The 143,490-nt window shown below is 42.5% G+C and overlaps 6 protein-coding genes across 10 annotated transcripts in view; 2 read left to right on the top strand and 4 right to left on the bottom strand.

Moving 5' to 3' along the window:
* Positions 1-4,262, bottom strand: part of TM4SF1 (transmembrane 4 L six family member 1) — a 5,289-nt gene extending 1,027 nt beyond the window's left edge. The window contains exons 1-4 of the mRNA XM_058844076.1: positions 4,027-4,262; positions 2,191-2,280; positions 1,953-2,101; positions 400-580 (exon numbers count right to left, since the gene is read on the bottom strand). Coding sequence (XP_058700059.1) covers positions 400-580; positions 1,953-2,101; positions 2,191-2,280; positions 4,027-4,203 — 597 coding nt within the window. The 5' untranslated portion in view covers positions 4,204-4,262. The remainder of the gene's footprint in view (positions 1-399; positions 581-1,952; positions 2,102-2,190; positions 2,281-4,026) is intronic.
* A 25,816-nt stretch (positions 4,263-30,078) lies between these two features.
* Positions 30,079-37,222, top strand: TM4SF4 (transmembrane 4 L six family member 4). Its single transcript, XM_058844501.1, has 5 exons — positions 30,079-30,470; positions 30,714-30,803; positions 33,886-34,019; positions 36,599-36,782; positions 37,002-37,222. The coding sequence occupies exons 1-5, from the start codon at positions 30,297-30,299 to the stop codon at positions 37,017-37,019; spliced, it is 600 nt and encodes a 199-aa protein (XP_058700484.1). The 5' UTR covers positions 30,079-30,296; the 3' UTR covers positions 37,020-37,222.
* Positions 37,223-39,987: 2,765 nt separating this feature from the next.
* On the bottom strand, positions 39,988-84,477 carry WWTR1 (WW domain containing transcription regulator 1). 3 transcript variants are annotated; one of them, XM_058844030.1, is made up of 6 exons: positions 83,937-84,477; positions 59,616-59,756; positions 49,112-49,298; positions 45,276-45,394; positions 44,621-44,733; positions 39,988-43,536 (listed from the first exon to the last, which is right to left on the bottom strand). In XM_058844030.1, the coding sequence occupies exons 1-6, from the start codon at positions 84,326-84,328 to the stop codon at positions 43,352-43,354; spliced, it is 1,137 nt and encodes a 378-aa protein (XP_058700013.1). In that variant the 5' UTR covers positions 84,329-84,477; the 3' UTR covers positions 39,988-43,351. The 3 variants fall into 3 exon arrangements, with proteins under 3 accessions (XP_058700013.1, XP_058700012.1, XP_058700014.1); XM_058844029.1 differs by having other exon boundaries at positions 49,112-49,305; positions 59,620-59,756; XM_058844031.1 differs by lacking the exon at positions 39,988-43,536 and adding an exon at positions 62,921-63,047 and having other exon boundaries at positions 44,615-44,733; positions 49,112-49,305; positions 59,620-59,756.
* A 3,148-nt stretch (positions 84,478-87,625) lies between these two features.
* On the bottom strand, positions 87,626-92,239 carry COMMD2 (COMM domain containing 2). The gene is made up of 5 exons (XM_058844358.1): positions 92,124-92,239; positions 91,963-92,040; positions 90,988-91,070; positions 90,105-90,278; positions 87,626-89,605 (listed from the first exon to the last, which is right to left on the bottom strand). Exons 1-5 carry the CDS (start codon positions 92,188-92,190, stop codon positions 89,408-89,410), a joined length of 600 nt encoding a protein of 199 aa, XP_058700341.1. The 5' UTR covers positions 92,191-92,239; the 3' UTR covers positions 87,626-89,407.
* A 2,630-nt stretch (positions 92,240-94,869) lies between these two features.
* On the top strand, positions 94,870-118,789 carry RNF13 (ring finger protein 13). Of its 3 annotated transcripts, XR_009278087.1 has the most exons (11): positions 94,870-94,997; positions 100,406-100,532; positions 103,315-103,395; positions 107,582-107,707; positions 108,599-108,686; positions 110,409-110,499; positions 111,003-111,108; positions 112,780-112,873; positions 113,248-113,328; positions 114,587-116,386; positions 116,751-118,789. XR_009278087.1 is itself a non-coding variant. In XM_058843600.1 (10 exons), exons 2-10 carry the CDS (start codon positions 100,419-100,421, stop codon positions 114,949-114,951), a joined length of 1,146 nt encoding a protein of 381 aa, XP_058699583.1. In that variant the 5' UTR covers positions 94,870-94,997; positions 100,406-100,418; the 3' UTR covers positions 114,952-118,789. The 3 variants fall into 3 exon arrangements, 2 of the variants coding, with proteins under 2 accessions (XP_058699583.1, XP_058699584.1); XM_058843600.1 differs by having other exon boundaries at positions 114,587-118,789; XM_058843601.1 differs by lacking the exon at positions 103,315-103,395 and having other exon boundaries at positions 114,587-118,789.
* On the bottom strand, positions 117,993-123,309 carry PFN2 (profilin 2). Its single transcript, XM_058843602.1, has 3 exons — positions 123,048-123,309; positions 121,907-122,099; positions 117,993-120,042 (listed from the first exon to the last, which is right to left on the bottom strand). The coding sequence occupies exons 1-3, from the start codon at positions 123,177-123,179 to the stop codon at positions 119,945-119,947; spliced, it is 423 nt and encodes a 140-aa protein (XP_058699585.1). The 5' UTR covers positions 123,180-123,309; the 3' UTR covers positions 117,993-119,944.
* Between the last annotated feature and the right edge of the window lie 20,181 nt (positions 123,310-143,490).

Raw genomic sequence — 143,490 nt, 5'->3', positions numbered from 1 at the left:
TACTGTGGACAAAACACAAGGCTAACACAAAACACTTAGAACAAGCACCACACTATTCAACAGTGGTTTAGGCAAAGACCACAACTGCCAGGAGATCTGTATCTCAGTTATATCAGCTATACAGTGCTGATGATCACGTGTCACTGGACAGATAAAAGCCCTCCAGCTCCTAGTTCTCATGCAGATTAATGTCACTGTGACAGTTAAGAAAACAGCTGAAAACACGTGATCAAACACTACATGAAAATTTTAATCACAACAGGGCTATAGAAACAGCTGTAGAGGGAACTGTTGCTTAAGAATACTTATAAAGTAACTGCTGAGTAAAACTCCACAGTAGTATAAGTAACAATTTTCATGTTCATCTGAGAAGCATGGGTATATCTGCAAATTACTTACCTCCTCATGACTGCAGCACAACCCACACAGTCCTCCAAGAATGCCATTGATTATCTGTATGAAGCACAGAATGAATTCTATTCCTCCCAAAACAAGGAGGATGGAAAAGAGGGTGACGTTCCACTGCACAATGTTTTGAGGTTCCTGACATTCAGACCACTTGTTATACTCAAACAAGTACCTGTACACAACAATTAAAAGTATATTAACGTTGTGTTAGAGTGGGATATTTACCATATACTAGAATTATACAAATTATGTCTAGTCTGTAACTGCACTGAGGATATTAAGACTCTATAGAGTCCTAATAGGCTAGGTTCCCTTAGGAATCTATTCCTAAGGGGATAGAAAAAGCAATTGTTTACTCCATGCAAGGTTTGTTTGGTTTAGGGACATGTTGAAATATCAACCACATGTTTTTGCTAAGTCTTAATTTCTTTTTAAAAAATATCTAAACTATAAAGACAGAATTTCCTGCTGCTGATTAAACTGAGGCACAAACTCAAGAAAGCTGAAAGAGCAAAGGTTTTTCTCAAAATAGCCACAGAGCTCTGCAGGACTGGGCCTTTTTTCTAAAGATAGCAGTCACTGATCTGAGGCAAATGGGTTGCTTTCTCTCCTGTGTTGCTGTCTTTGGGCCCTCACATGCTTACTTGGATAAGCCAAACACAGAACAAATTTGGTGAGGTACTCCAGTATTTCAGCTGTTACTGCTCACTCACGACTTAAGAACATCAGCACCTGCCTTCAGCAAGGACTCAACCTAGTTCTTCTACACTCATTCATGGTCAGGGGAATGAAGAAGGAGGAATGATTCCTCTTGGGAGAGATACAAGTGAAATATAAAATTCAAACTCTACTGCAAAGAGCTATATGTGGCTTCTTAGTACTCCAACTGCCTCTAGTCTGACATCAGCCACAAACTGTTGCTAGATACAGCCCTGAGGCTGCCAACCATACAGACACTTTAAAAGCATACCATGATATCCACATCAGAATTTATGTGCATTAATGGGGAATAGCAGACTGAGGCTTTTTTTTGCAGGAGAACCTTAATTAGGGATAATTAGGGAGGAGCTTCTTGCCCTCTCTGCCTTGCAGTGTACAAAAATTCTTGTAAACCTTCTCAAGTTTCATTTATGAGATTCTATGCCATTGTCACTAATGTGTGCATTGTGCCACTTTATGCTGGTGCAAAGCAGCTTCAGAAGCAAGCCTAACAAATCAGACTGTTACACAAATGATGAGACAAGTATCTTAATAATCACTATTCCTAGTTTGTAAATTCTTCAAAGTCCTAAAACTTTGTACTTTGTTTGAGATGTTCATGGACATGAACCATATATACGATGGATGGATTTAATCACCTATATATATTTCTATGCATTTGGGTTTATGCTGTAGCAGCGAGGGTAACTGATGCCATTGGTTAAGTTCTTACTAAGTGGGAAGGATAAAGCTATGAATAGATCTTGGTATATGGTTACTGGACATTGCTGAAAGCCCATGTGTACATTGGGAAGAGATAACATCCTCATGAACAGATAACTTACCCTCCAGAGGAGTCAGTGAAAGGGTAGATCCAGTTTCTCTCTAGGTGGGTAAAACAATACGGTCCTTGAGACAAGCCCAGTGCTGAAATGATTATACAGTATCCAGAGCCAAGGATCCCAACAAAGGCTGCCAGAACTGAGGACAGTATCTGCACAGCAGACATAAATGTGAACTTTCAGCACAGTCATCACCTTGTCTTTGGGATTACCTGGGACTGGGATAAACAGGCTCACTTACCGCACAGCTCTTTCCACCTCCCTCATGGCCAAAGCATTCACAGCAGTCATCATTGTGAAGCCCAATGAACACTGCTGCTGGAATGAGTACCTGGGTATGGAGCAAACAAACCACACTGTTCCTTTTGGTTGCACAGAGAGGGCAGATAAAATACAGTCTTTAAATTGCATTCATTTATGTTGCTTCTTGGCAGTGAGACTGTACAGGCAATTCAGCTTTACTCTTATTTAACACAGTAGGCATCTAGCTATCATCTCACTGACATCACCAGCCCTGGGACAGGTATATTTCTATCGCCACTTTGTGGCAATATTGCACTTAAGCACAAAGAGAGACTGTTGGGGTATTGCTACATTTAAAGTATTTCAGCTTTAAAAATTTCTGTTCACATTACAGTCTGTAATTGTAAACAAAATTCTTGGGGGTGAGGGGAAAGCGTCAACTTTATTCCAATGAGGACTACAAATAAAGATTTTTGAAAAACAGCTACTGCCAATATACTTGCTATTTAAGAGCAATCATCATTGCCTGTGTGACAAACCAGTCTGACTGGAGTAGAAAGTCTACTGAAATTTTGCACAATTCAAACAAACATCTCGTTACAGACATCTATTTTTTTCCAAGATTTCACAACCAGTTTCCAGTAACAGAAATGCAAATAACAAAGCAGAAGCTATCCATGAGAAACAAAGCATCCATACTCCAGGGTTTTTAGCATAAAATCAAGAATGAACAGAGCTGATGAAAAGAGGATCCTCCCACCAGCAATAGTAGCACTTCATGCTGTCCACTTATAAAGACTCTACACCCAAGAGTACTCTGAAAAACCATAAAGAAGGTTAGAGAGTTATTTGCAAATGCCCCAGATTTACTTAACATGAAACGAGAATAAGAATTATCCTGTTGAACAGACGTATACTTCTCAGCCCTTACTCAAACCTGTTGCTGAGCCCCAATGCTTCAAGTCCAGAAGAGGTTGCACAAGTGTGCTGCAGGAGAAGTTCCATTGATTTCACTTGTGTTACTCTGTGTGTAAAGACCAGTCCTTGCAAAGCCCACTCCAGGTCCCATTGGGACTGTAACACAGCTGTAAGCACCTCTCACAACACAAAGCACCTTAGCATGCAATTTTTTTCAACCTGTCATTTGCAGACACCTTGAGATCATAGAATCACAGAGTGTTAAGAACCAGAAGGGATCTGTAACCTATTTCTAAGAGAATTTCTAAAAGCAGATGAAAAAGGAAGCCTGGAATTAGGGGTCTTAAATATGCTCCAGTGTGGTCCACAAAACTGAAAAGGTAGAAAATAAGAACTTCAAATTAATGACATCCTATAATGAACACACTCAGTCCTTGCATTCTGTTATTCAAAAGCAAAGGTTTGACAACTACCACTCAGTTCCTCTGAATAAACAGCTAAGGCAGAGAATTACCTGTCAGCATGTCATATAATAGAAATTAAGGAATTGTATCTAAATGCTCATTTAGGCATTAGGGGCATTTAAAAGGAGAGTGGTTCAATAATATAACAAAAATTTAAGATTTAACCCTTTATGCAAACTCTGACCTGCTGAGAGGCTTGGTTTCACTTTTGCATTTGGATTCTGTGCCCTAGACCCCATGATTTTTTCAGCTTTAAAGTGAGATAATGTTGTAGTTAAGATAATCAATAGTAAGCAATAATAGCTATGGGATAATATAACTCCTTTTTATACAACTCCAGAGACACCTGTTGACAAGATATTTGATGAATAAATTCAGGTAACCAGTAGAGAAAGAGCAGTACCAAGTACCTCCAAAACAAACTTGAAAGAATACACTAGGTTATTACTTACCAGAAAGCCTCCACCTAGAATGCCATGAAGGCACTCCACGTATTTGCTGAGGTGATGCTCTGAAGCATATCTTGTTTCGCCATTGGGAAAATAAAGTAAAGTGTTGGCCACAATGCAGAGGAGGGCAAGGATGAGCAACTTATAACCAACACATCTAACACACCTTCCAAAACACATGTTCTCAGCTTTAAAAATCCTCCTTCAACTTGTCCGATTCAACCTATCTTACACCTGTCTACACCTAAAAGAAGATCAGTGTTTATTCTCACCTCCTTAAATACCAGGGGTTACCTAATCACCTGGATGACGTTTTCAACCCTTCATAACCACCATTCCCAATTGCAGAGTGAGAGAGCAGGGATGGCAGAACACCACCGCCCTTTTTAAATGCAATAATTGTAGATGAACCAAATGCAATGAAGGAAATATTGAATACTAGGTGATTTCACACTAACATATGATGCTTGGAATAATCACTGGTGAACATGATTAGATGTGAACAGGCTTAAACCACAACACAAGTCCTGTTAGGAAGGAAAAATGTTTTGTTTTCTTTGTTAGAAGCTGCTTTGAATTTTAGGTTTATAGACTGATTCAGAACAACCTGAAGCCAGGGAAAGACTTGGCTGACTTAACAGCACTGAGTCAGTTTTGAGTATAAACACAGTAAGTTCTACAGCAATGGCAAGTATGTAGAGCAACCTCTCACTTTGCTGTCCTGTTGATGGAACAACAGAAAACCTCACCGGGAGGTTGGAAAACAAATAAAATTAGCAGGTAGGCTTCTTAGGAGTGTCTTTGTCCTTTTCATTATAAGATGAACTGAATTTAGATTAACAATCAATGTAAATGGTTTGGTAACAGCTAAACCAAGCAAACACTCCTGAAAAGTACTGCTTTAAAAAAAGCTCGATTATAAAAGAGATTCCTTGCACTAAAGTATCCTGTGTAGAAACACATAAAAAAGAAAAATGCCAAGAAAGAAGCAGATTGTATCCAAGGTTTCTAAATGGTGTTTCATGTACCAGTAACATTAATTTCCATAGTAAATGGAGACACAAAGGGAGTGTAAAAATTAAGATCTAACCTTTTCTCATGCAAATTTTTCTAAAATATCCCAGAGCCTTTTTCTTCACATACAGCTCAACACAGAGGTGTGAGCTGCCATGCCCACTGTCATCACATGACAGGAGGTAACTAAAATGCACAGGTCCAGACTAGATCCAGGTGCTGCTGCTGCCATTATCACAGCACAATGTAATTGTCATTGCAAAACCAGAAGCTAGACAAATGGAGTTTGGAAATGTACAGGATATAAGAAGACTTTAATGAAACTTTTTAAAAAAAATTTCAAGTTTCTTTTTTTGAAGGTGGGGTGGGATGTGTTTAAAAGCTAAGTAACACAGTAGACACAAGCCCAAGTCAAGACCATGGTATTCTTGCAAGAGATGTGAACAACACTTTCGCTGAGAAATAGTGTGCAAAAATAAAAGATGGGTGGTGAAGCAGGGGAAGAGAGCAGGCTGGTGCAGCTGTGGCTTTGTGATGTAATTTCTCCGGGTATTGTAGCTGCTGACCTTGGAGACTTCCTTCATTATGAGAAATATCCTCCAATTGTACAAACATAGGCTGGCCATTATTGTGTGCTTCACCTCTAATGACTATAACAACCCTAAACATTATCCTGCAAGTTTCCTCTGCAGAACAAGACAGACACTCAACTGAAAACTTCCTTTATTTTGTTGGGCTAAAAAACCCAAACCACTCCTTCTCGAAAACCCACCACCCAATACCTTTCCCCCCACCTCAACAACCACACCAGCATATAGCCTGTGGGACACAGATTTAAAACCCTAGCCTTAACCATATATTTAGATTTAAAACCCTAGCCTTAACCATATATTTGAAAACTGTTCTATTTACAACTTAAATAATGGCTTTCTAAATACTTAATTGAAAAAAAAAATAACATAATCAATAACTCCCTATATTTAAGATCAATTCTATATTTAAAATGTCTTCCAGTGACCTTGAAAACAGTGTGAAAAAAGAAAGAAACAAAACATTGTATTTGATGAAAATACATTTTTTTTACATTAAAAGACCTGGTCAGGTGTGAATCAAGGGGGCTTCACTAATGCTACTGCCATCTGGAAACCCTAGAGTACAGCTTCTACCAGAATGTCTCAATATAACCTTCCTTTGCAGAATTTCTGGTGGTCCCACCCACCATCAAAAAATGGTTAATGGAGGAAGGTATCTCCCATGAAAGCACTGGCAGGATGTGTACACCGTACAATACCTGCAGGTGAGACACAGCATGGGAAACAATGGCATGGGCTTCACTGATTCATTTGCAACACAACGTATGTATTTACACAGGTTATTAAGTCCCAGTTGTTTTCTCTTGTAACCTGTTCTCATTTAGTCTTTTACTATTGAACAGGTTGATGCTTATGGGGGCCGATGCTAGCTCTGACAATTGTTGGGAACACAGTGGGAATGTGTCATCACCTACTGGCTAAACCAAGGGCAGGCTCTTGGCGAGCTGTGCAGAGCTCCTGGTGACCTTAGGACAACTTCCTTTGACCCATCCACACTGCCATCTATTTCTCAATGTCCAAATGATGCATTACCCATGTTTTCCAGTAACCACCCACAAAAACACTGTGAGGCAGCTGAAACTGTTCTCACCGTTTCTCAAGTGCACGTTGGTTGACAAACTCAACCTGGACAGTCACAAGAGGAAACTGCTCATCATGAAGTCCTTGGTGCCTATGGTTTCCTGGCCACAGACAGAAGAAAGTCTCCAGATTACTTTTATTAATTAGATCACAACTCCACAGATGAGCAAATGAGCTACTTATGAGCACAAGCAACTACCTGTTGTCATGAAAGCAGTTTCTCCTAACACAGCTGTAACACACATGCATGTGCTTGTTTGCTATCTCTGCCACCACTTTGAAACAGAAAACTGATCTGAACCATAGAAGTCAGCTTGCAGTAAGTGCTCACACTTCTATGTAACAACACACACTGACGCATATAGAGAACATTTCATTTATTAGTAATAATGCTGATCTAAGAAGGAGTCAGCAGCAATGCAACAAAAGTAGTTTTGCCATTTAAACAACCAGTTCAGAGACTGAAAAGCTTACAATCAAGGCAGAGCTACCACTAAATGAGTGTATAGAAATTCCTTTCTTTAAAGAAGAACCCATAAACCTTACTTAAGAACAACTATTACTAGTCCTGGACTTGCAATGCCACAATCAAATAAACCACTTCAAACACTGTTTTCGGGTGACATACAAAAACAATGCTGTAGCCTGCATTCATTAATTCTTCCAACAATGTTATTATAATAAAAGTAGGACATAGGACAAACAAATTCTATTTCTGAAACAGCCTATGGGTGAAACCTTGCCCCTGCAAAATGGCCAGCAAAAGTTCATTTCCTTTGGATTGTACTATCCACACACACAGATTTGCATTTTAGATTTCTAGTCTGTCCCTAAAAGTGTGACATTCTTGCAAAAGTGAAACAAGAGTGAGGCATTATCATCACTGTACTGTAAGTATCCTCTCTTCTACACTGTGTGTTTGAAATGGCTGTATGGATCAGAAAACTGGCATCATCTTAGCATACAAAGTCTGCATAGCACAGCACAAGGAACAGATGGCCTTCCGGCTCACTGTGTGTCACTGATACCTCCCCTCCCCTGCAGCAACCACAAAAAACAGACGTTGAAAACATGGAACAAAAACTAGTATTATGGCTTTGGGTCTTGTGGTGCAAAAGTCAGTCAGTAATTAACTTGGTGTTTCTCATAAAGGGATATTGTTGGTACTGAACTTCTAATCCAGAAAAAAAAAAAAAAAAGAAAAAAAAGAGACTAGCTCTATCATACCATGTATTTTAGATCTGTAAGCTCAAAGAAAAAAAAAAAAAAAAGAAAGAAAACTGAAAAGCACCAAATTCTTTGCCTTTTTCCTCCTTAGCATATGCTTCAAATATTGCTCATGCTGTCTTGCCTCTGAAATTAGCCATTACTAAGTTCATGTCAATTAAATATTTTAAATTATACTTGCTGAACAATCTCACAGCTGCTGTTTGGCTGGGAACAGTCTACATATTGATTCCATAGCATTAGGATGGGAAACGAATGTTTAAATTTAACACGTCTTTCACATTAGCATGATTGAAATTGCAGCATGCTGTCTTTACTTGCATGTATTTCAGCATCAGTAGCAGTTGAATCAGACATCACAATCAGAAAAGCAAATCAGACGTTACCACAAGATTCTTGAAAGATGATTTCCTAAACTGTAATCCCACCCTTCCACCAATCTTTGCTATCATCATTTAAATTGGAATCCTGATATCCTTTTTATCAATACACACTCAGTGCAAAGAATCTTTGCTACAAGATGTTCCTTAAAATGGCTGTCAATGATAATGCCAATTATTTCTCAGTGATGTTCCTCCAAGGGGTACATCAAGACCTCAAAAATGCTACACAAAGGTAGCACACATTTTAGTAGGACAGAATCTTTAGGAAAACCCCCAAAATACTATTTTAAAAAATATTTTAAAAAGCAATTTAAAAGAACCAATTTAAAAACATGATTAAAGAATAAATTAGTCTACAGAGGATCTTTTTTCATCTATGCAACATTTAATGGAGAAAAGAGGAAGAAAATAACATTCAGTGCTGATGTGGTACAAGATACAGAGCTCTACTGAAGCTTCTTTTCACCAGGTTTTCAAACTCACAGATATGGTACCTTTCTAATGAGCTGCAATTGACTTGGAGGATGGGGAACTACTGATTTCCTGAACTTGGTCTTGTCTATTCCTTTGTACTGTAATTATGGCTAAAGGTAGCTGTGCCATTTGTGTACCAAAACGTGGAATTTAGTGCTGCAGAAATACAGATGGGTTCATTCCAGAACAGCATTCTGTCACACAGCTATCTCCTTGGACTCCCAGGGGTCAAATCCTGCCCATGGGACCTTCTGCCAGTGCTCAGAAGATGGAGTACCCCAAGAATTCCACCAACTCCCTCTAGTGATAATCAGGCTGCAACCAAAGAGGTTCTGCTGGGCCCATTCATGGTCCTCTGTCTCCAGTGACCTCTAGCTTTCAAGTCTTCCACAGTAGCTCCTGAAATACCATCTTGAGGTGAGAGGCGTCTGCCTTTGGTGGAAAACAACAATGCTCAGTAACAGCTCCTGGAGGCACAGGAGCTCACAAGGAACTCTTACAGGAAGAGGAAATGAACTAAGGCACCATGCCCACCATGTCAAACCTTGAGGCTTTGACAGGATAGGTGGGATTTGGTTCAGGCGTTAGTTCCAAAAGAGAGCTCTTCCAAGAATAGACTTATAAATGGTAAGCTGAAAAAAAATATAAACCAACTTTCTTCTTTTACAGAAAACTAGTCTTGCTCTCTGCTCTCCTTAAGCACGAAGGAAACAAAACAAACTGTAAGTTTCCTCTAAAAGTGAGGAGAAAAAACCCTCAAAGAAATCAAAATACCACAATCCTTCCCCGGCATCTGCACTGAATCAGATGGAACTTCCCTTCAAAAAGGCAGGCACCGTCTTTGAGGAAACTGCAACCATGTCAACAATAGTACTTGTCAGGCAAAACGTCCTGGGCTTTTACATGTTACACTCTATTGACTCCCAGGATTTTGATAAATTACACTCTGCTCTAAGATGGAGACATAGGGCTTACTAAAAGAGCACTACTTAAAAACATACAAAGAGCTCAAGGAAAATTAGGATGTGTCCTGTGAAACCATTGTAATTACAAAACCATTAGAGTGTTCTTCATATAGAGACTTTTAAAGTTAGTTGCTGATTAATCCAGACTATGATTAATGTGCAATGACTAAAAAGATTATCGCAACAGAAATTAGTTTCCAGTCAATTTTCATTACAATGTATTATTATTATTTTAATTCTTAAACTCTTCTTATCTCAACCCACCAGTTTTCTCACTATAAACCCTCCAACTGCTTCCCCATCCCATCAAGGGCAGAGTCAGCAAGCAGCTCTGTGGGGCTGAGCTGGGTTAAACCATGACAAGCGTCTAAACAGTACGTTGCTAAGTATCATTAATAACAAGGTTCTATTAAAGTTTATTGCTAGTAACTCAGTCCTGATAACGCTAGGTATGAATGAATGAACAAATGTTGCCAAGACAGAGTCTGGACTTTGTTTTTCATTATTTAAAATTATAAAACAATAATATGAAAAACATAAGACATTTCTACTTTTCTGTCAAAATAAAGTGAAGATCTAAAATTTACAAGCTCATCTTGCAAAGAACTCAGAGATCATCCTTAACATTGCAAATTATACTTACAAAGAGCAAAACCAAAAGTAAACACCATTGGTTAGAGGGTACAGAGTTGTCAGGGCTATATAACTTTGCACTGCAAATGGAGTCACTTTATCTTAATGATAAGGGGTCCCAGTACCTTAGAAGTCATGACAGACACTCCTATCTTTCCTTGCCTTAAAGAAAAAAGACTCAGCTACGGCCACAGCACTGCAAGAGTAACTTTACCAACACTGCATTTCCACAGTTCTGCGTGGAACTATGGCACAAGGCTGAACTTAGTCTGTGAACTATAGAAAAAAGGCTGACCTGCTGAGGCTAGTGAAGGCGTGTAACACCCTCACCTCCTGGACTTGGCTAACACACATGCAGCAGTCTGTCCTCTCCTGGAATCTCACACCTGCTCTGCAGAATGAGAAAACAGGCAGAAGAGGCTGCAACTCCACTCCTGTTCTCCTTTTGAATTAAAAAGGCTTTGTGTGAAACAAAAACTAGTTCCTTTAGTAAGGCAGAGCTTAACATGAACAGAAAATATGTATTTTTAAAAATTTGAAAATTAACTATTCTGTCCCGTAGAAGTAGTATAGTTTGGACTCTGATCATCTTCTCAAATAGTCTTCACAGACACTAGACCATGTTTTATTTGTAAGTACTTTCTCACTTGTGGTCTAAGTTCTCAGCTATCTGGAACCAGTCGTGTTCCAAAGCCCATGCGGTTGCATTTGAGTAGAGAGCAGGCCTCAGGGCATTACCTCAAGGATACACCACAGTAAAGTAATTAATCTCACTTCTGATGGCAATACATTTTCAGAGCTAGATTTCCTACTGCTTGAAATGCAGAAAATAAAACTTAGCACCCATAAAAGTTCTGTCTCAGTTAAAAATGAACTACTAAGTACCTATAAGACAAATCTCACCCCCATATTGTGAAGTGTGGGACTGTGTTAGGCTAGATGCCTCACACTAGTACAGCACTGGAGAAATTTAAGGAGAGCAATTCCAAATTGGTAGTATAAGCCATAAGGAAGTGACCTCGAGTTGTGTCAAGGGAGGTTTAGATGAGATACTTAGAAAAATTTCTTAACCAAAAGGTTTGTCCAGCCCTGTGGTGGAGTCCCCATTCCCAGAGGGATTTAAAAGCTGTGTAGATGTGGCACTTGGGTACAAGGGTTACAGTGCCCTTGGCAGTACTGGGAGAATCGTTTGACTCAATGGCCTCAGGGAGCTTTAATGCTTATACTTCTATGATAATCTGAAGCAATTGAGACACACCAAGGTTTAGATAAAACTTGGAAATTATAGACGTTATCATATGAAAGACAAAATACTACATGGAACAGAGGTCCTCTAATAGCTATATGGAGCCAAAGTCCTCTAATAGCTATATAATGCCTATATCCATATTTCAACCTTATAACTAATAATTGGTTAGGTTCAAACACAATCCTGTCAATAAATTAAAGTAAACATATATATCTAAAGTACACAAACCCAGACTAACACAGCCTGGTACTTACACACATGGGAATTTCTACTTCTGCATAAGTAATCACTGTGCTCATTGATTTTCTTACGTTCCTTTAATAAAGCTGTCATTATGCAAAGCATTAAGATGATTTTTAGCTACAAGACCTTACTAAGTATGGACCTTATTGAATTTAACCTGGCTGCAAACCCCATCAGCTACCAATATTTCATTTCTGCCTTTCAAACACACTAATGAAACAAAACCCTTAAATAGAAAGATTGCTGCTGACAGCCAGCTCGTTGGGAAGCAGAATCATGTTGTGGGGGTTTGGGGAGCTTCACTGTAGGGTCCTTCTTCCATGCTCTGCTCCACACACACTGGTGCAGTTCCTGCCATGCTGAGCTCTCAGCTAGGAACAGAAATTCTGGGCCTGGACATTTGCCATGGAAAGCAGAAGAGCTCTCAGGAGAGCTGCAGTCCTCTTTGATTGAATACAGTCTCCCTCTTTTCCCCTCCACCCAAGGAAAATGGCTGGGATGCTGCTGGTTTTGCACATGTTGCCCCATGTGATGGAGACCAGTTCTGAGCAAAACAGCTGCCAAGAGGTACCAACACCCACAGATACAGAGACTTCATAGCTACAAGTGCTGCCATAGCATCCATTTGCTTCTCTGATCATGCTGACTGAGATCTAAGGTTTAAACCAGCTCTCTCTCATTTTTACCATTCTCTGACTGTCCAAGCAAAATTTTTAATGTTACTGTTAGGCAAGAGGAAAATATCATGAAATCATTACACAGTAATTTTTTTAATTGAACACTTTCCAACTTTTTCTTAAAATTAGGTTAATACATCAGTGCACCTCTTCCCTTTCTTTACTTTTAAGCTGATTTAAAACCCACAGATAACTTGTTTCTAATAGGTCTTTACTGCTTTACTACTTTAGCAATTGTTATTTTCTTTTTTCTAACTACTTTTAATTTTTTAAGTAGCACATGGACTAATGTTATAAAAACAAACAATTTTTTAGCCAAATTATTTAATGGAGACATACTTCAAATACTTGTGAGGGAAGTCTGATAACCATCATATGTACAGAAGCAGATTAAAATCTCCAATGACAGAATTCCTTCTCATACTACAGAGTATGCAAGGGAAGAGAAAATATCTCTAAAAATTAATCAGCTGAGAACACTCCTTGACATCAGATCTGGGCAGGCTGTTTTTCTAGGTACCCAACCCTTGTCAGATCAGCACAGACTGAGATCGCATCAGTGAAGCTGAGTTCCACAGCCTCAGCATCCGAATGCAGCAGCAGAAAATCTACAATTGCATTAGATTTACCACACATTGTAACATGGTCCATGTTACTGCACAGTACAGAGCAGTAAAAAGCACTGTATATCCAGACATTATTCACAGAACTCATGGTACTAATTTCATCATATTGCTCACAGCATTGTGCAGTAGTTAACAGTGAGAAATTCTGAAAAAGTATAAAGTTGTTTATAAGTATCAGTTAAATCATGCTGGAAATTTTCTTCAAAGTTTATTTTGTAGTTTGCAAAATAATGTGTTCAACACAAAATTCAAAATGGTCTCATACTTTCTCCAATAAAATCACACTTCAATTAGTAGCAGAAAACTATTCATTGTACAGTTTACTTGAACTGGAGCCTTGCCTTTCACCTGTATCAAGGAATACTTCTTTTGAACTATAGGTGGCTGAAAATTTTTATGGATTTGTTCTTCTGTGTCTGAATCATTCTTTCAGACTTGATCAGACTTGGAAAACAAACACATGCTTCTCAACTTTCTTACTGGATATGAAAGACATACCTTTAAAATTAGAACTCTCCAAAATGTTTAGAGTCAAAGCTATGATTCTTTCTCTATATGGAGGCATTTCCCAAACATTCACACGCTACAGGGAGGAAAAAAAGCTTTTTCTTCCTGCTTGAAACAATAAAAAAGCATTATTAAAAATTTATATTAAAACCAGCACAGTGAATGTATTTCTTCATAATACAAACTCCCAAAAGCAAGGTAGTCTTTCCCCCCTTCTCTAAAACAATCTTTTAGAATAAGATATAGGCATTATGAATTGGCACAGTGTTCTGCAGTAACAACCCAACCCAATTTGCCCAACCCAATGTAAGAGGGGAAATCTTGCTCCTTCACACAGAATAGATTTCACTTGCAGATGAGTTACAGAAGGGTGGTTTTTATAACACACTTGAAATTTGCTTACATGTAACAGTCAAAACAGCTTATGAGAAATATGTAAAATTATGAAGTTATGAAGTTATTTTTTACCTTCAGCACATGATATCTAAACAACATGTAAAAGAAAAAAGCCTGGAGTGCCAGTCTGCTTGCTCACAAGAGGACATCAGTAGAAGCAAGGTGCCCTGTAAATCCTGCCAAATATACTCACACCTGAACTTTTATTTTGTGGGAAAACTGTTACCCTAGTCCTGAGCTCCAGGACACAGCTCCCTGGGCTGCTGCTGCTCTGCTGTACTGGTGCCTCTCAAAACCTTTTGCTGCTTGAGATGGCACATAAGAAGGCAGCACAGCCCACATGACCTGCCTACTGATAAGGTGTTTGACAAAAAGATGTGGTTTTGTAAGTCCTCAGCCTGAGGAAGGCCTATGACTTTCCTCATGTTGAGGAGGCATTTTAATGATCTGTTGTCAGGAACTGGGCACCCCAACTTTTTCTACCTGCGTACTCCAAAAGTAGTGATGTTTGCTCCACTTTCAAAATGTGCCTCTGCACACACTGGCTTGCCCCAGCCTCCAAAACCTACCACTTTTCTTTGACAGGATCAAGGCATGAACCACTCCTCCTGGCCAACAACATACTCAAGCAGCCAGCTAAATCCATCCCAATGGAAGGAATTTCCTTCCCTGCTGCAAAGCTCTGGCACAGGTATCCCCACACCTGCTGGAAATTTGTGACAGTTACGAGGTGCCACTACAAACCACGGCAAGACAGATCCAGCACTTTCATTCCTCTTCCAGCATATATATCATCCTGACCTCAAGCTAACCCAAATTATCTTGCTAAGTCTACAAAAATCTTTCAAAGTTTTATGTCTACTTTCAGAGATGCTATGTTTTGGGTTTAGTACTGCTCAGCACATGAATGTTCCCTCGTTGAAAATAGTCAATTCAGTTGCCCAACAGGTAGCCCATTATGTTTAAGAGTCTGTCCTCTGTTGCTCAACTTGGACACAACTCCCATGGCTGTAATTAAAAAATTTCCTCAAGTAAAGGCTACAAGCATGGGTGTGGATGTAGCCAGGTATTTCAAAATAGTCTCTGTGAGCCATGCTGAGGACTTCTGCTTCTTTCTAAAAATACCTCTTAATAGGCAATGGGTGTGCCACTGAATGAATGACTAAGAACTTTTTCCTGCGAGCCCTGGATTAGATGGAATGCTTGTCCTTGGTGTTACAGGGTACTGTGTCTAAGAGGTGGGTGTGCAGAGTATGCTGACCTTTCTGAAAATGCAAAAATGTTGAGAAAATACAACTCATAACTTCTAATAAAAACCTTCCTTTTTCATACACATTTTGCAACCTATCATTATATAGCCTCACTATAAAACAGAACCGCAGAAGTTTTCAGAAGTATGAGGAATATTAGGAAGTAGGCAAAACTGAAATATCTAATCAGAAATAAGTATCTAATTAAAAATTTAAAATGCAACTCTGTTTTTCTAAGTATAGAAATATATGCCTTCTTATGAGGCATACCTAGACATTCAATCTTATCTACATCTTTTGGGTAGATGCATTCCAACTAAAAAATAACTTGGGAACAAAACAAAACTCACTGTGTATCAGATGCCCTAGAATATTACGAAGAACTAAACATGTTGGTCTTTATTTTTTTTTAATTTTTAATTTTTTATAATATTCTTACTACATTGTAACACCTGCTATGCATTTTGCAGAAATGCCTGTTATGAGGGATAATGATTATGATAATGATAACAGTCAAGAAAGCAGAGACCACTTTTTAAAAAGCCTTTGTCTTAAAACTCCCATATTTGTTACTTTTTAAGGACTAACAGAAGTTCTGGAAACATCTGTTTCCACATCATTACAGATACAACCTAAATGCACCACCACTAAGGAAGTATAATTTCTAAAGTCTACCAGCACTATTAAGAAGATCTCTTATTTTCAAGTGGACCAGAGGGAAAAGTAACCACACACCATCAAGTCCAGCGGTAGATTTCTCATAATTTAAATATAAAAAGTACAGTGCATTCTTAGTGACTGCTTCCAGCATAACGTGGCTGAACAAGCATGGGAATTCGCTGGTGATTTCTGCAGGCTCCACAAGGGAGAAGGCAGAGCAGATGCATCTGCCGTCTGTCAAGTCAAAGCTTCAGATGGAAAGTCACCACCTTGGCTTGTCCCAAAGAGCATCAGGCAAAAAGGGCATTGTTTTCAGAGAGGAAACAGAATGCTCCTGTGTGAGCAGCACAGCACAGGGAGTGCACAGAAGCAGTGAAGGGACACAGAGCCAAGGCTAAGCACCAAGAAGTAACTAACACCACTAATTGCAGAGGAAGATCTCTGCATGAGGGCTATATATGTTTCCTGGAAAAGCATACAACTTGTACATTCATGCTGAATTGTTGTTTGTGCTGAAAGCTGGTTGCAGTTTACACACCAAATCCCAAGGGAATTTCAACTAGTGTATTGTGATTTTCAGCATCTTAAATTTTAGGTCACTTACTGTGTTGCCTAAATATAAATCAGAAGAATCCATGCCCCTCAGTGACAAAAACTAAGAAAAGGATGTTATTAAAAGCCAGGATTTTTTGACAAAATCAAATTGCATATCTGCTGTGTCTGGGAGAAACTGGTTCTACCTGTGAGCATAAACATGGTTCTGAAACAGCTATTCAGCCAGACCTGCTTCTGCACTTCAATGCTAGAGAAATGGCAATTTTATCCCATGCAAAAGAACATATAAAAGGGTTCAGCACATTTCAAACCTGTTGTTAAATTCACAGGATGAGATCCACCTTGCAATTAAAGAGGCTAATAAGTCAGTAAAAGAAAAAAACAAAGAAGCCAGGAATAAAGACGTCATTGTATTAAGATGACAAGTCATGTAGCAAGACAGGTACTTTTGAGCTAGTATTGATATATATATATTTCAAGACTATACAATAACTTTACTCAAAAAACGCTAGGGTGTGACAACAGCTGAAGTCCTTCCACAAGATCATACTATAGCAACCATCAGAGGAGCCAAGGAGAATCCTGACAGGCCTCTTTAGTGCAGCCTGGAGTGGTACTGTGGCATATACTGGTGATGATCTAAAAGAACCTACTTTGCTACAACCAAGCTGTAAGGTTGATTAAGATTTTGAAACATTTTCAACAATTAAAAAAAGAAAATTTAGTCCCCACTCCAGAAAGTGTTGTTATTATGCCCAGCTCCTCTAAATGGTGTGAGAATTGGCTACCAACAAATTTACAAATATATAGCAATATTCTACACACTGAACTTGAAAAGAAACACTATTAAAACAGACCCTTAGTACCACATGTGTAAGTTCATTCTGGAGTCCTAAAATCACCCCAAACTGCTTGAAGTCCAAGAGGGGAAACTGAAACAGAGACACACCTCAAAAAGAGTTTAATCAAACTATTTGCACTTAATCTAACCAGGGACTTCTCTTGTCAATAATAGATGGATGCAATCCAGATCACAAGAGTAAACTCCCTATGTTCTTCTGAGATCTTGTTCACACTCATTCCCTGATACTGGTCCTAGCATTCCTGTAGTCCTACTTGGACTGGATCAGAGAGCTAAAGAGGATAAAAACTAGCCTAGTGATGGAAACTACAAATCAGTGAACAAACCACTTGTGTTCAGCCAGATCAGCCCATCTGCAAAGGGCACAGCTGCCAAGGACCCAGCACCAGGCTCCTCTGGGCACTGCTGGAAGCTCAGGTGGCCTCCGGCTGTGCTCCCACCACAGCTGGCCCAGCTCTGCTGCCCGTGCCACTGACAGGACCCTGCAGGCTGCGGCAGCCAAAAGTGCCTTTTCTGTCCTCTCACTGAAGTGCCAAAAACACAAAAAAGGGAGCAGGGGAAGAAATTGGAGAGGCTTAAGTAAGTTCCAGAGAGGATGAGTCTGTATATTATCATGGTATCTTTTCAGATCCCTGTTTCTGCAGCAGAGGCACCTGCTTACCTGCAGTATTCCCTGCATCAGTGTCTCGCTTGCAGAGGTGATGGTGCTGTGCATGGGGACATGGGCATGACCAGGAGACAGCTGAGGAGGCAGAGCCATGGCCACGGGGAAGTGGCAGCAGAAGGCAGTACATCTCAGGGGTGCAGTTGATCTCTGGCATTGGTGACAGGAGGAGATGGCAAAAAAGACAGCTTAAGGGACAGACAGGAAAAACAGGAAATGTGAACTCTAAGGTCTGCCACAGTCCCTTGACCTTAGGCCAGCTTCAAAATGCTAAGCATTTTTTTCACAAAGAGATAGACATAACTAACTAGAATGATCCCTATTTTTTTTTTAATCTAATTTATTTCCATTTTTTTGCTACTTTTTTGCTAAGACCTCATTTTAAATTTAAAATTGCTAATTTTTAACAATTTTTTGCTAAGACCAGAATTAGGCTCTTGGAATCTGAATGTTTGCACTGTTAGGATCCATGGCAGCCCTTACATAAAGGTAGCAGAAACTGCACCTCTGAGGTCATACAGCACACTTCATCCCAGATCCCTGGTATAAATGCAGGAGATGCATTATCTGTTGAAACAACATGGGAGTGTTCTAAAAGGAACAGGGTACAGCCTGGTACCGTACCATTAAATATTAACACAAGTGATAACTAATCTGCTCAAGGTGAGTCAACTCTGACCACAGTTTAAACCATTTACCAAAAAAAAAAAAAAAGTTTAATAAATCAAGACTAAGCACATAAATTGTTGTAAAACATGCTACATTATAGGTTTGTGAGAAAACATATGAGAAGACCCAAATTTTATTTTGCTGTTTGAAAAAGGAAAAGAAAAAATTTTATAACCAACCCTGAGCTTGCAGTTCTAAGAGTTTCACAAAACTCAGTGTTTTGCATTCAAACTGGGTTGCTTCCATGCCCTTAGGAAATGGAATAAACCACTAACCCGTATATGATGTATCTCCAAAATAACTGCATTCTGGTAAATGTTTCACTGGGTTTTCCAGCTGCATGGGGGAAGGGAAGGGAAGGGAAGGGAAGGGAAGGGAAGGGAAGGGAAGGGAAGGGAAGGTGCGGGAAGGGAAGGGAAGGTGCGGGAAGGGAAGGGAAGGTGCGGGAAGGGAAGGGAAGGTGCGGGAAGGGAAGGGAAGGGAAGGGAAGGGAAGGGAAGGGAAGGGAAGGGAAGGGAAGGGAAGGGAAGGGAAGGGAAGGTGCGGGAAGGGAAGGGAAGGGAAGGGAAGGGAAGGGAAGGGAAGGGAAGGGAAGGGAAGGGAAGGGAAGGGAAGGGAAGGGAAGGGAAGGGAAGGGAAGGGAAGGGAAGGGAAGGGAAGGGAAGGGAAGGGAAGGGAAGGGAAGGGAAGGGAAGGGAAGGGAAGGGAAGGGAAGGGAAGGGAAGGGAAGGGAAGGGAAGGGAAGGGAAGGGAAGGGAAGGGAAGGGAAGGGAAGGGAAGGGAAGGGAAGGGAAGGGAAGGTGCGGGAAGGGAAGGGAAGGGAAGGGAAGGGAAGGGAAGGGAAGGTGCGGGAAGGGAAGGGAAGGGAAGGTGCGGGAAGGGAAGGGAAGGTGCGGGAAGGGAAGGGAAGGTGCGGGAAGGTGCGGGAAGGGAAGGGAAGGGAAGGTGCGGGAAGGGAAGGGAAGGGAAGGGAAGGGAAGGGAAGGGAAGGGAAGGGAAGGGAAGGGAAGGGAAGGGAAGGGAAGGGAAGGGAAGGGAAGGGAAGGGAAGGGAAGGGAAGGGAAGGGAAGGGAAGGGAAGGGAAGGGAAGGGAAGGGAAGGGAAGGGAAGGGAAGGGAAGGGAAGGGAAGGGAAGGGAAGGTGCGGGAAGGGAAGGGAAGGGAAGGGAAGGGAAGGTGCGGGAAGGGAAGGGAAGGGAAGGGAAGGGAAGGTGCGGGAAGGGAAGGGAAGGTGCGGGAAGGGAAGGGAAGGGAAGGGAAGGGAAGGGAAGGGAAGGGAAGGGAAGGGAAGGGAAGGGAAGGGAAGGGAAGGGAAGGGAAGGGAAGGGAAGGAAGGGAAGGGAAGGGAAGGGAAGGGAAGGGAAGGGAAGGGAAGGGAAGGGAAGGGAAGGGAAGGGAAGGGAAGGGAAGGGAAGGGAAGGGAAGGGAAGGGAAGGGAAGGGAAGGGAAGGGAAGGGAAGGGAAGGGAAGGGAAGGAAGGGAAGGGAAGGGAAGGGAAGGGAAGGGAAGGGAAGGGAAGGGAAGGGAAGGGAAGGGAAGGGAAGGGAAGGGAAGGGAAGGGAAGGGAAGGTGCGGGAAGGGAAGGTGCGGGAAGGTGCGGGAAGGTGCGGGAAGGTGCGGGAAGGGAAGGGAAGGGAAGGGAAGGGAAGGGAAGGGAAGGGAAGGGAAGGGAAGGGAAGGGAAGGGAAGGGAAGGGAAGGGAAGGGAAGGGAAGGGAAGGGAAGGGAAGGGAAGGGAAGGGAAGGGAAGGGAAGGGAAGGGAAGGGAAGGGAAGGGAAGGGAAGGGAAGGGAAGGGAAGGGAAGGGAAGGGAAGGGAAGGGAAGGGAAGGGAAGGGAAGGGAAGGGAAGGGAAGGGAAGGGAAGGGAAGGGAAGGGAAGGGAAGGGAAGGGAAGGGAAGGGAAGGGAAGGGAAGGGAAGGGAAGGGAAGGGAAGGGAAGGGAAGGGAAGGGAAGGGAAGGGAAGGGAAGGGAAGGGAAGGGAAGGGAAGGGAAGGGAAGGGAAGTTGCATTGTGCTTCCTGCAGCTGAGATCCTGTATGAGCTTTTAGCCAGGATGAACCTACATTATCAACAGGCTCACTCTCAATTACCTGTTTATTTTTGCTGACGTTTGGTTCTCAGCAACCTGTAGCATTACATTCCCGACACAACAATCTGTTTATGATATGGAAATTTAATGTAGTTGCCCATTTATGACTGCACAGAAAGGCCTATCCTCCACTCAGTTCAGCCTTACTGACACAAAGTTGTGTGTGAAGCAGAAAGAGTTGCCAGGGATATGAAACCATTTTAACAGAGGCTGCTGAAAGACCCCCATTAATTAACCTATTATGGTAAAACAATTGTTCCTCTCAGTAAATGTAGTTGGTATTACTTCAATGATGCAACAAGAAAAATAAACCTGCTCTTCTCTTCTGTAGATTTCCTGCTTTAGGGAGAAAGGCATCAGCAGACAGCCTTGCACCACTTTTTTTACAGTTCATGGTAGAGTTTAAACTGAAGTGATGAGAAGGAATTCATGATTTGTGCCAACTTTGAGAACGCAAGTGAAGGTCCAGGTATAAAACCGAATATAACTTGTTCTAGACAAAGCTTTTTTACTTGTTTTGAAACAGAAAGATCTGATTAAAAATACAGGTTTAAAGTTTGTTTTCACTTCTGAAATCAAGACTGTCAAATTCTTTTGGAAACACGTCATGGCTGCGTTCACTATGTTGACAAAATGAAATGGTCCGTGTAAGTCTCAGAAAATAAAAGAAGCTTTAAACTATAGAATATAATAAAAGACACTTCTGTGAAGTAGTTAACACATTCCAACTCTGTGTATGACACACTACACCTAAAAACCACTGGGCTTTAAATAAGGGAGTAACAGCTAATTTGGTTTTGAGCTGGGACAAGATTTCTCTGCAAAGAAAAAAGAAAATTCTTTTGTTTAATAACAACTCAGCAACAGAACCCTGTTTAAAAAGATACTGCATACTGACAATGACAAGAATTTTGCTGTAAGAAGGGACAAGGCATGCTCAGAGGCAAGATTTCCATTGCTAAGGTTCATTTGAAGCTTAATGTGGATACCATAACCAGCAGTATAGTTCTACTCCTAGCCTAGCAAATTTAATAGCAACCAATCCATTATCACCAGGCACAAACAGAGTCAAATACAAAACGGTTGCCTTAGACCATCTGGATGTCTATTTACAGAGCAAGCACTTTGTTGCTGTACCTAATACAGATTTCATGATTGCAAAGGGATGTACTGGAGGGTGAGGGAGCAACATGGAAAATGTACCCCCACTCCTGTGGATTCTCCGGACACAGGAACAGGGCAAGCTTCTCAAAGCTGCAACAGCACAGAAAGAACTGAAGGGGCAAAGAGGTTGGGAGAAGGTGTAGAGGTTGTGCCATCTTCCCTCTGAAACTCTAACTAAGAAATACAAGCTTAAAAAAAGCACTAATGGTCTGATAACAGGAATAGCATGTCATGTCCTTGCTCTGTGGGCTTTTCTTTGGATAGTGGGGCTGTCACTAAACAGCATACAATTCACAAAACCCCCAAGTTTTCACACATTTTCAAACATTTCATAAAAAGAACACAAGCTTTCACAAAATTTGTTAGAAATTAGACTTAACATTGCATGATCTGTCTCAGTTTTTTAATTTATTTGTTAACTGAAAAATCAGTTAACTGTTACAATAGTACAAAGGCAAATGCTCAGCCTCAGAGCTCCACTACCACAGTGACTGATGAATAAATCCACTGCAGGCAAGGCCACAAACATGTAATCTCACATTGCCCTCCACCAGCCTGGGGAGTCTATTGCTGATAATAGGAATACAGGAATTTTAATGTCAAGCCACCAGCAACTTGAGCATATTGGAAAAAATAATAGCATTTAAATTGTGAATGAAGAATGATTTGGGTAAGATAATTCTTCCTTTCTTCTACAGCAAGGCTTCCCACAGAAATTTACAGGAGCCATGGATATATCCAAGGTATGCAACTAGATTCTTAATGTATTAACTAAAAACTAAATGTTTTATTTCTTTTGGAAAAATAAAGAGAAAGTTGCAGCTGTGAGTTCTAAGCGTTCCACAGCTAGAAACCCAACCAGCTGCTTCCTTTAGAATTTCTTGATTCTTGCTATCAGAGGAGATCAGCATAGAAAAAAATACTAATCAGTCTTGAAAACCTCATTTCTGCAATAGAATTACAGCATGAGGATAACAAAGAAAACAACTGAAGAGGAAATAAATTGTAAACATGGACTATGACCCCACTCTTAACAAATGTCCGGGTGAAATCAGCACAGGAGGTTGACTAGCCAGCTGGAGGCATGTTTCAAGTTATGAGTAAGATAAATATGAGGCATTATGCATCCCAGTCTCTCACCAGATGGATTAAAGAGAATGGTCTTTATAACATTTTTACTGTCAGTCAAAAGCTGTACAGAATTGCATCTAAGTACGTGAGACATACAGCTTGGAATGACCCACAGCAATCCTTAAATTTGAACACATTCAAAACTGTAAGAGCCTTTCAGATTTGACCCAAAATGGAAACAGTTCTGCTTCCACAGAAAAGCTAGCCTTCCTTCCTTCCTTCCTTCCTTCCTTCCTTCCTTCCTTCCTTCCTTCCTTCCTTCCTTCCTTCCTTCCTTCCTTCCTTCCTTCCTTCCTTCCTTCCTTCCTTCCTTCCTTCCTTCCTTCCTTCCTTCCTTCCTTCCTTCCTTCCTTCCTTCCTTCCTCCCTTCCTCCCTTCCTCCCTTCCTCCCTTCCTCCCTTCCTCCCTTCCTCCCTCCCTCCCTCCCTCCCTCCCTCCCTCCCTCCCTCCCTCCCTCCCTCCCTCCCTCCCTCCCTCCCTCCCTCCCTCCCTCCCTCCCTCCCTTCCTTCCTTCCTTCCTTCCTTCCTTCCTTCCTTCCTTCCTTCCTTCCTTCCTTCCTTCCTTCCTTCCTTCCTTCCTTCCTTCCTTCCTTCCTTCCTTCCTTCCTTCCTTCCTTCCTTCCTTCCTTCCTTCCTTCCTTCCTTCCTTCCTTCCTTCCTTCCTTCCTTCCTTCCTTCCTTCCTTCCTTCCTTCCTTCCTTCCTTCCTTCCTTCCTTCCTTCCTTCCTTCCTTCCTTCCTTCCTTCCTTCCTTCCTTCCTTCCATCTCCCTACAGAAGCCTAAAGGCAGACATATCCCTTAGAGAATTCTGGAGAAGCAAGAGAAGCAAAAGAGCCAGTTGGCCACAATCATGTCATTTCCATGGGGCATATGAATAATTCAGCTGAACATCACAAGTGGAGAATATGAAGCAAAGCAGCAGGGATGAAACTGGACAGAAGGTTTGATGGATGTGCAGCTCACATCCTCATTACCACAGGAACCAGCATATGGGGAAAGCTGTTTATCAGCAACACAAGCTGCAGAAAGAAAGAGCTCACTTTTACTCCCATCTCCTCCGAGTCTAGAAATAAAGATGAGAGGTAAGTATTCTCTTCCCAGATTAAGGCAAAGCAACTCCATGTAAGTTTGCAGCATTATTCCTGTTTTACATTCGGGGTCACATAAGGTTCCTACCTATGGTGAGTTAATGAATTCTGAAAAGGATTCTCATCTCAATTACACTGGTATCTAGCAAGGGGTAGGAATGCACAGGCTGTATCTCTGGCACCTACCCTCCCTTAAGGCTACATATTTCCTTAAGGTGCACTTGATGTTTGCACCCCAGAAAAGACAGAAACAATCTCCAGCTGCACCAGCACTGATGGTTTGGAGACAGGGAGGGCAGCAACCACAGCCACAGCAGCCACAGCAGCACTCCTGGTATTTGCACCAGAGAGGCTGGGAAAACCCTGGGCTGTCTGTAGGACCCCTTGAAAGGGAAGCGGGAGAGAAAAACAACCAGGTGAATGGCCCTGTCACATACTATAAGAACCTGAATGCTTATAAAAGCAAAGAAGGAAATTCCAGGTGCAGGCATGTGACGTGAAAACTTAAAGATGTTTGTTGTTGCAAAATACACAGAGATAGGATAATTTCAAAATACAGACATAAAAAAACCTGTCAAAACCAACAATACAAGGATTAAAATCTGCCCTCACTGAACATGATGGGAACTATGTATTTCAAGTTGTAGCCAAGATTTCACTCAAGCAGGAGTAATTTGAATTTCTCATATTTTCAAAGATTTAGAGTCCTTGTACAAATATTAGTTACAACTGAAATTTTGTAGTGAAACATCATGTCCGCTGACTGCTAGAAGATGAAACTAGAAGCAGGCCGAAGCACAAAAAGCACTGGGTTTTTGTGAGGATAATAGACATGGAGACACACTGTGTATTGCTTCAGAAACACACTGAATTGGGAGGAACACTGGGCTCTGGAGACATATAAGTCAGTGACAAGCAGTCACTTTGAGAAAGAAGTTACAGAAAACCAAGCCCAGTGATAGCATCTTGTGACACTTCCCTGCAAAGCAGGGAAGAATAAACGCATCTGGTAAAAATAGGAGGCAGATTCATTTGTTTCTAAAATTTGAAGCAGCTGGCATCATTTCCCAGGCATCTCCTGCTTGTTTGCCTGCTTTTGTAAAGTCAAGAGGAAGAAGAAAAACTAATTTATACCAGCAAGAAGATGATTGTACCCAATGGATGCTTGTGCATTTCAGCATGCATAGTGATGGGAAGAATATGTAACTGCAAATGCTGTATAACCACTGTAAATAATAATTTGTGTGACTTGGAAAAAAACTCATAACAAGACAATAAGGAGCACACAGAAAAAGAAATAACAGGTAACCCTAAAGGAAACAATTCCTTTGTTCTCTCATTTTTGAAAATACCTTAGGTGGAATTTTAATCCTCATTATTAAAAGTACTTCAGTGGTACTTATATAGTCCACAGCGATTCTGAAGTTCCTTTGTTTTCTCCTACACACATTGTGGATTACAAAAAAGGCAATTTCATTAATACATAACAACACACCTTTTGTAAAAATGAAAAAAAACCCCACAAAACTCAAGAAATGTAACAGTAGAAAAAAAAAGAGGTACTACATACACATAGCTATGTAATTTAAATTTGTAATTTAAATTACATAGCTATGTAATATAAATTAGAGACGTATCAGAGATTACTTAGAGCCCACATGCCCATTTGCTACTGGTTGACAGTTACTTTTGGACTCATGTTCACAGTATCCCTTGAGAAGAATAAAGGAATGGAATTTTATTGAAACCCCTACAGAAGATGTTCCATGTCGAAAGGGGCACTTGTGGAAAAGCTGGCAAATGGGCAGTGGGGGGCATGCAAAACACAGACATGTAAAACAGAACGTTTACTACAGAACTATAGAACAGCAAAGAAGTATAAAGTTGAGTTACAGTACAGTGGAATACAGTAGTTCTAATGGGCCTTCCAGCCCACTTCTCCTAGACACTCATCATCAGCATACTTGGGCTTTTTTGTATTCACGATGATGTGATGCCCACGTGTCACTGAAGACACCACCCAGTCCTACATTTGTCATCAACCAAGCTACATTTGTCATAAGCTCTTATCTGAGCTTTGACAAAGGTCAAAAAGATATGAAGGGGATGCATCAACAGTCTGTCCTCAGAGCTTGGGAAAGCCCAGCAGCTGAGGCTGGGACAGGAAAACCTGTCATTAGGAAGCTCATGACACCTAGCTTTTCCTAAGGCAACTCCCCCTCTCTGCTCTCAGGTGCCTCACACACAGCCAGCCCCAGGTCTAACACAGGAGTTTGGGAATAGGAAAGGGAATTAATTTCTCCCATGCTAAAGCTGTGTATAGGGCACAATGATGGCTTTTACTTCTGTACATGCTTAGCCCCACTCTTCAGCCTTTCACTGACATGCATTGCATATCCATGCGTTTCACAGGGAAGGAGTGGCTGAATCTCAAGCAAGAGGAGCAGGGTCTGTCTCCTCAGTACATCCCACTGCATGCACCCTTTTACTACACAGCTGTGAGAGCTGGAGGGCTTTTTGGAATACTCCAAAGGACAGCTTGTGCTAATGTGATCCTTCATTGCACTGAAAATTTGGATCATATGAAGTGAGACATTTTTCAGCTCATTCTGCTTTGCACTCTCTTCACAGAAAATAACTTGGTGCACAGTTTACCAGCCTCTCTCCAGCCCTCAGTGGAACTGCACAACACCAAGCAACTACCACATCATGTTATGTGTGTTAAGAGCAATCTTATACAGGAACATTCTTCAGTATGTCTTGCTTGACATCAGTGTGTCACCATATATATTTTATAAATTATAACACATATATATAAATATATATACACACATATAAAGGCACACACACAAGCTTATAGCACCAGCAGAGGCTTGAACAAACCTATTTTCAACTAGGCTACTGTAAATCCCATCCTACTTATAAATTTTTATCATTCCCCTCCCTCCTGGCTCAATTTAAGGAAGGGTCAGTACTTGTCACAAGCTTATCAAGCTCCAGATATCCAAACTACATTTAGAATATGGAAGCAGCTACACAAATCACAAGAGCGAGGACTCATGACCTCAGGTCATAATTTTCTAATGAGTTCAGTAATTGACACAAAAAACTGATCAAGACAAACCTATCTATATTTCCAAATTACTAGATACATCAAAATACAAAATTTGGATGGTATCAGCACTGCTTATAGCCTTCTGAAACTACCAAAACTGAGTATTGATATTCCTATAATTTTCCACAGTAAAATATGCCATTTCACCTTTTGGCACAGCATGGACTTTTTATGACTCAGGAAATGAGGAGTGAAGGAAACACCCTCCCAAAGCACACCAGAAAGGAGTGCCTTCCATTATGATACCACAGCTCCTAGAAACATGCTGTTCAAGAGGACAGGATGACACAACATTAGAAGACTGGCTCCACCCCAATAACCAGCACTCAGAGTCTCCAAGATGAAGCATTTATTCCAGGACAAGAATTGTGGCTAATGTTTGATAATGGGTCACTCCTCCCAGACAGATGTCCAGAGCTGGAAAACATGGGTGTGCAAGCCACCCAGCTTTTCCCTGGGGAAAATTCTTGATTCAATCTGAATGCTGCTTTCCAGCTCAGGTTGTGTGCCACTTCCCTGCTGAAAACAAGATGTAGCTTAAGCCCTCACATAAAAGCTGGCAATAGTTTAAAAACTCCATGTATAAGTGAGTATAGTTGAACAGAGGGGTCTGGCTAGACTTCAGTGGCACTGGCAATGTTTGAGCGGAGGAAGGGAAAATACAGGAGTGCTGTGAACACCTGGCAACAACCTGGTGGAAGCATCTGCCTTTGAATCACTTGCTGTGAACCAGGATGGCAGAACCTGGATAGAATACAACTTAAAACTTTTCCTCTTTACTGCAAGCCAGGATACACAATTGCAAAAAAAGACACATTCTAGTCACATAGAGGACGGGAAGAAAGTCAGCTAAGACTTATATTCCAGCTACAGCAAACATTTTCCCTGTGCCTGTTACTGAGCCACTGTAAGTGGGAGCCAAATTACAGATGCTCTAGCAAACAGGAATGTCGTGAAAGCCTGTTTAATGTATCAGATGATGTATGGAGAATTTTCAGGTTCTGAATCTTTGCCACAGAATCAATAACTGGCTGTTGAAAGCCATGAAAACTGCTTACACTGGCCCAGCTGACAACCTCCTGAATACCACACGTAGTCTGTGATCTCAGGACTTCTTTCTCTGCCTGCTCTTCGATTGCACAATAGCTGTCCTTCTTGAGATAAAAGTTAAATTTATGAGCATGTGCCTTTCAAAATGCTATCCTCAGGGGCCATATGTATGTTGCTGTTACACAGACGGAAACAGAGGCTCCTCTCTCCTTCAGAGACCACCAACAAACCAGTGGGAACACCTCGGGCATTGTTTATTCTGAGCAGAGGCCGGACACAACAACGCCAGGACTTGGCTGGCAGCACCTTGGCAGCTCCCAGCCCTGGCACACGCAGCTGCTCTGGCTGAGCAGTGGAGGATGCAAAGGGCCATGCATTCCAAACTGTATCAAACTGAACGTGTTGTTCACAGCCCTTACTACCTCTAGCAAAAACACTAAGAGGGGAATCATGATGACATTTGAAAAACAAAAACCGCACAACTTTCAGAAACTGGTAAATCATCAACTGAAGGTTCCTGTGCATAGAATGCACTGTGATTAATGAGGATCTTTCAGTCCACCAGGAACAACCACCTTCACTGTCTAGGCTGTTCTGCTAGATCTGCGCTTCATACCAAGAACCTGTCGACTTAATTTGTGTTGCATTATTTGCCAACTTGAGAAGCTGCTCAAAAATTCACCTCGATAAATATCTGAATAAAACCTTTTACAAAGTAAACTAGTGTCATTTCCTCAGAAATCATGAGTCTGCTCAGCACTACAGACACTGGAATTCTTAGGACTGGTCCTCAAATAAACTATCCTGTGGTCTTCCTAATATATTACAGAATGCATATGATTGGCAGCAGTGACAATCATTTCTTGCTATCCTTTATTGAATTAGCTTAGATATATGTAATATGAAATATTTTCCTATGAAAGGAAAAAAAATGTGTGAGTTATCCTAAAACATGGCATATGCCATAATTTCAAAAAAACAATTTATGGAAAACATGTCAAGTTTTGATTCATCTTCATAATATAACTTAATGTTTGGTGAGGAGGGTGATTAAATATTAAAGCATTTCTAATTCAATCTTTCTTGTAAACAGTTTTCCATCATGTAGCATGAAATCACAAAATAAATATAAAATAAACATTTTAATCCCAAAAATGGAGATGAAACACATGCCCTGAGGCACAGTCAAACTGCCTAACACCAATAAATAAGCATTCCTTAGTCTGCTGCAACACAAGAACTTTCTTGGGTTTGTGAATGTGTATCTTCATTGGTCTGTAATGGCTCATCTTTGTAGTAGTTTCTCTACTATTTCTTCTTTTTCTTTTTTCTCTATTATACTTTTCTTAGTAGTTTCTCTACTATTTCAATTACAGAACTGTCTCATGACATGTAAAAACTTGGATTTTTATCCAAGTTTAATGTGTTAATATGTTATATATGTTATTCATATCAGCTGACTCATTATGCCTTTTTATGTCAGTCCTTTCAAGAGAAATGTTTTCTAGTATGAAGGAAGATCATATACTGCAAAAATGATGATCCAGAACTAAGACACATATCTACCCATGTCCTGAGCCCAGATTATGAAGTGTCAGCCACCTTAGTAAAATATTAACAGAGTTTGTGGGTTGTCATAGTTAAATGAGAGGCTGCCCTGAACGTAATTTCGTTTACAGACGTTCAGAAAATTGACATCACGGCTGCAAGGACATATAAAAACCAGCACAGTGCATTTTGGATTGACTGCAGGAACACTGACAGGAGCATTCTACAGGCTAAGCTCCTCTAACAGCGCAACAGAAACTAGATTTTGCAAAGTACACCGTGAAGCTTCTTCTTATTAATCAGTTCTGAGAACATCTGAGAGATTTTGTCTTCAATTGTGTTTTCAATTCCTTTAAAGAAGCATGTGCACAGGAGGCTGTGCGAAGTGCCTGGGAGGTACTCTCATCCCCCTGGCCGTGCTCGGCACCCTTGCTAACATTTTGTTGTTTTTCCCTGGAGGAAAAGTGGCTGAAGACAGTGCACACATTACAGATGAAGTTTGGTACTTTGGAGGGATCTTGGGATCGGGTGTATTGGTAAGTACCAAAATTCAGACATTCCTGCTTTCCCCCCACCCGCAGCCATGACTTGAAAGTCCTGAGCTTTCTCAGGACTGCAAATTCTTCTTTGATAAACAAATAAGCTATAAATCATCCAAAGGTTTGGCAATAAGTAACTTAACCTAATGATAAGAAAAAAAACCCCATAGTATTATTATATTTACAAGAAGAAGTAACTTGAATTAATCCCAATTCAAACTGTATTTCTATTATTTGTAGATGATCTTCCCTGCCTTGGTATTTTTGGGCCTTCAGAATAACGATTGCTGTGGATGCTGCGGTAATCGAAGCTGTGGAAAGAGGTTTGCGGTAAGTGAAAGGAAACATGGCAAAAAAAGGAAAAGCTAAATTGTTGCTGATATTATGTATCTTCCTCTCACAGTCATTGTGAGTCTAGACAGAGGCTGTCTTGTGTGTTGGACACACAGCCCTGACATTTGTTTGAGTGCTGGGAAGTGAAAAAAGCAGGCTGTAAAAATTGTGTTATGCCTCTGATGTTTTACCACCGGTACCACAACAGTATGGCCTCATTGGTTTTTGCCAGCACAAGATACTTTCAGTTACTATCACACTTAAAATTTATTGCTGAAAGATCTACACTGTTTTGCAGAGTACAACAATTCTCTCCTTAGCCACTTTGTTGGCAGCTTTTAAAATTACCCAGGCAGTCAGACATTACATTCCCAACTCACTGAAGGCCAACAAAATGAGCTGTATCTCATTAGATTCACAGGAAATTTCAGGAAGGAATAGACCTTGGGAGGTCACCTAATCCAACCTCCTACTTTAAGCACTGTGAAGGAGACTACACTTTGAATTTATAGCTTCCTTTCACACTAGGAAAGTTTCCAAACAATACTTTCAGACACTAATAAACCTCTCAAGCATTTTAGTTTAAATTTAAAATATTTCTAGTAGGAAAATATGTCCTTTCAAAATAAATTCTTTGGATCTAGTAAATCATTACAGTTTTTAAATAAAGGAACAGATTTTGAACTTAAAAAAAAAAAAAGAGAGAGAGAAAAACAAACGGGAAAAGATTCGCACCTATGAGGTTGACCAAAGAGCTTTCCCTAAATTCTGTCTTTGATGCTGTCTTCATGCAATATCAATAAGACAGATTGAACTTTGAGAAGGAGGAAATGGAGCCATCTGTTTCTATTTACAACACTGCATGATCAATTTTCTGCAAGCAGTGAAGAGAAACTAGCTGAGTTTTGCAGAGAACTGCAGCTTTGCTGCTGCTCAGCAGGTGGTGACCAGGGGCATGGTCACACACAGTGACCACTGTCACACAGTGACCAGGGGACACACACAGTGACCATGATCACACACAGTGACCAGGGGACACACACAGTGACCATGGTCACACACAGTGACCACTGTCACACAGTGACCAGGGGACACACACAGTGACCAGGGGCCACACACAGTGACCATTGTCACACACAGTGACCATGATCACACACAGTGACCAGGGGACACACACAGTGACCAGGGGACACACACAGTGACCAGGGGCCACACACAGTGACCATTGTCACACACAGTGACCAGGGGACACACACAGTGACCATTGTCACACACAGTGACCAGGGGACACACACAGTGACCACTGTCACACACAGTGACCAGAGACCACACACAGTGACCATGGTCACACACAGTGACCACTGTCACACAGTGACCAGGGGACACACACAGTGACCAGGGGCCACACACAGTGACCATTGTCACACACAGTGACCATGATCACACACAGTGACCAGGGGACACACACAGTGACCAGGGGACACACACAGTGACCAGGGGCCACACACAGTGACCATTGTCACACACAGTGACCAGGGGACACACACAGTGACCATTGTCACACACAGTGACCAGGGGACACACACAGTGACCACTGTCACACACAGTGACCAGAGACCACACACAGTGACCATGGTCACACACAGTGACCATTGTCACACACAGTGACCAGGGGACACACACAGTGACCACTGTCACACACAGTGACCACTGTCACACACAGTGACCACTGTCACACAGTGACCAGGGGACACACACAGTGACCAGAGACCACACACAGTGACCAGGGGCCACACACAGTGACCAGGGGACACACACAGTGACCATTGTCACACACAGTGACCATTGTCACACACAGTGACCAGGGGACACACACAGTGACCATGGTCACACACAGTGACCACTGTCACACAGTGACCAGGGGACACACACAGTGACCAGGGGACACAGACAGTGACCAGGGGCCACACACAGTGACCATGGCGAGCGCTGGCTGGTGGGAGCCAACCTGCACGTGCACGGTGCTGCCTGCAAAGCAACCTGCCTTCTTTGCTGACAGGCATGTTAGAGTGCAGCTGACTGGGAATATTAATACAGTCAAGACTACCAAGTACACTGCACTACAAGAGTCCTATGGCCTTATCACCATCAGCATGGTTGAGAACCAAATTTAGTCTCGTATATTCCAGTTAGCTGAAATCCATTATTATGATGTCTACTGCGAAAGCATAATTTTTAAGTTTCCCCTGTCAGATTTATCAACATAAAAATGCATGCCAGGACTCAAGACCTCTTGTGATGAGGTCTGAACAAAAACTCACATTTGATTTGATGGTATTAGAGGTTGTTTCCAACCCAAATGATTCTATGACCTGGAAGGTTTTGTTTTTTTCTTCACCTGTATTACTTTATTCCAATTAAGGACACTACCTCTACCTACAAACGGTAATGGCTACAGAATTTTTTCAGAATTCAAGCAGGACATTAGTTCTTGCATGATTTACTTACATATAGTATATATGGAAAACTCTGTAATAAAAAGCCAGAAAAATAAAGACATACTTTGCCATCCATTCCAATTATACTACCAGAGCTTACACTGCTAAGTACCTGGGAGGAGATAAAGCATACTAATATGAAACCTGAAGAGAGAGCTGGGAAGGAAAACTATAATTATTTGGTCCAAATATAACCAAGATATGAAAGCTAACTTGTAAAGGATAGTGTCAACTTTTTTTAAAATGCCTTGAGTGGTCAAAGACTTCAGTGTGGCTTGCAGTCTCCTGAGGAAAACCTCTCCTGCAGGGGAACAGGAGGCCCCAGAGGGGAGCAGTGCCATCTGCTGCCAGCCTCTGCCTTCTCCTCCCCAGGCACACAGGGCTGATGATGGCCAAGCTTTAAAATACCACTACAAGTATGCATTACACTTTTACTATGCAATGAAAACTAACTGACTTCAGCTGTTCAGGTGTTGGTTATTTGACTATTAACACCTGCATTTAGGGTACGTTCACTGACATTAAGGGTGCACTTAATTGATTGAATGAGAACCAAAACAACCTTATTTTTTCTTCATCAGATGTTTTCTTCTATAATATTTGCCGCCGTTGGAGTTCTGGGAGCTGGATATTGCCTTATTTTGTCAGCAGTAGCCCTAAACAAAGGCCCTAAATGTAACACTGGAGAAAAGTGGACCTACCCTTTCCAGGATGGGTAAGACAAGGCAATCAGAAAAAAATGATACATGTTTTAAGTTTGTGAGGTGATTCAAATTCAAAATCCATTGTATAAAAATGGGAATGATACCACTTGTCTAAATTATAGAAGATCTTTGAAGTGCCTGTAGCACACAGCAACACTTCATAAGGTTCAAGAGCAGGGATATAAGAATAGCAAAACTACTGAGTTTCAGAGAGGCCAATAAAGAGAAATGCACAGCCTCTCCCTAGGTTATTCTTGGGATGATAAGCAACATATGGGGATAAATTCCACTTAGATGAATAGCAATCTGAGACACCTCTCAGAGTCCTGAAGGATTTGGCTGATGTAATTGCCAAGCCACTCTCCATATTTGCCAAGTCCCGGCAGTCAGCTGGAGCCCCAGGCGGCTGGAAAAGAGGAAAACACGCTTCTTTAAAACTTTAAAACTTCCTAAAGGAAGGAGGACCCTGGGAACCATCGACGTGTCAGCCTCACCTCTGTGCCTGGGAAGATCATGGAATAGCTCCTCATAGAAGGTCTGATGATGCACATGGAGCACAGGGAAGTGATTTGGGACTATCAGCATGGCTTCACCAAGGGCAAGCCCCGCCTGACCAACCCAGTGGCCTTCTACGATGGGGAGACTCCATCAGTGCATAATGGAAGGACTACAGAAGTCACCTGGATGCAATCCCCCACAATATCCTGCTCTCTAAATTGGAGAGAGATGGATTTGATGGATGAACTGCTAGATGGTGAAGAAAGTGGTTGGATGGCCGCATCCAGAGGGTGGTGGTCAGTGCCTCAGGATCCTTATGGACATCAGTGACAAGCGGTGTCCCTAAGGGATCCCTACTAGGACTGGTGTTATTTCATATCTTCATTAATGACACAGATGGAAGAGGCTACCAAGATGATCATAGGGATGGAACACCTGTTCTGTGAGGAAAGGCTGCAAGAATTGAGATTATTCAGCCTGGAGAAGAGAAGCTTCAGGGTGACCTGACTGTGGCTTTCCAGTACCTGATGGGAGCTTACAAGAAAGATGAAGAGGGACTTTTTATAAGAAGAGGATGTAGTGACAGGAGAAGACAATGGCTTTAAACAGAGAGTGGGTTTAGATCAAATGTTAGGAAAAAATTCTTCCCTGTGAAGGTGGTGAGGCACTGGCACAGGCTGCCCAGAGAAGCTGTGGATACCCCATCCCTGGAAGTGCTTGAGGCTGGGCTGGACAGGGCATGGAGCAACCTGGGAGAGCAGAAGGGGTCCCTGACCATGGCAAGGGCATTGGAATGAGATGATCTTTCAGGCCCCTTCCGACCCAAACCATTCTGTGATTCTATGATTTTCCTGAAATTTAATGGTATGCAAATAATTACTATTCATAATATAATATCTATAATATTAATAAATATAAATAATGTATAATTTTATTTTGGCTGTGGCATTTGGAAGCTGCTTGTTCCTCATGCTCTGCAACTCAAACATGTTAGGTGTCATGTATATTTCTCACTTAACCCCAGCAGTCCCACTGCTCAGGCTGAAGTCAAGACAAGTTAAGCTAACAACAGGGCACAATGTACTACCGAGGAGAGCAGGTGTGATCAGAACAGAATGGCAAGGGCTGCAGTAAACTCCTCATTACCTCAGAACATTTAATGCAGTCTGCCTCAGTCAAGAGTAACCTGGCAGCATTTCTTACATAATATACAAAAAGATTTTATTTTGGGTTGAAAAAAAAAAAAAAAAGAAAGAAAACAAGAATTACACAGGTGAAAGATTATTTGTTCATGCACCAGTGAGGGCTGGAAACCAACTCCCTTGGTGTGAGAGTTGATTCTCAGACTGATCCTGAGAGTCTTTGGAAATATGCTCTGTTTCACAAAGTTTTGGTTGCAGTCCAGAAATCAATTGACAAGAACACAAACAAGTCAGCAGTAAGAATATGCACATGAAATATAGCCAGTGGTTAAGCAGTTTACAATTAAATCAAAATGTGACTGTAAAAATTATTGAAGTTATTACCTTCACTTTAGATGTGGCATCTAAAACAACAAAAGCTGTTCTTTTCAACTCAGTGGGCAAGAGATGACTTGCATAATTTCATGATTTCTTTTGATAATTCAGTTGTTTTGATTACAATGCACTTCCCTGTTCCCAACTGTACTTTGACATACTGGATTACATGCCCTGATCATAGTCCCTCACACCCCCACCCCCCCCCAAAAAAAATGCTGTAATCAAGTAAAAGCAGCAAAAATGCCCCTGACAAAACACTGGAACATTTGGCACACTTGGCTTAGCTAATATCTTTTCTTCACGAAACACTAAAAATGGTTCAATTGTAACGAACATGTACTTGTCTCAACTTGCTCCCTTCTGATGTCTGTTTTTTTCAAATCACTTGCTTCAGCTTACCTAGAAACTAAACTGAAGTCAATTTCTAGGTAAGTAGCAGCAGTGTGCCAATGGAAAGTCTTACCCAAGCGAACAGAACCTCAGCCACGCCACAGCAGTAACAACCTCTCAGAGGGGAGAGACCTCCTTTGGGAGTTAATTGTCCTCTTGCTAACTATTTTGCTCTCCTGTAGGAATTACCTTGCTGACCATGAATTGTGGAACCTGTGTCAGTCACCTGACAATATTGTCCCATGGCACCTGACTCTCTTCTCCTTGCTGCTGGTCATGAGCGGGATCCAGGGACTGCTCTGTGGAATTCAGATGGTGAATGGCCTGTTTGGAACCCTCTGTGGGGACTGCAAATGCTGTTGTGGGGTGAGCAACTGATGATTCTCCTTTGTTATCTTGTGTACTGATGAGTTACATACCCACCTCTAGCTGACAGACAGAAAAACTAGCCTTCCTTCAGCTCTATGATCATGTTTTCTAACATACTGCCAAAACCCTACACTGTTGCCATGAGGAGTAATACAACCCTTAGAAAGTCACAGCAATATTAGTCAGGAAATTACCTCCATGTTTTCATTCTTCCAGGGAGATGGAACTGTCTGATGAACAGGAATATTGCAGACAACTCTCCCCTCCCTGGGAGGATCCCTTCTGCAGCCGCTCCACAAAGCAGCCCTCGGATGCACTGCCTCTGGCTAAGAAGATGAGGATGAAGGGCTCTTCCTCCCACCAGTGTTATGAAGCCCTGACTCCCTTTCCAGCCTTCCTGAAATCCCTCATTGTGGAATAAAATACGTGAAATACAAGCCTCACATTCATATTTATTTTTGTAAAACAGCTTCCATTTAAAAAGAGGGTATTCTCAGGCAAAATACAATTTTTATTCTGGTCAGTTAGCTAGCTTGTAACTCCTCAAAGCTTCCAATCTATATATAAGCGAAAATGCTGTTTATTAAACTTTTTGCAAAAAGTAGCTGTATTTGACACAGTGCTATGGAAGAGATAGGAAAGACAATAGAGAGCTAGCTCAAAGGCAAAAATACCTTTTAGAAAGAACTTCTAAAACTTAAAAAGAAAAAGCTACCTCCCAAAGGAGTAAAGGAGAAAATAAGAGGGATTGGAGACATTTGAGGGTGTCAACTATCAACTAATATGCTTCTTTAAAAAAAATTCTGAAACAAATTTTCACAAATCAGCTTACCAGGCTGGATGTCCCAGCACTTCTCGATATTGGGTGTATCTGTTTCCTAAAACTTTCCACCAGAAATAATGATTCTGTGGCATGTGCTTCCAGAAAATGTATTTCATGCACTGTGTATTTACACTAGGAGATATCTGAAGAATCTAGAAGTACTTAAAAGCACTGAAAGCTCCTGAGCAACATGCAGAAATGTTAAACAGTTTGATATAGGTACTGAGAATTATGTTGTACAAGATGGTAAATTGTAAAAAAAAAACAAACTCTTTAGGAACAGCTGTCTGTGCCACCTGTTCTACTGCATAGCCCAGGAATTTGAAAGTACTCTTTATTTCAACACACGCTGTGCTATGGTCTCACATCTATTCTTTCATCTCTGGTGAGCAGCTGTCCAGCACCTCATCTTGCATTTGTCTTGTTTGATTTATATGAAGCCTTTGGGAAAAAGGAATGTTTCTCATCAGCATTCAACAAAGGGATGGGTAGCTGCATAGCATACAACTTGGATGTATCAATAAACAGAGTACATAAATCTTCGTGGGAGATGGGATAAGAAATAAAAGGCAACAAGCTATGATACCTAAAACCAAAACCAATGAGCTGCTGCTTCTAAGAGATACCCAGCTACATGATGGCTTTCTAACACGAGCTAATATATAGCAGATACTCACACAAGGTGCACACATTTCATCTTGTGATCCAGACTGCATTCTCACCTTGCCCTTCAGGTGTATTGAAAAAGGGTAAATGAGCAGGAACCAGCAGTCCAGCTGAACTCACACTTTGACGTCCCAACAATGGTGTTTCCAAATCTATTCAATTAAACCTAACATCTGAGGCTTTTTCAAGTGAATCACACATCTGCAGTGTCAATTCTGCAGTAACTGGAGATTGTTCTGTGTTTTTAGTAAGCAAAGCATCCAGTAAAATCAAGGAGAGGAACTGACCATAGATCCTCATAACAGAATGATGTAAAAAGCCTGTGTTCATTCCAGAAAAGAAGGCAGAGATAAAGAGAGTGCAATGCTAGGAAGGGACAGAAAGATGATGGTAAGAAAGAAGCCATAAACAGGGATAACTGAAAGTGTTAACAGACCTCAGGAACCCTGACCAACTTAAAGACTACACTAGAAATATCATAGAAATAATGTAGAAATATCAACATACACTAATACAGAAGTAAAAATAATAGCAGTCAAAAGAAAGAATATTAGTATTATTCATAAAATCTCAGAAATACCCACGCTGGCTGAAGCTTCATTATTCACCCATAAAAATTGGCTGCTGGGTGACCAGGGTGCTGAGACCACGGCAACTTCAATATTGCATGGCACTGTTTTAGCTGAGAGATATCACTGGTAAAGTACATTGTTATTTAAAGCATATTGTAAAGTACATTGGTTATTTAAACAGCTCAGATTACAACATGTGGAGCATGTGCATGTGATTTTGAGTCCATGCACTTCAGCAGGACAAAACTGGTTCAGCCCCTGCACAAGAGAACTATATACAGTTAGTTCTCTTTTTTGATTGTCTTCAGTAAAGAGACTGCTGAAAAATGATTCATTAACCACAGGAAAATGTCACCTTCCAGGGAGTGATGCATTAACTGGAGACTCTGTGCAAAAGGTTCATCTCTAAAGGAGGAAGTAACATATAAAATGCTGAAAAAAAATTTGCTCAGCCCAGAACAAGGGATGTTTTCTCACATCATTCCAGTCTGGAACACCTGTCTCCAGTTCAACTTTAGCTCCCTCTTCATGGATTGTACATTACTCATAGTGTAACCAGCTGCAAGGCAAACAATGTCAAAACCCTGGAGCCATTCCAGCTGTCAGAGGGTGGGAAGGCTGACTTCTTCCATTACACTGATATGGGTGAGGTCTTTGCCCCATATTTTAATTCAAATGTATATTGAATTGAATATATATATATGAATAATTGAATATACAATATACAATATGAAATTGATATTTAGAAATGAAATAGAAATTTATTAGAAATGTACGCCTTTTTCACAGAATAGTATTATAATAATAGCACACCTTTATTCCAAGCAGCGTTTTACAGTTCCCTAGGAAGCCCATACTAAAACCTTCAAACCCACCCCCTCCCCTAAAGAAATTATTTTAAAAAAACAATATGCATCCAAAATCTTTCAAGTTCATTTGTATTTTTTCATGTAAAAGATCAAAGAAATAATTAAAAAAAAAATCAAGCCAGAATCAAACCCAGGATACAACAGGTTGATCTGATTGCCTCCAATACAATCTATTGCAAGGTACTAAAAATTAAAAACAAATGCTCATACAAGTCTTATAAAAAAAATGAAAAAAAGGAAATAGTTAAAGAACTAGCATATACATAGATGTATGCGTTGGGAAACAAGTTTATTTGGACAACCCACATTTTTCTGTAATTAAAATATAGATTTAAATCCTTCCCTTCCCCTAAACAGCATTTGTTAACAAAAAGTCAAACCCAATACCTCCCCAAGTTACATTCTACCAGTATTACCAGAATACAAACTGTAATTAACCATGTCCCGTTACTTCTGTATCATCAAGGCTTATATATGCCTCCTCAGGGATAGGCACAACAAAATTGTCCAGCTAGCACATGGGTTGTATTTATACTACAAGTAGACAATGTACAGTTTAGTACATAAATGCTCAAAACCTGAAATAGTACAGTGAAGTATTGTCAACAATAAATTTATTTTCATATTACATATGCTCTGAATACTGTAAAGGTCTGTCATAAGCCTGTTTAAAGCCAGAAACTTTTTTAAAAAGGTAACTTTGAAAGATAGATTTTATTGTCATTGCACTTCATCAGATACATCATCTCCGTAACAAAAGTTAAAAGCTGTCAGTGTAAAGAATCACTTTTAATTTAACCAGGATTTGTTTCATGACTGAGTAAAGATCTAACCCAAGATTCTGGCAGCTGTTTCAACCTGAAGTGTTGCTCCACACAGCAACAGATCTGTTTTACATCTGCTGCTGGCTTACAATGGAAGTAACACAGAAACACAGTTTATGATTGCTTTACCCTTTTAAGGTCTTTGCACCAAGACACTCAACCACCAGAAACACAAATGAAAAACAAACCAAGCTTGCAGCTTCACAATTCTGATAAATACCTGATGTGATTTCACTATAAAGTTGCATTCATTCTCCCTGTATGAAGAACAGCCTTTGGCTGACAACAATGCACGTGGTGGGCAGGAACCAGCACCAGCTATCTCACACAGCTGCGAGCTGCTCTGAGCCTGACCTGCTCAGAGTATCTTCTGTTACGACAAATGTACATGTTCAGTGGCGCAGTTACTAGCAAATTAACAAAGTGCATTCTCTAAACATAACCTGTCATGGGCACTATCACCTGGGTCACACCAGCACTCAGATCCACAGCTGCTGTGGGTCACTCCAGCACCACTGGCTGCCAGCTCCTTACGCCAACTGAGCACTGCTAGTGACGTGGCCTTGAAAGTTGGCCAGAAAATCTCCAATTCATTACCAACATCAGTCATGGAACTAAAGAACAAAGCCTTAGGACCATCTGTTCTTCATTTAGGCTGACAATCTGAAGAAATCTTTAAAAGAGAGAGATTAAAACTAATTACAGTAATACTGGTCAGCCCTACCCAGTCCCCTGTTTATTCAAAAGAAATTTATGCTATCTTAACAGTTAGCAAAACTGGCAAGAATAAAAAAAACCCAAACTAATAACTCCTCAAAAGAATAAAAGAAACACAATGCCCATTCAGCGATTAAATTCTGTGCAGACACAACTCTGCTGTTCCATCTCTTTTTCTATTAAAAAAAAAAACAAAACAAAAGCATTTTTTAAAAGCTGCCTTCTACTATAGTTATCATAACTGTAGGTCTTTGCCTGATATCTCCTTTTTCAGAATTTCAGTGTGTGCTCTTTTTATTTTCCATCCTGTGACACCATGTACCCTTAGCAGTTCATTTACTGTATCGAGTGCTTCTGTTATGTTTTTCACTGAATACCAGAGATTCATTTGCTATGTACTGTCTGCAGCCATCCTTCCCAGCAAGGATCTACATTTATTACCTCATCATTTGTCTTCCAAATCTGCTCTGTGTTCCCACCACTTCACCACTGACCTTTTCACCTACCCTCACCCAACCAGATGTGAAAATGTCTTTAGGGGTCAATATTCTGATGCATCATTAAGATCTTGTTAAGTGTTATCAGACCTGGCACACACATTTACACTTAGTGCTACATCTCTTTACATAGCCTGGATTAAACTCAGAGAAAAGTTATAATGCCTTTCATAAAATTACCTATTTTGCAATACAAAATGCTTAAATCCATTAATTATAAATAAGATGATTTCAAAACATTTAAGAATATTCAGGACTTAACTTGCATTTCAGGAGAATTTCAGGCTTAATGTTCTTGATGTTTTCTCAGTCCCAAACCTCTGATAAGGAAGTTTTGTAGGATACACAACAGGTAAAAACACACAGCACATACCTCATGTCCTGTGCACCAGTTATGGTAAGTAAAAGACATAAAAACTAAGCAGCTTCACCAGGTGAGTCCCTGCTCAGGTGAGTCCCTGGTGAATTCTTCTTTAGCAGTGCCCTGATAAAGTTCCTGTTTTTTTTCATGTATACAACTACATGTATTTTGACATTGTCAGTTAAAAACATCACTGAAAACAGTACAAGGAAGGTTTTTCTCCCCTATGTTTTTCTCCCCACTATGTATGACATTAAAAAGTTGTGCCACATTTTCCAGAATTGATTTTTAGAACTCATTTTAAAAGAATATTTTTGCGCTTAAGATACTTGCCACAGATTTTATATATATAAAAAATTGCTTATTCCTGTGTTAAATTACAAAGCTGTAGTGCTTAATATAATAAACTAAAAAAATCTAAGATTTTTTTTAAATGCTTGATTATAATACATTTCTTTACTTTTAAAAGGCAACAGTCAGTACCAGCCTGGTTTATTTTGTAACAATATTGTAGTGTAAAAATGTTGCTAAAAAATTTTGGTACTTTGAGATTGGAAGTAATTATTTTCTGAAAACTATACAGTAATTTACTGAAAAAAAAAGAAGAAAGAATCTGCTATAGTATTATTTGTGCCTTCACAAATATATAATGGGAATTATGCTTGATATGGATCAGATTTGAACTGTATTCTATACAGAACAGTTAGTTACTAAGAACTAAAAAATATTTTTAAGGCTTAAGTAAGTTGATTTTAAAAAAGCTTCTGATACTATTGTTATAAAGATAATAATAAAACTTCTCTCATGTTCTGATGCTTTGCACTGTTTTTGAACCAAGTGACCTAGGAAGGGTCTGTAATGTCAACCATTGCCCAGGAGATCAGTCAGGGATGTGCACAAATATCAGTCTCTTTCTGTCCTAAAAGTGAAGTGTTTCTGCCTGGTTTGAAAAGGTAAAAAAGTACACAGATGTGTAAAGTTGTGTGGGCTTTTTTAATGAATTATATATCTATGTATGTATTTTATATATATATATATATATATAAAATGCATTTTATGCTTAAATTAGTATCAATAAAATCCAGACAGATATTAAACTGACCATAAAGATGATGTAACAAAAGTCAATAAGGTGGTATTGTTGTATCTCTTGAGGATATTCAGATTATCTATGCCTACCTCAAGAGAAAAAAGAAATCTGAATTGCACTGAATTGCACCAGGTAAGCATTGCTTGGCTACAGCCAGGTAAGGAAGGGCTCATTTTTGTTAAGCACTGACTCCACGTCGTTGAGAATAGGGATCAAGTCTTCTGACTCTAGAGTCCCAAGATCAACATTTGTTCCTGGAAGACAGTCGAGGAAATCAGGGAAGCGTGTTTGTTGTGGATTTATGTTCAATGTTGTCTGTGCTATAGTTTCTCCTAGGAAAAGTAAAGAAGAACTTTTGAAGTACCATACTCTTATTGTGGGTAATTTAAAACAATAGAATTGACATAAAAATTGATTCCCCTTTTCCCACAAGCACTTGTGAGCACTCTATTCACCACAAATGTTATCTCAAAACTGTATTTAGGTGCAGAGTACATATTCTTAGAATACATTTCATATCCTTGCTCTGATCTTGAAATCACAAAAGGTCCTTTCCAGCAGTGCTCAAAGATCCAGCTCTGGCCTTCCACTTGGGAGGCAGGACAGTTTCAAGTTTGTTTCCTGGTCTGCTCACGGAGCATCAAAGGATGCTCATGCATACCTCCATCCTGATCTCTGCACCAGGGGCAATGCAGTCCATAGGTAATAACTGAAAAAAGTGCTTTACAGCAATTTAATTCTGTAATGTTACCTTTTTTTTTCCTTTTTTTTCTTTTTTTTTTTTAATAAATTAGTAAGAACAAGCATGAACATCTTTAATAGATAAAACTTTCAATCTCTGCCTAAAACTGAATTTCTGATGACTTCAAAAGGAACTTTAGGTTAGGAAGTGCTGAGAATTTCACTCTCTGAAAAAACCTTTATTTCCTCGTAAATTATTTCAGTATTTTAAACACCATGAGGATACTAACATAAAATAAATACATATCAAAATGTAAGCTAGCTAAACACATTCTGTTTGAAGACAAATCCAATTCTGCCAATGTAAAAGACTCACAAGCAAGACTGATTTCCCAGAGTTAGAAAATGTATTGATTTGTACATATAACCCAAAACTTTTTACTCCCCCTACCATGGACAATGGTATGAAAATAGGAATTAAAGCTTGCATTTTCCAGGTTTTATTTACTCTGTTTAATATCAGTCTGAGGTAAAAGGGTAGAATCTGGATCTAAGTTAAAGTTGAGAACCTTCTGGGCACTAAGCACCATCTAGGCATTTTATCCCAGTCTTAGTCTATTCTCTTGGATAGGAAAGCCAGAGATTATTGTTCAGTTATGCAATTATAAAACATCACTAGTCATAATACAAAATCATTAACTGGACTATACTTAAAGCCAAATCTGAGTATTCTACCTGTATCCATCTCATCTACGTTGCTGAGGAAATCTTCAGGTGTTGTTGGTATACTGTAGCATCCTAAGCCCAAGCCACTGTCTGTACTCTGTTCCCTGGAGTGGTATGGCCCACTACAAATTGAAAGATGAAAAGGACTCAGTAAACATGCTCTGACAGACACAGCTCCTGAGCACAGCGTTGGAAGAGAACACAGTAAGTTACATATCAGAAGTAGACACTGAGTCATTAAGCCTCATCCTCAACTGTTGGCCACTGATCAGCCAACATCATATTTGGGTCACATCAGCCCAAACAACAAAGTAATTGAAGCGAGGCCACTCTTAAATTTTGAAATACTCACATGCATATATATATATCTAGTGGAAATCAGTTCTGACAGCCTAAAAAGTTGCGTTTATTTATACTTAGGTAACATATCTGTTCTACCTAGTCTTCTACATACACTAACAACAGAATTAAAACCACCTGTTACAATTTATTGCTTTTGCTAAGGTTCCTTCTTGAAGCATGAATTGAAAGATTTCAGGTCAGCCACTCAGCCATACAGTAAGTAAACAAAAGAAGATGATATAGGGACTATTTTAGAGAGACAGCTGTGACAGTTTAGTGAAAGCAACAGAAGCAATTGCCTGATGAAGAAGAATTAACTTGCCTGTTCAAGAAAGGATCAGATCCATTATTTGTAATAGGCCTCATGTCCTGTGTCACAGCTGTGTGAACTGAGACCATGTTTTCTGAGTCCATAGGAAGTTGTCTGCATAGAGCAGCTTCCTGAAAAGACACAAATAAATACATGGGAAGGGTTATTCCAACAGCTCAGAAATACTGTAGTCTTGTAACAAGTGAACATGTAATATAGACACCAAAGAAAATGAATTCTGAGTGATGTCACTGATGAATATTTGTTTACACTGATATGAAGAAAATCATGATGTAGACAGACATACCCACCTGTGCTGGCTTAAAGCACCATGGAATCTAGCTGTCAGTTACCATGTCTGGAAGCCAGACTGTAATCCAGCAACCATAAAGTACTCTACATGTTAGAAGAAAACCACTGGAACCAAGACTGTGATTCAGTAAGGTTTAGAAGGAACACTGCCTAATAATAAGCATTTGCCTAATGACCTGTCTCATGTCTGCTATCTGCAGGATGATCAACAAGCAATCAGAGCCAAAGGAAACTCATTTCGCAACTCTTCCTGAAAGATAAATTCTTCCAGCATTATCTCTGCGAAACACCCATGACATCTAGTGGTACAGGGCTCCATATAGAATTTGTCTGACTCCAACAGGATGTTCCCGACAAAAATCCCAAGACCTTAAAATAATAAAGCTGTATCTTTTTTTACCATAATTTACTCAACTTATTTTTTCTAATGAAACAAGCAAAGTAAATATTTCATTTAAATCCTAGTAGAAAACTTCTTTCCTCTGAATCAGTCATTCAGTCTCCCCAGTACAGAAAGGATTAACAGGTTTTCAAGGCCAGAATATGATGCTTTACTGTTTTAATTTTTTTTTTCATTGAGGAGGAGTGGTCTGGTCTCTTTGTGAATAATGTAATACATACTGGTGCCCATTATTGCAATATTTCTTTTGTAACAAAATTATCAATATATTCATAGATAAATTATAATTTACATTAGATGGTGTCAGTATTTAGCAAGTGTTAGGAACAAACATTCTTAAGATTCTTATTTGCTTATGTATGATAGGTTATGTTTATGATTAAGTTTGTCAAGTGACAATTTCAATGGTGACATTTCTATTTAGAATTTAATCAGCAGGAGTCTGAAAATGTACAAACCTCAGAGGAGGGGAAAGTGTCTTTTTTAGCAGATATTTTCTGTCTACATGCAGATATTTTCAGTACTTTTTTAAAATATAAAAAAGACATCTACAGCCACACGAGATTTAGACAGGCCTTCCAAAGCAAAACATTTGTAAGCTGAAAAGCCTGCAGCACCCTAAAGAAATACTCCCACTATCAGTTAACCTAACCTAACTTCCTGTCTCTTCTTTGTTGCAAGAAACACCATATTTATTACAGAGTTACTTGATCTACTCTCCCTTGGGGAATGGCTCACCCCTCATGTCTTTATTTCAACATATTGCATGTTGCTTGCAATATTAACTCTATGTGTACTTTTAAAATGTGGAACAACAGACTCTTGCACACTGGAGACAGATTAGGCTGGGGAAGCAGACAGAGCACTGGCTCCACCATATGTGACATATGTTCTTCTGCTGCAGGTCACTTGTTCAGAAGTCACATTGCAATTTTAGGACTGCTACAGATGTCAGATTCCTTTGCTCCTTTGACATTATTACAGCAATGGTCAGTACTAATGGATCAACTACACAATGCCCAAAGCTGTATGCCCAAAGCCCTCTTATGTCCTGTTCTCTATTCTAAACATGACTACAAGGTTTTTAAGAAGAATATTTGTAAATCTCCTACCCAACGATAAAAGTCTGGCTGCAGAGAGGTCCTGCAGCTCTGTGAGCAGCAATGTTACAGCCTCAGCCTTTGAATGCAGGAGGGCCTTTCAGTGATTTCTGACCAATATTACCTCTACCAACTTCCATTTCCAAGAGGCTCTTAAGCAGCAACCAGATTCTCTCTTTTCCTTTGGAAAGCTGGCAAAACCAAATTAGCATAAAAGAACATTAACTCCTTATAAAATGACAAAACTGAGTAAGGAAACCTTTAAATAGATGCTATCATGCTGGTTTTCTGAAATGCTGCCCTTCTTGCATGTACTCCATCTAGAGTTCTAGGGTTTTAGCAACTACGTAAAGAGGAGGACAAAGACGGAAAGAAATTCTCTAAGGCAAGAGCTTCCAGAGCTATGACCTCTTCTTGCTGGGCATGCTGCTCCACCCCAGCAGCTGCTGCCAGGAATGGCTGTGGGGAGCCAGCAGCTGCTACTGGGCTGAAAGGTTTGTGACCCTCCAAAGAATCCTTCCCCTCACTCAAACGCTCTGCACCTCCCCACAGCTGCTAGTAGCAGCGTACACCCTTACTCAGCTTTTTTCCCATAGACAGGTTACGGTAGAAAAGCAAAAGCAGCAAGGGAGGGTCAGGACAGGAGTAACTGTACTTGGACACTGATGACGGGGTTCACTGCACCCTCAGCTGCCGAGGTTCAGGATACCGAGGTTACTGGAAGGAAGTTCACAACATTCTGTTAGGAAGATGAGATTTTGCATCTTGCTTTCCTCCCTAAGAGTTACACCACTTCTAAAAACTGTAGTAATGCAAAGTGATGCTGTACTGCCTCATGCAATGTGGAACTTCAACAAACACCACAGGGTGCTACTGGGCACAGTAAATGGAAGTCTTGACTGAGTGCAGCACAGCTGCAGAGTGCTCTGAATGTATCGGGTTCAAAGTCAGCAAAGCAGAAAAACCCTCCCTTGTGTTAATGGCACAACTGTTTTGAAGCCTAATTTGCTCTTGTCTTGAATCAAGAATAGAGCCAAAAACAGCTAAACTAGTTAGCATGATGACAATCATGACTAAGCTTGTGCCAGATATCCTCACTCTCTTCTCACACCCATCTCTATCATGAGCTCCTGATGGGAAAGGAGAAGCTACACAAAAGATGAGACCACTACCCATGTCAGAGACCACCACCTTAATCTTGTGAAAGTTGCCATTTCTAAAGGTACTTAGAACTGTTAACTACAGCATTTGCAATAACAAATAATGATGTTTCTTGATAAAGTGTACTTTTTCATGCTATTTCTGAAAGAAACAGGTTATTTTTTTTTTCCACAAAGGAATCTGATTAATATGCCAGGCAAACACAACACCACTAGTGGACTTGTCTGTAACAGATGAAACATGATTCTTAAAGCTTTGTTTTCTTAAGGCAGTATAAAGGAAGTTACATATCTATTTTGTTCAGTATGAGTCATTATATAGAGCTGAAACTTAAGAAATAGCACAATAAGCAAAACATCTGCAAATAACCAACTCTGGAAAGAATTCAGATCAGAGGTATTAATCAAAGATGTGAATGTGATTTTATTTTAACTAAAATGCAAAGGGTGCAAATTAAGAGAGTGGGGATTGGAGTCCAGAACAATTCCATATTTTCTGCCTTTATCTTCAGTGAAGTATGAACATGGTCTCCCATGCAAACCAAGTTAAACTGCACGTAAATCAGTGTTAGTTGCTCCAGCTGCTTAAGAACAGACATAGAACAGAATTTGGACCTTACATCACTATTAAAAAAGACTGGTAAGAAAGACACCAGGTCTGTGACTTCTGACAATAGCCATTCTGTGTTCTGTTCAGTGCTAGTTTTGAGGAAAAAAAAATGAAATTATCTGTTTATATTAGCTTTTTAGTAACCCTTCTGTAAAACCATAGTTAGTCTTGACATAAAGTAACAGAGCTACCAACTGTACTTGTTAAAAATTTAGATGCATTGAACTAAAAGCTCTTGAACAAAGTAAGAGTATCTTTGGTGTTACCTGTCGTAGTAACTCCTCCTGACGCATCCGAATTCGCTCCCTCTCCATCTGGATTCTCTGGAGCCGGAGCTTGTGCTGCTGCTGCTGCTGCGAGGTGAGCGCGCCGGGCAGGCTGAGCAGCGCGGGGGGCTGCGGGGGGCGGCTCTGCTGCGGCACGGCCGGGCTGGGGGGCAGCTGTGGCTGGGCACTCAGCACTGCGGGAAAGAAAACAACTCATGGCACCCTGGGCAGAGCTGTGTTTTCAGGTAACAGAGGGCTCAGGACACATGCTGCTCAGTTACAGGGATGCATTATTAGAATTACCGTACTTCAAGTGACTGAGAGAACTACTCCATCTGGCAAGATCTGCACTAGCAATTGCTTAATAAATGACTTTCAATGTTCTGAGTGTATCAAACAGGAACACTTACAATACAACAAGTCTTTATATTTATCCCAGTATGTTCAAATATTCACCTAATGAACTAGTAAATAATATGGAAGTTTTTAAATTGAAAATTCCTAAAAATATGTGCCTATAATAGGCAGTAAGCTAGTAAAAATATTTCAACTTAACATTTCCTTTATTGACAGATTTAAATCAATTATTATTACCAGAAGTAATTTCCAATTAACAACTGAAACCTTCTCTGTTAGGATATGACCCATCAATCCCCCACCTTTGGTAGGATATTCACAAGGCTGACAGGGGAAGAATATCATAGATGGAAGGGTTACTAAGCACACCTGAGTTACACCCAGGTAAAACAGGTAAACTCCTTCACTTGCTGACAGAAGGCTGTTGCTGAGGAAGTTAATGCTGCTTAGATTGTTAATGTTTCTTAAATCAGCATCATCTTTTCTGATCAAATTCAGAAGCTATAAATCAGAGCAGAATTCTCTGTGAGATGGACATTTTTTTTCATAGAACTGCAGTGAAAGAAACTCCAAGTCTGTGTAGCTTTCTGTGTGTCACTCTGGTGCCAACATGTCACAAAGCTAATAGAATGCCTTGTCACCTCAGACAGCAGGTATCACTCCTGACTTACCAAGACAAATATCTTCCCATTTATGGTGCTAAGAACAGCATACAGCACTGGTATCCTCCAGACAAGCCAGGAGTGAAACACAGTGAATTTTCAACATTTTAACTCAATGGTTTGTTTAGGACCCAGGTTAGATTTATTACTGATGGGGATCAGGCCTAGAATGATGCATGGACCAGGTGTGAATTAGTCCTAGGCTATCTCCAGGGCCAGTCTGGATCTAAGGGCAGCTTTAATGCCTGTAGGTGGTGCAAAGCCCACACTAATAAATCCTTCTGGACCTTGTGGAAAGCATGCAGGCAGATCCAAACCATCTCTGCAACTTGCTTCCACAACCAGGTGTTCTGGAGAGTACCGCACAGATGGATGCCAGTGTGTCATCCCACAGGACACACATTTAGATTGGAAATTAGGAAAAATTTCTTTGCCAAAACGTTCATCCAGCCCTGGCACAGGCTGCTCAGGACAATGGTAGGGTCCCCATCCTTTGAGGGATTTAAAAGCTGTGCGGTTGTAGCACTTGAGGACATAGGTCAGTGGTGGCCTTGGCAGTGCTGGGTTAATGGTTAGACTCAATGATCTTTAAGGGCTTTTCCAACCCAAATGATTTGATGATTCTCATTCTATCAGACCTAGGCTAGATCTTCTTACAATTTCCACAACGCTGTAGGTAACATCAGGTAGGTTTTGTCCTGCAACCCTACCAACTTGGGCAAACCCCAGCACCCTGGCAGAACAGCAGTCTCTTCAAAAGAAGTGTGCCGAAGTCTGATGATACAGTTGTTACAGAGCTAAGACTTCTTACTGCTTTACCAATTTTCACTGTGTCAGTTTTTCAAACAACAAGAAAAAAAATGGAATAAACTCAGTTGGTCTTCTTAAGGATAGAGTTACAATGATATGCATAGGGAAAACAGAAAAATATTGTATCTGGAATACTTTTAAGCATGCTTGATAGGTCTGATATTGTCTAGACTTCAAATGAATAGTGAATCTTTAAATACACTGGTAGAATAAAAATAATCCCAACAATGCACAAATTACCCTTGTGGTAATTTTATACTTAAGCTTAGTTTGTGAAAAATATTTTACCTAAGTGCTTTTCCTGGAACTGCTCAAATGAACCAGAACTGAACCCGGGCAGTAAAAGTGGGCTGGTAACAGCTGGTAACTCCTTGCTACTAGTGATCTGAACAAGCCCAGTGGAAGTCTTGTGTCAGCCCCAGTGAGCAGCTTAAACAATGACACTGCACAAGTCTCTGTTCCTTATGATATAATCATACGGCACATCTGTTGTGCCATTTGTGATGTTTTAGCAATGCCTGTTTTAATTTATATTTCAGTTCTGAATTTGTATTTTAATGGTAAGAGGAACATAATGGAGTTTGGATTAAAAAAGAAAAACCCGCAGTTCACATTGCAGCTAGACTGCCCAACACAGACCCCTCTCTCAAGACACTGACACCATCAGACACATCAGGGACCCTCGACAGCTCCTCTCAGACAGAGCTCTGCAGAGCCTTGGGGCCATCGGGCTAATTTTGAGAAGTCAAAAAGTTACTAAAGAAAAAAAAATTGGTCTTCAGTAAGCTTCAATTCACTAGGCAGGGTCTGGGACTCCAGCGTAACATTTCTAATGTTCTGCAAAGAAAAAAAAAATATTCAAAAGCTCAAATCTACCACTCTGTGGTAAAGAAGACAGGGTCTAACATAAGAGGAGAAAAGTATTTGTCATTATAGCAGACAGACTCAGGGTGGCCTTGAATTAAGCTCTCTTGGGGAAAATCAAATTTATTTTGCAAAATGAAGTAAGTCTTTTAATGAACAGCCATTATACAATTATCCAAAAGCAAGTAAAAATATGGAGCTTAAGTTCCAAACCTGAACTGTGTGACCACATTTCCACTGCAGTCCATGAAATTGAAACTATTTAGTTTACATCAAGTTAGACCAATGTAGTTTTCTTTTTCCAGGCAGATGAAAAAGAAAGTAATTATTTTATTGCTTTTGATTGCCTTTACATTAATTATTATATCCTAGTGAATTAGGTTCTCTGACATTTTAGGAGAGCTTTCCGTTGATGACTGGCAGATAGATGCCAGGCAAGGACTATTTTGTGGACAAGAGACACTGCAAGTTGCAGAAGCCAGAACATGCAAGTGTCAATCATTTTTGACATATGCATTGAACTGACTGCACCAACTTTTATTACTTAAGTGTCAGAAGTGTCTGGATGCAACTGTGGATCTTTCTGCTCTGTTTATAAGCATTCCAGACTCAAATTCATATGAAGTAGACAGCAACAGGACTAATGCAACACAGACTGATGAAAAACAAATGTCTACAAAGGTTAAAAAAAAAAAAATAAAAATTAACCTGGCCATTCTACAGTTCTGACTTAGTCATGACACTATAAAGAAGAAAACACTGGGCTCCCCTGCTTTTCTCACTCCAGCCAACAAAGAACTGCTTGTTTCATTTATTTCCCAGAAAGAAGCATTAGCCTTCTAACAAGGTCAGCAAAAAATGCTGCTTTTCAGTTCTGGTGCATTTTGTTCCAAAAATCTGTAAAGTATTAAAGCAAAAAGTTGCACTATCCCAGTGCACAGAGACTCTTTTATTCAGATTTCTGAGCTGAAAATAGCTGTATAGAGATTTCTCAACAGCTTCAACTGTTAAGGCCTGTGATATTCACATTTAACTAATCTTTCCCATCTTCGATGATTTAAGATTAAAAAAACCAATACAAACAACCTCCAGGTGCAACATCAAAGCTATGATTTAGCAGGAAGTTATTTAAAAGATTAGAGATTTACTCTGCAAGCACTTTTAACAATAAATCAGTAACAAAAAGTCATGATGGGGGCTGCTTGAGTGAAGAGACTGCTTTAATGCTAAGGATTAATTACTAATGACTTAGATTTAAAATATTTAATAAATTGTTTTTACTGTTGCTTCATGCAATCTTCAGCTTTTGTGTTTCAGTCACTTTGAAACTATGGAAATGACCCTCCACTCTTGCACTAGCACATGTTTGGACAGCTAACCTTGAGGGGAAATGCTTACAACAACAGGAACTTATTTCTGTCAAAATTAAAAATTACTAGAATTTGAAAAAATGCAACATCTCTCTTGAACACATGAAACCTTTAACATTTCAGATTTATTACATGGTCAGTTGCTGGTTTAAAGGTGTGCGTCCTTTAATTTAATTGACCTGATACTGCAGTTAACTCCTATCAGACTCTGGACCTATTAACTTATTAACTCTCCTTAAACATAAATAAATTATTCCACTTGAAATCTGCCTGATAAATCACTTGTTAGAGGTTTTAATTGCAATAAACCAAAACCCCCTCATTCTTTTGAGAGCAGTATCACAAAACTCTCATTCTCACAGTACGTGCAAGTCCTCTATAATGCTTTAGGCTCTCCTCTAAGTAATCTCAGAATCAGGTGCCAAGATTATTCACATTGACCACAAACGAATTGTGTTTGCTTCTTTCAGGATATCCAGTAATTAAAAATGACCTGGAACAGGAAGCCTTTCCACCATGCAGGTGGTGTAAGGACTGCAGAGAAGGAAAAACATGTTCCTCTCAGTGTCACACATTTCTAGCCAAATTTCCAGCCAATGCAAACTAAGACTTGCAAAATCCTGGATGTTGGTGAACACTCTCCATGGACATTAATGAACACTAAAATACATATAATCTGGTTTTGAACACTTTGTGAGTTTCTGTGTTCTTATCTCCAGAGACTGGTTTTGATATAGCTACCAAAACTGTCTTTTATCATCCTTAAACAATAGTAGTTACACCTCTTTTATCATGGCAGGATACGGAAACTTTGGTTCATGTGTTTATTGTTCCTAGATAGGATTTTGGCATTGTTTTATTGATTGGATTTCCTGGCTGGTTAAAAAAAAATAAAAGCAGAGGTAAACTGCTGTAATCCCCAGTTGTCCAGACCCATTTGAAATACATTAGCAATACAGCTGAAAGTTAAACTTCTAAGATTCATGGATGATTTTCTATTAAACAACAAGTGTCAGAGGCTCTTCACAGTAAGAAATTCTAATCTGTAATACCCAATGTCCTTCATCTTAAAGAACCAGTGAATTAATATCAGAAGCCATGCTGCTTGTATCACTTAGGTCATGCCTGCTTGTGTTTCTTGACAGAGTAAGAGATAAAGTTCTCTTCTTCAAAAGGGAAAACCAAAAACAAAATAGTTCTTCACCTGGAGTTTGATACAAGAAGTAAATGTGGTTGAACTCTCAGGATCAATGCTTACACTGACCCTAAATAAATTAACATCAGGCTTTCCACTGTTTTCTTCTGTAATTTTTTCTATGTGACTGAGGTACAAAAGATACAAGCTTAATACAACCAGTTGATTTGTAAAATGGAGATAAATATTGCCAGCTTCTGCCAGAGATGAACCTTGTTAGTTTTTCTTATAGTCAATATTTACACTTAATCTGATCAGGTGAAATTGGAGATGTCAAGAGCAAACTAAAATACATGTGGCACCCTTTTCTCTCTGCCAGAAATTCTTCTCCCTTCTGAAGTGTTTGTGTGTGTGCATTTGTGTGGGTGTTGGTGTGTGACATGTTCTGAAATGTTCTCCTCCTCTGTGTGACATGTTCTCCTCCACTCAGTGCTGATGGTAGAGCATCCATTTCCTCTGTGGTGCCAGTCTCCTCCTAATGAACACATGAGAACTACGCCAGGACCCTCTCCTCTGTCACAAAGGATTTCTACACCTGAGTGCACAAAGTCCCAAGCTCCTGCTCTGGTGCCACCCCTGACCCTGTGTTCAGCAGGAGGCTGGGTTAGAGCCCCTGTCCCTTCCCACCGCAGCTATTCTGTGATGGACACAACCAGAACTTGGGCAAGGCCTCAGCCGTGTGTGGAAACCCATCCAGGAAAGAAGTCCTTACCTCAGAACAGGCATCTCCACCTTTGTGAGCTCACAGAATTAATACTGTCCTCCCAGCAACCGTCTCTCCATTCAGTACACCTGAATGAGTCCACTAATGAGGCTCTTATCAAACCTCTTTGAGGATGTGACCAGCAGACAGCTGATAAACCCGTAGCACAGAGAAAAGTAATACAATCTGCTCCAGATATAGACAGAGTACAGGAACACTGAAAATCTCAGGAACTATAACATTATTTATGATTTTTTCCCCTGCAAATGTGCATATTAATGAATTCATTTTGGCAAAACCTAAGAGAATATTTAAGTTACTACGTCAGTGTACAGAATTAAGGGTGATCCAGGTATATTTTCTGAAGGTCAGCAGACATTATGTATCAACCATCATTGCAGAACAGCCCCAGTCAGCAGGGACCTTGAAAGACCATCTTGCCCAAACTTACATGGAAAATAATACATTGCAAGGGAGAAAGAGGGTATATAGGGTAGAGTGGGTAATAGGAGATGGCTCAGCTCTAATACTTAAAAGATCCACATGAACACAGTTTGTTCTTGAGCTCCAGACCTTGTCATTCCCCCCCTGACAGCCAGGTCGTAATAACTACAGCATTTAAAACCCCTTCTGCCCATCAATCCCATCTCTGTGCACAGTCTGATGAAACACACAAGTTCTTTTTCATACCAGAAGAGGTAAAACCAGACACACCTTTCTGTAATTGCTGCTGCTGGAGTGTCCACTGTGAAGAGAAGCAAAGGGGACGGTGGTGGCCAGGCAGTGGGGAGCACCAGGGACACCCCACCTGGCTGGGCTTTGGTGGCCTGAGTTAGACCAAACACCAATTTTAACCACAGATAGATAAATCAAAAGCCCCTATCCTTTCACAAAGCAGCAGTGCCCAAAACTCTCAAACCAGCAAATTCTGGGCACTGCTTAACACACGTTTCTGTCACTCACACGGGACATGGAGTAACTGTGATCACAGCCTGCAACTGCTATTTGCTCCGAGGCCCAAATCCCACATCCAGCTGTGCCACAGCATGGCCAAGAAGCTTTCTGGGGTTTTTTGAAGACGGTATGTTCTTCTTGTATAACCTTTTTAAGGAACTCTCACATATAAATTCACATATAAATTCAAGTTAACTTACACAGAAAACATAAATACTATTAGGGGGGTTCATTATTTAATGTCAAAGTAAGTTGCAAATTGTTAAATTTGGAAAATATTTAAGTGAAGACCAGATTGTGCTTACTCACTGGATGAAGAGTACAATTATAAAAGAAATCGGTTTAAAACACTTTGAAGGGAGAAGGATGCAAATAACAATGGTTTTGAGTGTTGCATAATGTAGAATAGAGAAAGACTACAAAACATGTATCACTTAATTTAAAAAATCTTGCAAAAAGCTCCTGTAAGGACCTAATTTTGCATCTAAATCTTGCTACATATAGCTCAAAATCATCCTCCACAATCTTTTTAGACAAGGGAATGCCACGAAGGCAGAAGGGTGTGTGCAGCTCAGGTTCGGGCAGCACCGGGACCCTCAGTCCTCTCCTTCCTCTCAGGCTCGGGGCCCTGTGGATTGCTCTCCTTGTTCAGGGACCTAGGCCTGACAACCAAAACAAGGATTTAGACTCATCCCTCCTTCCACAAACAGCCTGTGATTCTACTGCAATAATTGACTGGCAAGAGATAATTAATACCTTATCAATCAGCTGGAAAAGACTGTTTTGGAATGGGCAGAAAATTAGGATCTGTGCAGAATCAGCACCACAGTAAATGACGTTTCTGAAGTCCTTATGAAGATGCAAGAAATACACTATTTCTTCTTGTCTTCAGTCTGAGGCTGATGACTTTCCCTTTTGCTTCCAACAACAAAACATACACTGAAAATATTCCTATTAATGCTGCGCTTTCCTGAGTATATACATCTACAAATCATCTTAAAAGTGTACTGATGGTAAAATGTTAAGAAAAGACAAATTGAACAAGTCTGAATATAGGCTAACCTGCAAGAACATGCCTTCAATCTACATGACAAATTTTCCTTTTCATTCATGAAATGTCACTGAATTTAGTGGTGGTGTGTAAATGAGCACAGAAATTTGCCTAGCATATATTACTTTTCTGTAAATTTAGTAAGATGCATCAAAGGAAAAAACACCTGATGCCTTTGTTCTGTAACATTTAAAAGGCAGTGCTTTAAATGTTAGTGTGAAAACTAACACTAATGAAGTGTTCACTTACAGCTCATAAATAGGCAACATAAAACCATAGTAAGAGAAAAGGTAGAAAAATACCTCAGAATTTTTAAAGTATGACTACTAACTTCAACCAGCTTTCACTATATGCTTTTGTATGCCTCCAACACAGGCATCCTGTGATTTGGTATCACTTAGTCACACTCTGTGCTTCGATAAAATGTTTTTTCAGTGCCTTTGTACAATTCCCAGCAAATACTGCTGAAAGGAATTTATAAACCAAAGCAACAAGCTGTATCAAGCAAACAATATTTTCCTCTTCCTCATAAGAAGTACAAGGAAAACACATGTGTTAGTAATTGGAAGCGCAGACCAGTGTGCAGACCTGAAGTACTTAAATCCTTTTCTTTTTTAAGTGTCACATCTTCAAAAGAAAAAAACCTTCTTTTAGTTCCTACAGTACAACAACAAAAACAAAGCAAAGCAAATAAAAAAAAATCTAAGGCAAAAGACAGATGCACAGACTTCATTTGCTGCAAAGTGGTGAAGTTAGAGCCAGCAGAGTGTTCCTGCTGGGTGCCCAGCTGCAGTGCTGCTCTCACTGTGAGATGCGGGCACAGCTGCTCCTGGCCCCGTCCAGCACAGCACAGCAGCACTAAGAGCTTTCCTTTTGGCTGCAGCAATCTAAAAACACAGACATTCTACTTTAGTACGATAGTCACATGTATATATATATATATATGTATGTATGTATACAAAAGAAGGCTACTGAATGAAATACAGACTGTATTTAATGGGTCAGATTTTGAGGTCTGTGGAAATACCCTTATTGGGCACCTGCAATACCTTCAAGAACAGATTTTCATTATAGACTTATTTCTAATCCTTTGAATCTCAAGAAAGACCCTCCCCTAAAATTCAGTATACATGTGTTTTAGTCCAGGATTTGGCTTTCATTCACTTCCACTAATAAACTGAGGGGGAAAATGCTCTGCACACTGTCCTGATTTATGCCACTGCTGTTTTTTAACCAGGGACAATGTAACAGATGTTAACATAAGTGGAGGAGTTGGTATGAACAGAACCCCTGCTGTCCTATTCTTACCTCTTGGCTATTCCAGCACTGCTATAAACAGACTGACCCACACGCAGCTGTGCTTTGAAGCCACAGCAGAGCAATTGTTACTTTTACCATGTGCTATGACACTCTTGCAGATACCCTAACCTTTCAGATTTTATCTGTTGATATCCACTCTCACATTATGGTTTGCTACTGCCAAATAAATCTTGTAACATAACCAATACTCTTACTGCATATATGCAAGCAAGGCAGTCGATGAGACAAAGGTAGGTCTAGGTGTTTCTTATAAATTTAAGACAAAAGTAAATATTGCACTGCTTCTATCAGTGATCATTAGCAGACAAATGTTCAGCATTTTCTTGGCATGTGAAGAGACAGCATTCATGAACCACACTGCAAGAAAACATGAGATCAACATACCAAAAATTAACCAGAACAAGAATCTATGTGTTTTTAAGCCTTCCTTTTTGACATAGTTTTGTGATTTTGAGCCTGTAAGCTCACTTGTTCTCACCTTCTTGAGCAATATAAAAGTCAAATCTTCAGTAGTGAAACATTAGGGATTATTTGAAATTCTCAATTATACATGAAAATGTTTTCTTCCATTTACAAATTTTCCTTAAAATTTTAGAGTTTTCATGGCTTTATTTTCACTAAGGCTTAAATCTGGCAATATCAGATTGATGTAAATTGACAACTGAATTTACACTTGAAGTGCTAAACAGAAACAGCAAGGGAAGCATACCAGTGGGTAATTCATACTGCAAAGCAGACTGTTCAGTAGTTTGCAACTTGCTTCCAGTACAGAACCTCACGATGCAAAAGCCCCACCACCATAAACAAACTAACAAGCAAAGCAGCTACACCTTCTGACCTAAAGAAAACACAGAGCTAACTGTGGACAGGTTATCTCACAGCTCGGACATGACATGAGGGGCTTATGGGGGTTTTATACCACTTCAGTACAGAAAAGCACAGACAGAACTTATTTTCCTATGTCTAATACTACACCAAAAAGCCATGGAGGCTCTAAAATAGAACATGAGATGTTAGAACTTCACCTCAAACAGTACAAATTTGCTTGCTGCCAAGTCAACAGAGGGGAAAATTAAGTAAATGAAGGGAAAAACTACTGTTAGGTCTGACAGCAGAATCAGACCTACCTCCTTGAACCAAAAATTACATTGACAAACAAATCAGGAGGTGTCTCTCCTATTTCTTTTGTGCTTTCACCAGAGAGATGCCATCCAGTACTCACTGAGATTTGGCTGAGACATTGTCATGGACCTCTGTGGCACCGGTGTGGACGTGGTGGCAGGATGGTGGCTGACATGACTCAGCGGCTGGCTCACAGGCTTTCGAGGATCTTGCCATGTTGTAATTTTTTCTATGTGACTGTGGAAGAAAAGATGCAAGCTTAACATAAAATACCTTATATATGTATAATAAAAATTATACAAACAGTTAAGCATAATGTCACGAAAGTCCTATTTGTTTTTCTTATTCCACATCTGCCCTTGTCATCTCACCCTCACCCACTTGAAATTATCTATCATCTGGTTGTTTTTCTTCTGATCTTCTGAGCTTCTGCCCCTGCTGTTCTACTTCTTTTGCTCTACTGTTGAATAATTAATTTTACTTGAACAATTGGTAAATTCTGTTGTCATACTGAAAATCTGTAATACACACCCATGTTCAGATCATTTAATTGTCCAAAAGTTGTTTACTGTTCTCCTACCAGTCTTTTCCTACATATTCAATATATGGCCATTCCTCACTCAGCAATAGTCATTTTGCTGAGTGTTGAAAAGTCAAGTGTTTGTCCTGCCAAATCCAACTGCTTTGCTGCTTTCCACACTATGAAAATGAGTCTTTCTGTGTATCCCAAGAATACCAGCATATATTCCCACTGCCAAACCAGGCAGATTACAGCCTCATGACTCATGTGTAATCACCAATTTCTCTGTGAAGGTACTAAGAGTTTTTATTGCAATATAGTTAACAACATACCTACCACGTCAGTATGCATATACATATATTACCCTGTATATATACCCATATATATATTATTGTTTGTCATGTATTACCCTGAAAACAGTGGAGTCATGCACATATCCACATAAATTTTACAGGGAGGTAGCTATAGCAATGATCACTGTAAAATATTTTTGGCCACAGAATTCAGTAGTGAAAGAACTATGGTTTTGTTGAATCTGAAAGTTTACACTGAAATGCATCTGTTTTGTAAGAAACTTAACAGGACAAGCATTTTAAGGATGAGCATGTAATTCTATTTGAAACAAGAAAAGAAAAAGGAAGTATCTTAAAGCAATCAATAGTCTGGTATCTATCACGGGATTGCCTGGCTCCGAGCCCAACCAACTAACCATGACACTGTGTGTACTGGAGCGGGTTCTCCTCTACTAGTTTTTTGTTACAAAGAGGTAAATCTTTAAGAAGAACATGTCAAGAGGTATAAAAATTTAAACACTCTGTGTCTGGAAAACCATTTTGATCCAAAATTTTGGATAATTTTCATAAAATTATATTTTCATAAAAGAACAGTCTAAAGTCTTTACTGAGCCCCATCTTACACTTGCCATTGCTTTTGCAGACCCTCGTGGCATGACCACCAGACCAATTTCACAACCAAGCTTCAGTATATATTGTGATGTACATCACAGGTATTACCAAAAATAGTGTGAACTACAAGAAGAGAAAAAGGAAAATAACCTAGACCATTTTTTAAAGAACAGAAAAACCTTTATGTAGTCTGTAGCCATTTTCTTCTCCTAATACTTTGCATTTAATGTACAATTCTCAAATGGAAGATCACACTTTTATGTGAATGTTACTCAGCCTCAAACTGCTGAGTCACTTCCTTTCTTCACAGCTTCTAGAGTCTTTGTTTGTTATTATTCACAATGAAACCACTCACCATTGCTTCTCTCTAGGATTAAAACATTTTATTCTCCCCTCATTGAAAATCTTTATTACATTTTAGCCTTTCTTCTCTTTACTATTACATTTCAAGAATATGGTGCATGAAGTCAAATAGCCTCAAACCTTAACAATATCTTGCCTCATCTATAATATTAAACAGAACTATGTAGATAAGTAAGGAACTTCTATGACTTGCTTTTATGACTTTTATATGATTCTTATTTGAGGCATATTCAAACATATGACAAAGCAGCCCCAAAGTCCATACTAAAATTCTCACTTTCAAGTTTTCATAGGCAATTCTTGCATCTCTGATTGTTATAAATCCTGGTATCAGAGCAGGCCATTTCTCAACAAGGTTTTCATTCATAAACAAGCAGAACAGGAAAGCACATATTTCCATTTTAGCTTCTGTTTCTGCATCACGGGTGAGACTGATGGGGGTCTCCATATGCAAACAAGAACTTTACATGTTCCAATAAAATCAGGGAAAGATAAATATTTATCACTCAAATTAGATACACAAGAATCTGACATATAGGACAGAGAACATGCTACCGTAACTGCTTCTCCAATCTGCTCAGATCATGGCATTCCTAACCATAAAAGTCCTGCAACTCTCCAATTCAGCAAGCGGCAGATTGTATCCCAACAGTGGACCCTCATTAAAGAAAAATTAAACCAAAGCTCAGATCTCAAAAGCTGAGTATTTTACTCAGACTTCAGGATTCTGTTCCACCTGTTGAACCTTAGGCTTTTCTTAAATGCCTCTTGTTTGGGTGTCTGTAGACCTGATTTTCCCTGAGCCTGAGAGAATTACAGCCCATCAGTGGCTGATCTGTTCCCAAGGGAAAGTTTCTTGGGAGATCTCTTGCTCATAGACAATATTTGTAAACCATTTTACTTTCTTGAAACAGTTCTGCAAAACTAGATAGATAGTGTGTTTTTCTCTTGTCCCACCAATGGGACAAGAGGTGGTGGTCCCTCTACCAATCATTTCAAACCTGTAGCATAAGACCCTATAAAAGCTGCAAAGTTCAGAGAATAAAAGCCCTTTTCCTAGCAACTCATTCTGGTGTGCTGCATTTGAACCCACACTTATATATGGTGTCCAACAGCAATGGGTGTCAGCCTCCCACTTTGAAAAGTCAGTGTTCCTCTGAATTTGTGCTGCTGCTTTCTGTAACTGCGAGGCTCAAATCCCTGACTTCCACTGCAGCTATGCCAAGACATCTCAGTGAGTTTAAATCAGCATGCAGTAGCATGAGAGACACCAATTCTCCTTCTGCTTGTATTCACTCCAACAACTAATGTGTCTCACTGGGTTCTATTTTCAGACCATTTTTTTTTCTGGTATTAGGAAATTCAAAGCAACTCACCTAAAAAGGTCATAGGGGAACTGAGAAAGACAAACTGATTATTCTGTAAGTGCACTATTACCTGAAATAACACGAACATGGAGTTTGACTACAGTGTTGAGCTTTTTTGGGGTACTTTATCAGGGCTTGAGCTTAGGGACTGAGTGTGGATTTTGTGACTGAGCCACATCAAAGTGAAGCTGCTGCTGCGTGGGAAGCTGGCGACTCACCACACCCCTCCAAGGGAGCCACACTCACACTGCCTTGGAGCATCTCCAGCCATCCCTTCCGGCTGCACCACCAAAGCCAAACATTGGGAAATCTGTTTACGTCTCCTGGAGCAGAGCCAAAGCATTGCCCAACCTTCTCTGCATCCCTCTGCTCCCTGTAAACAAAAACAGCACAGAAAGAAAGTGTATTGGAAGCCAGAGGCCATTCACACTGCTCTGACACCGTGTGATGTGGCAGATATGCCTTTATACAGAGGGGAAGTCTTTTAAATTTAAGAAAATTACCTCAGGGACACAATATTTGAGTCTATTGTATGATCTTGCTCAGGGTACTGCAGTGTAATTTCTGGTAAACCTACAGCCAGAGCCCCACACTATTCCAGCAGCCACCACCATGCGGGATTGCAGCAGCAAAAGGCTAACTGTGTACAAACTCACAGAATATTGGGCATGTGTAAAAGTCTAGTATCATCTCCTTCTTAAAAACCTTAGTTCTAGTATTCCTCTTTATGTGATCTTTATGTCTTACAGTCACAGGTGAGGAAAACGCAAGATATGAACGGGAATGATTTTTATCTTTAGAAACAATTACCTTATGTGCACATGTCCAATTCTCACAGAAATGAATGGAATTTATGTATATACAGGACACTACACTATCAAACTGGGCTAAATGCTTACCAACAGTAGTTATGTTTGCTGGGACATTTAGAGACCTCTAAACCCACTGCTCAGCACAGACACATCACCTCCTCCCTAAGGATGGCAGCAGCAGCAGTGCCACTGTCATACCTCCATGAGTGCCTTGCCTTTAGCTGGTGAGTTTGGCCAAGGGTAGGGCCAGGAATCTCTGAGGGGGATCAAGGGGATGAAGAAAATGCTATAATTAGGCAGTACTTTCCAGCAGCTAATGGCAGCTGCTGGAGCCGGTGGGAGCACTGCTGGGGGTGCCACAACAAGCAGCAACTGTCCCCAGACCGAACACAAGCGGTCACTGCCCCGTGCCTGTCCCACCAAGGTCACCTTGTGCCAGCACCTGCTGGCTCTGCACACCAGGGGATGCACTGCTGCTACTGCCATCCCTCTAATCCAAAAGCAGAAGGAATTCATTGTTCACTAGAAAACAGTAGGTGAGAAACATTTTAGATTACCTCTTATTAAAAAAACTGTACATATGCTGTGTGTTTTCCTGGATATTGAAAGAGAAATTTTGAATGCTTCTTGCTGGGAAAGGCAGGATGTGGTCCAACAAGTGGATGAGAATACTGTGTCCTGTCCATAGATGCAGCTGGATGTTTTCCTTTGCCATGCTGCTTTTCCCCTTCTTTCACTATAGCCTGGAAAATTTCGAGAGCCAAGTTCTGCTCTCATCACAACATGAAAAGACTTTACAGAAAGTACAGCACCATATCCTAATGTCATGCATTCACCTGTACATTTGGTAACTGTAACTCTTTAAGTAGACTGCAGCAGTCCTCATGATGTAGGAGGTACCTTCAAACATGTAAGAGACAGTCACTTCTCTTACAAGTGCTTGAAAATCCTGCTATTTCGGAGCGACAGCCCAATTTTTATGGCTTGTCACTTGCTTACAGTTCTGTTAAATTCAAACTTAAGTGGAAATGGGACTGAGTTATATTATGATCTGAATCACATCCTGCTAAAAACAATGAGCTTCATGCTGGCATGAACCCACATAGAAAATGTTTGGAGAAAACTCTTGATTGGCATCAACAGTTTACATGCCAGACTGTGCAGACAAAGCATCAATGTCATTATGTTGGCAGATGTCTCAGACTTTTTTTCAGTTTATATTCACATTACCCCCCAAAGAAAGGAATGTGGAAAGTTTAACACAATAAACACAACTAACTCAGTGTTAGTTTCTCTTCATTCCCTGCAGTCCAGCATTGTGATATCACAGTTTTAATTATCTAATCACATGCTTTTTTCAGAGAGTACCTGTCTTGCTCACTAAGTACATTTCACTATTCAAAGGCTCTGTTTCTGATGTGCTAAGAAGTATTTTCTTTAATGAACATGCAGCCTCATCCCATACCTACTGCAAAATTTTCACTCTGTTCTAGTGACAAGTGTAATAAACTGTCTTTAAAAGACAATGAGAAAATCATCACAGTGAAACTTCAGACATCTCCATTTGGTTTTTCAAGGCTATCCCCATTCTACAGATCAGGGGTGCAGCATATTTAGCAGGATACAGTGAAACATCTAGCCCCTGAATCTACAAAGTACATATTGCTTTTGTGTTCAAAACACAGCTTCCAGTGACTTCAGCTACCCCTGAGTGCATATTATGAATCACAGGGAGGCATGGAGAAGGGTGTTAGCATAGCTTGGAGGGGGGTCTTACTTTCAAATACATACACCCTTTCAAGCAATTATATAGAGATAGAAATGTACCTTTTTTTTTCAGCAAGCACTAAAACATATGAAAAGAAGATAAAGGACTAGGGCTTTCCTTTAAGCTACCTTTTGAAGACGCAACTTGACAAATGGGTAAGACGCTCATTCCATGGGACAATACTTTGAGACCGGGAAAATCAGATAGCTACAGGGTATTTCCTGCTATTTAGCACAGCTGCCTCAAGATGTTGAGGTTTCTTGATGTTTCCTAATGTCTGGGGCAGACCAAAAGGCACTTGGGCTGTTACAAATAAAACCAAGTTATTTTTCTGCATTCTAAACCACAAATGATGCATGAGGTAGTTTAAGGTCCCAGCTGAAGCCTGGCAGATCCTGTTAGGATGCAGGAGCTGGTGGCTCTTGTCCAGCCTGTGGGGACAGAGGATACAGATGGACACCTCGGTCAGCTTGGTGAACTTGCAGAAACAAACCTTGCTGAGTGTTTCAGCTACATTAACAGATTGATCTGCCTGAGCCCCATGTGAAGAAAATGGAGAAGAAGATTTGAAAAGAGAAGGACAGGGCCAGGCCACTGCTCTCAAGAGTGCTCTGCAGCCAGGACAGCATCGGCTGTGAAATGGCTGGGACAGTGTCAGCTTATTTCACAGTCAGTTCTGGTCTTCTGATTTCTGGCAGAGGAAGGAAAAATGGGAGAGGTTGACAAAAATCTACAGCATTTTCATTTTATACCAAAATCAGACATCAAAAGACACATGCCGTCTAAGGTTTTAGTATTAAGAACTTCCCTCTCTGAAAAGGAAGAACTTTTTCTATTCTTCAGGCACTTCCAAAGCACTTGCTGGCACTTCAGAGTAACCAGGTGCAGCCACTGTGTGTCCACAGCTCTTGCAAAGCACTCGAGGTGCCCCCACGGACACCTCAAAACAGCCAGGGGCTCAGACACATCTGCTGCCACAGCAATTTAATTATACGACAACATTACTCACTGTTAATAAGGAATGCACAAATTTTGCCTTATTCAAAGCCAAAATGTTAATAATATTTTGCAAAAATACACACCCAGGATATACATGTGGAACTAAAATAGCTATTAGGTGGAAGAGCTTAGAGATGCATGTTCCCAATTTAATTTCTGCTGTTAAACAGTTAGAGAGAATGAGAATATATCATTCCTTACATCACTAAAAACACACAAATATAAAATCCAGTATTTCTCAATCACTTTCCTTTAGAGTGCAGAAATTAATAACAGTCTAATATTAAGCCACTTGCTGTGGAAGCTGAAGTGATACTGCAGTACTCCAGCTCACAAGTTTTAGCTAATCATGGCACTTGCTTTTTCAGACACCAATAATGTTTCATGAAAATTACATGAAGCTTTAACGAGGAGCCACAATGTAATTATTAAACTGATTGAACCATGGACTTTGTTCTCCTGCTGCATGTTCATCATCATCTGTGATCTTGAAGCTGAAACATTACATCTGTATTTGAATATTTATTACGCTATGCTAAGTAACTCCTTCAGTGAAGAGAGTTGCTCTTTTCTGGAATTAGTTTCAGCATAATTTGCTGTGAAGAGAACTTTGAGAATGTCCTGCTAAGCTCCCCTGTAACTGACTGATTCCATTGTTGGTGTACATGGAGGCCTTAAAAAACATTAAACTAGTTATACAAATGGATACAAAACACCCTTTGAGTTCTATTGACAACCTTTAGAATTTGGATGAAATCCCAGTTCTTGAGAGAAAGAAAAAAAGGTACTGAATGAAGCTATTATTGAGAAAATTCTTAGGGTTTTTTAGTGTATAGAATATATAATAGCATTAATGCATTTGTTTACTTGATGAGTGCCTGTAGCACTCATATTTAAAGAGATATTAATGATTTTATTAAAACCATATTTATTAGATTCAGGGGAAAATGCAGCAATCTGAAGACAAAGCATTCTTTTGTGAGAAATACATGGCATTTTCAGATGCCTGTAGATTCTGAAATTGTTGAACATGTTATAGAATGAAAGGTAACTATCTCTCCTCTACCTGAGCTAGAGGGCTATCACCAGCTCTTGTGAGTGAATGTCTCATTTCCCCAGTATAAAAGCCACATCAAAAGGGACCATAATGATGAACAATCAGGGTTTGCATACATAAAATATAAATTGGTGCTGTCTTGTAACAAGAATGGGAGAAGTAGCCCAAGCTAATAAACCATCTTTGACTGCCAAGGTGGCATTCCTAGACAAGGTGTTATTACTTTAACATATTCTGTATTTTAATAGGAATTAATACATAAACAAGAACTCCCCCTTCAGCTACACAGAGTCCCCTTATACAGACACACTGAAAATCCTGCCCAGGCAAGAACAGGTGGCAGGATAGAAAAACAACCCACAGCAAAACAGGACACAAAATACCTTTGAAGCTCCAGAAAAAATACCTAACATTATATGTTAGCTGGCTGGAGGCAGAGAAATGTACAATTCCACAGAATTTACTCCCAGAACTCTCTTCTGTAATCTAAATTTTTATTTCATGGGTCTCTTTCTGAGTCTGTCAGAAAATCACCATTAATGTTTCCAGGGCATTGTGCATTTTGGCATGTTCATAAACAAAAAAACCCAAACCAACCAACCAAACAAACAAAAAAACAAAAACAAAAAAAACCCTGGATTTTTTTCTAGTACTGCTGATTTTTTAATCAGATAATTTAGAGGGTTGAATTATCATAATATCAGTAAGACTCTATTTTGCTATTTAACTAACAATTATGCACTGTTTTTGCTTTGAAATTGGAAACTAACTTGTCAAGAGCTGTCAGATCATTGCAATATATTCAAGTACACTTCTGTAAAAGGTTTTTGTTGCAGAAATAAAACTATTTTCTACTCCCTAAGTAGGCCCATCCTGCCTACCTTCTGATTTTGAAATCATACAGAGAACAGCATTTCCTCAAAAGACAACAAAATATTTTATCACAGTCTCTAGAATTTCTTTCCACAAATGCAGAGCGGTTGTTCTAACTTTTTCTTATGACAAACTTTTGAACTGCTTGGTCAGGATTTCCAGACAGTAACACAGATGGGTTTGAGGAATAGTTTTCCCAAACAGACAATCCACTAGAAACTGAACACTGGCTCAAAATACACACATTTGTGCAAAGCAGTTCCTGGTACTGCAGCTCACAGTCAGAGACCATTCTCACAACCTCAGCTTTCAGGTCAGTATATTTATGAAGCTCCAAAAAGGCCAAAATAACTTCTGTTCTCTGAACTTCACAGACAGCAATATTTATATTTTAATATGCATGCCAGTAGCAACAACACAACAGACACACAGAGCCAAACTAGATACTAATTTTTTTTTTTTTTCCCTCCATGGCCCAAATCCCCAAATCTTCAGACCAAGATTTACATCTTGTAAATAAGACTTTAGTCTGCCAAAGAGCAAATGCAAAAGCATTTGCTCCTGTGATTTAGTTACAACATATCCAACTAAATATAATGTTTAGGTAACAAATTTCATTCAATATATCACAGACATAATTATTTAGATATGTTTAGACCCAAAATTACTTTGGGTCTATATTTATCTCCCTCAATAGTGGTTATGAGGCAGGTAGAATTATTTACAATATAAAGCCACTCAAATCCCTCAGTATTTTAGAAGATCATTTGTTATTGAAATATCATCAGGAACAACTTTGTGACTGGTACCTGGAAACAATGAAGTTTTATTAACTTGCCCATGATTCAATGCGTCACACTTGTATTTTTATCCAACCACAAATTCTGGGTTTTGGTCCTTTCTATCCTTTCAAGTCTTGTATGGTGCAGACTAATCACAGAATTGTAAGAACCATTGTTTCAAACCTATGTGCTTGAAGTTAAATAAATGCTACAAATTTCTTTTATCAGTGCAGTATGTAAGTAAGGACACGAACACAAGGTTACCTGATGGAGTTGTACTGCCCAAGCATTTCTGCAGGGTCTAAGAGACCTTGCACACAGCGTCTCTGCTGACCCACCTGCCAGTCAGTGGCATTGGTGACATTCCTGCAGACACCAGAGGGGCTGAGAATCCACACCTACCCAAAAACAATCAACAAAGCTGCTTGTCGTTCCCCTCCAGCCCCAACCCTGCAAATCCAAAACTTTCACATCTCATTCACACAGCAGAAGAAAGGATCCACAGGCAGAGAAAGCATCTATCAGGATGCCTTTGGCATTTCCTCTGTAAAATAAGTTCAATAGGAGAAAATCTGCTTCACTTAAATGAATGCTGAGATAACCATGACCTTGAATACATCTGGACTTATCTTACTTCCTCCATTTGGACCATTTAATCACTACTGAGAATACAGTAAGGAAAACAGACAATTCAGGAGATACATAATTCTTAAATAGACAAAAGGTAGAACAGAATGTTGCCCTCTTTTTAAGTCCTCAGAAGGTGAGGAAAAGGAAAGTAATCAACCAAACTCAACTGCTGGTGCTAAAGGGATGTGAAGCACGGCTCTTTCCTCTTCCCTGTAAGATTAAGGAATCCATTAGGACTCCTGATATTCAAACACACCACTCAATTTCAGGGCCTGAAGAAATGTCTGACGGATTCTATGCAAATAATGACAAAACCCTGTCTTGATTATCAACACCAGCATCTTCTCCACTATCCCCTACAACCCATTTAGAGGGTTCCCTCACAACACGGAAAAATTTTCATGGCTTCAATCTCTTATATGGCATATGCACGAGAAAAATACCATCACTTCTTCCAGTGGAGTCACAAGAAACAAATTAAAATTGGTCAAATTCCTATAAACATCTGTTGGTTTACCTGTTTTTATTACCCTCTTACTTTTCATTTTGAAGGTCAGCTGAGAATATAAAAATAAGGTCTAAAAGAAATGGTTCTTTTCACAGTCAGCACTAGTTATCCACTGCCCTCTGTTCACACAACTTCAACTTAGAGTTATGTGCTGCGAGGGCCTCAGTACCTCACTTTAATAGACAAAAATGGGGTCAGGTTATGAGTAACTTTTTCAGAAGCTTCTTACAAAACTCTGACTCCAAACATATTGGTTCCAGCTGTTCACAAAGTTTTAGTACACAAAGGTCAGGAAATGTCCTACTTGGATTATTTTTTTCTTTATGATTCATGGTGGAGGTGATTGGCTAGCAGATTAATTTTTCCTGGACACTTTTTCTCCCTTCCATATGAGTTGATCAGTTCCCATGGAAGAAAAGGCAGGACAAATAACCACACTAATTGCCAGAGTTCAGAAAGTTGACCTTTTACAATCTCAAAACTAATGTGTATCCAGGAAATCCTGCCAGACAGTCAGTGTTTGCAAATGGTTGGGAAATGTGATCATTTGCCATGAAAAACAGATGAAAAGCAGGAGCTGGTTAAAAGACCAGGTCTTTCCTCAAACAAAACATTTCCAAAATAAAGAAACGATGTCTCAAAGCTGACAGTTGACCTGAGTTTAGGAAGGGTGACAGTTCTGCTCTGGTGCTTTCTGCACATGAGAATTTAAAAATGAGACCAGAATTTCAAGTAAGATTTAGCTGAACATAAGGAATTTCTGTCACTTCTGACACTGCAGTAATATTCCAATCAAACACAGTCTCTTTGAAAAGAGATATTTTTAAGTACAAATGTGGACAAGGAAGACATCCCTTAAACTCAGAATAATGTATAAAAGTATCAGATGTTTAGCAATGTAGGTGCATGATTTCTAATGGGGTGCAAGGAACACGTGTCTGAGGATTCCTGGTATGAGAAGATGGGCAGGTGTCACAGGAATACACTGTGCTGCGTTCAAAAGGAATAATGCCATGAAATGAAGGCAGCACAAATTACACATATTACACATATTATTAGCAAGTCAGATGCAGCCCCTAAATCTATTTATTTAGGAATGCAAGAGAGTGACTGATCAGGCAATGTTTAGCCTAGACATTTAACCTGGCTAACATACAGTTTTGACTGGGGAGTAGTGTGGGATATGTGTGTGTGTATGGAGAGGCTGGAGAAAAATGGTAGCCACCCTCAGAAAAGGTGTGACTTTTTTTAATACTAAAATGTTGTATCACAGCTACAAAAAATGCTGACACTGACTGAAAAATATAGTTTAAAAGGCAGTGTCCTAATTAAACTGTAAAACTTCCTAATACACCATTTAAAATCTGGTACCTAAAATCTCTTTTTTAAAATGTAGTAGGAAAGAAATATGTTAGACCAGTTTCTTATCTGGAAAACAGTCTCCCTGTATTTCAACTGGACTTCTTATTAAAGAAATGCAGAATTATTTAGTAAAAACATAATATCCTGAGCTGGAAGGGACCCATGAGGATTATCCAGTCCAACTCCTGACTCCACTCAGGGCAACCTAAAAGTTAAACCAGTATCTGAGAGTCATCCAAACACTTTGACCAACAAGGGGCTTGGGACCACTTCCCTGGGGAGCTTGTTCTAGTGTTTGATCATCCTCTCAGTGAAGAGCTTTAGCCTGATGTCCAGTTTGAGCTTCCTCAGCACAGCTTTCTGCCAGCCCCTTTGTCCATCCCCAGGGGATGGGGAGAAGCACCCAGCACCTCCCTCTGCTCCCCCCATGAAGAACTCACAGCCATGGCAGGTCACCCCTCAGCCCCCTCCTCTCCAAGCTGCACAAATCCAGAACGTCTGCCCTCCTTTACAATTTCACATATAAATATTTTTCTGGACTATATTTTGTTATTCAAAGTCTTAAAATCCTTTATGGTTTTTCGAAAGAGGCCAAAGACTTTGTAACATCCAAAGTCAAACAGTGAAAATGAAATTAAGTGAAAATGAACCTCTGACCAGAAAAAAAAACCACTAGGAGGGAAAAGAAGCTTTGTGAAAATGTAAATTAAGATATGACCTGCAAGGTATTCTCTCATCTTAATAAGTATCTGTGATGTTTTATTGGTATACTGAGTTCAGCGGAGAGTAATAAAGCAGTCCTATTAGAAAATTTAGCTTGTAAAATTTAACTATGTGTTGACAGTTTCATAATTCACATTAATGAAAGTAATTAGATTATTACCTGAGTACTAAGAGCAATCATCCTCTGTTTTTGTTTTCAATTCAGCTTACATTAGCCAAAAGAAAATCAGTCTTTTTTCTTAGATAAGCTGAACTGGGACTGAAGCTACACATCAGACACCCCCAAAGGCACAACTCCAGCACAGCTGAGGTCAGAGGTGCTGGCATTGCTGTGACAGAGCTCACACAGGGAACGGTTCGGAGCTGCTTCCCTGTCTCACTGCCAGGGAAAGCCAGAGCAGCAGCAGGAGGTTCCAGCCCCTCTCTCCACGGTGCAGCAGGAGCAGGAATGGAGAGCAGGCAGGGCAGCAGCTCCCTGCTCCTCCCAGGGAGGACACAGGAGCCTCAGGAACCCCCAGCAGCCCCCAGACCCCGGCCAAGAGACCCCCAAGAGAAGGGCAGAAATTACCCTCCACATTTCCCTTAAAACCTGCTCTCATCTTACTCATCCACTGGGTTCAACCACTACACCTGCTTTGGTTTTTTTATTTCCAATGCCACGGTATTTTCCAATACCTAAGATATTGTTTACCTGCTCTTTTCATGGAAGTTTCTGTCTGACAGTGCTTACACTAAGTCCTGTCAAAACAAAGGGGTCAAAATAAAGGTTGCACGGGGAACTAAAAACTGGACCAAATTAAGCAGCGGGAGGTATGTCATTTATCAACCCTGGATTTAAATTTGCATCCCCTTTTCATGTCACAGTTAACCCAGGTATCTGAGGTTTGACCTCATACGGAAAAGAAAGGCCAAGCCAGCTGTGAACTGAAGAGCAACTGTGTATGCTTCACCTATGCTTAAAGTGATCATCCTCTTGATTTAGATTACTTTAATAATAAGCATGAAGTGAAAGTACAATTAAATCTCTGCAAGATGTATTTAGGCCTAGCAGAGATGATCTGGCAGGTCAAGACTCTTGCATATGCCATCTGCAATTACACTATCAAAGGAATAGTTATTCAAATGTCTCAAAGAAATAATTCAATTGCAAACTGCAAACTCTCAGGAGCTAACATTAAATAAATTTCTTAAAAACACGTGGTTTATATAAAATGTCACATATAAATTAAATTTTACAAACTGACATAGCTTTGTCTCTAAGACCCTGCGGTGAAACACCTTTCCAACTTTTCCTTTTGATACAACTGCTGCAAACTGAGTGACTAGAAAACATTTCCCTTCTGCCAGCACCTAAAACACAACCCACAACAGGGACCTGCACAACACAGTGAGGAAAAATTCAGGTCTGTATCAGGCGGAATTACTGCAGTGATATTTCTTTCCATATGGCCCCAAGAGGAATTTTAGTTCAGCCTTTTCTTCTCTGCTGTTCCTAGTACAGTCATCAAGAAAAAACCACCAATTACGACAGAGGCATTGCTGATGGTTCTGCACTTCACAGGTGCTTTATAAATACAGTCAAGATTATCTTTCCACACAGTATTTTACTTATCTGCAGAAGCCAAAACTGAACTTCACATATTTTCAACAGAGCTATTTCATTACAGTTCTGAGGAAGTTCACCTCCTATCTGTCACTGTACAAAAGTGCAAGAATAACAGAAGTCTTTTATCTTGACTTTTCCTTAGGATGCATCCCTTTGTCATGGGTATTAAAACAGGAAGGACTAATCTTTAAGTTGTCACAATGCTTTTTCTAAGGGAATAATTTTTTCAGTGATTTCTAATTTTTGTATTTACTGCAACAGTAAAGAACCCCCAGGGAGAAAAGAAGAGTAACAAAGGTACTGGGTGGAGGACCAGATTATTCACAGCAAGGTCAAGACTAGCAGCAGCAATACAGCACAGCATCAACACCTCGCCACTGAGTTACCACCTGGGATAGCATGCACCTAGAACCAGAATCCCACTGCAGTGATCACTGTGCTATGGGAAGTTTAATGCTCCACATCCCTTTCAACATGTAGTCATTCTGCTTTCTACAGGTATAAAATGTCCATGGATATTTTCAGCACCCAAGAAAGTCATAATAACAGATCTGCATGCAAATCTGAGAATAATCTGCCCTGAGGTTCAATCATTTCTATTGAAAAAAAAAAAAAAAAGTCATACTTTGTAACTTAGATTGAAAAATCCTGTAATATGCAGGACTTCTCAATCTCTTAAAATGGAACATTTTATCCATTAATCTTGTCATACCTTTCTTAAAAAGTCTTCACCTGATACATGCCAGAAAGAATTGCTAACTTCAATCTCCCCATTTGGTCTTTTCTCTTGCTCTGGGAACTACTTAGCTGTGATCAAAATCTGTGTCAGAGCCAGAGCAGCAATACTGAACATGGGCACAGAAAACATCACTCACAAAGGTGCAGAGGCTGCATGCTTTCAAAGTACGTGCTGCTGTACTAAAGCTGCTTTCATCTGAAGTTTTCACATGAGTAGGTGCTTTTTGAGTTTTGGGGTGTTTTTTAAGAAGATCATCTTAAATTGTTGTTCACATGAAGTTCAGATAATAGGAGAAAAACAGTAAAACTGTAATATCCCCTTAGAATCTAACAAAAAGTCACTTCCAGTTTGCTTTATACCTTTAGAAATTACAATTTAAGTAACACTATGCATTTCTTTTCCAGTCTGTCTACTTCACAGCTTCCTGGTTTTTTCGAAAAATGAATCAGACATTTGTTTCTCTAAGATAAAAAAAGACCACTGAAAATATTGTTCTAGTAGAAGCCATCCTGACAGAAAAAGGAAATGTTCATGAGACAATATCCTCAGTAGAATGCATGCTTTTAGTAAAGCAAACCAGGCAGTACCACAAAAAGACTCAAATAAACGCAAACATATGTCTGTATCTGCAGGAAATGTAGCACAAAATGGAAACTGACAGTGCTCCTGTGTCTTAACTGCATCCCAGTTTGTTTTATCTGCAAACTTGTGCTTCTCTTTCACCCTTCATTCTCCAACTCTTTGTTACAAGAAAGATCTGTCATAATTGTTAAAAAAAGACCATTTGGAAACCTTAAAATTTAAAGAGTGTTTTGAGCAGTATTTGACCATAAACCTACAGCTTGAACACCAGAATCATTCCAATGCCTAAATTTTGGCAATTATTTGACAAGAGAATCAACACAGGAGTTGCTTTCTGGAATGTACAGCACCTGAAACCACTTTTGTTGCCATAGACTGCTCACTCATTTCCGTGCTGCAATACAAAACAGGGACCTGCCATGGCAGCACCACACTTCATCCAGACGTTTGGCAATGGAACATCATGGCAAAATTTGCCAAATAATTCACAAGATATATAACTACACAGAATTTATGTAATCTAAGTCAGATCTTCTCTCTGTCCTCAAAGAAAGACTGCCATAGAAAGAAAATAAACATAATAATGTGAATTATCCAGTCACTGCAGATAACTGCTTAAAATAATATTTCTTCATATATTTGGGTGACATTAGCATGGTTAATATCAAGAGGTATTTTTTAATTTACAACTAATGGACTAAAATTGCTAAGGTTTTTATAAAGTTACAAATCTCAAACCAGGATCCCTCCTAGCTTTGAAAAAGTATGTTCTACAACATACATACCTTCACTGACTAGTCTCACTGCTGAATCTTTAACAAAACCTTAATTTCCTTTACATACCAATGATTTACCATTGTGCTTTCAGTAAGTTGTAAAGAGTCTCACTAGAAATCTCATTTGCTCTAGTTATTAAGTTTTATATTGTCTGCTCTCTTGCACTAGCATAATTTCATTGATTTTCGATTTCCATGAAGTCTTCCAGTAACAGACAAAAATCAAAATGCCAACTATAAAACATGAATAAAGAATTAGAGCCCTCCATCGCCTCTAATGAAAAGTAAGCTTTATCTAGTATTATAACCTACTATTGGTAATGTCAGTGCTGAGAGACAGTGATGGCAGCATCTGTGAAAATACCCTCCTGTGGCTGGAAAAGTCTTCATCAAAGGAATGGCTGTCAAAACATGACACCAGCTGTATCCTCTGCAGTGTGAAGGGATGGTAAGAATCACTGTACCTCTCCTGCTGGAAAGGCTGTCATGTCAACTAGAGCTGTAGGTTGCAGAGAAAACACATTTACTCAAAATGAAAATGTGGCCCACAATTTTCACATTAACTTCACTCACATCAAACCCTCAGTTTTGACATGTGCAGATACAATTCAGCCTGTTTTATACCTTTAGAAACTACATTTTAAGTAACCGTAGGCATTTCTTTTCATCATCTTCTCTTCATCATTCATTTTGTTTCATTTGCAAAAAATATCTTCCCAATCTCTGAAGCAAAAGCACTTATATTTCTGTTTAAACAATATGCAATAGAATGAGTAAAACATGAGATGGGAAATACAATATCAAAAACCAAATGTAAAATAAAAAAAAAACCTTTTGTGAAAAATTCCCACACTAAATTCTGTTTGTCATCTCCAAAAGTCTGACCTTCCCTACATTCCCCACAGAGCTGCAGGATGATGCCCACAGGCTGCACTGACTTACTGATGCAAATCCTGCTTTGTTTGAGTCCAGAGACACCTAATGTAGGCGAGGGCACTGGCAGGAGGCTGCAAAGATGGGCATCCACAGACAGACAGAACTGCCTGTGTGCTCTCAGATAAAACATATGGAGCACATGTCAAAATTAGAAAAGCTGCTTTTGTCAAAACAGTCTGACTAAGCAGACAGTCAAAAGCCTTTCTCAAATAGCAATCACTTTTATTCATGAAGCATTTGAAAATACAGGATTTTAAGAAACTTCTGAAAACAACTTTGGTATTTCTACCTTAAGATTATAAAAGGCTGCTTCAGCAAACAAACAATACCAAACAGTTCCATTTTGGTGTTTTTTTCTTTCATTCTTTTTGAAAAAAAGGCAACTTACAACACACATCAGCCAGATGATTTTATCAGGTGAAGAGACCTTTGGAAATATGGTCTGAAAAAACCTAACAGACTCCAGCTGGGGAAGGTGCCTTCCTTGTATATTCCTCTGTGTGTTCTATCTCCAAAAGTGTTTGGGGAGTTGCTGTAGTTTCTACAAACTATAGCTAGCTTTTGTAAACAAGCTGGCAGCAGAAATGTATTTAAAGAGCAATCTGTATTCTTTTCAGGGATTTTGAACTCCAGGCAAGAATCAATCAGGAATCACCAGCAACTGCCTATGATATTTTGGTGATTAAAGTCTGAGCTGCCCCATGGGAACACAAAAGGGTGTAAGCTTGCATTGTACAAAACAACTTGCATGAAGCAATATTTAAGGTTTATTACTATGCACTGCCTGCTTCAATACACAGAAGTTTTTTCATGGACAAGAACAGATGCTGAAATGAAGCCCAGAAAAGAAGGCACAGAGAAATTACGTGATTTCCGAAGAGCCACGCTCAGCAGCACAACAGGAACTGCGCTGCTCTTTCCTTCAGCCCAGGTCAGCTTCCCAATGATTCCTACTTCCTTCTGCTCAGATGCTGCTGTACTCAGGGGCTTCACAGTGCCACTGAAGACTAAGAAAATACATCCATCAAGAGGTTTTGAGAGCTTCTTTAAAAGCCCACTCAAAATTTAAGGCTCACACTTCAAACACCACTTTTGGTTTGGAAACAAGACACTTTAATACAACTCCAATTGCCTGACCAAGGACTATTGCTTCACTTTGTAATGCTTTGCTCACCAATCCATCATTGAAAAACAGGAACATAGAACATTTAATTGAAAAAAAAAAAACCAAAACAGTAGATGGACTAGGAAAATTGATCACAGGTAGGAAAAAATGATTACTTGTGGTACAGGAAAAAAGTCAAATGTACCATGGAAGCATCCTGCTATTCTCAAACCTGGAAGACTGTCAGAATAATGCATCCAAAAATTATCAGGGACAAATCAATACCTAATAAACAAAAAGGAGCATTTTGACCATGCAAACAGTGAGGGGTCAGCAGACATATGATCAGAGAAACAAGTCAGTGCAGGAATATCTGTGTCTGAACTTGCAGCTCTGTTCCTACTGTGCTTATGCTGTGACTGCTGATGCACACGCTGTGAACCATGAGGGCACACGAGCCAACCCCTCTTTCACATCTCCCTTTATACTGCATTATTTTCTGGTGACACTTGAAGCAATTTCCAGTTTTAGTACAATACATTCTGCTCAATTCTCTTAGCAAGTCTGTATCTGTCTTTGCAAAGCAGCTTCCATCACATCTGTCTTTAAAATAGTCAAAGGTAGAGAAAACTGCAGGTGTTTTATTCACAGATTTTCCATTCTTGAACAGTTCTTTAAGTCTTTAGAGTTAATCAAAGAAAAAGAAAAAGATCCACAAACAAACAAGCAAACAAACCCAAATACCTCCACCCTACATCTTGGGGACCTCTCTCCCCCTAAATGAAGAGGGAAAATGCCACAAGTTTGTATGTTGAAATTCAGCCCATGTGACATTTTCTTTGGATTTAATTGCTTTGATACAATTTGTATCTGCCAATCAAGAGAAGGCCCTGGGCACTGAACACTCTGTTACAAAGACACTCTTGGCCTCTAATAAACCCAACATCAAAAAGACAGAATTTCAACTTCAGCTAAAGCATCCAAAAGGAAACAAGCCAAAGTCCAACCACTGACTCTTCCAACATTATCTGAAGGAGTGAACAGCAAAAAGCTGGAAAGCAAGACTTTACAGATTCTGTATTGTCCAGCCCGTTCAAAACTGAACGCATTCATAACCTTCAGATGCAGCCAGCTCTCCACACTGCCATCTACTAATTATCTACTAATTATGGAGTAAAGATGGTCAGGCAGACCAGCTTTTAGATGCTACAGCACCCCACAGACATGTTAAAAAACCCGCTTCTATTCATTTCTTTTTTTTGTGGAACCCAAACCATCAGTAAAGACAAAAGAAAATTGTCTAGTTTTCAGGGTAGCATTCTTAATTAACACCTGCATCAATTCTATAGATAGCTTTCTAAGAATGTGCTAACTGATACTATTTCCTAATCATTAATGCATAAAGCAATTGTATTTTCAGCTCATCTAATGAGATGAATATATGACTGTTATCCATTAATGCACAAATACCCCAGGACGCTGGGTTTAACACTATTACTAAAGGACTAAGTTACGACAAATTTCATTAAACCAATAATTCCATGTGCACATTATTAATTTATTATCTTAAAAGTGTATGTAAATCCAATATATCAAATTCTACATCAACACAGTAGTTTGTACAGGACAGTTATCACTGATTCCTTAAATAATTTAGAAATGCATACACCAAAATTCAAATTCAGCTTCTAGACAGCCCTCTACAAAAAGTTTCTTAAATATTTCCTCAAAGGAAACCCTTCTTGTAAATACTTCTAGGGTCAGTGCTGTCTTGCTTAAAGCTTTCTTCACTGATACTTTACAGTTCAATCTAAAATGTAGCTTGTATCCTAACTCAGAAAACTCAGTAGGAGAGGGAACTGGATCACATCCTCTCGAGCAAATTGAAAGTGTCCCTGAATTATTCCACATCTGCTTCTGCCCTCAGATTTTATTAAGCTTCACATTAACCACCAAATTCTTTTAAGCAGCTGATGACATGATTTTTACATTCTGAAAAAACACAGAATCATGGAAAGACACCATCTTGAACCAGAGAATGAATAAATACCACCCTTCATCAGAAACTCTGTAGCTGTTTCTACTGCCAAATTCAGAGAAGAAAGAGTAGCTCATGGATCCTTGGTATTTTTTTAAGTGGAACTCCAACATAATCATCATTAAATCAGCACTTGAGAAGCAATCAGACAGACCACTACTGCTGTCAATTACAGCTTGAAAATTTAGTTTTGATGTGTGCATTCCAATCTCATAACTTCCTAAGTATCTCTAAAATTAGTTATAAATGTGAGCTATAGTTGAATTTATGACAAATAAACTTCAGTGGTGTATCACAGCTTTCCTGCCTGTTAAGAACTCTTTAGTGCACTCAACAATTTTGGATGAAAGCCATTGGCAGTAATACATCTTGATACTGTCTAGCATGTTATAATTTACTTTTAATAAAGGGATGCTGGCAAGAGGAACAGTTCAGGCCCTAAGTCCCACAGGAATAACCACTGGAAACAGGGGAAAAAAAAATCCCTTAAGGTGTGGACTAAATGCTCCAAATCTGTGAAAATCTCTATGAATCTGTGAAACATCTCTCTCTACTGCCCGACACCAAAGCCAGCAGGGATGCATGGCCTCTCGCCTTGCACCATCTGCACAGACCAAGGAAAGCCAAAGCCCCGCGAGCCCCCCTTGCAGGACATCCATCACACCCAGCTGTGACCGTGCTCATTCCTCTGGGACAGCAGCACAAACAGCTGGTACAAAGCTGCCAGAGCTTCCCACATCCTCACCAGAACCCGAGTTACTTCCTCAAGCACTGTCCATCGCCTCCCCAACTCCCAGCTGTGTAACTTCAGTCCCAAGATAGAAAAGCTTTTCTATGATCAATGCTGTATAGCACCAAGCACAACACCAATATAAAATAACAACAGTTTCTACAGAATTAACACAAATGCTTTTCAAGGAAAGACTGTATTAGAAAATCACTTCAGCAGTTCAGCTATCTTAGCACTATTTGTTTTGTCATTCTCAGGAAAAAAAGTTTTTCATTGTATTTGTATTACTTTTTATAGTATTTATATTACTGTTCTGCTATCCTGCTGAACATGCCTAGTTATATGAAACTGGTCATGTGCTAAATCAAGCTCTATTCCAACAGAAACCAGTAAGAAAAAGTCTGAATATTTTGAGTAAATGAAATATTATAGGTAATTAGTCTCCTTATCCCTGACCAGAACTTGGTGGCAAACATGTCCTGGTATGGCAAACGTTTACTGTAACATTTTAAAAATAACAGTGATAAAGATAACAGTGGCAAAAGTTCCACAAATCTGTTTATGAGAGTCTGACCAAGAAGCTCTCTACACATACTGAGAAAATACAAAACCCTCAGTCTTTATTTAAAATATGAGGCTGTACCACCTAAACCCAAACTGGTGTAAAGTAGTACTTGAAACATTCATTTTAGAGAATAGATATACATAGCCCAGCAAGTAGATCAATATGCAACTGACATTCCCAACTCACAGGCATAACAGCAGGCAGCTGGCCTGTCTCTACAGAAATGCTTTTTATCAGAAATAAATCACAATTACATTTTTTTCCACACATGCTCACACTGAAAAATGCTTCAGATAACACTGCTGCAAGTGTGTGTTCATTAGCCTGTTTTCCATTCCCCACTTGTGCAGTTTGGTATTTAATTACAGGGTGGAGTGGTCCCCAGGCTACTTATGTTTCTTCCAGTCACAGCCAGAAAATTTCTGCAGGAACTGACATGCAGGAGTGCAACTGCTTCAAGTTGTAGCTGGTTCCCTGTCAACAAGGTTAGCTCACTGTTCATTGAAACTCACACTAGTACTTCTGTTAAATAATTACTGAGAATATGCTTTAATACAACAAATTGCATTCTAAGCTTCAACAGATAATAAAGGCTTTAATAGAACTGAATGTGACTATTTACTTTTAATTGGTTTCTCAATTTTTTCTTTGCTAATGCCAAGAAGCAATATTTATCATTATGCTAGAAAGGACTGGCTTCCTTTGTTTTCTTGAATATAGGGAAATGTAACCCTAGTTTGATCAAATATGATTTTTAGCATATCACCTCAAATCCTCTATTATTTTATTACACAAAGCTTTAAATGCTGCTTTCCATAATCAATCTCAAATTGAATTTTCACCTGAAGAATATTACAACATCTGTAAAATACTATAATTCATATGTGAGCATTTTATAGTTAAATATTACTCCCCAAAGCATTGGGGTGTAACAGAATACATTAAAGGTATAAAGGAATGCATTATTCCAATTAATTTTTATATAAACAAGAGAAGATCTATTGCAGAGATAAAACTGGGGAAACAAAACAAATATTAACTTAGGTAACAAAATTACATGCACAATGAATATTGTATGTTATATTAAAAAGGATGTTGTTAATCAGAGAATTACTGTTGACAGGATTTTGAAAAAAATATTTAAAACCACTTTGAGTTTTTTCCTTTGCTTTTCAGTTACTAAAGGCCTTGAATTTTTGGTGTACGCAACAAAAATCCATTGACTTGGAAAACTCTGTCTCTAGGTCAGAAAAGCACGACAGGAAGGTGAAACCACATGAGCTCATTATGATATTAGTCAAAAAACACAGAGCAAAGATTATATTATGCAATTTTTAGCCAGAGGTATCTGAAAATACCCCCTGACCAAACCCTAGCAAGAATTTATATTGAATAATTATTTATGAATGGTCTGTTACAATGCTCCTGTCAGTCAGCTACTTCTCTGTTGCTTGTTCTAATTGAGAAAAATACACGCAAATGTAGAGACATGAGATCTTCTCATTTAGGTGATAAATTAATAACAAACTTGTAAGTTTGTACCCTGGGATACATGCACACAGTATCATAAATAGTATACAGTGACATACAGAAAGGTATTTACATGCTTTGCTGGTAGCTCGGAGTGTGACAAAAGACAAAAAATCTAAACTCTGCAGAGTCACTCGGAAACTGGGCTCTTGAGTAATCCATTACAGATTCCAAACCCACGAGGCAAAGAAATCATTACACAATCAAGTAAATTATTACTTTTTTCACTTTTCCAAACAGTTTTGTCTTTTTTCCCCCTCACATATTGTCTATATGACATTTATGATGGCTGAAAGCCCACACATGGCTCAATGTGAACTCAAGATTTTATTCTTCTGACCAAGAAGGCTGCAGTGACCAATTAAATGATGTTCTGGAGCCCTGACAGTTTAACTTTCTCAATATCCTCAGGCACATGCTTCATCAGTAAATGTTTTATTTCATCAGCAAACATTTAATGTTATTTAACAAGTTAATGTAGTATTATTTTGTTTGCAGTGAATCTGTAGCCGACTTACAGAATCTACCAAAATAAGGCACTGCTCCTTATTACAGCTATTACATATTTCCAGGCCTATTAAACGGCTTTGAATCAAATGTCAGGTGTCATAACTAAAACCCTCTGGCTAAAATGACTGGCCAGAAGAGATACCGACACTTGTGTTACCACACTTGTCAAAGCCCGGCACTGGAGCAAGGCGGGCTCCGGCCGTGTCCCCGCAGACGGGGATGCTCGAGGAGCTTCCACCCATCCACAGCCCCTTCTACCTCGCACAGCTCTGCTACCACGTTCCAGAATAACTGCAGTAATTCCTGGAATAACTGTTTTTGAATTTATTTTCAAAAAAATTAAGTTTCAGAATCTTGGACGTGTGGCCAAGCAGAAAAGAAATGCGTTATCAACATGTAGGGCAGGACTTCTGCCCGGCTCCGGGAGCGCCCCAGGCTCTCCCTCGCCTCTCTCTTCCCGTAGGGAAGGGTTTTCTCCCCCGGAATGTGGCGTACACCTCGGACCCGGAGGCCACCCCGCCTTCGCACGGCGCAGCTCCCACCCGGCGAGCCCCGCCGATCCCCGGCCGGAGCCCCGCCGATCCCCGGCCGGAGCCCCGCCGATCCCCGGCCGGAGCCCCGCCGCACTCACTTGAGGAAGTAGCGCTGCCCGGTCTGCGTGAGCGCCATCTCCCAGCCCGGCGGCAGCGGCCGCTCGTCCATCGTGCCATCGCAGGAGCGCTGCCGGAGGTGGCCGTGCTGCGGCGCCGCGGCCGCGCCGGGCAGCGAGGCTGGCGAGGAGTGCGAGCGGCCGTGCACGGGCGGCAGGCGCGGCGCGGGCCCGCCCGAATCCGTGCTCGACTGCCTCGAGTGCGAGCCCGAGTCGGGTTCCCTGAAGAAGGACTCGGGCAGGATCTTCTTCCGCCAGGAGCTGGGCCTGGGGTTCATCACCGCGTTGAAGAGCGCCTCCAACTCCGTGTCCAGGTCCTGCGTGACGTGGATTACCTGCTGCCCCGGCGGCGGGGCCGCGGCCGCGGGGTTCATTGTCCGCCCCTCTGGCCCCGGGGCGGGCGGTGGCCGGGGCCGGCCCCGATGGCCTCCGGAGCGAGCGGGCTCGCCGGGAGCAGAGCAGGCGAGGCGGACGGACGGAGCCTCTGCGCCCCCGCCAGCCGCGCCGCTGTCCCGGGCGGCCGGGACGGGGGCAGCGCCGGGACGGGGGCAGCGCCGGGACGGGGGCAGCGCCGGGACGGGGGCAGCGCCGGCAGCTCCAGCCCGGCCCCCGCGCCGCCCCGCCCGCAGTTATGCAACTGCTGCGGAAACTTTGGGCACGGGACGGCCCTCGGGGCCGGGCGGCCATCGGAGCCCGCCCCGCCCTCGCCCCCTCTCGCGTCGCCCCGCTGTGCAGCTCCCGGTCGGGGCTGTGTGCCCGCTCTCTGCCGGGGCTGTGCCGCTCTCTGCCGGGGCTGTGTGCCCGCTCTCTGCCGGGGCTGTGCCGCTCTCTGCCGGGGCTGTGTGCCCGCTCCCAGCCGGGGCTGTGTGCCCGCTCTCTGCCGGGGCTGTGTGCCCGCTCCCAGCCGGGGCTGTGTGTCCGCTCTCTGCCGGGGCTGTGTGTCCGCTCTCTGCCGGGGCTGTGCCGCTCTCTGCCGGGGCTGTGCCGCTCTCTGCCGGGGCTGTGTGCCCGCTCTCTGCCGGGGCTGTGTGTCCGCTCTCGGCCGGGGCTGTGCCGCTCCCGGTCGGGGCTGTGCCGCTCTCTGCCGGGACTGTACCGCTCTCTGCCGGGGCTGTGTGTCCGCTCTCTGCCGGGGCTGTGCCGCTCTCTGCCGGGGCTGTGCCGCTCTCTGCCGGGGCTGTGTGCCCGCTCTCTGCCGGGGCTGTGCCGCTCTCTGCCGGGACTGTGTGTCCGCTCCCGGTCGGGGCTGTGTGCCCGCTCTCTGCCGGGACTTTGCCTCTCTCTGCCGGGGCTGTGCCGCTCCCAGCCCCGCCGGGGCCCGCCCGGAGCGGCTGCTCCCGTCCAGCCCAACGCGTGGTGCCCGGGGAACCTTCGGAGCGCTTTGTCTCTGCCAAACTAATGAGCTTTGCTCCAGAAGCGTTGTCCAGAAAGTTAATGGGTGATAATAATTTCTGGAAGCAAAATTATGCTTAAATTAGTCCACGTACAAGTTTAATGGCATAGTTTAGAGATGCTACGGCGATGGGGAGGAACGAAGCACTCGTCGTGACATGGACTGCAACCACCTCGCTGTGGTTTGGGTAAGGTTTGGCTCTTTGCTGGCAAGTATGAGTCCAGAGCTGTATCTTAACTCCATAGGGGTAGTTTCAAATGCAGGCGTGATGCTTTGTGCAACTCTGCTGACTGTCCATTCAGTCCCTTGCCTTTGGTTTAGCCTATACTAGAAACCAGAGCTGTCATCAAAATGCATACCTGAGGTTTCCTATAATTAATAAATACTTTTGTTGTTTTAATCTTGTCCCCTTTTTTGGTGCACTTGGAATAACTTTTGAATAGCGATGTGACAAAAAAATAGTTTAAGTTCAGTAGCTTTGTTTATAAAGAATAATATTGTTCACTTTCCAGCTTATGTGTTGGTTTTTACAGAGGGAAGCATCCAGTGTTTTTATGACTACATACACAGATATCACACATTGGCTAAACAAACACATTATTTTATTTAGCATTTTATTTTTATTATTTTAGTAATGCATTTTGTTATTTTATTTCTGTGTTTTAGACTCTAAGCTATGGTGATAAGAATATACCCTCCTCAGTAATCAGAATCTACACTTAGAAAAGCCTAAAGTAATTTTTTTCTGAACTTTATTCCTTATTTCTTTAAAAGATGCATAAACTTCTCTAAACTGCATTTGGCTTCTCTAGTGGTGAATGTGGGCCTGACTGAACCATCTTTGTCCCTCAAATCAGTTACATAAAATGTTGGTTATGCAGATTCTCAGAGTTGCAGTTTAAGCCTGTACAGGAACTACAGCTAGCTCTGTGAAACAGATCCTATGCATTTCCTGATGGCTTTGCTTCAACAAATATTCCTTGTAAGTTACATTTCACCACATTTCCTGTTCCTAGTTCCATTGGCTTGGCAGATCTCCTCCTTGAGGTTTGTTTTGTTCTTCTTTGTTTTTGTGAGGGTCTGAGGGTTTTGTTGTTATTGTTTTGAGGGGTTTTAATTTTTTGTTATTTTCCTGACATCTGCTGTATTTCTGGTCAGGAAACCCAGTACTCCTGAGACTTGTTTGTATTTCCCTTCCCAAAGAATTCTGGTACCATTCTTTACTGCTTTGTACTGGATTCCTTGCTGCAACAAGCTCAAAGAGCAGTGCTAACCACAGCACCTGCTCCAGGGCTATGCAGACATTAACGTATCTTTTTTTCTTTCCTGCAATAACCTTATTTAAATCCTTTGCATATGAGATTCTGTGGGTGTGTGCATGTGGTTGTTGCACAGATAATGATCTGAACATGAGTGATTTTTCATACAGCCTTTAAAAGAGCTTTTTTTGCTTCCAGGGCTCTGTATCTTTGAGTAAAACAAACCATGCACTCTCTACCTGTTCCATTCCTTTCCAGGCAACACTTCCATTCAAGGGAAGGCTCTGACAGTCTCATGCATGGGGCCATCTCATCTGTGGTAATTAAACCACTTTCATAAGCCTGGCATCTTATGCGTGAGTATGTACAGATCTGTCTTAAACCTAAGCCTCGTTTATTACAATTAGAACCATCTTCTTCAACAAGATGCATTTCAGCTGCACTTTTTACTGAATAATACAATTATATGCTATTGTACCACTTGATGTAGGCTAAAGTGCTTTTCTCCGATAATCAGAAAGTGATTAGAACCATAAGTATAAATTTTCGTAGTATTGTTGTCACTAGTCTTTGTTTAGAAATAGTAACTTCCTTCTTTGGACAAAAAAATACAACCACCAGCTTTCAGTGCAAGTGACTCAAAATGCTCAAGTCTGTGGAAGACGAGGACACTTCCATCACAATGGGGCTGGATTAAGTGATAAAGGAGCCAAATCACAAATGTGATATAGAAAGCTCCTTATCATTATTTCTTTGTTCTCACTGCAAGATTGTACATTGTAAAAAATAAGGCAATAACATTATTTTATCTCAATTTCACATGGTGTTCAAATGTTTTTGAATAGCACAGAGGTTTTGTGTTCATGTGAAGGATTTATAAAGTCCAGTACTTTGAATATACCCTATTTGTTGTCGATTTTCTAGCAGCAAGTTCAATCTCTACTTCAATGAAAACCCAAACAGCTCAGAAGAAGTGCACTTTTAAAAGTACCCTTATATGATGAGCATCTAATGAGTTCAAGAAATAATGCCACACATAATTTTTAATCTAGATCCATCACTGCTCTACGTCAAAGCTCTTCATAAAATAACATTTTTTCTGACAAAACCTATATAGGTGAAGCAGCATGTGTGATGTCTGTGATAAAATAACACTTCAGGGTCTCTGGGCGAGCCTTATTCTTTCTGAGTAACCAATAGACCAGTGCACAGCACAGCCTGGCATGGTTCTGTCTCTGCTTTGGGTTTGCTCTGTGCAAGGAGACTCCAAGCAGGCAGTAACTACAGCTGGGTGCTCCATGACCATCTGTGAACAGAAAACTTCTGTTCCTCTGAACTATATGGCAATGGAGAACAAAGAACACAATGGAACAGCAGTAAATTTTAAAAACCCTATTTAAAATAAAATGGGTTAAAAGTAGCAACCAAACTTTTTAGTAGCTTGTGAAAAATGCTTTGTAGTCTCCTTGTCATGTTCAAGGGTTTCTATAAAGCAAGTGCAAATTACAGAAGATGTGTTAAATTTAGCTTAATATGCCAATTTTAATTTGGGAGTTTACAATAAAATCAAAGTGCATCCAAGGATGAATTCCTATTTTACCAGTATCTCTGGGTTATTGACACATGTGCCTTTTCACTCCCAGCCTCAGCTGCTGTACAGAGGCACTGGCAGCCAGAGCTGGTTGCTGTGCAGGCACAATCACCAGCGGGGCTAAAGTGCTAAGCCCACAGGAGCTGCCCTGGACGCTGTGAAGACAGAGAAGTGAGAACTTGCAGAGGTGTAGACCAGTTCCAACCTCACCTAAAGGCAAATCTTCTTTTCCAATAATTAAGCCCAAATCCTGCTGCTGAACAGCTGCTTTTCCAGGCTCAGTACTTCCCCCAGAACAAACTGAAAGGTACAATTTAAAAGTAAGATGCTTGGTGTAAAGGATCTTTCTCCTTCCCTCTCTCCTTGAGTCTGTTTGTGGATCACTGCCAGCATTTGAGTTTCTCTCAGTTTCATCCAGCTTCAAAGCTTACCTTTGATCATCTTTAGCTGAGGTAATTTTTTGTAAAAGGAAACAAAACCATTCAGTGTTGCAGCTTCTCCTTTTTCACTGTTGCAACACACTGCACAAAGGAACATGCAGGCTCTCCAGAGACATTCTGCATTCTCAACATCTGCTTTCAACTGACCATTTTACTCAGAATCCCCAAGGAAAACCCTCAACACTCTCAGTTAGCACATGCTTCAGGATATGAGCCATGTGTAGACTGCCAGCACTTACCATGATGCCAATCAGCTCTATAGCAGCTGGATTTTTATTTAAAACATTCTAAGAGAAAAAAAGGTAAATATGTTCAGATTCATCAGGCACTAGTGAGACAACAGAAGAAGCTCCTAGGACTTGTATCTAAAACTCCCACTTTGCTGCCCTGAGTTCCAGACTATGGCTGTAATGAGGAGAGACGGAATGAGGGAAGCCACTCACCTATGTATGAGCTAATCCTGTGTTTCATCTGAAAACAGAGATCAATTACATGAAAAATACTAATCAAAAATCAAAAAGCAGTAATATTTGATCACATTTAGTTACCATGAACTATATATGAAGATGGTTCTGTGAAAAAGATCACCACATATAAATGTGCAAAGCTGGCAGCTGAGGACATTTGGCCAGTAAATACTGGCTCAAGATCCTGGCACAGGAAAACAGTTCATCTGATCCAGATGTTTATTTTTCCTCAAAATGTATTTGTGAGCAATGTTTTGAGTTGTTTTACAAACTGCTTAGTAAGAGAGCAGAGAGGACTTGAGGTTATTTCATGTTGCGCACTATTCTTCTACAGTGGTTCATCTTCATCTCCCCCAGCGCCTGCTCCAGTTGCTGGATAAGGTGGAGAAGGGTAGCAGGGTCAGTTTGCAACACCTGGGCAGTTTGATCTTCATTTTGGTTAAGATGTAGCTTCATAGTCACAGCAGGCTTGATCTGTTGCCTCAAACTTCTGCTTGCAAGCTGCAGGTGGGGTTCAGTAGGACAGGAAATTGGTAACATGGTTATCAATGTTTGTTCTTAACAGTTCTCATCAGGCTTGTAGAACCTGCCTGCATGACTATTCAGAAACCTGTTTCATCCACATTAAAGATGTGGTTGAAAAAACAAGCTGCTATTGTGTTTTATAATTAAGGAATACTAACCCACTTTAATCAATGCTCTCATAATATTTCTGAAAATAAGGTGATAATCAAGACCAAATATGTTCAGTATATGTTAATGTTTTAAAAATACCAATAGAGCCATTAATTCAATTTTCATCAGGCAATAAGTACTTTGCATCACTGCATATACTGTTCATCTCACAGCTGGCTGTCTGTGGGACACTAACAAAGTCATGTCAGTTTTAAATACATTAAGTACTGCTGTCTCAATTATTTTTACATTGTTTAGTAGGTTTTTATTATGTAAAAAAAATGGGAAGGAAAAGATGGAATACTAAAAACATCAGGGAAGTCACCTGCACATCCAGTCTCCACTCCAGACTGTGGTAGCTGGGAAGCCTGGGTGCCAGCTCTCCAAGAATGCTCCTGATCTCTTTCCTGTTGTCAAGGTACAGCTGGAGCAAAGATTTGTTCAATTCATCTGAGAATCCCAAAACATGAATGGAATCTTGAAAGTCAACCTCAGAAATCTAGAAATAACAAATTAGGCCAGGTAATCATCATTATTTCTTGAAAAGCAAATAAAACTGTAACTAAACATCACATATACTATGGTACAGCTATTCTCCTGCAGGAATGTTCAAGTACAATTCTACACCTTGGACAAAACAAATATCCAGGTTTACAAGGATCTACAGATGCTGATATATTACTGCAGATTTGTATGAATTTCAAGAACAGTTTTTTTAAAGAACATTTGACCCCCTCACATGTAAGCCTTCACATCAAAGACCAAAACACAGCATGAGGGAGCACCTCAGTTGTGTTACAAGGCACAACATGCCGTGTGAATACATTTGTTAGGGTGCTACTGTGCCACTGATAACCAGACTACAAACGCACAGCAGTGATCTGCACAATGAGCAGCACAAGACACAATACTCAGGCTCCTCTCCCAAGGGCAGCAGAAGCTTCACAAGCTTTTGTGCTTACTGTAGCAGCCTGGCCCAGCACTGGGGAAGCTGCTAGTGACTCCACAGAAAATGCCATTGTACCTCTCCAATGCACCACGCTGCAGACAGTCTGTAACCAACCACATTGTACCACAGTACACTGTAACCCGTAGGTCAAGACATTAAAATTTTGAGCTATCTTTTCACCAGTATTTTTAGAGGGCTAAGTGTCCAGAAGACATCTCTTGAGCGTATCCCCAAGTTCCTTATGAAAAGGTATACTTGCCATAAGCTTGGAACTCTCAGTAAGAAGATACACTAGTCCTTCTACCCCGTGCTGAATGGTGTCAACGCCAATGTTCAGCTTTCCTTTAAAGGAAGCACAAAGTGTCTTTTACTTGCTAACTGCAGCAGCAGTGAGACTTCAAGCTACAAAATTTTAGTATGCAAAATATGCTTAGGGAAAAAAAAAAGAAAAAAGAAAAAAATAAAAAAGGTTTCACACCCTTCAAATAACAACATCCAGCATGTTAAAGACCCCCCCTCAAAACAAACCATCAAAAGCAAAAAACTAAGAAAAACACAAAATAATTTCTCATGGAACGGTACAGAGAAGGGTTTGTGTCCGAAAAGAGATTCCTCTTCCCTCTTTACACTGAGCACGAAACGCCGATCCCCGCGGTGCTGGAGCTCCATGGCGCACAGCGGTGCTCCGGGGACTCGGGGATCGTTCGTGGCCGGCACAGAGCCCACCGTGTTCCTGCCCTGGTGCCGCGAAATCACCGCGGCCCGGCCCGGCCCGCTCTCCCCGCTCCCCGGCCCGCTCCGCTCCCCGCTCCCCGGCCCGGTCCCCGCTCCCCGCTCCGCTCCCCGCTCCCCGGCCCGGTCCCCGCTCCGCTCCCCCCGCTCCGCTCCCCGGCCCGGTCCCCGCTCCCCGCTCTCCCCGCTCCCCGCTCCCCCCGCTCCGCTCCCCGGCCCGGTCCCCGCTCCGCTCCCCGCTCCCCGGCCCGGTTCCCCCGCTCCCCGCTCTCCCCGCTCCCCCCGCTCCGCTCCCCGCTCCGCTCCCCCCGCTCCGCTCCCCGGCCCGGTCCCCGCTCCCCGCTCCGCTCTCCCAGCTCCCCGGCCCGGTTCCCCCGCTCCCCGGCCCGGTTCCCCCGCTCCCCGCTCCGCTCTCCCAGCTCCCCGGCCCGGTTCCCCCGCTCCCCCCGCTCCGCTCCCCGCTCCCCGCTCCGCTCTCCCCGCTCCCCGGCCCGGCTCTCACTGGCGGCGGTCTCGCAGGCCCGCGGTGCCGCTCCCCGCCGCAGCTGCTCCAGCGCCAGGCGCCCCAGCTCGCCGAGGGCTGTAAGGACAGAGAGAGGAGAGACCCGGCTGCAGCCCTGGCCCGGCTCGGTTCTCCCGGCCGCGGACCCGGCCCGGCCCGACCTGCGCCGCCGGCCCGCGGCAAACAGCCGAGATGTGCCCGGTGCTCCGCCGACAGCACCAGCAGCATCCCCGCGGCTCCGCCAGCACCGGCCGGGAAGGGGCGGCGCTCTGCCGGCGCCTGCGCGGGGCCCGGGCCGCGGGGACACCCTGGGACAGCCTGTGAGACATCCCGGATACCCTGTGACACCCTGGGACAGCCTATGAGACACCCTGGGAGACACCCTGGGAGACATCCTAGATACCCTGGGACACCCTGGGACAGCCTGGGACACCCTGTGAGACATCCTGGGACACCCTGGGACAGGCTGTGAGACACCCTGTGAGACAGCCTGTGAGACATCCTGGATACCCTGGGACACCCTGGGACACCCTGGGACAGCCTGTGAGACATCCCGGATACCCTGTGACACCCTGGGACACCCTGGGACAGCCTGTGAGACATCCCGGATACCCTGTGACACCCTGGGACAGCCTGTGAGACACCCTGGGAGACACCCTGGGAGACATCCTAGATACCCTGGGACAGCCTGGGACACCCTGTGAGACACCCTGGGACACCCTGGGACAGCCTGGGACACCCTGTGAGACATCCTGGATACCCTGTGACACCCTGGGACAGCCTGGGACAGCCTGTGAGACATCCTGGGACACCCTGGGACAGCCTGGAACAGCCTGGGACACCCTGTGAGACACCCTGGACACCCTGTGAGACATCCTGGGACACCCCGGACACTCTGTGAGACATCCTGGATACTCTGGACACCCCGGACACCCTGGACACCCCGGACACCCCGGACACCCTGGACACCCCGGACACCCCGGACACCGTGGACATCCCGGACACCCTGGACACCCCGGACACCGTGGACATCCCGGACACCCTGGACACCCTGTGAGACATCCTGGGACACCGTAGGACACTCTGTGAGACATCCTGGACACCCCGGACACCCGGGACACCCCGGACACCCCGGACACCCCGGACACCCGGGACACCCCGGACACCCCGGACACCCCGGACACCCCGGACACCCTGGACATCCCGGACACCCCGGACACCCTGGCGTGCAGCAGCTCCGAGCCGTGTCCCGGGGCAGCTACGGGAGAGCTCCTGAGGGGCTGCACCGGGGACGGACGCGGGGACGATTCTCCCCAAGTGCGCGTCGCTGCAATGAAACCATTCTTGTATCTTACAGAGCTGTGCTGAGGTGAGGTAACAGATCAATTCTGCGTTTCCTTTCCTTCCTGATGATTCTGTTATTCCACCTTCCAGCAGCAGTTCAACCCGCTCCCATGTACAGCCCCGGTAATGTGGAGATCTCGCTGTAATGTGTCACCCAGACGCTGATGCTGCTGCCCTGGCACAGAAAAATGCGTGTTCCTTGTTCAATGAAGTCAACAACAACAACAACCAATGAAACAAATTCCCCCCAAGGTTCTGAGTTATTAAAATTATATATAACAACTTCTTGTAACTGTTCTTCCTTTGATAGTTCCTTTTGTTAAACCCAAAGGCTGGACAACTTCTGAGGTGGTTTGTTGTTTTTTTTTAATAACAGAATGTCTGGAAACTGTGAGTGGAAAAATATCTTAATTTTAATTTTAGTTAATCTTAATCTTAATTTTGTCATTTGTAATTTTGTCACCACGTGGAAGCACTAGCTTTTGCTTAGAGCATGCTGCAGTTTTATGCAAGACTGGCAGTCACGGATACAGGACATCCCCGTGACTAAAGTAAGCTTCTTTATATGGACTAAATTACACTATTAAAATGTTATCAAGTTTAACCTTCAGACTCTGAATACAAATTCCAGAATCATACATGCAGATGCAGTGTTTCAGTAAGACTCCCAGAAATGCTCTGCATTTCAGCATCTTTTTTTTTTTTTTTTTTCAATTTAAAAATGTATAAATTGCTGTAGATATATTTACATGGGAATCTTTGCAATGTTATGGCTGGGAAATACAACAAATTCCTGTGAAGCTGGTGGGAGTCCTTACCCTCAGGTTATTTGTCTCTGCCTCCCTCGACCAAGAGTTTGGCTTTGCTGTTTAGGACAAGACATCCTCCAGCCCTGTATCTCCATCCGTGGAACTACAGGTGGGTACTGCCTCCTGCCCTGGCAGGACCTGTGCCCCCGCCGAGCCCCAGATGTGTCCCAGATGTGCCCCAGGTGTGTCCCAGGTGTGTCCCCAGGTGTATCCAGGTGTCCCCAGGTGTGTCCCCAGGTGTATCCAGGTGTATCCAGGTGTCCCCAGGTGTGTCCCCAGGTGTCCCCAGGTGTCCCCAGGTGTATCCAGGTGTATCCAGGTGTCCCAGGTGTGTCCCCAGGTGTATCCAGGTGTGTCCCAGGTGTATCCAGGTGTATCCAGGTGTCCCCAGATGTCCCAGGTGTGTCCCAGGTGTCCCAGGTGTGTCCCCAGGTGTATCCAGGTGTGTCCCAGGTGTATCCAGGTGTGTCCCAGGTGTGTCCCCAGGTGTCCCCAGGTGTATCCAGGTGTCCCCAGGTGTCCCAGGTGTGTCCCAGGTGTATCCAGGTGTGTCCAGGTGTGTCCAGGTGTATCCAGGTGTATCCAGGTGTCCCCAGGTGTCCCAGGTGTGTCCCAGGTGTTCGAGGCGCTCCTGGTGGTTCCGCTTTGGCCCCGCGGTCGCCGCGCGCCCCCTGGCGGCGGGGCGGGAGCCCCTGCCGAGCTGCAGCTGAGTGACAGCCCGTGTGGCCAATGGGCGGTCCCGGCCACCGCCCGCCGCGGGAGGCGGGACTTCCGGCGCGGGCGCGGATCGCAGGGAGCGCGCCATGGCGTCGGCCTAGGCCGCCCGGGGAGCGCGGGGCCGCGGGCCGCAGCTGAGCGCGGGGCGGGTCCCCCGGGCCGCAGGTGAGCATCGTGCCGGGGCCGCTGGGCTCCCCGGGCGCTCCGGCCGTGCGGCGGCTGAGCACTTACGGGCCTGGCGCTCCATTGCGCAGTGCTTATTCGCCTCCACCCTCGGAGTGGCGAGGCGGGGCCCGGTTCCGTGTGCGGCTGAGGCCCAGCCGGGACTGGGAGCCCCGGAGCGGCCGCGGTCCTGCGACTTCCCGGGACCGCGGGAGGGAGATGAGCGGAGCGGAGGCCTCTGCAGAGCTCACCGAGCGTCGCTCTCGGCCCGCTGAAAGCTCGACCGCTGCTGCTGCCGGCTGTGCGGTTCTAGAGACCGTCTGTGCGGTTCTAGAGACCGGCTGTGCGGGTCTAGAGACCGGCGGTGCGGGTCTAGAGACAGACCGTGCGGGTCTAGAGACAGACCGTCTGTGCGGGTCTAGAGACAGACCGGCGGTGCGGGTCTAGAGACAGAGACAGACCGGCGGTGCGGGTCTAGAGACAGACCGGCGGTGCGGGTCTAGAGACAGAGACAGACCGGCTGTGCGGGTCTAGAGACAGACCGGCGGTGCGGGTCTAGAGACAGACCGGCCGTGCGGGTCTAGAGACAGACCGTGCGAGTCTAGAGACAGACCGGCGGTGCGGGTCTAGAGACAGAGACAGACCGGCTGTGCGGGTCTAGAGACAGACCGGCTGTGCGGGTCTAGAGACCGTCTGTGCGGGTCTAGAGACAGACCGGCGGTGCGGGTCTAGAGACAGACCGGCGGTGCAGGTCTAGAGACAGACCGGCCGTGCGGGTCTAGAGACAGAGACAGACCGGCTGTGCGGGTCTAGAGACCGGCCGTGCGGGTCTAGAGACAGACCGGCTGTGCGGGTCTAGAGACAGACCGTGCGGTTCTAGAGACAGACCGGCGGTGCGGGTCTAGAGACAGAGACAGACCGTGCGGGTCTAGAGACAGACCGGCTGTGCGGGTCTAGAGACAGAGACAGACCGGCGGTGCGGGTCTAGAGACAGAGACAGACCGGCTGTGCGGGTCTAGAGACAGACCGGCCGTGCGGGTCTAGAGACAGAGACAGACCGGCTGTGCGGGTCTAGAGACAGAGACAGACCGGCGGTGCGGGTCTAGAGACAGAGACAGACCGGCGGTGCGGGTCTAGAGACAGAGACAGACCGGCGGTGCGGGTCTAGAGACAGAGACAGACCGTGCGGGTCTAGAGACAGACCGGCTGTGCGGGTCTAGAGACAGACCGGCTGTGCGGGTCTAGAGACAGAGACAGACCGGCGGTGCGGGTCTAGAGACAGAGACAGACCGGCTGTGCGGGTCTAGAGACAGACCGGCCGTGCGGGTCTAGAGACAGAGACAGACCGGCTGTGCGGGTCTAGAGACAGAGACAGACCGGCGGTGCGGGTCTAGAGACAGAGACAGACCGGCGGTGCGGGTCTAGAGACAGAGACAGACCGGCGGTGCGGGTCTAGAGACAGAGACAGACCGTGCGGGTCTAGAGACAGACCGGCTGTGCGGGTCTAGAGACAGACCGGCTGTGCGGGTCTAGAGACCGTCTGTGCGGGTCTAGAGACAGACCGGCGGTGCGGGTCTAGAGACAGACCGGCGGTGCAGGTCTAGAGACAGACCGGCCGTGCGGGTCTAGAGACAGACCGGCGGTGCGGGTCTAGAGACAGAGACAGACCGGCTGTGCGGGTCTAGAGACAGAGACAGACCGGCGGTGCGGGTCTAGAGACAGAGACAGACCGTGCGGGTCTAGAGACAGACCGGCTGTGCGGGTCTAGAGACAGAGACAGACCGGCGGTGCGGGTCTAGAGACAGAGACAGACCGTGCGGGTCTAGAGACAGACCGGCTGTGCGGGTCTAGAGACAGAGACAGACCGGCGGTGCGGGTCTAGAGACAGAGACAGACCGGCGGTGCGGTTCTAGAGACAGACCGGCTGTGCGGGTCTAGAGACAGAGACAGACCGGCTGTGCGGGTCTAGAGACAGAGACAGACCGGCTGTGCGGGTCTAGAGACAGAGACAGACCGGCGGTGCGGGTCTAGAGACAGAGACAGACCGGCGGTGCGGGTCTAGAGACAGAGACAGACCGGCGGTGCGGGTCTAGAGACAGAGACAGACCGTGCGGGTCTAGAGACAGACCGGCTGTGCGGGTCTAGAGACAGACCGGCGGTGCGGATCTAGAGACAGGCCGGCTGTGCGGTTCTAGAGACAGACCGGCTGTGCGGGTCTAGAGACAGACCGGCGGTGCGGGTCTAGAGACAGAGACAGACCGGCGGTGCGGGTCTAGAGACAGAGACAGACCGGCGGTGCGGGTCTAGAGACAGAGACAGACCGGCTGTGCGGGTCTAGAGACAGACCGTGCGGGTCTAGAGACAGAGACAGACCGGCGGTGCGGGTCTAGAGACAGACCGGCTGTGCGGGTCTAGAGACAGACCGTGCGGGTCTAGAGACAGAGACAGACCGGCGGTGCGGGTCTAGAGACAGACCGGCCGTGCGGTTCTAGAGACAGAGACAGACCGGCCGTGCGGTTCTAGAGACCAGCTGCGCTATGAGGTGCTGCTCGGGTTTGCACGATGAGCAGCGTGGAGTCTGGCTGGCGGGAAGTAGTAAAAATGGTAAAATTAATTGAGAGGAATGGTTCCTGCATCTTAACAGGTGTGAATGGTGATCTTGGCGTGCGTCTGTGTCCGGTTTTGTGTCAGGTCTGAGATGGAGGTTATGTCAGTAATGATACGATGGCATCAAAATGCAAGAATTCAGATATGGGGGGATTAGAGGATATGAATGAGAATTATTCATATTAGTTGTCTAGTTTTTCTTCGTGCTCTGCTTATGAGATTTTTGGAAGGTGCAGCCCAATCTACCAAAATATTTGGAATTTGTCACAAAGTTTCTGTATGTTCACATGTTTTTTTGTGATCACTGTAAGATTTACAACCTCACTTGGATTTGAAGTAATAGAATTTAGGTTTGTTTCATACCGATGTACAAGTTATTCTTTTTTTTCAGAAGTGGGAGTGGGACTTTTATTGAGAGTTAAAATGTAAACATAACGTTGTGTGAACATGGAATTGCTTTGTGTTGTACTGTGCTTTGAAACGCATTTTGAGTGGATTGAGATACAAATATTTGAACATTTCATATTTAGGTGTAGTTTCTGAATCTTGATTTGTGAATATTTGCCAAAAGCTGTGAAAGTGTAGCACCTTTGTGACCTCCATCTTAAACGTGCTTAGTGTGTTTACTGCAGGGGTGTCTTGCTGCTCATACCTGTGCTGGTCCAGCACACCCCACGTTTTCCTCTCCTCATTTCTGCCCTGTTCAGTCTCCTGACGGAGGGATGCAGCACCTCAGGCATAGTTCGGTTTGTTAATTCTAGCATGGAGAGTGAGAAGAAATGTTGGAAGTTGTTTAAGGACGACTTTGTCTATACACGCTGGTAAATCAGGTGTAAAGTGCGGAAGATTACTGCAGAGTCAGGTTTAACTTGTTTTGTTTGGTTTACAATATAGCTCTTTTCTGCACACCTGCATTTCTGTGTGCTCTGAGCTGCCTCCCTCAGCGGAGAGGGTCATGCTGTCCAAAGAGCCATGGAATTTCAGGAATTATAGCGCTTTTTGGCTTGCATTTGAGGCATAAGATCCTGAGCAGAGAAGATTTTGTATGTAAATTTAACAGGGGCAAGTGCACTGTGTATACATCTTGTTTGCAAGGGCCACTTTAATTCTCGTGTTTTCTAACCTTGCTTAATACTCTTTTACTGCTTTTTTCTGTGCTGAATTTACTGTATTGGTTAAAGTGCTGTGATAACTTCAAGTGTATTGTTTCTGTCAGTAAAAATGGCTGCATGTTTGAAACAATGGTTCTCTTATCCTTCCAGTTTCACTGATGTTCTCTTTTTCAGGGTAGGGTGATGAGAGAGGTTGATAAATCCTGATTTAGTAATAAGGGTTCATTAGTTTTGTAACTCACTACCATTTCTTTCCTGTGAGTGTAACTTCATTTCTGTGATCCAGTTGAAAGTTTCACAAAGCATTATATGTCTGATTCTGACCAAGTTAGAATAATGAGAACTGTTTTTGAAAATATCAGCTCTTTTCTCCAAATAGTAATAATAAATTCTAATTACCTTCATGTTAGCTTAAATCAAGTGAATCTCTCTGGTATTTGCTTTAATTAACGTTGACAACCTCACATCATGGGACTATGCTTTTTGCTTGAAAAACCAATGGAGGATAGGTCAGAAGGACAGGAATTCTTAGGTGTTCCTTGGTTGCAAAAAAGGAAATAGTAGTGTTGGCTGTGATGTGTCAGTTAAGTCAACAGTTTTCAGAAGAAATATCTACAGTCAAATGAAAACAAATTCGCATGAAACCATTTATATAAGAAGCCACAGTTTGGAGATTTTCAACAAAAATTTGTTTCAACAAGCATTTTGGATGACCTAATTGAGTTTTTTGTCAAGTGCTTTTCATTACTCCAGTAAAAGAAGTTAGAGGAGATCCAGATGTTCAGATAATTATATTATAAAGTACATACTGTCCACTTTTAAAACTTACCTGTTAATTATTTTAATTTTTATAGCTGTGTTGGACCCAGAAATGGACCCATTCTATTGTTTTGTGTTCTGACTATTTTATGTAATTTCCAGTAATTTCTTACTTTGAGACTGGTAGAATCTCTAGAGAGACTTAGAGATCTGTGGACCATACAATTCTCTTATATTCAGGAGTGAAAGTGGTTAGATTTCCTGCTGAATGTAGCACTTTTTTGGTTCTTGTTTCGTACTCATGAGTATGAGGTGTATTGGGTCACATATAATTAAATTCTGAATGTTGGGTTCTCTAACTTGATCGTGTGTAAATGTGTGCTTTTATCAAGGGCATAAGATACTTTGTGCTTTCTGTGTTCTTAAGAGGTTTCCTGCCCACAGTCGTGTTGTAGCTAAGCCTGAGTGAAATCTGAAGTTCTTCCAAGTTGGTATCACATTGCTTTTGCAAGTGTATTTTTGGAATACATATTTTTAGTGGAATTGTTCAAGGTACATCAGGAATTTTGCTGATTTGGATTTATGCTGGAAGAAGGGAAGTTTAAAATGAAGTGCCGAAGGATGATTACTATAGTGTGGATGACCATCCTTTCGTACCCCTTGCATTGCTTTATGGTGCCCAAAGCCTTTTGAAGTCTTGCTCTTATAATTTTTTAAGTTTATGCAGGCTGTTACTCCCATGGAGGGACATGCTTCTAGCAAAAGGAACTTCTAAAATAATTATAACTTTAAGATTACTTGTTTCTCAAAGGCATACATTGAAGAACATTTTGCATACTTCCTCAGCAGAAAAGTTCTAAGTGACTAAGAGTCCTGTAAAATGACCCAGGAAAGTGTTTGTTATGTGCCTTGACTCTGATTCTTTTTTTGCAGGTATTGAATAAATATGCTGTTGTCAATAGGAATGCTGATGTTGTCTGCCACTCAGATATACACTATTGTGACTGTACAGTTATTTGCCTTCCTGAATCTTTTACCTGTGGAGGCAGACATTTTAGCAGTAAGTATAATAATATTTTTCTACATGGATGAAATCTCTATAAAATTGAATAATCTCTTCAACTATTCTATTAATGAATCAGTTAATACAATAAATGCTATAGCAGATTGCTTGGAATTGAACTGCCATAACAGTTTACCTCAATAAACAATAAATTGTATATTTTCAAATGAGTTTATGGATGGTATGTGCTCAGGTACCATGATGGTGAAGCACCTAATTCCCTTAGTCATTTACAAAATTCCATTCTGACCAGATGTCATGTAGCATGTTCTAACGCTGTTAATTCCATTCTTTGGTTTAGACAGCAGGTTAAGTTTTGGTGATGGGTGCTGTTTTGGAGGGTTACTGGATTTAAGTAATCTTCTGTGACTAGTGCAATTTATTTGTGTGGGCTGGGGGCCTTGTCAGTAATGTGTTTTTTTACACCTAGATACAGTTGTAAAATAGCTGAAAATATCTGCTGTCATAAAGGAAAATAAGAAACAGTATAATGAACGTAGATAAGTGGTAAAAGCTGTTGTTGTGCCGCTTATTACCACTTTGATATATTGTGGCCTTTTAAGGGGGAAGTTATGAAATGTCTTTGTAGGATAGAGCTTAAGCTACTGAGATAATTAAACCTAATTACTGTAGCCTCCTTCTTGTTCCAGTGATATGGAGAGAGTTGTTAATGTCATATCAGTTTTGGAGAAGAGAGTGACAAACTCTCAGACACAAATTTTAAATTAAAAATACTTAAAAGTTTTTTGTGATAAAGCGGGGATGAATACTAAAGTATGGCATTTGGATTTTCAGGTTGTTGCTATTCTATAAATACTTTCAGTAGAAAAAAATATAAAGAATCAATGCAGACATACAATTGCTTAATTATGGCACTGACATCACCATTTTATTGTGAAATTTTGGGCTTTTTACTATAAACATGATTTCCCTTTGACCCCTTTTGCTCTGTCACCAAGCCTGTGCTTCCTCTTTTCACAAAAACCTAATTCTTTCTTACTTCTTCCTGTTTTAGAAAAGTTACTTAAAAGAAACAACCCATCCCAACCTCAAATAAGAAAAATAGGGCACTTTGGAAGTTTAGTTTGCTATTTAAGCTTTGTGTGTAGTATTCTAAAATAATTCCGTATAAAAATGAAGCATCTTTTATTCTTGGATATTTGGAAGTTGCAGATTTATTCTGAGCATATCTAGAAGTAAGAGCTGAAGTGATGAACTATATACTAAACTTCTACACAAAGGAGCCAGTGGATTGCTTAAAAGATGCACAGAAGAGGGAATATTTGCACTGTGACATGGAATTGCTGGTGTACAGATCACTTACAGTCTTGAGAGATTTTACCATTTAATGATTACCCATTTTTTAGCAAAGCTGACCAAAGTTTTGGGTTTACCAAGGAAAGAAATTCTTCTTTTCCCTTTTAATTTAGGAGCGGTTTTATGCTTCTGTGTTCTCATATAGTTGCAGCCTTAAAGGATCATGTCTGTGTAAAGTGCTGTTTAGGTGCATGTGAGACAGGATTGGTTATTTTTTTTGAAAGGGGTAAAAAGAAGTAGGTTTGTCTCAAACTCCTGGCTTAAGCTGGGGCTTGTCAAGCGATTAAAGGGCAAACTGACAGTAGCCCGAGCTCAGGACGTTTAGCAGAAGGTGGATGGAGGAAGGTGGTGCACCGGAGCTCTCTGTGGTGGAAGGTCAGGAGGAGAGATTGTGTGGGGCACATTGGTTACACAGAACAAAGAAGCTTCCTTGAAATTTGGCTCCATTCCTACCTGTTTTCCCTCAAAGTCTGTGGGAAGAAAGCTCCTTCCAAACATTGCTCCTTTGGAAGGGTTCACATAAGTCCTGGCAGTGTTTTTCTCTGAACTATAGACAGGGCAACCCTGCCTAAGCCTGTCTGGTAGGAAACATCCTTCTGAAGCAAACATGATCCATGCTGGGCTGTTCTGTGTGACAGCTGTGATGAATAGTTTAATTAAACAACCGATGCACATTCAAGTCCGTTAACTGTAAAGTTCACAACTTTTGTAGGAAACACTCTTTTTTAAATGAAAAAAATATGCCATATGTACACAGCACTTTTTTCTGTATGAATTCTGTGTTGGTCAGGCATTTTATACAGCCAGAGAAGATGAACAAAGAAAGGGGAAGCGAAGCTTGCACAGATTTAGGGTCTTTTACAATATTCCTCTGTTTTAAAATGAAAGCTCATAGTTATTACAAAACAGTAGAGATACTTTTCAGCTACTAATCTGAATGTACAACAGGGAATTGGGAGGGGATAACATATGAAGGCTATTTTTTATCTACAGTAAAACACCTCTTAAAAGCTGTTTTTCCCTGTACACAAATGAAAACATCCAAACCACTACCAAGGGCAAAACATCCACCACTACCATCCAACAAAAACTCTACATCCAAACATCCCAGCTCTTCATACTTTTACTTGCTTGGTTTGTTTGAAGTTTCTGTTCTGCACAAAGGATGGTATTTGGATTTTAGACAGTAGAAAGAAAGATTTACTGTATAAATAGTTCAACAAAATATCTATTACTTTCTTGTAGTGACAGCTAGATAAGAAAAGAATGATGTTAACATGTGAGTAGAAGACAGGTGGAATAAGCAATTTTGTGGTTTCATTGACATAGTCACAAGATGTCCTATGTCTGATAAATATTTTAATCTATAAAAATACATAGTGATGTTTGGTTTAGTTGATACTTGTTAACTATTTCTGTCTTGTTGCAAACCTAATTTTTTTTTTTAATGTATTTCTCTTAGTATAACCTTGAAAATGGAACCCGGACTTTTGATGATTTACCTGCTAGATTTGGCTATAGACTGCCAGCAGAAGGCTTGAAGGTAAAAAAAATAAATATATATTGTGCCAGTTTAAGCTGGGCTAGAGTTTGTTTTCTTCCCGGTGCCTGGTGTGGGGCTGTGGTTTGGATTTGTGCAGAGCCCAGCTGATAATTCAGAGATGGTTTTGTTACTGCTGGCATAGGCAAGGCCTTTTTGGTTCCTCCTGCTGGTGAGGAAGTTGGGAGTGCGTGGCAGGCTGGGAGAAGACACAGCCAGGACAGAGGAGCCAAAATGATCAAAGGGATATTCCAGACCGTGTGACATCATGCTCAGTGTATAAAGTGGGGGGAAGGAAGAGAAAGGGAGGGGGACTTTTGAGTGTGGTGTTTGTCTTGCCAAGTCACTGCTGTGTGTGATGGGACCCTGCCCTCCTGGAGCTGGCTGAACACCTGCCTGCCTCTGGAGGAAGTGAATCCATTCTTTGTTTTCCTTGCCTTGTGTGTGTGGCTTTTGCTTTTCTTATTAACCTGTCTTTGTCTCAACCCACAAGTTCTTCATTTTCTACCCCTGCAGTTCCCTCCCTGATCCTGCTGGTGGGGGAGTGAGTGAGCGGCTGCGTGGGGCTTGGGGGCTGCATGGGGTAAAACCACCACAATCCTTTCTGGCACTCAGTGTGGGGCACAAAGGGTTCGAGATAAAAGCAGATTTGATTGGGAAGTGCTAGATCAAATTTGAATGTTGAATGTATTTAAAGAGTATATGCTGAATATTTCCTCTGTAAGCTAAAAAAAGGTAAAAATGAAAGGAATTTAGTACCAAGGAAAAATAAAGACAGAAATTATTAATCAACTGCTCAAACAAAACAAATGTGCGAAAGATCTGATGTTGCCTGTGAATAGGCAAATTCTTCTCATAAGAAGAGAATTTTGGTAATCTTTGTCTGCTTAAGGAGAATTTGCTGAAATTTTTAACAAATAAATAAAAAAATAGGAAAATAATGGAAATCTAAGAGAAGGTAGGTAGGCCACTGTTTTCTGTGTTTGGTGGCAGTACTGATATATGATGTCATTTACCTTGCACTGGACTCAGCAGATGCCAGACTTAATTTTGTCTGATACAGTTTTTTGAAAAACATATTTGGAAGATTCATTGTCTCTGTACAGTCCTGCACTGAGAAGACCTTTCACACTGTGAAGGGTGGAGCAGCAAGAGATTATTTCCTTTGGTGTGGCCAGGTTAAGTATGCTGTGTACAGCAACTGTAGCTCAGTTTTTTGGGAAGTTACAATTGTTGTCTGTTTGCTACTCCTGTTGCATTGCTCAAGCAGCGGAATGGAGAAACTCAGGGGCTGCAGCTCTGCTGTGGTGCATGTGCACTATGCCTGGTGCAGGGGTTGAGGGCAGGGATTGTGGTTGATCCCTTTCCTTACATGGTTTCATTTCAATTGCAGTCCACACCCCATAGCAGGTGACACATTCTCCCAGTGTCCCTTAAAGTGTGGGTTGCAATCATGCTCTTCTATTTTACTCTGTATCAGTAAGTGCAGAAAATGCAGATACACATATACTTACTTACCTGTTAGACTGTCTTTACTTCTTGAAATAGCATCATGTTGGGGTAGAGATGCTGGGCCATGACTTGAAAACTGGCCATAATAATACCAGGAGAAGGCACTAGGAAGTGCTAATCTATTGAATTAGCAAAAAATATGCATGTGTCTCTATTTATTTTTTTTTTTAATTTTCTTATTCCCATTTTCATTGACACAGAAAAACATATAAATATTATACCGTATGAAATTGTAAAATACACCTAGTGCTAGAGAAGGCAGAAGATGTAAAGGTTTGCAAATGTTAATGGAACTGGAAAGGGAAAAACTGTATTGACTTCATGCAAAATAATTAATATGCAAAAACTGTCCAAGATGGATGTGGCCATGGGAGTACAGGTTAGGCTTTACCATTATTTTGCGTTGGGTTAGAAATTCTGAAGACCCGATGTCTTCTGAAGTACAGCAGCAAGAATGTTTTGTATAGCAGGATAATTTTCATGTCTTTAGTGTGGTCAGTATGCTCACTTGGAACGCAGGAAGACGTGTAGGTGGACTGAGTGAAGTTAACAGAAGAGAGATTAAGTTGAAAGGAAAATGGAAAAGAACTGTGAGAGGTTAAATATATTCATCTTCCTTAGACAGCAATGATAAGGCACATTCTGCTCTTTCTGGCTTCTGCTGAGGTATACAGACACTGGTGGCAGTAGTAAGTGGTGTGAAGGCTTTTATTTCTTTTATCTCTGTAATATATAAGACAGAGGAGGTAGAAAGTAAATAATTTTAAAATAGATTACATATGGTGATGTTAATGCTGTGAACTGGTGTTTTAAGTACTTAGAAAAGTACTTAAAAGCCAGATGAATATCCAGTTTAGTTCTAGTCTTCACATTCTGAGGGAGTTTGTTGCTGAGATTATGCAGCTGATTTCCTTTTGGTGTGCTGTGCTGAGTTCAACACCAAGGGGCACGCTCTCTCTTTCTGACTGCCTTACCTGAGGTGCTCTGCAGTGACAGGAACTGTTTGTTCCCTTTATAGTCGCTTCCCTACAAGCCACTGTCAGTAAGTTTGTTCATTTTGGATAAAATGTATTTTGTGTTTCACTCCAGCAATTGAAACACTTGTCCATGAGAATGGAGGTCGTGTCTGGCCATCCAGGCAGTTTAGGGCTTGTGGGAAGTTCAGGCTTCCTTACTTTTTTATAGTGTGGAAGTGGCTACATGAAATCAGTCATGTGGCAGTGATTTGTTTGTCTTGCCATCCCCTTTGAACAGTGTATGAGGGTTTATGATTGAGATGTGTATGCTTTTACAGCTTAGAATTCTTATACAAAAATTTAGGCAGACCACCTTCCAAATTCTGGGCGAGGAGAGTTTGTATCACATCCCATGGAGACCGTGAATAGCCCATGTGAGCGGGGAGTTGTATTCCTGTTACTTCTGTCTGTAAGCCTGTATGGCCCCAAAAACTGGCTCTGCAGCATTGTTAGTGTTGCAGTGTTGAGAGCAACCACTGCACAAAAAAAAAGAAGCTGGTGATAAGGAAGAAGGGTGGATTACTCTTTAATTCCATGTTGCCCTTTTAATCCCAAAGGGTAATGAAGTACTGCAAAAATTCCTGTAACTCGGGAATTTCTGTGCAATGTCCCTCAAGCAGGCTTCATTTCCATGCCCAGTGGGTGTTATAATGGGGAGATGATTTGTTAAAGCTGTGTAGTTGTTTATTGACTATATTGAGAATCAGAGGGTAATTAAGTGATTTACCCAAGTAGTGAGCCAGTTTCATACACCAGAAATAGATATAAGGAGCTTTGTTTCTGACCTTTTTAACTGTTAGACAGCTCTGTGTCTTAATTAAGGTAGCTGTCATCACGTGTGTAGAAATGGAGTTTTAGACCTGAATATTATATTAAAACTTTTTCTTTGCATTAAGATTTTAATTACTTGTTTAAAATGCTACAAATTGTTACAATAGGATGAAAACAGTATACTCCTTCAGTGCTTGTGATTTAGATTTATTAGTATGCAAGTTGTAAAACACAATCTGTTAGGTTCTACAGTAAGTGGCTACAGACTGCCAGCAGAAGGCCACAATCTCAGCCACCTGAAAACAACTCAGATTGCTTCAAAGTTGATATTGCCAGAGCTTCCTCCTTCCTGAAGCTTTCAGCTGTAGCTCATTGGGTAATGTTTGATTACCATAGCAAACCAACTGTTTCATATGCTAGGTCAGTGCTGGGGTCACACATGGAACTTTGCTTGTGTTCTGTTGTTAATTGGCAAGTGCTGAGTTTGTGTTTGTGGTTCTTAGGCCATTGTACTTCTGTTTTCTTGATTAGTCTCCATATGCCTTAGATTAGTACTTGCATTATATTAATGTAGCATATGCCATCTTTTTTCTTGAAATACATTGTAATGTGTCCTAAACTAGGACACACTGCAGAGAATGAGTATGATGGAATTAGAAAAACTGTGTTTTCTTTTAAACTTCTTTATTCTTAATAGACATAAAAATTCTGATCAGTCAAAATATGTGGTCAGGGAAGTAGCAGGAATCTTACTATGATATAGAACTGAGCTGATAATAAGAATTTGTTTAGCTATTGTATGAAAATATTCAGTTTTTTTTCCATATACTTGACTACCAACCCTTTTGTTAAAGAGAAATGAAGCTTCTTTTTCTGCTCCTGTTTTCTAGGGATTTCTGATAAATTCCAAACCAGAGAATGCATGTGAGCCTATAGCCCCACCTCCACTGAGAGACAACTCCTCTGGTGCTTTTATTGTGTTAATCCGAAGGCTGGAGTGCAACTTTGATGTCAAGGTAAGATTTCATTTCTCCCCACCCTCTGTTTCAAAGAGTTTACTGGTGCTTCGGAAATATTTCTATAGCTTGATATTTAAGGTCCCTTCCAACCCTTAACATTCTGTGGTTTTAAAAATACAAAATTAGAATGATTTGTGTTTGACTATGGTTTTCTTGAAAATTAACCTCATACAATGGGGCAGCTAAAGACGTCTTAAGGAAAACAGGGCTCTTCAGTTTGTTGTTGAGCTTTGTGAACTGAAAGGAGATTCAAATGTATTTGCTTTTGCTGCTGTGTGGTAGGTTCAGTTATGTGGTGATTGAAACATATAAATTCTGTCTTGACTGCAGATTCCACCTGCAGAGACAGGTTCACTGCATGTAAACTGCCTGCACATCAGACTTGTGAATGGCACATAGTCTGTCCTGGGAATCCTGCCACCGTGTGTGCATATGGCTCAGTGGGAGAGGAGAGGGGGCCAAATGGCTACTGGCTTTTTTTTCATGTCTGCTTTGTCTGTCTAATTGTTGTCTATACACTGTCAGGACAGTATTTCTTCTGGAGACATGGTCAAAGGAACAGGTCTGAATTTGGGAGATTTCTACATTGCCGTTGAGGGATTTCCATAGTCAGTCCTTTAAGGATTATGTTGCATTAGCTCTGTATGTAAGAATTTTTGGTTACCTTTTATATTTCGTATAATATTGATAGAAAAGGGGGTTCCCACTCATTTCTTGAGTGTAAGAATAACGGTATGATTTTGGTTTGAAAGGTGACACATGGTTTATAAGTGCAAATTATGTCCATATTACTCATTTTGTGAAAGTCCACCTTATCTCAGAAAGCACAGACAGGCTACTGTATTTGGAAGCAATAGTCTTTCCAGTAATATTTTGTGTGGCTTACAGGTCTTAAATGCCCAGAGAGCTGGATACAAGGCAGCTATAGTTCACAATGTTGATTCTGATGACCTCATAAGCATGGGATCCAACGACAGTAAGTACAGGTATCACTTCTTCTCTCCTGTTTGAATATCATTTCACCCACTGGAAACAGCAGCACCACCAAAAACCCCTCAAAACCTCAACAACAAAACCACCACCACAAACAAACAAAGACCAAAACCAAACTAAACAAAAAGCCTAGATAAACCCTCCTGCTTTTAAGATTTGATAACAGGAGATGTTTGCATAAGAACAAGTGAGTTGACTTGTGCCTTCTCTGAATGTTCCTTTTGGTTTTCCTTCAAATTTTAGTTCAGGTGTTCTGGGCTAGATTTATATTACTGACGTGTAAAATAGCTGACGTGTTGTTAGTCAAGTAGAAATACACCAAAAGGAGAAAACACATATTTGGCAGGAAATCAAACTTTATGGCATTTTAGTATTTAGAATCAGAGAACCATTTAGGTTGGAAAAGACTTTAGATAATGAAGTTTATCCATGATAGTCATTCCAGTTTGTTGTTGCACTGTTGGTGGATGCATCTTCCTATTCCTCTGGACAAATGTATTCTAGCATATCACATGCACTTATTTTCAGTTGGAAAAAGAGTATTTAGAGACCAGTGCACCATTTACTATTTGTTTCTTGTGTTAGCTGTTCCAATTTTAACCTTCATGGAGTGAATATGTTCAGAACATCTTGAAATCTAGTCAGAATGTTGGGTTTGTTCTGTGGTATGCACTTTGTGTTGCTACTGCTTTCTTTGTGACATTTCTTTATTTTGTCCAGTTTTCAACCTGTTCAAAATGGAATAAGAAAACAAGTAAGAGCGAAAAAATTCTTTTCCAGTGGAAATGCCCTTGAGTAAAGTAGGAATGAATTTTAACAAACTACATAGGAGCTGAGTAGGCCGGGCACGTATGTGAAAGTGGGTTTAATGAATTCTCAACCCATGTGAATCTTATCTTCAGGTTTCACTGAGTAACCAAAACATAGAACAAGTCCACAACAAACACAAACCTTGTAGTGTGAGCTGACATTCAGCCAGATGTGCTTTTACCTTGGGGAACCTGACTTCTTTGAGATCAAGTAAACTCAGATTATTTTGAGCCTCAAATGTGTGAAGTATTAGGGGGAAAATCAATATAAAGTGAAGCTGAGGAGAAGGTTTTCTAGAATATGGAATTTATCTTTCGATAAGTTTTCATTTATTACTGCCTTTACTGGTAAACAGCAAAGACAACGGTTCATCCAGTTTCTTGAGACTGAAATAAAGGTGTTAAAGGGACTTGTTAATTCTCTTCTTTCTTCTTTTTGACCTTATCTAGCTACAGTTGTTTCCAGTATGTTTATTTATGTTTGGGGTGAAAAGAAGGGAAGACAGATTAATTAAAACTTATAGAACCAGTTCACAAAATCATGTAAGTTGCCAGAAATTCCTGAAATCAATGGAATTATGTGACTTGCTTGAATCTTAGTGAAGAATGGTGTTCTGGTTAAAATTATGATCATACTTTGGTTTTAGGCTCCTTTTATTCCATTGGGAATTTTGATTTTTCTACCTGAAATAAATTCCCTAGAAATTGTGTAGGAAAAATAATAGTACTTATATGAAGTAAAGCTGTAACATGCATGTGCGTTGGTCTGGATGTCACTATGTTAAAATGTCTTCCAGTTGTGATAGTCTCATAATGTTCAGGTCTTGTATCTTGAGTACCCATTGATTGTCCACATAATAATAGTTTTATTTTCCTCCTTTTATTTTTTAATACAGTTGAGGTTTTAAAGAAGATTGACATTCCTTCTGTCTTTATTGGTGAGATGTCAGCTAATTCGCTTAAGGAGGAGTTTACTTATGAAAAAGGGTAGGTTAACTCACATGCAGCTGTCTTATTCCTTGCATTAGATCATTGTCTCCTTTGACTATTTATGGTTTTAAAATAGGATGTTTTGATGACAGAGGTTATAGGTGTTTCAGGTGAAATTTTGTGCCTGAGAGCAACCTGTAATGCTTTAGTGAATAAGAATGATTTCACTGTATCTTTTGATAGTCATGTTATATTTTTTCATTCTGTTGTCAAAGCAACTATGAGGTGGTTCTCCTGGTTTCTCTAGGTTTGACTGAGGTCAGTAAATAGTTCTAGCTCAAAAAATGTTCTAAGAAACAGTGTTTTAGCCTTTTATTTAATTAGCTTTATATTGTATGGGTAGGGACTGAATTTTCTATATTGTTGTGCACAGTTAGGATTCCTGTAGGGTGTGTTGTGTGACAATCTTTTGTTTTACTTTTTTTTTTATTGTATTTGTTTTTCAACTTGTTCATCAAATTCTCATTAATTTAGAAAGTGTTATCTCTTTCTCCCCACAGTGGCCATGTTGTGTTAATCCCAGAGTTCAGTCTTCCTTTGGAATACTACTTAATTCCTTTCCTAATAATAGTAGGGATCTGTCTTATTCTCATCGTCATATTTATGGTAAGTTTCTTCTTTTAATAATATTTTTTTCTTTCAAAACATCAGGGAATGGAATGATTTGAAACACACTGAAGTTAAAGTAAGGTATAGAGTGAAGGAAGGGTGAAGCTAGGTGTACTGCACACATACCATGCTTACCTGTAATCATTTAGTTTCTCAATAAAGCAAGCAGGTGCAGGGTTTTGTCAGAGGGATATCAGGAACCTTTTGGATGTTCTCCCTGGCATGTAACTGCTTATAGGAATTGTCCTCACTGCCACTCTCACACTTCACAAGTGCTTGCTTTTTGGCCCCATGCAGAGTGACCTTTCCTTGTGCTCTTGTACACCGAGAGCATATCCTGCCTTACCAGACCTACTGATCGTTGGAGCCCCTGCTCCAGGGTGAGGGCTCAGTGTTCTCTGCTGCACTTAGGTGTATTTGTGTGTGTGCAAGCACAGAGCATTGATCTCAGCACATGCAGTGCCTCTAGGAGTTCTCAGCTGGGACATCTTTCCTTGAAATGCTAAGGTAGCATAACTACATATTTCAGGATATTTAGCATCCCAGTTTTTGTAATCTGTGCCCAATTTATTATTTTACCTTTTAATAAAAGGCAAGTAATGCATCAACTGTTGTATAAACACTTACTTAAAATATTTTTCTGTATTAGTATTTTTTGCACTGCAAGTTACATATTTCATTGACAATCCTGTGCATGTTGGGCACAATTGCAATTGTGGCAGCTCTCTGAAAACAAAGCAGAATGATCACCTAAAGAAATTGAAGTTGATCCCAGGGAAGTTTCAGGTTGGATTTGGTCCTCATTCTTTTCTGATTCAGTCACTGCTTCTTTGAGACAATCTTTTTTTTAACTAGGAGCTTCAAATGAGACTCTGATTGTCACTAAGCATCTGCATTACAGCAGAAAAACTTCCGTTTGTGCTTACAGCTTGTTTATATTTGTTCAGATTTCACCACAAATACAAACAGTTTAGATTCAAATATCCTTTGTTCATTTATTTGTTTGTCATCATATTTGGAAAAGAATGCCATATCACAGGTGCTAAATTTAGAAATTGAACAGAAATAGCATTAGAGACTACTCAGAAAATTGAAATATAATCTTTGTTACAGTTATTTAGAAAGCTTGGTACAACTAATGTTACTCGGTTATTTTTTGTAATGAGTTACTTTACTATGGCATAGTACAACATGTAACAATGACTCAAAGTAAACCCTTTACTTTACTCCCCAAACTACTACTTTAGATGATATGGAAACAGTTCTGATGAATGTGGGAATAATCCTCTAAAACAGCTGTAATAATCTAAATCTAAAGAAAAAGTGTTCAAACTTACTGAATTGTGTTTTGTTCTGCAGTATGCTTCCTGCTTTTCACAGGCCTCAGTAGAAGATTGCAGCAGTGGCCATTATTTTATGTAGTATACATACCTTTTTGTTTCCTCTCAAAAAAACCCTTCTGTATTCTCAGTTCCAAGGGCTATGTTCACGTAGAGTATCCTTTAGGCTTGTTTGATTTCATCCTTGTGTTCAGACAAGGAAGAGGTTATTCTGTGTTAGCTGGGGTTCCCGTTTGATCAACTTACTGCCAAGCTTCATAAACCAAACCTTTTGTTGTTCTTTTGTTTTGGTGTAACTTACTGTTCATGTTATCTTGTCTGTTTTTAGATAACAAAATTTGTTCAGGACAGACACAGAGCAAGAAGGAATCGGCTTAGGAAGGATCAGCTTAAGAAACTTCCCATACATAAGTTTAAGAAAGGCAAGTTGATCATTCTTTGTCTAACCCTTTGGACACAATTGTTCTTAACACAAAAAACTTTGTAAATCGAAGAGGTATTAAGACATAATTTTGAATACACTTGAAATAGAAGAGTTTTGAGTGAAAGCATACTTTGGCAAGTATGGCTCGACCCTGTTCCCACTGAAATAGAGGAGTTCTAACACTTCTTTAATGTGACTCAGATTGTGGCTGAGCATTAAAACATTTCTTAAAACAAATCAGTGCAGAAATTGCATGAAAATTCTTCAACTCCCAATATTTATATTCCCAAGCAATATTTATTACATGTGTATGTCAGGAGGGGCTGCTGCAAGTCCTTTAAAGTCAAACTAATTCTCAATTATGTGCTGTAGGAGATGAATACGATGTGTGTGCCATCTGTCTGGATGAATATGAGGATGGAGACAAGCTCAGGATCCTTCCATGCTCTCATGGTAAGCGGCTGTATTTTAGGTTTGAATTTAGATTAAAACAGCTTTCCAAAACACTGTCCAAAACCTACAGCATATATGTTTAGTAAGTGATTTATAAAATTCCTTTTTGCTAATATGCAAGAATGAATGTTCAAAGTGGGAGAAGTGAAAGCTTGCTTTCTCTTTTTTAAAAGCTAAAAAGCTAGCATTCCCACTTTTCATTTTTCCTTGCATGTACACATGAAAGAAAATCTGGGCTTGATGCTGTCCCCTGAATACCCATATTTACTGTAATACTTCTACATTTCAAAAATAGGCCTTCACTATCCCTGAGACAAAAAAACCACTAAACTTAATTAAGCTCCTGGTGACTTAGAGATGCAGCTGAAGGGATGGGTCAGTCCTGGAGTCTGCAGCCATGCACACTCCTGTCTGACTGCACTTGGAAGTCAGCTAGTGAAATATTTTCCCTGTGGCAGTCTTTCTCAAGTCCAGCCCACTGCAGAGGTATTACTGCCTTCTGTACACAGCCAGCATAGCAGGTGACAAGCTGAGCTTTTTAGAACCTCACTCATAAAACCAATTTCAAGCTAGGCTGACAAACAAGAGTTCTCAGAAGAGAAAGAACAGGTCCATGGCAGCTCTCCCAGTGGGGGACAGCAGAGGGAACTTAAATTGACCACCACCACCACCCACCACCATCAGTTCATGTGGAGAACATGTTTCCAGTGTGCTTGACCAGGAACTAAGCATGGCATTGCTGGCCTGTGTAAATACACGCTCTTTGCCAAGTAGAAGTCTCTCTTACTAAGAAGAACTGATTTTTTAATATAAGTAAGACAAATACTTTATTTTAAACACAGCCAGTCTAGTTGCAGTGCCAATTGCAGATGTCATTGAAGATCCACTAAATCATGCGGAAATGTCATGCAGTGATGAGGTGCTTTGCTACATGTGAGGATGGTGATGGTGGGCATGCCTGCTGCAAAGTGGTTGGAATTGCTCAAAAAGCTTTAAGGTTTGTCAGGTGTGGCCTGTTGTACTACTGCTGTCATTTACTCAATAGAGAACACAGGTATTCATTGCATATACCCAAGTGACTGAGATCCTAAGCCATCAGGTGTTTTGTACAGGCTGCATGCCAGGAAATTTGGGACTAAAATTCTCTGTGAGCTACATTCTAAAATTCTCCTGTGTCACTGAACAGAAACATGGTTTAGCAGGTTTCCCTGTCCTTTTCATTATTATAATGATGTCCCTGTATTTTGTTTTCTAACAGCATATCACTGCAAGTGTGTGGATCCGTGGCTGACAAAAACAAAGAAAACCTGTCCTGTGTGTAAGCAGAAAGTGGTCCCTTCCCAGGGGGACTCTGACTCGGAGACAGACAGCAGCCAAGAGGAGAATGAAGTGTCTGAGAACACTCCTCTGCTCAGACCTTTGGCCTCGGTCAGCACACAGTCTTTCGGGGCTCTGTCAGAGTCCCATTCCCATCAGAACATGACCGAGTCCTCGGAGTATGAGGAGGATGACAATGACAATGTTGATAGCAGTGATGCGGAAAATGGGATCAATGAAGAAAGTGTAGTGGTTCAGCTGCAGCCCAGTGAGGACAGGGAGTACAGAGTGGCAAACACTGTCTGAGACTACTAATGACCCATAGGTGTATGAACAAAAGGGTTCTTAAGGCTATTTACAAACCTTTGCATAGGGAATCTGTTTTAATCTGTAATCCATTTGGTTTGTTTGATAGGCACAGCAGTTCATGTAGTAGTACTCTGGTTAAATCATTACAGGTAGATTTATTTTTGATTCAGGTATTAAGTCACACATTCTGTTCTCTCAAAACCAACAGTTAAACTGGACTTCACTATGCTAATGAATAATGAGAATAGTTTGTATCAATAGAAATACTGCAGAAATGCTAAATGTCCCTTGTTGAAACGGGATTTCTCTGGAAGTACTTTTATTTCCATTTTGTAGCTACAACTGGGTCATCCTGAGAGCAATATTTATTACATGTAGATATGTGTTACCCCTGAGGCCCAACAAAAACTGTATTTGCATGTTTGTATAGTTTTCCTAAAAATTGTCACCACTGCTGAACAGAAAATGTAGAACAGATCAATATTCTATGTGCTGGTATGTCATAACAAAGCAGAAGAAATTCCACTTTTATTTCAAAGCAGTGATTCTAAATAATCCTTTGGAGTTTGCCATGGTAGCTGAGTTTAAGCAGTTCCATTGAGCAATTCCCAGGATAAGGAAACTTAATCTGTGTTTAGTTTTGAGAAATTCACAAGGTCAGGTCCACCAAAAGCACACTAATTATCCCTCCTTGCTACTGCTTGGTCGTCTGGTTTCCAGTGAGGAGGTGGGAGTTGGGAGACAACTGAGACAGAGGTTTTGTTCCACACAGAAAAAGAAGTTTAGGGTAAGTATTCTATTGATCCTTGGCTCATATACCTCTTACTAAGAGCATTTTATGCTGCATTAGTCTGCTAAACTGTATATAAAAAATTGTTCTTTTCAAATACCTGATTTGAAAACAAGTGCTTACACCTGTCTCACAGAACTCAGTACTTACCAGTGTATCACAAAAGAAGGTAGATTCTATATAATACCTCTGTAACTATGTAGAAAGTAAAACCATGCATATACTCAAATGGAGATTTTTTATATGGCCTTGACTAAGGAAAGCTTGAAAGAATGTTAATAAACATGTTTTCCACTTTAAATATTGAAAGGAGTTTATTGAACTTCTGCATCACCTGAGACCTTGAGTAGTTGCCTCTGTTACTGAGGGTGAAGGTGCAGAACATGGGATCCCGAGCAGATGTTTCCTGTGTCATCCTGTCAGTCACAGTACAAGGAGTTGCACTGACAGGTGCAGGGATCTGAGCTATGCAGAAAACCTTCATTTTTGTTCACTTCTAGCTTGAGGAGTTTGGACTGGAGGAGTCTGTAGTTTGCCTGGGGAGTATGAAGGAGGACTAGGATGCTCTGAACAATTCCTACCCAGCTGGCAGCACCTGCAGAGCCACAGCCCAGTGCTGGAACCCTGGACAGGCAATGGCAGGTGAGGTGCTCCCAGATGTGACTGGGACCTACCACTATGCAGCCACACACCCTGCAGTGCAGATCTGTTTTCTGGGCCTAGCTGAGAGCAGGGAAAGTTTATTTTGCACAGTGAGGCACAGTAGAAGGATAATAATGAAAGGGTGATTCATGTCCAAACCACTGCTGCCAGCAGCCATGGGGTAATGACTGTGATAGTGGTATATTTTCACCAGGCAAAATTCCCCGTCAGCGTGGTTATGTCTAGGTGAGTCCAAAAGGGAAAATGGTTTCTAAAAATGTAATTACTAAGCTGAAAGATGTTTCTTAAAATAGGTCCCTGCTCTTGCTGTGAGTGTGCATGTTTATTCATTATTGTATTCCAGGCTCTCTAAACTCTGAAGAATTCCAGAACCCTGAACTGACCTAAACTTTGTAGTATGCTCTCATGTAATTGTAGTGCCTGCAATCAGCTGCAGACACAGTTATGCTAGGAAAATTCACCAACACATGCATTTGAAAAAGTAATTTGAACAACACCTAATTCTTAACCAAGGAGAATTATACATACACCTCAAGAAAGGGGCATTGGTCATTGATGACAAGAACCTGATGTGTGCTACCAGCAGCTGCTCTGCCTCTGAGGTGCTGCTACAGTCAATTCCATCCAGTCTGGCCTTACCACAGAAGCAGCTTTGGGAATACAATGCCCTCATCTTCCTAGCCAGGGAGAAACGAAGTTCTGCAGTCAGAAGGTGAGTCCAACTTTGCGTTCAGACACTGAGGACAGCTTCAGCTGTGTTTTATGGGGGAAGCAGATTTGCATCCTCTGTACCAGTTACTATTGAACAAGAATTTTCTGTGTGCTCTGGGTGTGTTGGTCTGCTCTAACTTTGGCACTGGACACGGAGCCACGTGGCAGTGGGAGAATATGAGCACTATATATAGGAAAGTTTAAGTTAGACCCAGCTCTAGTGCCAAGCAGAGGAGCAGGTGCAGCTGACACCAATGATGAAGGTGTGGGGGAAGGAGGGGAGAACAAAGGTGTTTCCAGGTCCTGTTCAGAAGCACCTGACTAGTTTCACAGCCCAGGAAGAAAGAGTCTACAGATTCATGTCCCATGATCTGGGCTCAGCTGTCCTCCCATCCCTCAAGCTCCAGGGTTCATCACATCCCTTTGGGCCTGTGTTCTTAGGAGCTCTCAGCGGATGTAACACACATAGGTGCAATCCTTTAAAGTAATGGAAACCTTCTCTGGGTGAGGGAGGCACATTCCCACCCTGGCTGTACTGACCTGGGCAGGCCACCACAGGCTCCTTTGCCAGCTCCAAAGCGAAGTCACCTTCAGCTTGTTTCAGGAATGGTATATTGGGCACTCAGAGGGCAGGAGAACCCTGCACCAGAGAGCTGGATAAACATGGAATTAGGAGATGACAAATCATCTCCTAATTTAAGATCTACCCCAAAGACTGCCTGGCTTTTGACTGAAGTCACATTATCACACTAACCATATCATACTACTGCTGTCCTGCAAAACTTAAAACTACCTGGACCTCCTGGCCAGCCAGGCACTGAAGGGCCTCACTCTGATTTCCTGGGTGTAGGGCAAAGAATTACCAACAGTCTGGTTTTGTTTGGTTGGAATAAATTTATTTCATCTGTCTGTAAACAAGGTGTTTTTAATAGTTATGGCATTTTTTGAAATGCATATTAAATCAGATGAGTTAGACTGTATCCCAGATGTAACAAAGTGCAGGGAAAGAAATGGACAAATCAGCAACAAGAATTTGTTTAAATCTGTACATTATCCACAAGGCCCAACAATAGAAGCAAATACTAGAATGTCCCTAAGGTAGTGCCAGTCAAAAGAAACCCTCGGAGTCAGTTAAAATCCATCTCACAATAGCAACAGTTCATTTTTTTTTTTTTTTTAACAATAGTATGGCACAGAATACATATTAAAAAATTCATCACAAGACAGCCAAGTCAGTTATTCCAACCACTACCATCTCCCATTTATTCTTTAGTATACAGAGTTCTGCAGTTCTTGCAATGGACATACAGGTCAGAACCGTGCCTGAACTGAGTTTGGTTACAGACATTTCAGATGACTCGTGCACAAGGCAGCTCACTCCATCATTTCTGCAGCAAGGGTGTGACAGGCCAGATGAAGATTTTTAAATTTGAAATGGTATTTTGACAGTTTAGCTTACAAACTACCAACCTTCATCCAAACAGTAGCTTCAGAGCAGCCAAACTCTGCACCACTGAATGATCTGGCAGAAAGACTGAAGCCAGTCAGAGCTCCCAGGGTAGCTGAAGGTGGCAGTTTTCCACAATGACATTGCAGTTTCATATTAAAAAACAAAAACACTCCCCACCCCCCGACCCCCAAGCTGCAAATTAAAATTGGTCCTATGAGAAACTGAAACTGACACACTCCAGTTGGTTATACCAGGCTAGCTAATGGCCACAGTGGCAGCCTTGCACAAGTCAACTACAGAACAGGAGCTGGCAAAAAAAAAAAAAAAAAAAAAAAAAAAGTGCCTGAGCTATTGTAATGATGGAATGTCTAGGGAGTCCCTAGGATGGTGGTTTAAGGTCATGGGAGGAAGTACATCTGTACCCTTTCGTAGTTTTGTGATTGCACTTGTTAAGCAGTACAACCTTCAGACAACATTAAGAAAAAGTAAGAGACTTAAGCCTACAGTGAAGTGCAATGACAAAACTAATGTGACATTAATAGCTTTTGAGTGGCAAATTGGTTAAACAAACCAGGCACTATAAAAATGGGTGTAAGCAAACACATGGGTTTAAAAAACAGAAACAAAGAGAGGGACAGAAGTGAAGATATGCACGTACTTTTTTTCCTCCCAACCGTGCTCTGTGAAAGGAAGACTAGTGAGCTGTGACTTGCTCAAAGTGCTGAAGAGGCATTGATCAAATTAGATTGTACAATCGGCACCTTGTTTAGTATCTCAGTTGGTTTAGTTGTCAATATCACACTAATTGCTAAGACGAAGCAGAGCCTACACTTGGCATGTTCCCCTCCCAAGTTTCAAGTTATCATGCATATCATCATCATGGTGGTGCCAGCCGGGCTCGGTTACCTACAGTGGTTACAGAGATGAACAAGGGGGAACTGGAGTAATGACAGTAGGAAATGGGTAAATAAAAAAACACAAACTACCATCTACGGTCTGGTAGCACTGAGCACAAGCGGGTGGTGGTGCAGACAGCTGCTAGGTGGATGGGGAGAGGCTGCTCAGACATCAGACCTCCTCAGGTATAAAGCCAGTTCATATGCTTTCTTGTTGAGTGTCCCTCCATGGACACCTTCCTTTCCCATGACTATAACCAATGCTGGAGTACACAAGGAAACAAAACAGAAATTAAAAGAATTAAAGGGAAAAAAAACCAAAACACCTTTCCCCACCAACAAAGGGATACAAAGGAGACACAGGTTCATACCCCATCACCCTGCATTGCTAGTAAAGTTTCCAGAATGTAAGGTTTAAAGCTCACCGCCAGGAAAGTTTAATAGCAATCTTCCCCTAATACTTAACAGTCTGCCTAACAACTAGAACCCAGAGTCTCTCAAGTATTTTGCCATTGAGTATGCCTTCTTATTCAATCCGCCTCCATGGACCCCTTCTTTGCCCATTACAAAGACCAAGACTGAAAGAGAAAAGAAAAAAAGTTTTAAAAAGAGTGTGTTAGACATGTAAATAACACAAGTTTTAGGCAGTGCAATAAACACCCTCAAATTCAAGATTTAGTATTTGGGTATTAAGCTAGTTTAACAGTTTTGTTAAAACACAGATGTAGACAGAACTGGCAGAAGGCACAAGTTATTCTCAGGGATTTTATCTAAGTGTGGAAGTTTCTAAGAGCTCACTGCTAAGAAAAATACCACCAGCTATCAAAAAAAAGGATTATGGTGCCTCTCACCATCAGTCATCACCCAGCAAGGAAATCCTGGTGACAGTTTGAACACCTGTGGGGGCAGGGGTGCAGTGTGTGCTCAAGTGTGCCTGGAGAGTGGCAAAAGAAAATCCCCATGATCTGTGCTGTAGCAGTCCCTGCTGGTACAGGAACCAGAGCAACTGCTCTGATGCTGGTAAAAAACCCCAAAGCGTGAGTTGGGCTGAGACGTCCCATATAATAACACAACTAGAAAACACACTTTTTACTTAAGGCAAAACACAGGGACAATTGTCATGCTGAGGCTCTCCCCACTCCCCCAATTCCAGCAAGGTGTCCCAGATGGCCTGGTGAAAGGAACACTGGAGGCTCACCAGCAACAGCCACTGTGAGCTGCCATCCGCTGTCCCTCAGCAGGGAGGGGGACACAGCGAGCACTGGGCTGCCACAGGCCAGGGACTGTTTGCCAGCCTGGGAATGCTGCAGCCAGTCCACCTACACATGATCATACATCGGGGCCTCAAACTGTGCCATGGAAGGTTTAGGTTGGATATTAGGAAAACTTCTTCACCAAATGGGTTGTCCAGCCCTGTCATAGCTGCCCTGGGCAGTGGCTGAGTCCCCATCCCTGGAGGGATTTAAAAGCCATGTGGTTGTGGCACTTGAGGATATGGGTCAGTGGTGGCCTAGGCAGCACCGGGAGAAGGGGTGGACTCCATGATCTTGGAGGGCTTTTCCAACCTTAATGACTCTGTGATTCTATCTCTGTAGCAATTTGCTCATAAAAGCTTAAGACAGTTCTGACTGGAATTTCACAAGTCAGAACTCTGCTTGTTTCACTTCAGCACTGCCAACACTCTTCCTGCATGCCTGCCCTGGGCTTTACCTGCAGATACCTGCTCTGCCTTTGGTTTTACACCTATAAGCCAAAATCTTGTCACCCATGAACCTGTTCCACAGCCAGCCAAAAAATGCTAGCCCAGTTGTTCCCAACATAAGGCACACCACTCCCAGGCAATATTTCATATCCCAGATGAGTGGCTGCCCCAGAATAGGTTTCACTGGAAGTTAAATGAAGAGCACAAGGAGCAAGTATATGAGCACAAAGCACATTTCTGGGTGGTACCAAACTGGATGGGCTTTTTCTGCCAGGACAGACTTCAGCAGGCTCAATAGGAAGTGCAAGAAGAGTTAGTGTAGAACTTTTTAAGTAGGAGCAGCTCATACATGAGATTCACATCTTTGTGGAATAAACTTTCCATCAAGCAATTGACAATGAGAAAGCTGCAGTCACTGCCTGTCATTAACAGACCCCTCCTGAGCTTCAGGTATCAAGTGATAGAACACCAGCTAAGCCTGCTTGGAGCTGCAGCTTGCTTTTTCCTGCTTGTCAGAGACCTGTTAACTATTGCACAACCTGGTGCTGGGCCAGGAGGCAGGACAGGGAATGGGGATGAGCGTAATCAGCCAGAACTCAGAGCACTGCCATCTATCCCCTTCTATCACTTCCCAATATAAGCCATTAAATACAGGAGTTTGGTTTTCTTAATAGCTGGAGTCTGTGCTTAGGGTCACATTCCTAATTTAGCAATCTGAAGGTAGAAAAAAGGGTGCTTACCTCGTCCAGCTCTGCCTACAGCAACATTATATGTCGGCTCACCACCTTGACTCTTTGTCCTGATGTCCATTGTGCAGTCACCATCGACATACAGGCTATCTCTGATCACAGAGCACTTCTTTGCACCAAGGGTCAGACCATTGGTGAAGAAACCCTCTCGGTCTTTTCCTACAATCATATCTATTTCTCCTGGCTGTCAAAGGAAAGAGTTCAGAGTTAGCACGGCAGGGGATATTGCTGTAATTTCTATTTAGAACGGGTCCCGTCTCTCGTGGAGAGGCCGAGGCCGTGATTTCCCCTCGCTCCCCGCAGGAAGTGCTCCAGAACACAGGGCTTTGTTAGGCGCAGTCCGCGCTGCTCCGCGGGCGCTGCGCGCGGGGGAGCCTCTGCCTCGGCCATTCCGGGCCCGGGCCCGTTAAACGGCGCGGGGCGTTCGTCGGAGACCGACCCCGGGCTGGAGCGGACTCTGTCCGCACCTGTCCCGGGAGATCAGCCCGGGGCCCGCCCGCACCCGCGGCATCGGCCCGGCTCCGGCCCGCCCGCGGGGCCCGGGCTGCTCCCGCCGCCGCGGCCCCTCGGCCTTCCCCTCGGGACGGGCCTCGTGCCCGGAGCTCGGGGGCGCGGCGGGCCCGGCCGCACCGCGGCGGCCGCAAAGTGCAGCGTCACGGCGGGCCCGGCCCCCCGACCGCGGCCCAGGCGGCCCCGCTCCGCCTCGGCCGGGACCGGGCCCGCCGCGCCCGGGGCGGAGCCGCGTGCGGCCGGGGCAGCCGCGCCGGTGGCCCCGCACGGGCCTTCTCTTGGGGCGGCGGGGCCGCGGAGCCGGGCGGGCCGGGGGCGCGGGCGGGCAGGGCGGGGGAGCATCAATGGCAGAGCGCCATCTTGGCGGAGAAAACATGGAGCCGGCGGCGCGACGGCGTTCGAGCCGCCTTCCTCCGCCGCCCGCCCCGCACCGGGCCCGCCGCCCGCACCCCCCGCCCTGGGCCGGCCGCCGCCCCCGCCCGCGGGACCGGCCCCGCGCCGCTCCCGACGCGCACAAAAAGGCGGCGCGGGCGGCCGGGCCCGCGCCCCCCGCCCGCAAGGTGCCCCCGGCCCCCGGCCCCTCGCCCCCGCTCCCGGCCGCGCTCCCGCCGGTCCCGCTCACCGTGATGCTCTGGAAGATGCCGCCGGCCGTGGCTGCCCAGACGTACTTGGCGTCGCAGTAGCCCACAATGGCGGCCTCCTGGCAGCAGCCATCGCACATCAGGTTGTCCACGTAGCTCTGCCAGCCGGCCATGATCGCGGGGCGGCGGGCGAGGGCGTGCGGGCAGCGGGCGGGCCGGGGGCGCGGGGCGGGCGGCGGTCCCGGCGGTGCGGCGGCGGAGCGGACCGAGCGCTGCGGCGGCGGCGGCGCGGCCCAGCCCAGCCCTGCGCTGCCGCGCCGGGGGCGGGGGGAGGAGGGGCGCGGCCGGCACCGCCCCCGCGGCCGGGGGGAGCGGGCCGGGGAGCGGGGCGGGGCCGGGGCGGGACCGGGGCCGGGACCGAGACCGATGCCCGGTGCTCGATGCCCGGTGCTCGATGCCCGGGCCCGGGCCGCTGGAGGTTGGTGCAGGCAGTCCCGGGCCGGAGCTGGCCCGGAGGAATTGCGGAGCGGGCTGTGCGGGGTCCGGCTCGGAGCGCACCGGGCGGAGGCGCGGCGGGGCCGGACATCCCGTGCGGCCGCCCCGGTGCCCCGCCGGAGGCCGGGAGCGGCCGGGATCGGTGAGTAGCGGCGGTGGCTCCTTCCAGCCCGGGCCGAGCCGGGCTGCCCGGACGCGGCTCCCGGGGCTCAGGGAGCGGCGCTGCCTCGGCGGCGGGCGGGCCCGGGGAGCCCGCAGCGGTCACGGCTGCGCTGCTGCGGCAGAGCGGGGACCGCTCCCGTGCACGGAAGCTCCGGCCCCCGGCAGTCGCCGCATCTGTGTTGTTTCTATCATCTCACATCTGCCTTCGCGCCCCGTGGAGGATGGCTGACTCCCTGCCTGCTTCGCCCCTGCCCTTCATCCTCCCGGACCTCACGGTCCCTGTCTCACACCAGCATCTGCTACATTTTATTTCCACAAGGGGTTGTAACTGGCGATTTTGGGGTTTATTGGTCCAGGTTCCACCGAGTCTCTATTGCAATAATTTAGTCCCACATTCCTTTCCAACACCCGAGGCTGGTGCCACTGGTTTGCTGCACTGATACTGGGCCCTGGGCAGGATGGCTTGACTGCTCCAAGGCTGTCCTGGGTCGCAGGAGTGTTCACCAGCATGTTAAGGGCATGTTCTGAGGCAGCTGCTCTGTTTTCTGTAACATTGAAATTGGTGGGGGAATCATCTTGCCTTTGAACAGGGTGGGTTTGCTTTACTGGATGACTGTTGTGATTCTTGGGGCAATGGAAACTGGTGGTGTGGCTGTCCATGTCAATAGCTTTGTGGCTATAATTCAAGAAGTTACATCTCGTACCTGAATATGCTAAAGCATAGTATACAATAAATGAATCTGCCTTTTCCTGACCTTTCCTTTGCCTTTCCCATTACTCTTCCTTTACCTTAAGTCTCCAGGTAATTATAATGGATACCCCTACAGCACACTTGAGGGTTTCTCAGTCCTTTAACAACCTAGTTCCTGTTGTCATGGAACTGAGTGTGGTTTAGTACTAATTACTTGGATTACTAGGTACTTGAAAAAGAGCTCGTTTGTATCTTTTACCTTAATTGCATAAGGGTTTTTTTCTCTATTTTGTTTTCACAGTGCCTTTACCCCTCTGAATTTGGACAGCATCATCCATGTACCCCAAAAATATTCTCATGTCACTGTATCTACCAATGAGTTACAGTCTTTAAAGTTGCTTTCAGCTTTTAAAATAGCTAAAGCTTTTTGTGAAGTTTGGCTTGCCTTCATCATCCTGCCTCCAGAGATCCCTTCCATGGGAAGGAGAAAAGGTTCTCTTCTGTCTGAAGGCGTCATTGAGCATTATTTCTCTATTTATTCCTGGCCTATTGGAGGTCCCAGTTAAACATTCTTACTGGCACAAAATTAAATGCATCCATCTGAAATGAATGGGAGGCTGATGGGTCCCTTTTAGAGTTCAACCAAAATGTGTTTGATTTTTTGTTGTCTTCAAGTTGCAATAATGATTCCAAATAGTGTTACTTTAATCAGTGGATTTAATGGATATAGAGAGACATCTTGTGACCCAGGGGCAGGCCTTGAGCTTTTGGAGCTGCTTATTTGCTATTCCAGCATCGTTATCCTTTGATTAATAAGAGGTGGGCTTCTCTTGGGCAGCAGGCTGCTTGGTACAAGCATGCAGGTACCTCACACAGAGCCTTGACAAGAGCCTGGGAGTTTCCAGGACTTTACCCAAAGGCTGTGCCCCTCTTGCCTGAAGGGATCTCACCCTCCAACACATTTGTCCATCCCTTCTGCCCAATGAGCATCTGTGCCCTCCTGAACCCTTGCAGCCTGGCATCTTGTCCTGTTTCCCAGGAGGCACAGACCCCACGCTCTGGGCCAGGGTGTGGGGAGAAGCTGCTGCTGCTTCCCCAGAATCTGGAGCCGTGCTGGGTTGATGTGTGTGGTTCAGTGTTTTGCCTCTTTGACAGGTGTTTCAGCAGTGTGTCAGAGTGCAGGCCAGGTAATAGTGCTGCTGCCTCAAGGGGAATATTACCTTTTGTAATATCTGCACAGGTAGTCAGTGGTGTGAGGGCTGTTTTGGTGTGCAGCTGCGTTAGTGAAACAGGGAATACAGACATCTGCTTTGAATGATTTAAATTGGAAATAACTGCATGGAAGTCTGGGATCTCCTTAACATAAATGGTTGGATCAGAGTAGGGGATTTCACACCTGCTTGGTAGCTCAGCTTCTAGTCATGTTATTTGTGAACTAACTCTAGTAATACATTTAGGAAGTGAAGTCTAAATTGGGTTGCTATTATTTAATGTTTCAAAGCTACCAGGTAACTTGTGTAATTTGCAGATTCAGCAGCCACCAGTGCTGTTTCTGAAAATCATGATTCTTTAATTTAATTTTCACTCTTAGGTGCCTCGTTTGGTTGTGTGCTGTGTTATACAATGGTTACAATACTGTTTGTGAAGGCACTACTGCAGGAGCACCTTTGAGACTGCTGAATTTAAGAAAATGAAGGTGTGCTCTGTATGTTAAAGACTGTAAGAGCAGGGACCTGCAGGGCTGTTGGGGTATTTTTGCCATGAGAGTTAAGTGGAATTTGAGACATTTCTGAAGCAAAATATTTATATATGTATAAAAATAGCCTTTTTAATAGATACAGTAGGTAATTTTAACATCAGTGCCTAGGCTCACATATGAAATGGACTGCTTGTAAGGTATAGCCATGTGGTAAATAGTTGTGAAATCATTATTTCTTGCATTTTAGTCTCTTTCTATATTTGACCTTGTAGTTCTTTCTGGAATTTAATTGCACACTACAGCCACAGTTTGGTAGGATTCTGTGCAGCTTGTAACAATTACTGGTCTTTTATTTCAGCTCAGAACTTTGTCAAAAATTGATGTTGGATCACATCTAATAAAAATAATAATTTGGAAGAGTTCTAAAGTACCAGCTGTGCTTAACCAGAGTGTAGTCACTATTTACAGCTTTGTGAGAGACTTGACTGCTTTTATATTGTTAACAGAAAAACTGAGATTTGCCAAAGACTGGAAGGAGGATTATATTTTGTGAGTAATGTAACTTGGATTTTTCTGTCAGGCCTTGTAGCTACCAGTACTGCTGCTGTGCTTGGAATGATGAGAAGGCAGAACTTCTCACAAGAGGATTGTTCAGGTTGGGAAAGATTTCTGAGATCATTTAGTCCAACCATCATGATGTCACAGGTTCTAACTGTTTTTCAGCAAATTGGTGTTTTTCACCATTTGGAGATTACTGTAACCAGCACTTCTGTACAGACAGGAGGGCAGCCAAGCAGCAGCAGGACACAGCTGGGCTTCTTTGTGGAGATAAACTTCCCGCAGCTCAGCTCTGGAGCCCACGGCCCCTGCTGACCAGGCTGGGCTCCTGCTGGGCTCTGCGGGCTCTGGCTCTTCACCACAAGTGCTTCTGGAAGTGCAGAGGGAAACACCAATTTACAAGTGCTACGAGTCAGCAGCTTCACTTCTTGTGATGACAGCCAGGAGCAGTGTGTGTCAGCCTGGTGAGGGTCAGGTCCTTCCTTCCACAGCTGCCCAGGGGACTTGGCTGAAACCCCAGGGAGCCACCAGAGACTGGGGTGGGTGTTAGCTAAAAATAAATTATGAAAATGACACATTATTGTGTGGAAAACCTGAAACTAGGTTTAAAAAAATATGGTCATTCATAATGCCCCAATCATGAGGACCACGGTACAGAGTTTTACTGCACAGCTGCTGCACCAGCGCATGAAGAAGGGCCTGTCCCGTGCCAGCACAGCTGTGGCTGCACTGCAGACAGCCTTGTACAGTGGCACTTAAACCATCCATAAAGTTCTGGGAAAAAAGGTGCTTTTCTGGTGCATCTTTCATTGTTTGGAACAATGGTTTAACTCCATGTTAACTCTCCATGATGAGAGTTTCATCTCCTTAGAGGATTTTGGCCTGGTGTGGTTTTACCAATAAGATAGCTCAGCAAAACCTTTGTCTTCCTATGTAAGACAGTTATATAAGCAGTTCTGAGGAGTTTCCCTTGCTTATTCTTTATTTACCCATCAAGTTCAAACAGAAAAAACCCACAATGTAACTCTGAAAATCAGATGCAAGTGTAGGGATGTGGCTATGTCATATAAGAGCATGAAATTGCCTCAGTTTCAGTGGCTTCCAGAAGTACTTCAAATAGGAGGAAGGACAATTCTTTGAGGAAGCAATTTACAGATTGGCCAAAGCACTAAAAGAGACGTCTAAAATCATGGAACTTTGCTTAGCTTTAGGATTTTTAAGGTGAATTTTTTATCTTGCTAGTGGCCAACAGAAAATAAACCTTATTCCTAGAAATTAAAGTACTTTGTATGCAAATTTTTACTTGTAGAGGTAGTCTCTGGTTCACAGTGGTGTCTTTGATGAATCCCTATAGGAGTAACAAGTACAGAATTATGTATGACACAGCTTTCTGTGCTTCACTGTTACCAAGCAGTTGGACTCCTCGGTGTGCTTAGATCCTGCAGTATTTTGTTTTGCTTGAAGTCAAGCAAACAGAACCCCAATAGGTAACTTAACTTTTCAGTTATGAAATAATGCTATGAAACTGTGAAATTCACTAAGTTTGTAGCTAGCTTGACACGGTGTTGGGGAGATGGGAACAGAGTCAGTCTAAGGTCTTTATGTTATTTTACCCAAACTCGTGGTGACTGTCACATGCCTCTGGCAACTGGCTGTTGCAGTGGGTGAAAGGTTGAGGGGAAGTTAAAAGCCAAAACTAAGGCTAAGAAATGCAATAAGAGGGTTGAAGAAGCAAAAGTTAGAGGGAAAGAAGGCAGAAAAGTGGAAAATGATGCACAGCGAGCACAGGCTCTTGACACAATCATTTTTTTAATGGATATTTGTGCAGTGTGGTTTAACAGGGGCAGTTAACAATCTTACTGTGGTGTAAAGTCTGAAGCTGTGACCCCTGTGCATACTCTGCTGACCACAATGAGAAGTGATAGGAGATGAAAAAGAACATTCAACTTTTCACAGGCTTCATCCACTTGGTTTTTTCTCTGTCACAGTTGACTGGTAGAACAAATTTAGCTTTTTAATAGCTGATTTGCTTTTTTTCACTGTGCTAGCAAGCATTAAGAGGAAAACCCAGTTCTGCCTGTTGTTGTGGTGCATGGCAGGAACACGGGGACCCTCTCCCGTGGGACACCGTGCTGAGCAGCAGCGTTGTCCCAGCTGTGCCTTGGGGACAGTTCTGTTTTTCTGGCTCACAGTTCCTGGAGGTGATTGTTTCTCCACCGCTTTCTGCTGCACTTTCAGTCACCCACATGATGCAGCTGGGGAGCTCTGGAGCTTTGTTCAGGGCGCTATTTTCTTCATTCAACTTGCTTTCCCTGCTAGGATCTGTAAATATGTTTGTCTGAGTGCTGTTTCCACCTCTGATCACAAATGATTTTGCTGTTAATGCTTGCTACTTGTTAAAAAGCCAAAGGATTTTTGAATCACAGATACATAAATTTATCTGTGATACACAGTTTCTACCTAAAACATTCACTGTCTTGAAAAGCATTTAATAATAATTCTTAAGTCTAAAAAGCCATATTTTCCCAGCAAAATGATACTGTTCTAACCTTATAGCAAATTTTTCTTTAGTCACAAAAAACTTGATCCTAGCTACAAGCAGCAGTCAACTTGCCTGCTGTTGGCTTGTCAAAGAAGAGCCAGTGTATATTTAATATTTAGAATATTTTGGTGTGAATTTTTGGTAGCTGAAGTACCACTTAGTTCCATCATGGAGAGAATTATTCCTGCAATAGGTGTAGTGCTTTTCTCAATTGCATCCACTCAAATAAATGTCACATTTTTGATGAACAAAGTATATGAAAATTGTTCTGCTCAAAGTTGTCTATGTACTCTTAGAAGAGGTGTATTCAGTCTGAAAGGCTAATACCCTGCAGCTCTAGAGCAGCCACTCTGCCACAAGTGGAAATATTAAGAATATAAAAATATAAAAATGGGAGGAATGGGGAAAAGTAGAAATGAGTAAAGGGGAAAGTAGTCTAAGAATGATGTGGTTTAATTTAGAATGGCTTCTCTTCTTTCAAAGTGCCCCTCAAAATACAATAAAGCATCCTGTCTCTCAGCCAAAGTGTTGATTGTGGAAGGGGAGCGTGCGGCCGGCTTGAGGAGCAGAGTCAGTGCCGAGGCTGGTGGGGCTGGGGCAGCTCCTTCAGCACCACTTCTCCAGCTGGTGCTGCTTCAAGAGGTTGTAATGATCGTGCTTGTACCCCCATGCCATGGGTGGGCTGTCCCCAGCACTGTCACACTGTCCCCAGCACTGTCACTGTCCCCAGCACAGTCACACTGTCCCCAGCACTGTCACTGTCCCCAGCACTGTCACAGTCCCCAGCACTGTCACCCTGTCCCCAGCACTGTCACACTGTCCCCAGCACTGTCACAGTCCCCAGCACTGTCACTGTCCCCAGCACTGTCACCCTGTCCCCAGCACTGTCACCCTGTCCCCAGCACTGTCACTGTCCCCAGCACTGTCACAGTCCCCAGCACTGTCACCCTGTCCCCAGCACTGTCACCCTGTCCCCAGCACTGTCACTGTCCCCAGCACTGTCACCCTGTCCCCAGCACTGTCACTGTCCCCAGCACTGTCACCCTGTCCCCAGCACTGTCACCCTGTCCCCAGCACTGTCACAGTCCCCAGCACTGTCACCCTGTCCCCAACACTGTCACTGTCCCCAGCACTGTCCCTGTCCCCAGCACTGTCACACAGTCCCCAGCACTGTCACCCTGTCCCCAGCACTGTCACTGTCCCCAGCACTGTCACCCTGTCCCCAGCACTGTCACTGTCCCCAGCACTGTCACACTGTCCCCAGCACTGTCACCCTGTCCCCAGCACTGTCACTGTCCCCAGCACTGTCACCCTGTCCCCAGCACTGTCACCCTGTCCCCAGCACTGTCACAGTCCCCAGCACTGTCACTGTCCCCAGCACTGTCACAGTCCCCAGCACTGTCACTGTCCCCAGCACTGTCACCCTGTCCCCAGCACTGTCACCCTGTCCCCAACACTGTCACACTGACCCCAGCACTGTCACACAGTCCCCAGCACTGTCACCCTGTCCCCAGCACTGTCACACTGACCCCAGCACTGTCACCCTGTCCCCAGCACTGTCACCCTGTCCCCAGCACTGTCACTGTCCCCAGCACTGTCACTGTCCCCAGCGCTGTCACTGTCCCCAGCACTGTCACACACGATAAGCGGTTGTGGAGGGAATGTTTGTTGGATCTCAGGCAGGCTCCGAGTTCTGGCTCTCAGCCTTCACACGGCTGCAAGCAGGGTTGTGGTGGTGGGACTGTGAGGAGGAGTCCGGTCACCTGCTCTCCAGCTCTCCATCCTCAGCTGCCGGTGCTGCTGGCATCCTCCGGCACCAGCTCATCATCCGGGACTGCGGTGCCTGCAGTGCCTGCAGTGCCTGCTGTGCCTGCAATGCCTGCGGTGCCTGCAATGCCTGCAATGCCTGCAGTGCCTGCAGTGCCTGCGGTGCCTGCAATGCCTGCAGTGCCTGCAATGCCTGCGGTGCCTGCAATGCCTGCAGTGCCTGCGGTGCCTGCAGTGCCTGCAGTGTCTGTAGTGCCTGCAATGCCTGCGGTGCCTGCAGTGCCTGCAGTGCCTGCAATGCCTGCAGTGCCTGCAGTGCCTGCAGTGCTCGCTCCGCTGCTCCCCTGGGCTCCCAGTGCTGGAGTTTCCAGCGTGTGCTTGGCTTGTGTGCAGACAAATGTGGGACAGATGCATCCAGCACAGTCTGTCTGTACTCCGTGTCCAGTTGGCACAGTGCTCCCTAAAGCTTTGTGACTCGGGTGGGTTACGTTTAGCTAGGACAGTGAAGGGATTCCTCCCATTTCAGTTTTCTTAGAAACTCAAATCTAAAATGTGCAGTGAAGACCACTTTTCTTAAATGAAGAAACATGACTTCCGCGTGTAGGAAAAACTTCCGACATTACTGCTTTGCCTAAACCATGTGAACATCTGTCCCCTGCTACACAAACTCCTGGTTTGGGTTACAGTGAGCTTATGGGAGCTGGGACATGCAGCATGGCTTCGTTCCAGAGCTACAAACAGCTGCAGTTCTAGCACTTGCCATTGCAAAAAAAAGGCAGAAAAAGAGAGGAAGGGACCGTTCCCACCAGCTGGACTGTTTTGTGTGTTGGCAATAGCCACCCATTTGCTGTGCTACCATTACTAATAGTAGTACTTAGCAGGTGCTTAAGCCACGTATTAGACAGCGAGGGTATTTCAGAGGCACTGATGCCCTGGTTTTGGACAGAGGTTAGCAGGGTGAATTGGGATGCAGCCCTGGATCCCAGGAGAGGAGCCCTGCAGAAGGAGCTGCTGATGGAGCCGGGCGGGTCCCCTGGCCCCGGTGGCCTCTGCAGCTTTTCAGTGAAGCCTTTACACACTGTGAGCAATTCCGCAGGGTTTGGCAGGATGGGATGGGATGCCAGGCTGGCTGCTGCTCCTCCGTGCTTCTCTGACAATGTTTGCTGGCTTTGGAGTGAAAATCTCCCAGGAACTTCCCGGCCCCTGGCACTAGATGGAGCTTCAATCTACTTGCACTTGGAAGCCTGTTAAGTTCAACAAGATAAAAATAGAGAAGAATACCTGAACATATGTGTGCCTGCTGCTACACCCACAGCACCTCTTTCCCTGTTTTTTTGCAGAGTGGTGTAAATCATAGTTTAATCTAAATGAAAATTTAAATATTAGCGCAGATTCTGCTTGATCTAGTACATGCATCATAATCATTAGCACCCTTTAATGTACTCTCAGGTTCACAGTGGGAGTTACTGTAAGTTGAATATACTGGAAATGTGCTGCAGATTTAAGCTAATGCCTGAGCTGTGCTGAATAAAGGTAATGCCATTTCTGAACAAAGTACCTGGTTATATTTCAGGATGTGGTGGGGATGACCACCCTTTCTGTTTGCTATGCTCATGCAAGAATACATTTGTATTTTCACTTTTTACTGCCAAAGATAGCATTTCAGAATCATCTAAGTCACCATTTTTCCTCCATGTGTTACCCTTGAAAATATTGAACAAATTGAGCTTCGAAAATGTAGTGTTCATACTTTTCTTTTAGCAAGCACCATGTCTCACAGGCCACACACACATATCAGAAATTTAAGACCATCTTTTCCTTACACAGAAGAAACTGGAAGTAGATTTAGTTTTGTTCTTGGGTGCCTGTGATCTTATCAGCAAGAGACTGGTTTAGTCAAAACTTTTGTTCAAGCACTGAAGGAGTCATAAAAGAAACTGAACCAAAATGGTGACACTCATAACAGATTTTGTCATTAAAACCCTGAATATTGTTTTGTAGCTTCACTACAAAATCTGACTTTGAATTTCAGACTTCTTCAGAGGCTTTGTGCTGAGCAGCAGGAGGATAGGGGCAGGTGGGGTGCCCAGTTTGTGAGGTGCCTTTAGACATGCCCTGCAGAGATTGCACAGAAATTGTCATTGTGTTCTCCTGAAGAAAGTTGTGCTTGTTTTTTTCGGGTTTTTTTTGTTTTTTTTTTTTTTTAAATAAAGCTGTTATTTGCCTCAGGAATGCCTGCTATGCTCCTCTGGGACATTAGAGGAAGGTCTTTTTGAAATCTCACACCTAAACTTTAGAGAGCTATTCTATCATTTGCCATTGCACTACATCTGTCACTCTGCAGCCTTCCAGAGAAGTGGAGCTTCAATACTTACTAATTTGCAAAATGTTCAACCATTTTGGTTCATCTTGATTTCTCTTCAGTGAACAAATGAGCATGTGAGCCAAAATCTTTAATCTCTGTCACAGCTGAATATTAATAGGTGAGCGGGCAGTCATTTTGTCACGTTGTGCCCCTCTGGCAGGGACAAAACCACTCCTTGAATATGAGAGGCTTAAGCAGGACATGGGCACTGGACTGTCCTGCAGCAGCAGATGTTCTTCCCAGGGTGTTCAGCAGATCTTTTTCTGGATCTCTGGAGACTGTAGTTGCAGAAACAAGGGCACTTGGGAGTTCAGGCAGCTGGTAAACAAGAATGCTGGAGCCTCAACATTCCCGAAGGTGTCCTGAAGTGACAGTCACTTCAGGGACCCTTCCGAGGGCTGTTGTGAGGAAGAGAACATTTGCCAGAGCAGGAGTTGGACTCAAGTGAGTCTGGCTCTGCAGGCTCTGGTGGCTGTTCTCTTTGTCTCCCCAGGTCATAAAACACTTGTGAGCTAGTTCCAGAATGACTGGCATGAGAAGAGCAGCCAGGAGCAAGGCAAGCCTGTGCTGTGGGTAGCTCCAGTCCAGCGCTTTGCAGGGAGCTGCCGTAGGAGCTGCCTGTGGGGACCATGGCATTGCTGTTGGACACAGGTGATCAGTGAGGGGGTGCAGGGGTCTGCTCCAGATCCCAGGGAACGTGTGTGGGCTGGGCCTGGCTGGGAGCCGTGCTCTGGGGAGAGGCTGGAGACACAAGGCTGGCTCTGGGCACTGCTGGTTCCCGTTCCTAACCCAAGCAGAGCACGTGTTAGTGAGCAGGGCAGGAGCCTGAGGAGACACCATGCAGACACCAGGGAGTGGGACAGGACCCTGGGTGTGCTGTGTCCTGCAGCCACTGTCCTTTCCCTCCTCTTGGAAAGGCTCCCACCTGGAAAGAACACAGGACAGAGCCATGGCAGCAGCAGCAGCAGCAGCAGTGGGCTGTGGCAGTGCCCTTGGAGTGCAGCAGCTCTCCTCAGAATGGCAGGGACAGCCAGGGTTCCATGAATAGCAAAGCAAGTGACCTAATTCAGCGCGTGCAGCTCTCATGGGTGGCCCTCAGCTGCTCCACGGCCGCCACGCTGCAGCTGACTCATCACTTCCAGCAAGCCAGAGATTGGAGCTTTCAGGCCCTAAGGATTTTGCTGGTTTGTTATTAATTTTAAATTGATTAAAATGAATTTTTAAAATACCAGGAGACACTTGCCTAAAGAAATGGTTATTAAAAAAAAGGAAGGAAATAGTTGGTCTGTGGGAGTTAACCATGTGCTTAACAACTGCTGGCTCCTGCAGCTGAGGACACCCATAGCAGCTTGGAGGAGTCTCATGTCAGCTGTTCTGTCCTGGCAGATTAGCAAGAACAGGATTAATCCATCATTATTATAAAAAACTGAGCACTAGAAACTGTCCTTGCTTATACCCAGCACAACCCCCTGGTGTCCTTGTCCACGGCAGAGTGCTATTACAATCTCAGCTACACAACTTTGTCCAGAACTCAAGATCTCCCGGGGAAGTGCATCCCTGCAGGAGCATCCCATTCTCTCCAGCATCTCCCAGTGCCTGATGAAGCTCCTCACATGGTCCTGAGACTCCCTGGGGTGGCCTGTGGGCCATCTGTACTGGGAACAGGCTGTGTGTCCCTGCTCAGCCTCCCAGGGAGGCTGCCACAGCCAGGGTGGGCAGGACAGATGGGTGGAGGATCCTTTTTTACCACTGTCAGAGGGCAGTTCTAAATAAGCTTCTCCCCTGGGATATTGTCAGTGCTGTACCCACCCTGCTGTGCCGGGGGGAGCTGCCTGACCCTGTGGAGCAGGGGATTGTTGTCTCCAGGGATTTCCATCTGTGGTGTAACTGCACAAGTCAGGCTAAGGCAGAGAGATGAAGCTTTTCCCTTCTGCCTCTCCCCTGTCCCTCTGTGGGGCAATGGCTGCAGCCCACCAGCCAGCCAGCAGCCCAAGGTTGCCCATGGGCCTGCCCAAGCCACTGAGAATCCTTCTGTGCCATGGTGGGCTCCAGAGATGTAGGAACCCCCTTCTTGGAGGCTACAGAAACAAGGCCAGAGCTCAAACTCCATAGGGGTTTCTCCCTGAGAGTTCATCCTGAGCTCACCACCCCTCAGCATTTTCCCCACTGCTCTGGAGGTGTGTGGGGTGGCATGGTCAGGATGCCACACAAGGTCTGGCTCTGCTCTGTTGGTAGGGATTGTGCTCTGTTCCAGTCAAAGTCAAGGCAGCAGAACCAGGTTAATTGATGTGTTAATTAACACAACAAATTAAAAATAAAAAAGAAATGGGCAAGTGTAAGCTTCCATGGTACTTCAGAGAAGACAGAGCAGGAAGGTGAGAGGAGTGAAGGAACAGAATATGGAATCCACCTGGAGACAAGGAAGCAGCAGACATTGTCTGACAGCCTCTTTTATGTCTGTCTAAAAAAAGAGACATGTTATTTCAGTGAAACCAAAGAATGAAAATTAAAAAGCAAAACAATACAGAACAATAGAAGACTTCTGCAAAAACAGTTTGACACTTGCTATTGATTGAAGTAATGGAGCAGCAAGTTCTACCAACTTGCATAAAATTTGGTCGTCTTTAAAAATTCCTGTAAAAGATATAGTGATGTCACTGCTGTGCTGTTCACGTGTCTGTTCTCACCTCTAGATGTCAAAAGCTGTGGGCTCTAACTTCATGTACCAAAGCAGAACCTGTTTCTCCTGCCTCTGCCCTGCGTTCAGCAGCTGTCCTTGCCCATGGTGCTGTACAGCAGCTGCTGCTGTGGGAGACAGAGAGGTCCTGCTCTCTCAAGCTGTGTCAGCTGGGGCACCTGGAGGAGCCCATCTCTTTCCTGCATCCTCTGAGATCAGGTAGGATGGGTTCCTTCTTGGGGCTTGATGTCCCACCATCAGCAGCAGTTTCTGCTGGGTGACTCTTGCTGTGATGTGCTTCCTTTGGCTTCACCTTGGGACCTGGGAATGATGACCAAAGAGCAGTTTGTGTTGTGTGGCATGTAGACAGATCATAGAATGGCTTATGTGGAGGTTTTAATGTTTCAATTTCTTTCCAACCAAGCTACTTTCCAAATTAGTAAATTATATGAACAAATTCCTTTTTGTGCTCAGACAGAATCAGATGTAGTGTTTTACTCAAATTAGAAAATTATGAACTCGAGTAGGAAGAACACTGGGTTACAAAATGTTCTTGCTTCATTCATTTTGCCAGTTATAATTTTAGTTTTAATTATTTATGAGACTCCATAATGTAGTAGTTAACTTACAGTAGCATATTTTGGTACAGTATTAAAATTAGTGACATGAGAGTTACTGCAACACTTGCTGTTTACCATTTGCTGAGTAATATATACATTAATTATGCATATATTAGAATGGTTTTAAAGTATGTGTAGCCTCAGCTGGAGGGTTAAGGTGGTTTAGACTTGTTTGTTCTTCATATAGTTAAAAATAGTGTCCTCTAAGACCTGATCCTAAAGTAGTACATGAAATCAGTGCCTATTCATGGAAGGAGGGTTCTGGCAATATGAAAATGCTTTCACTCTTTGTAGGGCCAGGCCTCATCAAGAGGACATTGCAGAGCATTTCAGTGTTTTAAGGGCAACATAAAGTAATTTTATTCCTATTTCTTTTTAGATGAAAGTGTCCAACTAGCTTGCCTTCTCAGTCCTGTAGAAGCTGCTGCAGAATCTGTTTAATCGCTGCTGCTGTTTATGGGAACACAGGTGTAGGGGGTGGAAAGGTGCAGTCTTTGGGCACAGGAAACATGACTTTGAGAAAACAAAATGCTGTCAGTTTCACAAGGAAAACAGACTTGAAAATAAAGCAAATATTTTTTCACACTTGTTAAAGTTTTATCACTCAGTTGTGCTATTTCTAGTAGTTGTAGACATAACATTTTGCAGAAAGAAATTTGACAGATCTGTTCAGCTGGCAGTGCTAAGTTTCCCTGTACTGATACCACATCTTGCCAGCAATCCTGTCCTGTCGTGGGAATAGTGTTCAGTTACCTACAAGACAACTGGCTGCCTTCATAATGTAAAATTATCATTTTTTGGAGCCAGAGATGAGACATGCCCAACTAGACCTGGAATTAAAACAACCCAACATGTCCATTCTCATTTGGTGAAAAGGTGGCTCATGTTCTTAGAGCAAAGCAATTATATTCTCTAATTCTATATTATATGTATTGTCACAGGTTCTGCTGTGTAGTGGTAATAGATGTTGAGCATCAAAAAACCCACAACAAACCAACCCAGACCCAACCAAACCAAACCAAACCAAACCAACCCAGACCAAACCAAACCAAACCAAACCAATCCAATCCAAACCAAACCAAACCAAACCAAACCAAACCAAACCAAACCAAACCAAACCAAACCAAACCAAACCAAACCAAACCAACCCAGACCAAACCAAACCAAACCAAACCAACCCAGACCAAACCAAACCAAACCAAACCAATCCAAACCAAACCAAACCAAACCAAACCAAACCAAACCAAACCAACCCAGACCAAACCAAACCAAACCAAACCAATCCAATCCAAACCAAACCAAACCAAACCAAACCAAACCAAACCAAACCAAACCAAACCAAACCAAACCAAACCAAACCAAACCAAACCAAACCAAACCAAACACAACTGAGGATACTCTGCCTAGCAAGTGTCCTACCTTACTCCCTCTTTTGCTTCTTTTAGCCCCTGGCTCAGGGTACTGCTTCTGAAAGGAGGGTGATTCAGCCCCTCGAGCTCTACCCACAGCCAAACTGAGGGGTTTGTTTTCCTGCTCACCCATAATCTGTGCCTCCTTTCTGTCCCTGGAACAGAACCTGAGGCCCTCTGCCCTTGGAATCAAGCCCTGTACCCCTGCAAGCCCAATGCCCATCACGGGCATGGCGCTTCCCCAAGAATACTTGGGAGAGACACAATATGCATTTGCTTAAGTTTCCATGGAATCCATGTCCAGGTAACATTTGGCCCATGGTGTTATATGACACCAACTTACAAATAATTTTGCTTCTAAGCATAAAGGCTTGGGGAAATCAAAAATGTTTCTGTTAAGGAGAAATCTGCAACACTTATTTGAGCAAACCCTTCAACATAAAGTTAGGCAGGACTTGGTCAATCCAAGTTGGCAGATGCAGAGTCCTTCAGTGGCTATTGTTTTCTACATTTCTTTAAGAATTGTGTGTGTATGTGTATTGCAGAAAGGCAGAAAAATCACTGAAGGAATTACTCTTTTCTTTTTTTTTTTTTTTCTTTTAATTTGCTCATAAGGAAATGGAAAGTAAGGAAATCTCACCAGGAGGAACACCCACACGCAGGTACCAAATGCCTGCGTGTACCTACATTCAGTTGGTGCAAAGAAGCTGAATTTAAAATGTGCTACAGAACAAAGTAGGACCAGCTGGAGGATTTCCTGCTGGAGAAAGGAAAAGCCTGCGGAGGCAGTGGGTCGGAATGCTGAACAGTGACACATTCCTGATGGCTGTAAATAGTGTATCTGGGAGGAGGGGAATGGGAATATCTTGATTTGGTTATTTGGATTAGTGAACTCTTCCAGTTAATGATGGCTTTTTCATTTAGCATTCAAAATGTTTGTGGCATTTATATTTCTTTATGTATATTACAAATATACACATACACATACACATACACATACACATACACATACACATACACATACACATACACATACACATAATTTGGGCTGAGGTTCAGTAATTATTCATTATAAGAGACTCCAGAAGTACAGTGTGTCTGTCTCTTGAGCAGAAGATTCAGAAAATGGTGTCAGGGTGGCCCTGGGCCAGGTGCCTCATGGCTGTGCAAGGTGTCAGTGTTTGGCCTGAGCAAGGCTCTGGTTGTTGAGCACCACGGCTGCTGCTGCAGGGATGGGAGATGGGGCTGTGGCTGCCCATGGCCTCTCCCCACGAAGCTGGGAATGGATGCTGGGAGGGAGAGGAGGCCTTGGGGAAACCATCAGGGCCATTCCAGTAGCTGGGCTGGAGGAGGCAAAGGCGGCTGCAAAGGCTTTGGAGAGGAGCCAGCAGGAACGTGTGTGCCAGTGCTGCTGCCACTTCTCCTTCTGTGTTGGCCTTGCCTGTCCTCCCATGGCAGCACTGGAGCCCGGGGATGGGTGGCTGGAAAGTCACGGGGAGCAGACCCTTGGCACCTGCAGCTCCTGTGTTCTGTCACCGCTGCCTTTCCTGCAGTGGTGACGATGGCAGATGGCATTTGCTCCATGAAACACCTTGTGGATTTGAATGTTTCACAGACTTTTAAAGTTGCTAGTATTACATTTACCAGAGACTAATAAAGAAAGCTTGTTGGAGTCAAGTAAAAGCACATTTAATTCAGTACTTCTCTTGCAGTCTCAATCTCATCATACCTCTAATTTTAACTGTAGGCTGAATCATTTTCATCCTACTGCTTTAAAAACAGGCTTGTTCTGCTATGTTTGGGAAGTACAATGCTTTTTTCTCTCTCTTAGTCAGATCTGTCCTGCCAAGCTTCTATAACTCTGTGCTCCTGGATATAAAAATAACATACAGCCAAGGATGATTTGCAGTTAGTTTTATTACTGTAAGCAAAATTGAAACATAAAGGATGCCAGCATACATTATGCAGATTGATTTATAAAAATAAATTAAATGGGAAGTATTAGTCCCAGTGAAATATTTCACCTTGTTCTGACATAATTCCTTGAGGCAGACTTTGCATTGTGTGTGCAGTATTGTTGTTCCACAGTACTTCTCTCTGGGTTTTGTTCCTCTGTGGCTTGCTGGTTCCTCATCTGCCAAACCTTCTGCTGAAGCTGTAGTGGTTAATGTTCATCTAATTAAAGCACCATCTTATTCCCTGTTTTTAAAACTACCTGTTTTGTTTTTCACAAGTCCAAATAGTTCCGTTTGAGATAGACTCTTGGCATGACAGATACAGGTGGGATAGCTGTAGCCTGGCAGTGCTGTAAACCACAGAGACAGCTGTGAGGGGAAGCCCTGAAGCAGGTAGGGCTGTTCCAAACACTGCATGTGCAACACCCTTGTACTTGTGGGGAGAGAGAGCAGAAACACAAGGGAAACACCACGGTATGTGTGTGATTATAGAGCATCAGACACATTGCTCCCCTGGGTCCATAGCTCAGGATGAGCATGGCAAGACTAGAAAAACACTGAAAGTGGCACGAATCCATGATTGAGCAAGCTTGCTTTGTTTATGTACAAGATCTGGCTGTGAATCTGGGTTGATCTGATTTTGCATTTAGAGTTTGGCTTCTGCACATGAATTTGAATTGTAAAGCAGTGACTGATAGTAATTTTTACCTTGAGTTAATTTGAATCTGCATCTCGGCAACAACTAGGGTCCTTGGACAGCACAGGAGACACTGTATAGACAGAAGTATAGAAATGCATTACACCAGTTGATGTAGAGTTGTTTCACCTCTCAGTATGGAGGAGGTCCCAGTGCTGCCATTCCTCCTGGCAGCAGAGCCCTCCTGCCCTGCCACAGAACCCGTCCTGCCCTGCCATGGGGCTGTGCTGGCACAGAGAGGCTGTTGGAAGAGGGAAGAGGGAAGAGGAGCCCTGGGGCTCTGCCGTGCAGCGGGATGTTCCTCCCAGGGTGGCACATGGTCCACTTGCTAATGTCATGTGTGGACTTTGGCCCATAACGTCTTTACTTGTGAAGCTTTGCTTTATTTCCACTGTCAAAACAGCAGAACAGATCTCTGCTCGCTCTCAAGTGTGAGTCAGTTTGCACAACCCCAAAGCTCCAGTTTGCCAGGCTAGTTCTGGAGAGCCTCTGTGATAGTCCCTGCTTAGGGACACAGGCCAGCAGTTGTCAGCCATGTGAGTGGGAACAACTGATGCTTTACATAAGAAAAGATAACATGGTTTTAGTTGGCTTTGTCTATCTATTTCCTACCTTTGAGTAGTTTCAACCACAGTTTACTAGTCTGCTAGGTCAAAGTAAAGCACCTTTCAGTCAGCTGTTTGCTCTGATCAGCCTGGCACCAGCAGGACCAACTGCAGTGATCTCTGGTGATTTATTTGTGCTTCCAGAGGCTGTGGGTTCTCCCCAAAGACCAGCCCTGTGGGATGGTGTCGTTGAAGGACACAAAGTATTGAGGGTTAATCAGACACACAGCTACTTTTCGTGAGGCAAGAGCCGTTATTGCGGGGTCTTGTCAAGCCTTTTAAAAGCTTCTCCCAACAGGTCACCCTGATTGGTAGAAGGAATAACACCCATCTCGTCCCACTGGTGGGACAAGAGAGAAAAACACACCCAGAACATCTGTGCCTTGTTTTGGAAAGTAATTCCTTGTTTACACAACAATCTTTGAGCGAGAACGGTTCTCAACACTGTCCCTTGGGAATAGTCAGCATCTGAGAGTGTGAATATTCTCTCAGGTTCAGAAAATCATGTCTACAGGACGGAGCACTGGACAAACACAAAGCATCCATGTGGGTGCTTTGCAGACACCAGGAGGTGTCTGTGCATGGCTGCTTTGTTCCCTGAGTGAGTGCAGGGCTGCGCTGATCAGACTCATCCTGCAGTAGCAGCATTATCTGGCTGTGCCTTTCCATCATCAACAAGCAGGTGTTGGCCACAGAAACAAGCTGTGATTCATTGCCAGCTCCCTAAAAGCTGCCACCTGAAAAGCTAGTTTTGTATTTGTAGCCATAGACTTACCTGCTGTTTAAAAGAAAGCTGTGTACAAATGTATCCCAACAAGGGTCTGTGTTCATTGTCTGCTGCCCTGGTGCATCCCGTACTGTCCACGGAGCATTTCCAGCTCTTGCAAACAGACGGTGCTGGAGCACAGAGCAGCACTGACTAATGTCGCTTGTCAGGTGCTTCTGAAGGACAATGTGGTTTTCAGTGTTTGGAATACACTGAAAAGCTTACTTAAAAGGATATCTTCACCTGAATTCCTCCACGGCTTCAGCACAACGAAACAGTCTTAGTAGAAGCACCTCTTTGGATATTGAAAATAAATTTATTAAGAAAAATGTAGACTCAAATGAAGGAACACTTAAAAATATTAAAAAGCAAACAAAGATGGATTCAATGAGTAGCGTATGTCAGAGCAGGGCTTCAAACAGGTGGTCCCTTTGTGCACCACCTCATTTGGGGTGAGGTACAGAGTTGATTCAAATGGAGTTAATTGTGTAACTGATGTGTCAGAGAGGTTGTCCAGTACCAGGGTGTTGGGTGACTGGTCAGGGGGTGAGCTGTGGCTGTTCAGGGACAGAGGGGAGAGTGAGTCACTGACACTTGCTATTTGGGATTAATGAGGTAAATGGAGAGCAAATGCAAGTGATTATTGGCATTCAAAAGCAGCTAATCTGGTGACTTGGAAAGTGCCAGTTTGCATCTTTGCCTTCTGAAGGAGTTTATTCTCCTATCTGTAAAATGATAATGACAGGCCGTGCTCGGCAGCCTTGCAATGCCATGTGTTAGCAGCCCTGGCTGCTGTCGCTGTTTGAAGTGCCTTGTCACTGTTGCTTTCCCTGGAATTGCAGTATTTCTGCTCAGCAAAGGTACAGCTAACCTAGAAGTAAAGGAGTGGAAACAGCAAGTGTGAGATTATGTGGTGCACAGGAAGAGGAGGCAGCTGCAATAAAGCATGCAGTGGCATGTTGAGGTGGAGCTGTGAATGCAGGCTGCAGGATGCACTCTGAGATCTGCCTGGGCTTTAAACTCTGTGTGGCAATCAGACAGCAGCGTGTCTCTGCTGCTGTGGCTGGCAGTATTTTGAAATCAGCTTTGACACAGACATACACAACTGATGACAGTGGTCTTGTGAATGTAGATACAAAACAACCCCAGAACACAGCAGGTGGTGACTGGTTTCTTCTCCGTGGAAACTCCCATTTATTGCAGTAAAGGCTGAGGCCTGTGTTCCAGGCAGAGCAGTCTTACAGGCCCATAGAATTGTTTAGGTTGGAAAAAATTTCTAGGATTAAACAGGCACTTTTCAGGTGTGATCTGCGGTGTGTCCTTATCCTGAAGCATGGACGTGGGGCGTAAGATGTGCAAGTTTGAGCCTTCTGTTCCAGAGGAATGAAATCCTGCTGTGGTGCTGCAGCAGAGCTTCCTGAAGTCTCCCAGAGCAGGATCTTGGCTTTGGGCAGCAGCCGAGGCAATCTTGTGCAG

This window comes from Poecile atricapillus, chromosome 8, assembly GCF_030490865.1.
Source record: "Poecile atricapillus isolate bPoeAtr1 chromosome 8, bPoeAtr1.hap1, whole genome shotgun sequence".
NCBI classification, from domain to species: domain Eukaryota; kingdom Metazoa; phylum Chordata; class Aves; order Passeriformes; family Paridae; genus Poecile; species Poecile atricapillus.
Note: the sequence above shows the minus strand (reverse complement) of the source record. Positions and strands in the feature narration are given on the sequence as shown.

Excerpts from the sequence above, each read along its gene's own strand:
- COMMD2 (XM_058844358.1), bottom strand. The coding sequence starts at position 92,190 with ATGCTGCTGGTGCTGTCGGCGGAGCACCGGGCACATCTCGGCTGTTTG. Across the intron at positions 92,041-92,123 it reads GCCGCGGGCCGGCGGCGCAG|CCCTCGGCGAGCTGGGGCGC; the intron begins GTCGGGCCGGGC and ends CTGTCCTTACAG. Across the intron at positions 90,279-90,987 it reads CTGAGAGTTCCAAGCTTATG|ATTTCTGAGGTTGACTTTCA; the intron begins GCAAGTATACCT and ends TGTTATTTCTAG.
- RNF13 (XM_058843600.1), top strand. The coding sequence starts at position 100,419 with ATGCTGTTGTCAATAGGAATGCTGATGTTGTCTGCCACTCAGATATAC. Across the intron at positions 100,533-103,314 it reads TGGAGGCAGACATTTTAGCA|TATAACCTTGAAAATGGAAC; the intron begins GTAAGTATAATA and ends TATTTCTCTTAG. Across the intron at positions 111,109-112,779 it reads TTCTCATCGTCATATTTATG|ATAACAAAATTTGTTCAGGA; the intron begins GTAAGTTTCTTC and ends GTCTGTTTTTAG.
- TM4SF4 (XM_058844501.1), top strand. The coding sequence starts at position 30,297 with ATGTGCACAGGAGGCTGTGCGAAGTGCCTGGGAGGTACTCTCATCCCC. Across the intron at positions 30,471-30,713 it reads TCTTGGGATCGGGTGTATTG|ATGATCTTCCCTGCCTTGGT; the intron begins GTAAGTACCAAA and ends TATTATTTGTAG. Across the intron at positions 30,804-33,885 it reads GCTGTGGAAAGAGGTTTGCG|ATGTTTTCTTCTATAATATT; the intron begins GTAAGTGAAAGG and ends TTTCTTCATCAG.
- WWTR1 (XM_058844029.1), bottom strand. The coding sequence starts at position 84,328 with ATGAACCCCGCGGCCGCGGCCCCGCCGCCGGGGCAGCAGGTAATCCAC. Across the intron at positions 45,395-49,111 it reads AGGAGGAGTTACTACGACAG|GAAGCTGCTCTATGCAGACA; the intron begins GTAACACCAAAG and ends GTGTCTTTTCAG. Across the intron at positions 43,537-44,620 it reads CGTAGATGAGATGGATACAG|GAGAAACTATAGCACAGACA; the intron begins GTAGAATACTCA and ends TACTTTTCCTAG.
- PFN2 (XM_058843602.1), bottom strand. The coding sequence starts at position 123,179 with ATGGCCGGCTGGCAGAGCTACGTGGACAACCTGATGTGCGATGGCTGC. Across the intron at positions 122,100-123,047 it reads GCATCTTCCAGAGCATCACG|CCAGGAGAAATAGATATGAT; the intron begins GTGAGCGGGACC and ends TTCCTTTGACAG. Across the intron at positions 120,043-121,906 it reads TGTAGGCAGAGCTGGACGAG|TCTTGGTCTTTGTAATGGGC; the intron begins GTAAGCACCCTT and ends TTTCTCTTTCAG.